The 144179-nt window shown below is 34.4% G+C and overlaps 3 protein-coding genes across 3 annotated transcripts; 1 reads left to right on the forward strand and 2 right to left on the reverse strand.

Annotated features, from left to right (window-relative positions):
• Positions 1 to 9225: 9225 nt before the first annotated feature.
• Positions 9226 to 31266, reverse strand: LOC124370697 (CAAX prenyl protease 2). Its single transcript, XM_046828983.1, has 6 exons — positions 31129 to 31266; positions 28137 to 28242; positions 24630 to 24768; positions 20858 to 21025; positions 14566 to 14634; positions 9226 to 10698 (listed from the first exon to the last, which is right to left on the reverse strand). Exons 1-6 carry the CDS (start codon positions 31239 to 31241, stop codon positions 10433 to 10435), a joined length of 861 nt encoding a protein of 286 aa, XP_046684939.1. The 5' UTR covers positions 31242 to 31266; the 3' UTR covers positions 9226 to 10432.
• On the forward strand, positions 31256 to 103933 carry LOC124352940 (F-box only protein 11). The gene is made up of 11 exons (XM_046802680.1): positions 31256 to 31508; positions 52774 to 53052; positions 55239 to 55398; positions 64424 to 64743; positions 66214 to 66438; positions 73017 to 73331; positions 81925 to 82073; positions 93452 to 93680; positions 97188 to 97406; positions 98474 to 98681; positions 100022 to 103933. The coding sequence occupies exons 1-11, from the start codon at positions 31412 to 31414 to the stop codon at positions 100149 to 100151; spliced, it is 2331 nt and encodes a 776-aa protein (XP_046658636.1). The 5' UTR covers positions 31256 to 31411; the 3' UTR covers positions 100152 to 103933.
• On the reverse strand, positions 84885 to 87183 carry LOC124370704 (F-box only protein 11-like). The gene has a single exon (XM_046828997.1). It carries the CDS (start codon positions 86208 to 86210, stop codon positions 85824 to 85826), a length of 387 nt encoding a protein of 128 aa, XP_046684953.1. The 5' UTR covers positions 86211 to 87183; the 3' UTR covers positions 84885 to 85823.
• Positions 103934 to 144179: the final 40246 nt, after the last annotated feature.

Here is a 144179-nt window from a genome sequence, read left to right on the forward strand (position 1 = left end):
AACAGGAATTGCTCCTGAGGTGTTGTGACCACCATTGACTTCATGGATTCTCCATTGTAATATCTTTTAAGGTACTTCACATATTTATTGTCAATTCCTTGAATATGTCATCAGTCTTCCACGCTACTGGTTGCAGAAGAAATCCTCCATTGATAAGGATGTTTTATATAAGTAAGCTCATAATGATTTACTTATACTTCATCTAGAGGTGTACGTAAATCATACAAAATGGACTTACAAGTCTTGGTGATTCCAGTTTCATTAAACAAGGGAAATGGTGTAAGTTCATACCGGAAGAATTCCTTAAATTCATTGGCTGATTATTTGAGGAGAGCACTACACTGAAATATTCTCTCTGGATTAATGAAGATGACCTGCTCTTAAACTTTTAATTTTGATTTCAACCCATGCATGTTCATTACCACCCCTATTTCTTGTCTTGATCAAAGTTGTTACTCATCAAACTCATCATTGAGGAATTCCTGATTTTATATGGTCTGTAGCAATTGATTGTTCCATCTCCTATAAATCCTGTATTAATGAAAATAATTAATGTAAAAGAGATGGTGGGTTTCAAGCCACTCTACAAACTTTTGTATAATGGCATTGTCACACTTCTATAAAAAATCAATATGATGCTCGTGGTCGTGAATGAAACCCCAAAGATATCATATTGTAGAGTCTATTCACTCATTATGTTGTCTGATATACCTCACTCATGATTGTGATCCCATTACTTTTCAATGAGCACATCAGGGTCTGCTCAATTGTCATGCCCAACTGAATTCTCCTAAAACAACTTATCAGACAATAGACAATATTCTCTATTAACAATATCATCAAGATATGTTACAGTGTCGTTAACAAAATTCTTTAGTCAGTCAGGTACATCATTCCATGAGAGAACTCGTCCAGCGTGTAGAAATCCTTGTCTTGTAGCCAACTCTGAAGGGTCTTTTTCATGGATCTTGGATTGTGGTCCTTCAGATATTCTTTCAGATGTAGTGGTAGTTTGTTGAACAGTTTCAATCCGGCATATGATAGTTTTTTTCAAATAAGACTGTTCTGTGAATAATCTTTTGCTTGCCTGGTGTACTGGTTGTGCAGGTGGCTTTGTTTCGGAGGGTCTTCTGTTATGGAGTACAGGATGATTCCCAGTATGTAAATTGAAGCTACTGTAAGTAGTTTCCAGTCTTTGTAAATGTTTCTGCAGCTCTCTCTAGGTCCTAGTCCTACCATTATTCTAACTGCTTTTTTCTGCAAAATAAGAGCTCTGTGAAGATTACCTTCAGAAGAACTTCCCCAAACAGTTATTCCGTAGCGTAGGTGGCTTTCAAATAATGCATGGTATGCAATTCTAGTGGCCTCATGAGTACCGGTTGCTTTTATTCTCTTTAATGCAAATAGTGCTGAGCTAAGCTTTAGGCAGAGACTATTTATGCGATCTTTCCAGTGCATATTATCATGGATTGTAATACCCAAGTGTTTAATTTTTTCGACTGCTTGGAGGCCTGGTAGGTCAGATATGAGTGCCTTTTTACTACCTAGTAACATTTTTTTTTGGTTTTTTTCTCATTTAAAATAAGATAGTTTTTAACTGTATATTGCTGGGCCATGCTGAAAGCTATATAAGTGTCAATTTCTAGTTGTTCAGTATTCCCATTGGCTGAAAGCAGGACAGTGTCATCTGCATACATTATCATGTTACACTATTCTCTTAGATGTTGAGGAAAGTCATTTACAAATAAGATGAACAAAACTGGTCTGAGGACTGAGCCTTGTGGAACTCCTCTTCTTACTGATAGAGGCTTGGACTGTACTGATCTTGTGATTCTGCAGGTTGTTTCCTTCAGTTCAACTATTTGTGTTCGTCCCCTGAGGTAGCTTGCAAAGCACTTGAGTGCCGTTTGTTGAATACCTAGATTTTTAAGACCTCCTGTGAATTAACCATTTAGAACAAACCACTCACAGTCATTGTGACATACGAGTATTTTGTTCTGGGGGTCCATTGTGTCTTACACGTACGAGTAGAGCTTGCCTACAAAAAATTCCCAGTGGCACCGAAATACCATAGCATCTTCTTCATAGTGGTAATGTGCAGAGTCACTCTTAGCCTTAATGAACTGTTTTATGAGTGTGATTATTTTGAAGAGGACCAATAGCTTGGCCGTGAGACCACTGAGAGGATTACTTGTGTGAGGAAAAGATTGCAAAGGATGTGTGCAAATTTGCCCTTGATCATTATTTTCAATTTTGATTGAAAAGGGAATATACAACTGTATCAGGAGCCTAAAGATACAGTGCTTGTTTGGAACAAACAAAGCAACATTTTTGTTTGGTGGACTTCCATTTGTTGACTGCAGAGAGAAGTGAAGTGTAGAAGTTGACATAATTGATAGGATATGCATTTATGAATGGAAGGAACAGTACAAGTTCCTTCCATTGTATAAACTGTTCTTTTAACATTCAAAACTTATCCGTTTTTAATTTTACATTGCATGATAACTATTTCTGATGTTAGTGTAATATGTAACATATTTGTTCAAAATAATTTGAAATAACTTAAAACAGGTTGACAAAAAATAATTTTATCCCATTCGATACAAAATGTGCTTTTAATTCATTTTAGGACCATTTTGTCCAATTTTTAAGCACTGTAAATCGGAAGATGTCACCATAAAACCTAAAAAATAAATATTTCTACGCACATTTAGACCCACTTCTCCATTCCTTCCTCTTTAAGCACAACTCAAATGGTTGTGAAAACTTAGGGAGTTGTACTGAGCTATAACTGAAGCTATTACAACAAAACATCTTTTGAAAGAATTATTTTGTATTTTGGGAATTTTTAGATCTAACTGAGGTCTGACTCAGTCCTAAGACTGTTGACAGTGAACATTATTTAAAAATAAACAATTTTGATTATAAATACAAGCAAACAAAAGCTAAAGGGCTGTTACTGTACAAAATACAAAAAAGCATAACAAAAAAGGCCTATTTGTTGTTTTTGTCTATTGCAGAAAATAACATATACAGCAAAACAAATATGTTGTGGATACATAGTGTTTGGTACTAGACAAACAGAACAAAGTAAGGCATGGCAACTGACAATATTATTGCTACAACTTTTCAGAAATTTTGAAATAGCACTTACAGTTTTGTCACAGAATCAGAGAAGAGATTTCCTTTGTACTTCATTGGAAAGATTTATGAACATTATTCGTAAACAAACTATGAATTTATTGAATAAACTGTCCTTAGTTGACTAAACTAAACATAATACACAGTACAGAAAAAACAATGGGATTGAAACTTAATAAAATGTTGTGTGACAGTCAGTACCGAGAATATTGAATAAACTAACTGTGTAGGAAAATATGGTTCTTTTTAGCTATAATTTTTATGATAGTTTAGTGAGTGATTTCTAAAAGCTCTAACACAAATTGTAAGTCCCAATCCATGCCAAATCCCAATCTTGATTAAATCCACATTCAACAACCGGCCGAGCTCCATGAAAGTGTATTTACATTTTCTCATTCAGTTTGATATTCTGAATGAATATTACTCAACTAAATTTGTAGTGAATTATTAAATATATCTGTCCACGCATTCAGCAACACCACAGCTGTAAAGAGTGGGTCACAGGAATACAGTCTAAACATTATATGGTCTATTGTAAGTGTAATATACAAATATATACAGAGTATTCGGTACAGGGTGTTAACATGTACAATTCCTTAAAAATAATTGACGGCTTTAAACTCCACACCATGCAATGACACTATTTGAGGGAGTTTAGAAACTATTCTAAGCATTCTATTTGATTTCAGTTAAACATAACTTTACAATAAAGTTCAATAAATCTAACAAATCAAAATCGTTAATTACACCAATACAATTTATTAATATTTTTTCATAAGTACAGGTCTAAAGTAATGTATTTTCCAAAAATTGATCTTGTAGTTAGTTGTGATTTTGTTAATTCTGGAATAATATTAATTGGAGATAATAATATGATAACTATGTGTGACTAATGGAGATAATTGGCTACTAACACAATAATTTTATCACAATCTATATTTTGTATATTGATGATAAATTAAGATGTTATCAAGGTATAAAACAACTGAGGTCTACAGTAAAAAAATATTTTTCTTTTTAATAGCAATTTCTTAAGAAGTGAATCTACCTGAAACATCTATATATAATCTGGATTCAAAGTGCATACAAATTTTGAATTGTGCATTTTAACAGTACTTATTAAACGGTCTTACATCCTCTTGTAATATCTCAAATACTTACTCTCAGAACTACATATTCGTTAAAAAAACAGAAAGGTTCCTACTCAGTTTCACAAATAAATATTCACTGTTAAGAAATTTAATACATTGTCATGTTTACTGCATACACATAAATTCATACTAAATTAAAGGACTAGATCTGTAAGTACATTTACATTGTAACAGTCATTGAGGTAATAAGGAAACTATAGTAAGGAAATAAGGCAATTTGGGAACAATGTCATATGTGAATGTAATTGAAGTTCAATATGAAAGTAAAGAAATTTGTTCATGATTACATTAATACATAATATAAAGTAAAAAGTATTTAACTTTTTTTGTTCCAATATTTTCCCCAAATTTTTTTAATTTTTATATATGTTCTATTTTTGTTATATCTTTCTGTTCTCTAAATTATTTTTCTTATTGTTCTGTGTTCTGTTATTTTGTTGTTATTTAAAACATAGTTTTATATGTTCAAAATTGTTATTGTAACAATTATAGTTGTACATTGTGTTATTTTTTATATCAAAATCTATTTTTTTAAGATATATTTTATTTCATTCATGGTTTTATGTTTTTTTTTATTTATCTACAGTTGGTTAATAAAGGTAGTTAATTTGTTATTTAAAGTTTATTATTGAGTTTATAGTTACCTTAAACATAAAAATGATAATAACAAATACCCAAAGCCTTGTATCTGTTAATAAAACTAAATACTGATTGTGGTACCTATAGGGTTTATAATCAATATTTTGAAAGTACAACATAGGTTTTTGGACTTTTACCATCATTAATGTAACAAAAATAGAGAGCACTAGTTGTTCCTAGGAAGGATTGGAATTGACATAAGGGTAGGTATATCTAAAAAATATAAAGTAATAAAAATGTTTCAATGAACTCGCCCAAGTTATAATTAACAAAAGCTGTGCGTCAAAAAGTCTCTGGCATGTACCTGAGGCTGATTAGACCAAATACCAACCATGTCACTGCACAGAACAAGCGCACGGAACGACACATCTCACACACACCAGGGAAGGTGAGAAACTGAGGAAAAATCAATATGTGGCAACAAGGCATGCCATCAGATGCTTGTTCTGTCCCCTAGCCTTGTGTATGTTAGTAAAAGTAGCAATATTGATTGTTGTACCAATAGGGTTGAAATACAGTGAGTGGTGTGAGAAAAAGATGAGATGTACCACTATTTTGGGATGGTGTCCAAGGGTGACCTTCCGGAATTATTTTTATTATGTATTGATAAAATATTGCTTAATGTATTTTAACATAAAACATTAACTATATATTCAAATAATTTGCTAATATGTTGCAGATAATTCCCATTTTTTTCTAGATTATGTATTTTATTGTTTGTGTTTATATTAAATCACACAAAAACTGTACAAAGAGAGTCAACTTTTTTACATTCCACCATGTGCCTATCTAACTATTTATGAGTAAGAACTGAAAAACTGTTTATTTTTTAGCTGAAAATTACATTTTATACATTTGTTTATCAAACTTATCCAGTATTATTGCTAACAATTGTAACAATTTCAAACACATCTCTGTGCCAATTGGTACATAGCCTTTAAAACTCTTGTAGGGAAACATTGTGCAATTTTTGAAACAATACTTGACTATTTCAGAATGGTACATCAAAACAACAGTTTTAGAGTTTAACAGATGTCCTGTATGTGCTATGTTTTTAAAGTACAAATAAAATAATTAAAACAATACTTAGTTTACAATGCATTTCCCTTAAAATGCCATGTCACATAAATTAATGTACTTTCCAAAATTTCCTTAATCTTAATATCCTTTTTTTAGTGGCTTTTAAAGTTTTAATAGTGGATTTCCATGAATAAGAACAACTTAGATGTTAAATAGTGTGTAAAAAAGAATGGAGATAACATTAAAAGAAATAAAACTAAAAAACAATGTTGTACCTACGGGACCAGTTCAGTAAACATAAGAAATGGATCCTTGGTTTTCATCTCTCTAATTTATATTCTTATTACAATTGTATTAAAATTAAATATTATCATTATAATGTCATTGTTTTCCCTATTCCACATTCTTATTATAAACACAATATTACATTTCAATTACAGTTACTTAATCAACATTTTACAACATTACGATTTTGCTATCTTTTATGCTGTTTATTTGATATAATTCATTCTAATAACCTTTAAATTGTAATAATTTTGTACTCATTCACATAAAATATATTTGAAAAGAAACAATTTATATCCACAAGTGCTGTTAGAAATACCACAACCATCTACTGATGTTACAGAATCCATGCCTCTACTGGTGGGTTAAGAACAAAAGCAGTACAACTTCATATTTAACCAGGATCGCTTATCTTCCGTTTTCAATAGACATTTGATATATAGCATAACAGCTTGGGTAGGATCTTCAAATGGTAATCTATTGTGAGTCTTGGTAATACAGAAAAATTCAACCTGAACATTAGGAAGAGGAAATGCAAGAGACAGCTTCAGTAAACTGTTCAAGGAGTACAAATACTTAATGGTTCCTTTCTCTAAACAATCCTCTACTGCATAAATCAAGACAGTTTTAGACACAAATATAAACAACTAAAACACAAGAAAAATACGAAACGTTATCATACCCCTTCACATACCTGTTTTTCTAAAACAATTCTATGAAGACTCAACATATTCATGCAGTAGACATGCTGCAGTAGATAAAGAAACAAAACCCAACCACAATCAAGAAGGCTCTTCAGGCATAGTACATCGTATACAGTTCTTTTCTAACAGGAAGAATGAACAACACTAATATCAGAATAGTTTTAAAATTCTGTTTTTGTCATGTGACACCTAGCTGTTTTTGAACAATATGTTAATCAAGAATTATGTCTACTGCGTAGTAAACAACCTGGAAGACCATTGAAAAAAGAGTTCTGTTGGTTTATCTCCTATCACAGTGGTATAAACCTGTATGTGGAAACACAAGTTATAGGAAATAATACAAGCTGTAATTATGTAAGTAAAATCAATCATCAAGTAATCAAGTTTAGAGATACACAGTGCTCAATATTAGTATATTTTCTTTTTCTTTTAAAAGAATAATAAAAATGCCAATAACAAAAAAATTTGTTTGTATGCAGATGACAACAACATTATAGTGACAGGTAAATCTCAAGGTGATATTGATACTTCTACCTATATTGATTCAGCAGATAACTGCATTATTTCAAAACAATTGCTTATCAAATAGTTTTTAATTAATCATAATTTACTACGGTACTGAATTTAAGTAAACATAACTATAAAACATTCTCAAGAGAACAAAATAGAACTGACAGACATAATTGATTTACAGTAATCTCATAGTACAAGACGATTGCACAAAATTTCTAGATACAACCATTTCTGCAAATCCATGTTGAAATAAAAAAGGTTGACAAAGTATTAAATACATTTTATCTGGATCTACACTTTATGGCCCACATATGGCAGTTGTGTGACTTAAATTCTTTAAATAGAGTCTATTACTAGAATCCTAGCTGTTTTGAGTTAATGTATAAATTCATAAATATTTTACCTTTAGGCTACCAGTTAATTAACTTAAGAGCCAGCTGTACTAATGGCCATCTTGATTTTAGAACCATAAGAACAATGTTAATCTTCAATAACTTTGAGGTTCCTAATATTTTGTTGGAGAATCATGGCAGATGTGATGTTAAAGATATAATTAATATGTATGCAAAGAAAATTTTTGATTTTAAAATATTTTAATTAGTTACTCAGAAAAAATCTCAAACCATTTTAAACATCACTATTTAAATATTGAAATGTATACACTTTATCATAAAAGCTAAAGAGCGTTTGGATGTGTATTAATAATCATATCTACAAAAAATAAGGGTGAAAAACATGTTTAAAGTTTAACATTGTTCTTATGGGGTATTGGGCGTTCTTTTGAGTTTACCATTGTACTCAAGGTCATTTCATTACAACTGGCTCTTAAAGAAAAACACAACCTTTAAAAATTAACAGGGATTTTGGTAGTGTAGTTAAGAAAAACCTATGTGGGCATTACATATAATAAAAAGTGACAATGAAGAATGAATATGTACATGCTGGAGCCTAGATTGTCATTTACTCCCATAAAAACTGGTTACCTCACATACTTGGTAGTGGTCTGTTTGGAGTGACATGGTGATTCTGGCATTAACACTTTTTCCAGTCACTTGTAGTATTCAAGATATAAAAAAGTAAATTATGAAGATGAGTTGTTTATCTTTAATATAAATATGGTAAATAGTTTTTTTTATTCAAGTGATTATGAGTTGGTTGTGCATGCAGTTAAAGTGAAAGAATAGGGTTGTGATGGTCTGATCTATGAATTTCTATATAACAGCAAACTAGTATACTACATCCTAGCTATCAGCACCCATCTTGGCTCGGAAGTGTTTGAATCCTAATGAGCTATTTATTATAAAACCTTTTTGTTAACTTAAAGAAATAGTTTAAGTTAACAAAATTGGTTTATTGCTAAAATGTTATTTTAGATTAATATATAAGTAATACTAATTTGAAGATATTCATAAGTTACAATTGAATAAATGTTAACGTCAAGAGAAACAGACTATCTGTGTGATCTCCAGTAGTGATCATGGATGGTCAGATAGACATGCCTACAGACTTACACAACTGTTATGAGGGAGATTCATCCCTTAACTGATTTATACTGTATATTTTCTTGAATTGGTCAATTCACAATTAATTCTAGTTGCTACCAATATTTCTTTAATATTGCCATCTGCAGCAATCGATTTTCACTTGTACCTATCTTTTTATACAAATATACACTTCAAACTTCATACATTTTTCTTAACTAGAATGTTTCCAATTAAAGGAATATGATGTGATTGTGTGGTTGTACAAGGGATACATGAAACAATTTCCCATTTTAATGGTTATACTATCTTTTATTGACATGAACAGTGAGAGCCTCAGTTTTTAGCTTGGTTACTATTACACTATGTTATATGTTAGTAACAGTTATCTTTTAAGACAAAATATTATAAAATTCATTCAATTTCATAACAAGGTCATGTCTGTGTTTTCTCTAGCAAATTTTGCTGCACTGGATCATCTCTTTTTTAACTTCTTATGAAAGACAAGAAAATCCGTCATTATTTTATCTACAGTCTCCTGAGTGGCCAAAGAGACTCAAATATTGGAATTTTCAGTACTTTAGCAGTAGTTTCAGAACCCAAAGAAAGACTGCTAGGTTTTTCAGCTATAGTAGAATCCAATTCTGTGCCACACATCTCATAGCTTTGGATATTAAGAACACTTACTGCACTTGTAAACGTTTGCTTTAATGTGCATGTTAAAGTGCATGTGGGGCATCTTAGGTGACCATGATTGTCACAAGAAATAGAAAAATCTTTTGTTTATAATAGATCTTACATTTGTGTATTATACCTCACACTAGCATATGGTTATACTAAAGGTGACATGGTTCAACTTGGAACTAATATAAAATAACAAAAAACAACAACAAGAAGGATATCTGTTGTCAACAGTAAAATAAATTACAAAGATGGACATCACTAAAATTAATAATAGGAACTCACCTTTGAACAGAGGCAAGAAACGAGTATTACTAATCAGACCTACTGAGTGTTGAGCTTTAATCTCATCAACAAATTGAGGGAGCAAAGGAATTACCACTTAAGCGATATACTCTTACAAGAAACTAAAACAATGAATATATTAATTAAAATATAACTTTTTTACTTCCGCAGATACAGTTTCATGAATATTGGTAGTCTAAATTAATTTAATTAATACTGACAAGTTTTACATGTACCAAGATTTGAGAATTTAATAAAGACAGTTTACTCACCTACTGTCAAGAGGTGATTACATTATTGGTACAGTTGTACAGTACTCAAACTTATACCTATTCATATTTTTGGTAATTTATTACAGTGTTATTGTCAGTGGTGAAAATATTTATTTAAAACGTATACACATTATGCTACGAGGTAGACACTAAACACCAAAACACTGGCAAGGAGAAAATTCCTGTAGTATCGCGGCAAGTGTTCCACCACAACCATAACGGGTTTGTGCTGATGAATGCAGTTAGTAAATCTGCTGGTGTTAAATGTTGTAGAACACGTTGTTGGAATACCACGAGGGACTGGTGAGGGGATCTAGGAGAAAGCACCAAGTGACAAGACCGATGACACAAAGTGCCATGATAATACTGCGCTGTGGCTCCTTGTATATGTATAGCTCTGTGAGATCTGGGAACCCCATGTGGTTACAGAAGGCATGAGCTAGGAATGGAGCTACAAAGTGACCAGTCCGGACGAACAGGAAGGCAGAGTATGCTCCAAATAAAGTTGTGTATGAGAATTGAAAGCCTGCAAATTAAAAATAACAAGTAAGTAAAAAAACATTTTCAGTTTGACATAATCCATATTGTCAAAACAATATTCCAAGTCATGACATTTTTATGGAAGAATTTGAAATGCTTTGAATAAGAACAATTACAGCAAGTATTTTGAAATCATACTTCAATAAAATAATGCAATGTATATAATACTAGCAGTTACCCACGGCTTTGCACACGATTTTCCATTAAATAAAAGATACATTTTAGTCACTAGAAGATATACCAGTCTAGTGATCCACTTCAGAAATTGGACTTTAAATACAATGTTTTGGGGTCCTTCAGTTGGAGAGTGAAACAGTTTTTATAAGTACTAATGAAATACACAAATTTCTCTGCAACATTCCATATTTGAATGAATACAACAATTACTGTAACAACTGAACAATTTTAGGACAAAGTGGAGGAATACTAAGTCTGCGTCGTAATCCTAGTGAAAGCACTTATGAGGTAATATGATGTAGCCCTGTATTAATTTTTAATTGGGAGATGGCATGTAAATGGTAAATTTCAGTGTTCATTGTTATTAAATTCAAAAGCTAAAAATGGTCATTGGCTCTCATTTTAGGTTTTGCATCTGAAGAAGCATCTCTGGTTTGAACCAATTATATGTTACACGCCACAGTAGAGTTAGCCTTGATGCCATGATCAAAAAATACATACACACTTGGTCTGAGCAGTCTACTTTAGTCAAAAAAATATCTACTTCCAATCTATGGTATTTTGGATGCTGCAGAGCATTTACATTTTGGCCCCGATCAGGAGAATATATCTACATACACATAGATCTGAAAAGTCTCCTTCAGTTAAAAAGCTTCACATTCCACCAATGTAATTACTTCCGTTGCTGTAGTAGTGTTTGCTTTGTTGCGTCAATTTAGAAAATATATTAAAAAAGTCTACTTATGGTCATTGTAATTTACTAAGGTCTAATTGTCTAAGGTATTTTTGGGACGTAATACTGTTTACCTTGTTGTCCTAAACAAGAAAGTTGGTCTAAAAAGTCTACTTCGGTCAAAATATGACTATTTCTGACCATTGGAATCTACTTTCAGCACCTCAGCAGCATTTTCATTTTCATAGCCTTGCTATCGAAAGGCCTCACAGAAATAAAAGTTTTAAATATTGGTTTATGTGCATAAATGTAGTTAAATTAACAGTAGTCAAAACAAGCTCCATCTTCAACATTTTCATTGTTGCCCAGTTTGAAAAAATATATATATTTTGGTCAGAAAAGTCTACTTTGCTCAAAAAGCAACTACTTCTGGCCATTGTAATTTACTTCTGGTTTAAAATATTTCTGGTGCTGTAGTAGTGTTTGCCTTGTTGTCCTGATCAAGAAAGTATAAATGCTTGTTGGTCTGAAAAAGTGACTAATTCCGGCCTAAGGTAGTTACAGTCCCTGTAGTCTGTTGAGGGCATAATATGGGATGTCAAAAAGGACTTTACAACTCTAAAAATTCATATACATTTATTCAAAAAAGGTACTGTGCTGGTTTTAGTGTTGTTTTAAAGGGGCACACATTCAGTTTTGACTTGCGCAGTTTTCTAGTTCAGAATTGGTCCACAACAAGCGCTAGAGGCAATTACATTAAAGTTGGCTGCCTTTACTGAACCAGAGCATGCTAGCTGTGTGTTTTTGGTTTGATGAATCAAAGTCAGCGGCAACAGTTCAGCGTAATGTTCATACCAAATACACTAAAGATCCTTCTAGTAAGCCTAAAAATTATGTGCAGTAAAATGTTTTGTAGAAAAGGGGTACTCAGTAAAACACAAATAATCAGGTTGTCCAAGCACATCTGACGAAGTCATTGAGCAAGTGAGATAAAGTTTTTGTTAACAGCCCTACAAAATCAACCCAGTGTGCATATCATGAGCTGCAAGTCCCACATATGACAATTTGGCATATGTTGAGAGACCATTTGCATTTGAACTGAACAGATTGTTGCTTTTACAAACAATTAAAGACACTGATGAGATTGCCCAGAAAAACTTCTGTGCGGATATTAAATCGATTGGATGAAGAACATTTCTTGGCAAACATAATCTTTTCTGATGAGTCAACTTAAATGACAAGGTTAATATGCATAGCTGTAGGATTTGGTACAGTGAAAATCCACATAAATCATTGGAACGTGCTCGTGATAGCTCCCTCAGCTGAACACGTTTTGTGCTTTGAACAAAAAGAATATGTACGCCCCTTTTTTCCCAAGAGAGAACCATCAAAGGTATAGTGTACCTGGATCTGTTGCAACAATTTTTGATACCACAGTTCGATGAGGATGACAATTTACAAAATGTTTACTTTATGCAAGATGGTGCACCATCACACTATCTGACTGTCGTCCTGGAATTTCTCAATGACTGCTTTCCAGCTTTAATTTTCTCAATGGATTGGCCATGCTGTGCCAATTGCATTCCCCATGTCCCCAGACCGCTAGACTTTTTCTTCTCGGGCATCATCAAGGACATGGTGTATGTACCTCCTTGGCCTGCCACTCTAACAGAACTTAGGGCAAGAATCTACACCAGCACTGAGCAAGTTACACCTGAAATGCTAGTGTGACTTTGGAAAGAAATCAAGTATTGATGTGACGTCTGCAAGATGATCAACAGAAGCTAAATTGAACATTCTTTAGTTTAAGGTAAAAACTTGAACTAAAAACTTGATGTGTTTTCCTTTAAAGCAATACTAAAATCAACACTGTACCTTTTTGAATAAATGTATATGAATTTTCCAAGTTATAAAGTTCTTTGTGAAACACTCTGTATGACAAATGTTATCGTTGTTGCATATCAGGAAGATTAAAAACTAAAAAAATATAGTCTTTCTACCTGTTGCAATCAAATTTAAAACTCTATGAGTGGCTGATCTTTATGCAAATGCTTTTGTTTTGGTTTTTAAGTGATGAGGTACATGTGTGTGTGTTAAACTCTATGACAGCGGGAAGATGAAAAATAAAAAATAGTTCTTCTTGGATTGTAAACCTATTTCAGCCTCCGTAAGTGGTTTATTTTCCTGAAAAATATGATCTTTTTCTGTGAGAGTATGAAGCAAATGTGTGTCAAATTTTATCATTGTAGAACATCAGAAAGTTGAAAAAGTTAAGTTAAAATCTTTGTAAAACATGTTTTTCTATTAAAAGATGATGCACATCTGTATTAAATTTCATCTCTCAAGAGTGGGTACTTGAAAAACTAAAATATTATAGTTCTTCTAGGGGTTCCACCCAATTTCAACCTCTTTGAGTAGTCGATCTTCATGAAAATGGTTTTGATTTTCAATATACGTCGTGAAGCATGTGAGTCAAATTTCATCTTCCTAGGACATTGGAAAGATGGAAAAACTAAAATATAGTTTTTCTAGGAGTTGCACCTCATTTCAACCGCTATGTTTAGTTGATCTTCATGAACAATCTTTAGACGTGTATGTCTAATTTAATCATCCTATCTCATCGAGCAGTTGAAAAGCAAAATATTGTTCTTTTGGTGGTTACAAACCTATTCTAAATTACTGATTTTTATAAAAATCTATTTAAGTAATCTTTATCTACTTGAGTCATGAGGCATATGTGTGCGAAATTTTAACTTTCTGGGATATTGGGAAGTAGGAGAATTAGTGGTGAATGAGAGAGTGAGGGCATTGCCTTTTATAGATACTATACAACAATTTATTCATTTATACAAACTGATTAATATTTTAAAAAGGAAGAGTCATTTCAAGGTTTCATCATTTACCGCCAGTGTGTATTTATCATAAACTTATTTTTCAATATTCTGTTTCACTCTAAGACAATGCATGCAAATTTAAAGTGGTATTATGAAGACTAAAACTTACATGATAAGAGCAAAGCCTTCTTCAATTCCATTCCATATTTTAGTCTCTCTGCTACATGATGCAAGTGTGCTAAAAAAATAAAACAGATCAAGAATCAAGAATGTTTATTGTCGTCCCACATTAAGCATTAACAATGCCACAGGATTGCCATGAATTAGGCTACATCATTTGTCATATTTCATTATAACTAGTTTCTTATAACTAAATTAAAATTTCTTTATAACTAGTGTAATATTTCCTTAGAACTAGTTTCTTTCACCTAGATTAACATTTCCATATCACTAGTTTAAAATTTCCTTATAACTAGTTTAAAATTTCTTTAAAATTAGTTTAAAATTCAATATTATTAAAGTCATTTAGATAATATTGAATAAAACACTTCAACTGAATAAAACGCTTTCATTTTTAGCCACTTAACCAAAATATTCTTAAAGTTCTCAATGCACACTGTTTTGACATTACGAGGTAATTTATTGAAAAGATTGGTCCCAATGTAGACAAAGCTATGTTGGTACTTGGTTTCCCCCGATGGGAAGAACATGGAGTATGCGGCGGACACCATCTTCACGGAGGTAAAGAGGATGAAAGACGTTCTTCTCGACATGCGAGCAGCTACGTCGAGACAGATGAGCCTAAGCATGGCGGTCAGGAAAGGCATGATCTCTCTGGAGTCGTCTCTAGATCTGATCGATACATTTTGGCAGGTCTGGAAGATATCGATGGAGAGACTGCAGAGAGAAAGTTGCGAAAAAGAGACTCAGGCCCCATCACCATCTATGGTGGCAGCAGCCTCTACCACGGCTGGGAAAAGAGCGGCCGGAAGTCCCCCTGAACATCTAAGGGAGAAAAAGCGGCAGAGAGACGCCGGAGAGCCTGCTTCTGTCAACGCGATAGAAGAGAGCGAGTTTCGCCCGGTAGTCTCAAAAAAGAAAAAAAGGAAAGCGAAGGCCGTAGATAAGAGCGGGAAGAGGCAAGACCTACCTCCACCTCCTCCCACACAAGTAAAGAAGCCGGAGAAACTCCCGCGTTCCAGGCCTGGGAGGCAGGTGGTGATTGTCAAGCCTAAAGCTGGCAAGTCATACGCCGAGATTCTTGGTGCAATGAGGGCTGGAGTTACTCCCGAAGAGTCGGGCACCGTGGTACGCCACATAAGGAAGACTGTCACTGGAGGAGTATTACTGGAAATCGCAAAATGCGACGACAGAAGGAAACTCCAGGAGGCCATACAGAAGGCGGTGGGCGACAGGGGCGATGTTCGCTCCATTGTTCCTAAGGCAAGGCTAGAGATCCTAGATCTGGACGCCTTGACCACCGAAGCCGACATCTTGGACGCCCTAAGCAGGGAGTTTCCTGTCCTTGGTGGCGAAATTAGGGTTACCCTCTTCAAGCCTAACCGGCAAGAACAGAGGAAGGCCGTGGTTGAGCTGCTCGAGAGTGACTCCTTGACAGTACTCCGAAAGGGGAAGATCAAGGTCGGGTGGGTCGTCTGCCGGATTCGGGGCCGTGTGGAGGTGGACAGATGCTTCCGCTGTCTCGGCTACGGTCACACTAGGAGGAACTGTTCCGGACCGGATAGGAGCAGTAACTGTTGGAAATGCGGCAGCGCCGAACACAAGGCGGCGGTTTGCACGGAGGCTCCTTCTTGCGTCTTATGTACCAGAAACCCTGGAGCAAAGACAGATCATGTTCCAGGATCAGGTGCCTGCGGGGTTTTCAAGAAAGCCCTGGACGACAGGAAAGCCCGTGCTAGGCCACGAAAATGATCAGGTTTATCCAGGCCAATCTGCAGAGATGTCACGCTGCGGACGCAATCCTTGAACAGCTGGCCTGTGAGACCAAAGCCCAGATAGTGATCGTCAGTGAACCCGTCCGAACCAAAACCAGCTCATCTTGGTTTTACGATGGACTCGGCACTGCGGCTGTTTGGATCGCAGACAGTCGTGGGGTCCGCGTACTGAGTCATCGTTCCGGTGACGGTTATGCCTGGGTTAAGTTGAACAGCGTTACCATTTACAGTGTGTACCTCTCCCCCAATTACTCCGCGCGAGAGTACCTGGAAAGGTTGGAAGCGCTGGAAGACAGTCTCCGAAACGTCCCTGGGCGTGTTATAGTAGCGGGTGACTTCAACGCCCGTGCGGTCGAATGGGGTATGCCCGTGACTAACGTGAGGGGAAGACATATTTTGGAGATGATCTCGAGACTCGATTTGGAAGTTGCGAATAGAGGGACAAGGCCGACCTTCCGAAGCACTCTTGGTGAGTCAATACCAGATATTACGATGGTATCTGCCGATTTGCTTCCTTTAGTAGCGGAATGGCGAATGATGGACGTCTACACTGCTAGTGACCACGAGTTCATCGCTTTCCATCTTATCGATAATCGGCTGCCGCGGCTAGCGAATACCCGAAACGCTCTTGGCTGGAATCTGGCTAAGCTGGACAGGGGAAAACTTGTCGAGCAGCTAGATCGTAGTATCGAGACTGGTGTTCCTGGGTTTCCCGAGTCCACTGAAACAGCTGAAGTTGAGGCTTATATCGACTCTTCCATGAAACTGATAGAAAACGCTTGCAATTCGTCAATGCCTCGGAAACGACCTTACCGGGGCCGTCGCCAAGCCTTCTGGTGGACGGACGAAATCGGCGAGCTCAGGAGAACTGCACTAATGTGCAGACGTAGAGCGCAGCGAGCTCGAAACCGGCCTGAAGCTATAACTAGGTCGGCAGAGCACAAGGCTGCTAAGAAAGCTCTGAGTGCAGCAATTCGTTTGAGCAAAGCACGATGCTGGCGTGAGCTCTGCCAGGAAGTGGACTCGGACCCTTGGGGAAGAGGATACAAACTTGTGCGAAAAAAGCTCGGAGGAATAGGGAAAAGCACGGAAATGCCTGCTGGAATGATTTCGACGATCGTGGAAGCTCTCTTCCCAAGTCACCCTGTAAGGCGGGAGGAGAGAGTAGCGAGACCGGTACCAGACGTTCCCATTTTTACGGAACAGGAGCTTGTAGCGGCGGTGTCTACCATGCGCAACAAGAAGGCTCCTGGACCTGATGGCATTCCAGCTGAGGTTTTGAAGATTGTGGCGGCGAGCTATCCACTCTTGCTGCTGAACATGTTTAATGCATGTTTGGTAGCGGGTGTGTTCCCGTCGCGCTGGAAGGTTGCTAGGTTGGCGCTGATCAGCAAAGGCAAAAGTGATCCGAACTCCCCGTCGGCATACAGGCCACTTTGTATGCTTGACACCGCGGGGAAGCTCTATGAAAGGTTACTGAAACCCAGGTTGCAGTCGTCCATCGAAGCCGCCGGAGATCTCTCTCCCCGGCAGCATGGCTTTCGAAAGCGACACTCAACTCTGAACGCCATTACAGAGGTGATCAGTGCCGTCCAGCAGGCCGAAACAGCTTGTCGCCAGGCTCGGCCGATTGTGCTGTTGGTTACACTTGACGTAAAGAACGCGTTTAACTCTGCTCGGTGGGAGGACATGCTAGAGGCGTTGCAGCGGGACTTCAGCGTGCCCGACTATCTCCTGGTCATTGTGCAGGACTACCTGAAGAACCGACGGCTATTGTATGAAACCAAAGACGGAAGGAGAACAAAAGAGGTCACTGCCGGTGCGGCTCAAGGGTCTATTCTCGGCTCAGACCTATGGAATGTTTCATACGATGGTTTGCTTCGCCTCGAGATGCCCCACGACGTCTACCTCGTGGGTTATGCTGATGACCTGGCTGCAGTCATCACGGCGAGGACGCCGGACTTGGCACAGTTACGCCTTAATCAGGTAATGATTCGGGTCAATGCCTGGATGACGAGACATGGACTTGGGCTGGCGGTCGCCAAGACCGAAATCGTTATGCTCACTCGACGGAGAATCCCCACTCTGATCTCTATGAATGTGGGGGGTGTCGAGGTTCGGACAAGGACTGCGGCGAAGTACCTGGGTGTGTTACTCGACTGCCGTCTTCGGTATTGGGAGCACATTCAGGCGGTGTGTGACAAAGCCTCTAAGGTGGTTATGTCTCTCGGCAGGCTGATGGCTAACGTAGGAAGCCCTAGGTCAAGTAAGAGACGCCTCCTCATGTCTACTGTAAACTCAACCCTTCTGTATGGCGCAGAGGTTTGGGCGGGTGTCATGAGGATAAGGCGATACAGTCAAAAGCTGTTATCGGTACAGAGAAGAGCGGCACTTAGGGTCGCCTGCGCCTATCGCACCGTTTCCGGTTCGGCCGTGGCGGTCGTGGCTGGGGTGATTCCTATTGACCTGCTGGCCATCGAGAGACAGACCGTCTTCCGGGAGGCTGCCGAGCGGGGTAGAGAGGATGCCTTGGCTGCTGCCAGGGCGGAGACTCTGCAGGTTTGGCAGCGGAGGTGGACGGAAGGATCGGACGGTCGCTGGACCTTCCGTCTCATTCGAGAGCTTCAATCCTGGATAGATCGTGGCCACGGGGAGATAGATTTCTACCTGTGTCAGTTCCTGACGGGGCACGGTTACTTTAGGAAGTACCTCTATAGGATGGGAAAAGTCAGGTCGCCTCGGTGTGCTTACTGCCCGGAGGAAGATGATGATGTTCATCACACCTTCTTCGCTTGCGGGCGCTTCACCGAGGCCAGGCAAACGCTCGCCACCACAGTTGGTGATGTTACGGCAGAGACCATTGTGGAGATGATGCTGCAGAATGAGGACGCCTGGAATGCAGTCACCACTCATATACATGCGATCCTTCATCAGAAGCGTGAAGACGGATGCCTGGCTGACCCCTAGCTTCCGAAACAAGTAGTTTTGTCCTGGTTGGGACATAAGACACACGGACCAGGCAAGATGTCATCCGAAAGGGTTCCGGCCTGGGCTCTCCGTGGCCCGTAGGGGGTTTAGTGGGTAGTCCGCAAGGGAGTCCCACACTCCGTGCGCAAATGCATTCCCTCTACGTAAAAAAAAAAAAATGTTGGTACTTGCTTAACCTAGTGTATCTCACATCAATTAGATTTGCAGATCTGGTATTATGAGAGTGTACAGAATTTCTTAAACTAAACAAGATCAGATTTTCTTTCATATAAACTAGGCTCTGTAAAATGTAGATACTAGGCAATGTTAGTATGCCTAGTTCTATAAAGAAAGGTCTGCAAGAATCTCTCTCATTAATGTTCATGAGGCAGCGGACGATCATATTAATAGTTTATTTCTTGAACAACTTCTTGAAGTGATAATGATACTAATAATACTGTACTGAAAAAATACGTGCTGAGAAAGTGTAAGATATATTAAGCATCAAAACTATGAATATTAAAAGTGGTGAACATTCAAGACATTGTGCTTGAACAGCTTACCATCCTTCAAGATTTTTGTTATAAGATTTCTTCCTATTTTTCAATTTTATCAAATTCAAATAAAATAATTTCAAGTATAGTTTTATATTTTGCACCAAATTAAAATACATAATTTATTACAAGGAGGCACTAAATAATGTTACTTCAAATTGATTTCCAAGGAGCTTTTAAGCCTTGGATGTGAATGCATGTTTCTGTGTTGTTTATTAATCTTTTTCCATACAAATGCTCTTCCTATTTGTTGTCAATCCAAAATGATACATTGGTTATTTTAAGAAACAAGAACTGCTTGTTACTAAAACAAAGCACTGCATTGGCAAATGTCAGAATACATACACATTTACATCACAATTAATTAATTACAAAACTTTCTGCTACCACATAATATATCACCTTAATGTATCATAACTCCCCCTCATCGCCATGACCTTCCACGGACTATCTTGACTATTTAGCACCGATTGTGTGTACTATACCTTTGAAAAATACCTTAATCATAGAAAATGTTTTAGACTTAAATTCAAAAATAATTTTCTTAATTACAAATATTTTTATGAATTGAGTTATTTCTAAACACTGTTTGAAATGCATAGATGAGAGTTGGTGCAGTTTTTATTCGCCCTTACAGAATAAGGTTCTCAGCAATATTACTTTAATATTATACTAAGTAAGGAAAATATCTAGTCAGTTAAGTGTAATTTGGATTCTTTGGCATATACTATTCAACAGCTCTTCGTATCATAGTGGGTTCTTTCAGAGCTATCTGAGTAATGGGACATACAGTTTCCATTTGGTAGACCAAGAAGGTTTATACTTCACTTCAGGTTTTTGCTATGAGGAGGTTATAGGACTATAAAGTAATGATATCATTTATCACAATTTGAGTACTATATACACACAAAACATGTATTCTTATTTACAAACCATTTATATAAATAAACAATATACTGATATATGTGGCGTTGTAGTATAATACCTATGCCAAAGAAGAGTGGACACACAAATATTGCTGTGGTGGGTCTGAAGCATTGGAGTAGTAGTGGCAACATGCAAGCCCTAAACGTGAACTCTTCAGAGAGAGGAGCAACCACATGGTTCCTCATCCAGATTAGGTTGCCCATATTGTTTACCCAATACATTGGCTCTGAAAACAGAACAATCATTTCAAGACACGAAAATGTCAGATGAAAGTATGAATTGTTGTGGAAGCAACATTTGAGCATGTGATGTGACAAGTAACCCTGTATGTGATCTCTTCAGAGTGACAAGATTTTTCATCAAGATCAAGTAACCCATATAGTTATCATCAAATCAAGTGACACAATGATATCATGATGCCCGCCCAAATTTTAAAGAAAAATCCAAAATTAAATTAAGGAAAAAAATCCTATTAAAATTTTGTATCAACAGCTGGCCTAATCGAAATTGTTTAGGACATTTTATTACTGTCTTGTTAGAATAAAATAACACTGCAACAGTGTAAATACATGGCATTATCTGGTATGGCATGTACAAACTGGAAACTGCATTTACGTTGGAGATTTGGACAGATGTCTTAGAAAGGTATGAATATGTAAGCTAAACACTTCAAAGTGTTGATAGGTCTCTTGCGAAAGTATACCAACTCTACGATTATCTTGTATAATATACAGACTCTCTCCGTGATATGTTTGATGAATATAAAAGATGTTAATGGTTCAATATAAGTGGTGTGAGAGAGATTATGATAAATCGTCCAGATGAAGGGAAAGGAGATGAAGTTGTCCTTAAAGGGGAAGACAAGTTTAAAGTTGAAACATTTTATGTTATCATTGATGGACTTAAAAATAAACTACTAAAAAGAAAAGCTGACATCTCAAACAAACAACAATCAGTTAATGTAGGATATGTAACAAAACCTTTATGATAGTGATCTGGAGTCACCATTTGGAAGTGAGTATGTGTATTTTTAGAAATTGGTTAAATACAATAATGTCACATGCAGACCTCTTTCTATGAGCTAGTTGCTCAGAGAAGAAAACTGCAGGATATGTTTCCTAATGTAGAAATATATCTAAGAATGTATTTAGATGTAACTCTAGAACGTATTTGTGTTAACAACCATTCCGCAGAAAGATAATTACATTGCTCAGTAAAATTAAGTCATATCTACATTCTAGTTCAAAGAAGAAATATTGAATTCTTTTAAAAGTATGAACGCTTAATATTCACTGTGGCAGGTCCACCGGTGGACCCCGTGTGACTCTGACTGATGGCGCCAGATTCATGAGTGAGGGAAGAGCAACTAACAGCTGCAAACCTTAGTGTAGTGCAGACACTTACTTGTGCAAGAAGGTTGAGCTCATTGAAGTTCTGTTCATTGATGTGCGCACGTGTCACAGTGTAGTTGGTTCATATGCCAGTAATTGCTGTGGGGTGCACTCATGATCTCTAAGTATCACGACTTGTTTTCTTTGTTTACGAGTAGTGAACGTCTAGACAGTGTTTGTATTGCTTATTTAGACTCAATGGAATCTTCAATGCCACAGTCACCTGAACTACAAGCCAGCAGGTCAACATTTGACCCCTCATTACCTGAATTATCTAGGCTGCAGGGTGCATCCGGAGAACAACATCGGAAACTTACCTTACATTATATTGTTGACTTTGATTGATCCTGGTGACACCTGATGTTGATGAGGAAGACAATAAACAAAAAATTGTGAATGGTGAATCTGATGACAACTCTGGGGATGAAGAAAATGAAAAAAGTAATGACGAGAATCCTAACAGTTATTTGACTGCTCCTGAATGGACAATTACTACATCTTGGGTGAGACGCATCCAATTTACTAGAACTGAGACTTTGCTTGTGTGCATACCAGGTAATGGAGTCCTATTGGAGTGGTTCAATATGTTGATTGACAACGTATTTCTGGAGGAATATGTAGATTTACAAATGATTATGCTGTTCAAGCCTACTTCAAGCCTTCTCTCACTCCTAAATCCTGAATAAACCGCTGGAAAACATTGACAGTACCAGAACTAAGAGTGTTCGTTGGCCTGATTCTAAACATGGAAACATTCGTCTGAATAGAAGACTATTGAAAGACAGACCCTATGTTTGATTTTAAATATTTCTGGCAGAATATGTCAAGGGATATGCTTCTGCTTTTTACACTGTCTTAATTGTAGCAAAATGACTGATGACGCGTCAAAAGGGAACTCAGTATAAACAGTACAAAAGGTTGTTAGTTATTTTAACAACAAAATGATGCAAATATACTATTCTGATAAAGAGTTATCACTTGATGAGGCAATTGCACTGTTGTGGGGCAGGCTATACTTCAGGCAGCAAATAAAAGGAAAGAGGCACAACTATAGAGGAAACTCTACACAATGACAGAGTCCCCAAGGACTTGTTTTAAAACTTTTATTTTATACTGGTTCTTCAGTGAGGTTGTAGGTGGCAAGAGTCATACTGAAAAGGCTGTTATGCATTTACTAAAAGAAAAAGTAGGTAATGCGCACAGTGTGTATATGGATAACTATTATAACAAATACAATTTGGCCTCTAGACTCTTGGTGCATACAACTTACTCCACAGGAGCTTTGCATCAAGACAGGAAACTGATTCCAACTGAAGTAAAATCAGCCATGCTCAAAACTGGTGAATCCATAACCAGATAGAGGAACAGAGTGATTACCAGAAAATGGAAGGAAAAGAGGATGATGACTTATTGATAAACGAAGCCGCTCCAAACATAAACCTCTCATAATTGTCAAATACAACGCCATCATGAGTGAGGTTGACAGGGCTAATTGTGGGCATTTTCCCTGGTATAAGATAAGATAAATTGTAATCCACGTATATTATTATATAACATTCTAATGAAGTTGTGTTGTAATGTCTGTGTGTATGCAGAGCCTCAGCTACTTAGGCTACTATATGAATGCTAGCTATATATAGGTTTTAAAATGATTTAGTGTCAATACTGATCTCTTAGGAATTCATTATGCATTTGTCTGTAATTACTTTCTTTACAGCCATGGTGAAATTTTACGAGCCATCATACCATTTAAAAGCAGAAAAAAGACAAGGCGCAATGTTGTTAAAATTACAACCCACCAGACCCAAATGACTATTAGGGCTGTATTCAACTTTGGCAGGCCCCCGAACAGATATTCTGCTGGGCCCCATAATGGCCAGCCACCGCACACCTGACTTGACAGGGTAAGTCACGCCCTTGATTATAGATCCTTCTAGATATATCATCCAAACGGGTACAACTTATAGCATTTGAAAGTTTATCTTCTCAGAAGAATCTATAATCAAGGGTCACGCCGTCTGTTAACTCTGTCTCTTCAAATAGACGTGCCGTGAGGCCCGGCCTGGGCCCGCTGGGGGCTTAGGCTCCGGAAAAAATGTCCGAAAAAACCGGCCTGAGTATGGGCCTAATGACAAGCCCATTGTACAAGTAGATTGTAAGACTTTCTAATTCAAAATGACTGAAGTTAGTAGTCGTGTTTTTTCCGAGTTACTTTAAAAGGAGTTTAATTACTAAACAATCTCATTAAGTTTCTCTACAATAGTTACCCAACATCTAGTTAATCAATGCTGTCCTATATAATTCTCCTGTAAATTAGTTACATAAATAATTTGAAACGAAAGAAAATAATCATATTTATGTACAACATTTTCAGTTTAACAAATATCCATTATACTGGCTAAATGACAGTTAGAAACCGGATGATAACAGAATGGTTACCTGCATATAGCCTCCAGATTCCACTTCGACCTTGAAGTGCCAGAGGTCCTAGAAAAAGTACCATGGTTAGAAGTAAGGGTACAGTTGATGCTAGGAAGAGGCCTGGTAACCTTAGTCCCAGTAGCTCCCACAGAGTGTTCTGAAAACATCAGTCAATAAACAAATTACAATTATTGATTATTAAAAATATTCCCAGGTGCTCTGATGATGAACAAAATCTAACTAACTTCTACAATAATATAAATATGAAAGATTATAAGAATTTATGTTTGTCCTTTCATTAGGAAAAAAAACTAACTCCTCAAATTAGTATAACTTGGTTTAAACACTAGAATACCATATGCGCCAATTTACAATAGCTTCATCTTTCCTGCATTTGATGCAGCATCGAAATCAGCAAATAAAATATGAAACTCCTCCCTCAGTTTCAAAAGTTATCAATTAATAATAAAATCAGAAATCAGAAAAGGTGTTATGAAAAATGTAATCTTCATATCGCAACTAACAAGAAAGGCGAAGGAGGTTCACTAGGAAAATTCTTGCAACTATCAAAGTGGTCGCAGACGTCAATCCTAACAGATTTTCAAAGATAGTTGAGTGCCTTCCTTCACTACATTCAACATATCAATATCAGCCGATTTCCACTATCAGTAATTAATTATAAATGTAATTTTAGCCGCGAGTGTAATTTTCGGGCTTCAAACAAAACGTTACCTACAACATTTATTTGTCTGAAATTTAGGTGTGTTTGAAAGGTTAAATAAAGTCAACACTTGATTTACAATTCGCGAAGTAGTGCAAACGAAGCGCAACAGCCTAGTCACTTGATTCTTAGGTCTTCGCCTTTTAGGCCATATTCAATTGTAATCGAACTATGACTTTGGGGTCAACCAATAAAATCACTATACCATGTTTTGATAACTACTTTTCGCTAAAAAAGCTCCAAGAAAGAGTTGTTAATAATTATTTTTACATTGAAACTCTGTCTCTTTAGCTCTAAACGTATTTATGGTCAATACTGGTTAACACATATCCCACAACATATCCTTGACCAATTTTGGATAATATTATCTAATAGTAAGAGATCCACACAAGTCAGATACACTAATCTGATCTAAGAGCGTCTTTACCATATTGTTTCAATATCAAAATATACCATATGAAAGTTACTGACTATTGTTTTTATCGAGGGGGTTCCTTAGCCCAAATGAGTCAAATAACGGACTTACAAGAGAATATGTTGTACCAAATTTGGAGAAAATCGGACATAGGATTCGGCCACTAGAATGTTTACAAAATAGACAGACACAATCGTAAATTTTCCCCTCCGTGTTAAACGTCAGGCTTCCCTACGTTACAATAAGCCAATAAAATATTAAGTATTCAGTGTTCCATAATTTCTGCAAATAGCAAAAGTACTTAGGGCCGCTCAGAGGGGATGGATCGTCAATTAGGTTAGTTTGGTTATTGGAGATTCGTGGTTTCTGGATAGTGCAATTATTGTAAGGAGTGGCTAACATTCTAACAGTGTTGGGAGGCCGGCAAAGGTATAGGTGGCTTTCTAAGCAATAAACTGTACTCGTATTTTACTTGAGGCGGTGCCTTTACTGTTACGTTAACCAAATTAATGCATTGGTTTATTTAAACACTACCATAAAACCCAACTTAATGAACAAAACTGTGAATGAGTACACGTAATATAGGCTACTAAAATTGGCATTCTTGTTATAAGGCATAGCATGTTTAGAGTGGTGTAACGAGGCTTACTCTCCGAGACTACAATCCGAAGTAACAAGCAAACTCAAAGGGCACAAGCCTATTGCAAACGGCGTACAAAATAATGAACCAAAACTCATTGTATATAGATCCCATGTTGAAGTGATGCTGACTATGTAAAATATGTACGTGTATGTAAAATACACGTACTAGTCTTAGGCTGAATTTGAACGAAATGGGATAGTCTATCATAACGGACGAATATGAGATTTTTACACCACGGACATACACAGTGCTTATGCCTAAAATTCCAAGAACAATACTCAAGGATACCAACGAACACAGTATCCAGCAGATAAGGGCCAAAAATTCCTTTTTGATTATTTTGAAATTGTACACGAACTTAGTTTGAACACCGAAATGCATATTTATTTTGCATTAAAAACTATATTATAGAATATGAAGCCCTATTATATTATTGTAGAGATCAACCTCGTAGAAAGAGCTACGATCCCTCTAATTCAATACCAACCCAACTAATGAAATCTTATTAACTATTCAACCTTATACAATGGGGGTTTGCACAAGCATCATGTTATACGAGCAAACCGATTGTTAAAGAAAGGACTATATTAGAATACTGAACTAAACCAGTTTCCACATTTGTTTTATGGTTTAGTTGAAATAACGTAATAATATTTTTAGGATTTTTCAAAAACAGAGTTTGCTAAATTCCACAAGTCTGGGGTTAGATTCTAGAGTTTTTCAAATGTGAAATCTTGTAAAACTGTACGTAACTTTAAAGCCAAACACTTCGATAAAAACGAAACTTAATTGTACTTTTTCCGTTTCAAAATGACGAACGCGAAACTGCAAATGTAAACTGTAGGTGTCGAGATAAACTTTTATTATTACACGTGGCAAGTATGCAGTGTAGGCAGTAGTCGATCGTGTATATTCCCTGCTAGATTTGCCATTGCCGAGTTGAGGTAGCTAGTTTGCGCTAAGCTGCAGTCACACAAACATGACCGCCTCTATTAGTTCTCCCACCAAACGTAAATTAAGGAATTTTATTCAGTTTCCTGCAAGAACAAGGAAATAGTGCAGCAGAAATTCATTGGAAAATGTGTCGTGTTTACGTAGAAAACATTAAAAATAATGGTACGTGCGTGGTGAAGAAAGGCAAAGATGTGGACTGACACCTATAAACATTACCGAATGGCTTCAGCTTTGACATTTCGCGAATTGAATTTGACATTCGGCCATCTTTAAACTGTTAACCGCGATTCACGCACAACCTTATCATTCATGCTTTCTCCGTTAACACGGCACATTTTCCAATGGATTTCTGCTGCGCCATGCCCTTCTACTTGCAGGAAACAAACAACACAATTTACATTTGGCGGGAGAATTAATAGAGACAGTCATGTTTATGCGACTGCAGCTCAGCGCAAACTGAGTACTTGAGCTCGACAGTAACAAATGTAGCGGGGAATATGAGCGATCGACTACTGCGCACACCACAGACCTGTCACGTCGTGTCTGGCCGTCATGACGTGAGTTTAAAAAAAACGACCCTCGTACATACACACTTGGCACATGTAAGCAATGAAATTTTCAAATCATTAACTCTTCAGATACGAGTATATCCTAAATATAAATTATATGTTGAGTGAAACAACATTTGTTTTACTATCCACCGCAATATTTTCACATTTAAAATTTATTTGCAGCTTGACATTTTAAGGCTAAGGATACAACTTGAAAAGCAATAGTTAGAACAAAACTAACCTTTTCAAATGCATCACAGTCAGAGTAGTAGTACAAAAAAAGAGGTGAGAGAAACATCATTACTGACACACTCAAGAATCTCTTCTTTATTGTGGAAGGGTGGTCCCTGAAACAATGCATATTTTAAGTGTTATAAATACATTTACACAATTAGATAATATAATAGTATTGCAGATAATACACATTTTACACTGTTAAATATTATATGCAAAATGTACAAGAGTTTAATTTAAAATTACAAATTTCACAAAATAAACATAAAAACTGAAATAGTATAATTAAAAAACCCAAGTACTTTATAAAAAATTATTTATTTATATTATTTATTATCTATAAGTAGACGTTTATTGACAGAAGTAGGCTTTTCACACCTACTTTGTACAAGTATATATTTTCTTGGTCAGACCAACAAGGCAAAGTCAACTATGTCAATGGCAATGTTTTGGACAGGAAATAAATTACAAAGACCGGAAGTAGACGCTCTCTCGAAGTAGGCTTCCTAGACCTATATATGTATACATTTTCATGAATTGGGCAGCAAGAGACTTAACTGTGGCATAAAAAATATAGATAATTTGAATCGGAGGTGTCTTCCTATACACGAAAATCTGACATAAGAACCAGTCGCAAATTCGTTCAACATCGGATGTTCTCAACGATCTCTGAAATAACATGTACATGATTTATGTGTTGGTCTTATAAGTAACCATGGTCGCAACTAGAAAATTAAGAATAAATAAAATTGTAAACAGACTGAATAGTCATATGAGATTTAAAAAATGTGACATATTAACAAAAAATGTAGCTTTACTAATACAACACTTTTGGAGAAACTCCCAACCTGAGTGTATTGATCCTTACAAACACCTTTTTAGTGATGCGATTCTATATTTCACTATTGAGAGATTCACTGATATGCTGTGTTCCTCCATGTACACATTTGCTTAGCAAACAGTCATTAGTAAAAACTTTACATCCCGCATTACTCAGGTGGCAGATGAGTGGATTCGTCATGCTTATAGCCTTCTTCCTTTAGTCATGCTAGCTGGTATTTACACCAAGTATCCTCATCGGCTGGACAAATTCCATATTTTGGAAAAATCATCCGTTGATCCCTTATGATGGTATTCCGTCCATATTGTTTCGTACGTGGCTTCAACTCGTTTAGCAGAATTTCTCCGGACGGCCAGACCATGGCAGAGTTTAAGCGTATTGATCGCAGCGTCTGTTAACCTTCCGCAGCCATAGATCGGCTTTAATTAATACTAAAGAATCTTATTGCATCATTTTGTTTATGAGCTCAGACAAGCTATTTTTCGGATGACATACACATTCCTCTTTTTGAATGTGGAAGTCTGAACCATAGGATTGGTCTGAACAAACACTTTCCTCTTTGCAGTCCTCGTTACAAAGATAATACTTGTATATCTCTGATTATATCTGATTCTGTCATTTTATTCAGATCTTTGAAACATATTGAGAGCGCTTAGCACCACCATTAAGCCGCTTGTTCCGGAGTAACTTGTTATGCAGTTGGAATCATGTTTGTTTTCTAACCTCTGTTTACATTGACAATATTTAGAAAATATTTCCACGTTTAGAACTTCACCTTTGGTCATGCTTTTAGCGTTGTATACTCCGTTCATCGATGAATATCCACGCCGCTGCCAGCTACCACCAAACGCTGCTGCAATGTACCGGCTCCCTTCATTTTAGCAAACAACCTTGGTACTTTGATATCACTCGGAGGCCACTATTTTCGACGTTTTCCTTATCGGGAACCTGAATTACGGTAATAAAAAGAACAGACTTTATTTAATCTACTTTAATATTTAAAAGTCATTACGACGAACGATTATTGTATTATGCCTCCCAAGAGGAAGCGATGTCGGCGAGAATTAAGTTGAATGCATCGGCATTAAACGCCGCTACTCCTGATCGCCACATCTATTCTGAAAAATAAAAAAAAAACTGTTCTCTTCAGTTCAAGGCAAATCCCAGAGGCGAAGATAATTATTTATGGTGAAATGAATCAACCGGCTTAGGCCTGAGAGGCTAAATTCATGTTTAGCATGCCTTTCAAAGGGCTTTCTCTTTTTAAACACCTTACACAATCTTAACATTTCACTTTAGGGTACTAAACAACAAGGGACAAATCACTAAATTAAAACTTTTTTATTCTCTTTTAAGCCTCAGCTCTTGGCTATGCTGGCTTGTTTTGGGTCACTGTAGCTATTATTCCTATCATGATTGGACTTCCCCGGGATTTGAACCCGTGATCTCTCAGTTAGAGAGCCGTGACTGTATTCACTTGTCTACGGAGGAGGTCTAACTAAAGCTTTACTATGCCTTAGTTATTGTAAAAGATTTGCACTGTATATAGTATAAAAAATATTAACATCTGACAGAATATAAGTACCGGAGAGTCTGATATCTAATGCCTCTAGAATCTCATCATTATTTATTAACATGTGTACAATATGAATGTAATGTTTGAGAATAAAGTAAAAGTAAAATACGCGCAGTGCGACTTGCAAAATCGGTTGAAAACCAGCCTGGAAAGTTCTAGTAAAATATATTTTTTTAAATGTTATTACAAATAAAATGTAGGTTATGTTATATATCATTGGAAAGAAAACAAGCCAAACTATACAAATCCATTATAATCTAAATTTGGTCTTTTTCGTATTTTTGATTCTGACCTGAGGTCTGATCCCCTTAAAATAGTTTACGAGATTAGAATATCTTCCATAAAGCAAAGCTGTGGGTAACTGTTAGCATTTAATGCCTTATAGTTTATATACGGTAAAGTAACGTTGGTAGAAAATGCAATTGGTCTTTGGATCTGGTTAACACTAAACTTTTACAACATATACTAAAACTATGTTGGCAACAATGATAGAATGTGTTGCAGAAAAGCCTATTACGAGATTCCATATTGCTTTCTTGTACTGTAAATTTATGGAAAAGCAATTCTTCAAAACTAAATTACCTGCTATGTGGAGACTGCCATATGTAGAGACTTAAAACAAATACTACAGAAAGTATAAGACAAGCACTTATTGCACTGAGACATGGAAAATTCACTGGTGGAAAATCGGCCATACTGCGATCGAGTCACGTGACAGAGAAACTTGCCTCTGATTGGTCTGCTTTAGCTTCCGTCTACTAGGTGTACTGAGGAGAAAATGGCTGCTATGGCTGGTGTTGCTGTTTCCTTTGTTTAGAACTTTAAATACAAAATTATTGAGAATACTGTTGTGTACTTAGTTAAAATGCCGAGTGCAACATTTACTTCATCCCGTTCATATGTTAGACGATCCCGAAGAAAAGGTGCTAATAGAATTCCTCTCCCATCCAGAACGAGTTCGGGTAAGATTTATAAAATCATTTTACCTATTTGGGTTCGTGTGGACTCGTCCCACAAGACAGTATTGTAATGTCTAATACCCTTTTTGACAGCTCATTATTTATATGTAGCTTTACGCTAGGAAAGTAAAACGCATTCCATAGTCTAACGGTATCTAAACCAATCTTTCATATATAATGTGTTGGAATGTTTACTGTCAATTATATGAAAGGGAGCTGTCAAAATCAAATTATATGTACCTATATGCTTGTAAAACTAATGTGACACTTGGTCAGCCTACCCTGGTTTACATTTCAATGCTTTTTAATATCTACTGTGAGTTAACATGGTAAATATATTTACACATACATTCTGATTTATAGCATCCTATTATTTGAGTTATGTTTATATGCTACTTATAAGATGTCCACAAATTTAAAGTAAAGGTGTAATGGGTGAGTAAGCCTACCAATTCCAATGTTGTCAAGTTACCAATATGGAAATGTCCATAGGCTTAGTGTGTATATGAATGATGTAGACTTCATAGTTTTAGCAGCAAGATCAGAAATTTGTAACATGTCATTTTGACCTAGCCTACCCAACATTATAATAATGTAGCCTGCTAAGGGTATATTTTATTGGCTATTAATAGGATAAGAAAAATAAATTTAGGTCTAGATTATGTACCCAAATTCGTGTAAGGTCTGAAATACTGTCTAGGGCTAGGCCTACTGGTAAATTATAATGCATGCCTAATGTGTTAGATTGTTTGGGTAAATACTCACTTTAGCCACTTCTCATTATTATTTTTAATAGGAGAATGCTTAAAAAGTAAATTAATTTATAAATTAATTTGCTGGAAAACCAACAAATGTAATAACAAATTTTGCAAAAGGAATCTTTTAGTTGAATGTGCCAACATCTTAATACTTCTATAAACGTAGTTCCTTTTCTGAGGTTTTGTAATTTTTCAGGCTTTTCAAAACTCAAATCTCAATTAACAAAAATAGTAGTAAGAGGACAATGGGTGCCAGTATTATTGTGCAGTAAAGTACTGTTACAGGAAAACTAAAAACTACATATCTCATTTTCATCCTCGCATAATCAAAAAATGAATGATTTGGCACTAGAAAGTAGCACTCATAAATGCCTCTGGTCACCAGTGTGGGCTTCAGTAGCACTTTCGGCACCTGTTAATTTACACTGAACGTTATCTATTAAAATATAGGCTAAATATCTTTTCGTATTAGCAATTAAAACAGCGTAATTCAAGTGATTACTTTGTTTGCTTCATTAAGTATTTTTGAATGACTATTTTTAGTTTATTTAATCTTTTTGTCACAAGATTCAGGCTTGTATCATCTCAAGTGTTGTAAACATTCACTCCTAAACATCAATGAAAATTAACTCCTCATATGCTACACACATCAGATTGTAATTTGTGTTAACTTGCTTGTTAGTTTTGTTTAGTGCAATAAGCACAAACAACTTTGTTGAACATTCATAGTAGTCTATTAGCTCAAGTAGTGGCATTAGTTTTACTTAAAAAAGTGGCAGTTGAGATGTCATATAAGGATTTTTTTTAAATAACACAATTAATGTAGGGCAATCATGGTAGTTTTTTTCAGAATAGCCTAGTATATAACATAATAACTAGGCTATAGAGAAATAATTAGCTAGCATAGCATGAATTTTATATTATATCTACACACATATACAGGGTGTTCTGAAAAAGGTGCCCATAAGTCAGGGCGTGATTCCTCACATCAAAATAAGAAAAAAAGGTCTAATTAACATAGGTCCGAAAATGCTTAGTTACCAAGTTTATACAGGGTGAAAGATTTCGTCTGAATTTCAGTTCCCCTGCTGCAACGAAGCCCTACGGGTATTTGTTGGCTGTTAATTAAGATGTACAATTTAGCGTACATTATGTAAAATGAACTGAAAAATTGAATAAAACCGTTTCCAGACCTGTAGCTACAGTAATTTTTAAGATATGTGACGAAATACGCGAAACTTGGTCCCGAAAAACAAGTTACATTTAGGTTTGAAGCAGATTTACTATGTTAAATGTACAATAAACACAAAATATTTTTTCACGGTACTTGTAGAAAATTTAATTTCGAAGAGAAAGATGTAAAATAAGTCTATAATAGACAAACGCAAACTTTAAAAAATAATCCTTAATTACATACAAAACGCATGAAAAATAGACAAAATCTGTTAAGCTCTCTACAAATGTAATATTGAAAATTAAAACAGCTGTTTTAATTAAAACAAATTAATGAGTTACTATTATTTTTTATCAAGTAACAGCCATTTCTTTTGTTGCGGACGTGACAGTTACATACCTTCTCATTAGAATAAAAAATTAAAGTTTTTTTTTTTTCTATAAATATTTAATACCAAGCAGATAGACAAATGTATATACAATTTTCATCCTGAATATAAAATACATAACATTATTTGTTTTAAATGCCATATCTAATAGAGTTGGTGTTACGGACGTGACGTGAAAAGCACCTAGGTTCTGACATAGTATGACAACTGTTTAAAAGTCTGTTAATTATTTGAGAAATATGCAATTTAAAATTATCTGTGATAGTCTTAAGAAAATTTCCTACTGGGAAAACATTAATGTCTAATCAGAAAACATTGGAAATAAAAAATAAAAAAATGTAAACATTGTTACGGACGTGACTGGGGTTTGTTACGGACGTGACAATAAAGTAAAATTTCTCATTAAAAACCATTTATTTGACACAATGCACACTTTAACATATATTATATGTAATAATATAATTAATAATAATATAATCATGTAATATATGTGTGTGAGGGCCTAAAATCGCCATTATGGGCGAGAGAAAAATCACCGTGAGTGTGGAAAAACTTTACCTGATCTAAAACCTGAATAATGTAAAAAAATTACAAGAAGAATATTACTGACTAGTCAGTAACAATAAAATAATAATAATAAATAAAATAATGACTAAATTGTCTTAGTGACAGAGCTTGACAAAAGTCCAAGTCCTAACTTTTACAGAGCAACATCATTTTTAAACTGGTAAAGAATTCTACCTCCCTTGGTAATTATATCAGGTTTAGGCAAAATGCCAACGATCTGGTCACAAGATATAAAGCTTATGTCATTTTCATTAGGCTTAAACGTAGATTTTGCCTCCATAAGGTTCCATAAACATAACTTCAATTTCATGATCAGGCTGTACTTCTCCTTGAGTTACTGCCACAAAATTCAAAGTCTTTTTACCCGTGGTAAATGAGACGACAAGGTACACATCCAGCTTCAATTTCATCAAATGTGTATGGAGCAGGTTTCGTTGTATTTTCTTCTTCTTCTTTAGAGCTGTCCTCAGAGTCAGTATACACATCCTTAAACCTATAGAAGCGGTCATGATCTTTTGTTAGAGTCATTGAACTAGAAGGGTTGTCTTCTTCTTCACTTGAAGGTTCATCACTTAAAGATTCTTCTACAATTGGAACTTTTTAACATCAAATCAACCGATGTCTTACCAATGAGCATGTAGTTATCGTCATACCCCTGAAAGTGATGCATAGATTGTATTTTAGGTATCTCAATCAGGTTTGTCCCATCTTTTAGTGAAGGAGGAGTGTTGCAACTGAATCTACTTCAGCCTGTGGGACAAATAAAATGACAGTCTCTTTGCACTTTACTTTGGCTGTCTCATAAAAATCATAAGGCGTGCTCACAAAACATTGCCTCCCTTGAACTTCCCTCCAGACAGTTCTCTTGACAGAACCTCCCACTCCATCAACTGCCCCTTTGCCGTGCCCCGAAGCAAAAAAATTCCACTCCAACGTAAACTCCAAAATCTTTCTCAGCGTAGCAGACAATTGCGACATTATACCGGCTCTTAAATTGGCCTGCACAGTTGTCTGAAAAAAAACAATCAACTTATTTACTTGTGGAACTACTTCCTTAAATTTAACTATAATTGCCTTCATAAAAGCAAACACTGAGTTTTTTGCTGTGTTTCAAGTCATCACTTATGACAGCAAAACTGTATACTTTGTCATTGTGCCAAATACAACAGGTAAATATTGTAGTTTGGTTATGAGCCCAGTGAGCGCTTTGAATTTTCATCCTGTTGGATGATCGAATAATTTTCTGCAAAGTCTACTTGCATTACAGCACTTTTGGGGTTCTTGGTCAAAGATTTTTTACACTTCTCAAAGTATTGTGCCTGTACTCTTTTAATATATGTGTGCGTCTTAAATGCAGCTAGTTGACTGTTTAATGTTAAAACCATCCTCTTCAACGTTGTAGTATTTTCTACCAACTTAGGTCTATTATTTACTGTTTTCCACTCCTTCCACTTGAGCCTTTTATTCATATCAACATCAGAACTCAGCAGAGTCTCTAATTTTTGAATACAGTTCTCGCATTCATTTGTCATACAGGTCACTGATTCTGTATCACAACAAAACTGACCCTAAAAGCTCATTATGAGTTTTTGGGAATGCAGGATGAAATTTAGATATTGGTTCAATCAAGAACGAGAAGTTGGCGTGTTTAATGCAAACACATACTGTATGGGGCATCTCACTTAAGGGCAGGATGTGTTTAGGCCGCAAGCTATAAAACTTAGATTTTGAAATCTTCTCGTCTGGATGCGAACTTTTAAACTGTTCATAAGCCTCTCTAATTCCCATAACCATATGGCGAATTTGGATCAGGCCCCGTTTCCCAGTAAGAGGGTCCTTTACAGATTTGACATCCCTTTTTCCTGGAGCCTGACGGCTAATCTCATCATTGTTAAAAAAATTCAATCACGCTCTGTTTGCACTCTTCTGATAGTTGTCTTGATCCAGATTTTCTTGTTTTTAAAAATATTTTTTAACTATCTCAGGACCAAGGTTTTCATACATTAAACGCTTAAAAACTGCACGTTTTTTTGACGGACTCTTAGGCAACAAAGCTTTTACCTTCTTCACAGCCTTTCCTAGGGTTCTTGGACTTTTGTAAGAGCCAAGATCAGACCCAGAGACTTCAACATTAACATTTTTCTTTCTCAACCTGCAACGACGCTGTCTTTCCCCTATCTTTTTTTTCCCTTTTTAGGAGTAAAAGTTTATTATCACCATGTAAATCTTCTTTTTCCTTAGCTCTGACGGCTCTCTTACGCAACTTATCTTTCTCAAGATGCTCTTGCCACTTAGTTGGATTTTCCTTCTTCTTCGCTCTGCATTTGGCAACACGATCTCTACTCGACATTTTCTGGAAAAAATAAAACAGGTTATATTAGTTTTAAATAACCACTCCAAAACTATAAGTTTAAGACTATAACATAACTAGAAAATGTAACCTCTTTTGTAATCAGTAGGCCTAAGCGGTGATCACATCTGCCCACTTCATCCAGTTGCGGTGTGGGTATGTCCAGTAACTCAGTAACTGGCGAATAGGAATGCCCAATGAAGACAAGTGAAGGTTTAACCTTTACTTTCAGTGAGAGTAACTTGTGCGAGTTGAACTGCTGTCAACAAAATAACTCTTTTGAGTGTGGCTTGAGTGTACTAGTAAAACACAAAGTTCATTCATGATGGTTTCTGCAAAAAAACTACGACCGGTGGCATTCGTTTCCATGAGTGGTACAAGCTGTTTACGGAGAACACAAGTAATCTGTCAATCGGAGAAACAGCTGAACCGGTTGTGATCGAGTCTAACATTAAGGGAATTCCTCAAGCCATTGATGATAGCGATAAATGGTCAATTGTAAAACACAATCGGACAAGGAAGGCAAAAAATAAACTTAACAGGGTGTCAGCCGTCCCCATCGTTGAGACAAAGAACAAATACGGAGAACTAGCGTCGTTTTGAGTCGGAGGATGTCCAAGACACTGGGCGAGTGAAAAGTGTCTCTGGAGTGTGGAGGACGAGCCAGCAAGAGGATGCCATGACTCAATGTTATTAAGTCTAAGAGATGTAAGAAGTCAGGGAATGTGGAGAGCGACGTGAAACGGATGTCTGTCATTAGGGAATCTAATAGTAGCAAAACGACAACGGTGTCGTAATTGTAAGTCAAGTAAGGACCCTGAACTCACGGACAAGCCACCTTAGCCTAAGAAAAAATGTAAATAGTTTAAATAGTAGTAGAGATTCTATACATAATAAGAGTAGTCCCAATGTTGTAAATAATAATAATATGTATACGTCTACCTTGAAAAGTTGCCTGGTTATTGGGGATTCGTTACTAAGGATTTTCAAGTAACCAATGTGTATATAGGGGAGCTACTGTTGATGTAAATCCTGGTGCAAAAATTTTAAACATAAAGAGAAAACTTAAAGATTATGTTCAAGTCCAGCCACCGGTTATTTATATTCATGTCGGCACAAATGATGTGGCTATGGGTTATAATGGTGGGGCTGGATATGATGGTGGTTGTGGCAAGAAAGAGGTTTTGCACAGGATGGCTGAGCTGTTTGTATACTTGTAAGACTGAATTTCCTAATGCTAAGATAATTTTAAATAGCATCTTAAGGCGTCGGGATATCAATGACATAGCTCTAGATTATCTTAACGAGCAGTTGTTTTTGATGTGTGTAACAACTTTAATGTTGAAATTTATTGATCTGTACAATTGTATTCGTAGGCACCACCTTGCTATAGACGGAAGGCACCTAAATAGGAGTGGCAACTTTGAATTGGGCCATATTATGCTCTCCACGTTACTAAAATCTACTTCTAAACGCTCACTTTCCGATTCGGTGGCTCCCATCCTCTCTAGCAATGCCCTGCAGCCCGTTCCTGTCGCTCCTAATTCCTTTTGTGCCTTCCTGTGGGCCCACTACTGGGTTTCCCCGTGATCCTTCACCAGAGATTTCCCGTGAGCCCTCTCCTGTGCGTTTCAATAGCTTCTTCGGGAAACGGGTCGTACGGGGTGATGAAGGCGATCACCTAGACACTCTTAGGCTGGTACATCAAAATGTCCAGGGTATTATGCCTAAACTGGCCCAGATTGAGGTTATGGTGGATTTGCTCTCGCCTCAAATCCTATGTTTCCTCAGAACACTTTTCTGAGAGAATCAGAGATGAATATTTTTGTGTTTTGTCTGGGTTTAGGGTCGTGTCCAGTTATTGTCGGTCCCGTTAAGGGGCGAGGTGGCGTGTGCATCTTGGTTCACGAGGGTCTGAGGCATTGTCATGCTGTTGACGTTTCGAGATTTTGCAAGGAGGGCTCTTGTGAGCTGGCCTGTGTTTCAGTGGATTTAAGCGGTTCTCAATGTTTAGTTATCTCTGTTTACAGACCTCCACATTCAGATTTCAGTAACATTGAATTGTTCTTTAATTCTTTAACTGATTGTCTTAATTCTATTTTGAAAAATCTGGCGTAAGGGTCCTTATTGCTGGTGATTTTAATATTGACATGTGTTTCTGATAATGAAACTGCCAGACAACTGTCTCATCTCATTACTTCTTTTGGGCTTAGAGATACAGTAAAATCGTATACCAGGGAGTTTAATGGGTCTACGTCACTAATTGACAACATCTTTACGAACATCAATCCAAGTGAGCTGGTCACTCAAGTTGTCATAACGGCAGTATCGGACCACCATGCTCAGGTTGGTGATCTCAAGGTTAATGTGTCTCCTATGATAAATACTCCTAAGTTCAAACTCAAACGTCAAATTTCAGATAACAGCATCCATGTTTTAAGACACTTGTTGGCAAATGAAATGTGGGCTAATGTTCTTAGTGCTCAAGATGTGAACTCCAAGTTCTCACTTTTCCTATCTACTTTTTCATATTATTTTAATTTAATTGCTCCCATAAAGAAGGTAAAATACCAGAAAACCAAATCTTTTACGAAGGTGGTGTTCAATAAAGATTTGCTTCAGCTCCAAGAGAAGGTGATCACTATGTATTCTCTGACGAAACACCTTGGTTCTGGACATCCCTTGCGAAAATCTTACCGTGATCTTAAGAAACAGTTTCGGACTAGAGTTCGCTCTGCTAAAGGCTGGGTTGGTTTTATAAACACATCACAAAGGCCAAGAACAAAAACAGGGCCGTTTGGAACATCATTAAGGACATTCAGCCCAACAAAAAGTCCAAGGATTTTACCTGTTACTCCATTAAGAATGAAAGTGGTTCCTTAGTGGTCGATCCGACTGTTATCTCATGTCAGTTTAATTCTTTCTTCACCCAGATGGGCGAACGTCTTGGAGGCGGTTCTTGGAATGTTGACGACCCACAACGAGTGTGTCATGCGATGCGGACAGTTGTACCTTCACTTTTCCTGTGGCCAACAGATGTTCGGGAAGTAATCGCAGTGGTAAAATCCTTAAAGCCCGGCCACACCTCAGGAGCTGATGGGATGTCTTCTAGCCTTCTGAAGGATGTTGCTGAGCAGCTGGCTTGGCCTTTGGCCCACATTGCGAATGCTACCTTCGAAAGTGGTGTATTTCCATGTATTCTAAAGCAAGCAATAGTTAAACCACTACTAAAAAAGGGGAAGCCCATATGACATCGAAAACTATAGGCCCATATCTATCCTATCAACGTTTTCAAAAGTCTTGGAAAAACTGTATCTTGTTCGTTTATTGTCGTTTTTATCGCATAATAATGTCATTTTTGAAAAGCAATTTGGCTTCAGACGTGGCTTCTCGACACTTGATGCCGTTTTTGATTTCATCAATCATGTTTCTATTGCCTTGGATGAACGTCAGCATTCGTTTGGTGTTTTTCTTGGATCTCCGAAAAGCGTTCGATGTTGTCAATCATGGGCTCTTGTTATGCAAACTACAAAACCTTGGAATTAGGGGTGCCGCATTTGACTGGGTGTCTTCATATTTGATGGGGCGTAGCCCAGGTAGTTTGAAATTCCCCTTTGTTGACCACTCTGGTTGCTTGAGTCATCGAGTATCCTCTGTGAAAACAGTTGAAGTCAGGGGTACCCCAAGGCTCTGTCCTTGGCCCAGTCCTTATTCCTATTATTTGTTAATGACATCTCATCTAGTGTGGGCGGAGGAAATCTGTGCTTATTTGCTGACGACACATCTTTCAATATGTCACATAAAAATAGGGAAAACCTGGAATATGATATTTTTGTACAAGGCAGCTGTCTTCTTCAATGGAATGGAAGAAAATCACCTTACTGTGAACACTGCAAAGACGACATTCCTGGATTTTAATATAGAGCACCCATGAATGGTGATAGTGGAAGTTCATCCATTATTTTAGGCGATTCCGTTATTAACTCGTCACAATTTACAAACTTCTTGGGTGTGATTTTGGACTCAAGCCTGAACTTTCACCTTCACATGGACAAGGTGTGTGGGAAATTATGCAGCGGCATATTTTTATTACGTAGACTCTCCAGTTTTTCTAGTACTGAAATTCTTCTGGCTGGCTATTATGGGTGCATTTACCCACATCTTGCTTATGGACTTCCAATATGGGGCTCTGAAAACACAAAGACCCTATACATCTTTCGTTTGCAGAAGAAATCTCTAAGGATTGTATTAGGGCTGGCAAGAAGTCAATCATGCAGGGGTTTTTTCCGTTCAAACAAAATTCTTACATTCCCAAGCCTATACATACTTGAAACCTTAACCTTCTTTAAGAAAAATATGCACATTTTTACCTCTGATTTTCCTACTCATTACAACTTAAGAAACTCCATCTGTATACCTGTACCAAAACACCGTACCTCATTTTTTGAAAACCAGTTATATTTTTTCAGCAATCAAATTATTTAATAGTCTCCCACTGGAAATAAAAGCAGAAACTGTTGTTAGCAAATTTAGAAAAAGACTTAAGTGTTTTTTGATTGATGGAGAGTTTTACTCTGTAAGAAGATTATCTAATGTACAAATAAGATGTTTAGTTATTTTATCTTTTGTTTTTATTATTATTGTAAATTATTGACCATTGTCATGCAATGTTAATTGTTAATTGACAAATAAACACTTTGACTTTGACTTTGACTACTGTTGTTTAGAATCCATTAAAATTACAAATACTGTAGGCTATCTAAGGGTTTTGATATCACCACTCACCCACAACCTTAATATATTGGCATATTTTACTCAAACGAAGTTTAATGTTTAGCACACATTTTTTTAAGGTTGGAAAACACAAGGCACCATGTAAGCCTAGGCTACTGAAATCACTGCAAGGTACAAAAACAAACTTCAAGTAGGCCTATAGGTTTTAAAAGCACACACAAGCTGGTTAAACACTGCCTTTTCCATATCAGACAAGATAGTATCGTGTTTAACAGTACGAGATGTCACGTCTGTAACACTTATTTTTTGTCGAAAATATTTTTATTCATTCACATAAAGACTACCAATTAATTAAAAAAGGTACACGTCCTAACTTTTATAAAATTTCATGTTGATTAACCAACTATTACAATTGGTATTTATAACTTTTAGTAGTTTTTTGTTACGGACGTGACATCAAGAATTGATTTTTGTATTAGTTAAAAAAACCAGCAAAAACTTACCAAATCAAAATGAAAATTTCCCCAGTTGAAGAGAAAACTTCAATCTTCTTGAACATAACCTCAATTTTGTTTGGAGGGGAAACTATTAACAATGTATCAGCTGTCCAAAAAAAACATATGTTTGGTTACATCTAGCCAGTAAGAAAGCTACAACTTCAAAGCTAAAGAAAATGACAAAATAATTTTTTTTTATTGCAAAATATTAATCAGTTCTACTTTTATTAGATGTTTTTGAAAGGCTTTATTAACGGTTATATTAGGAAATTCCAGTAATTAATTTTTATAAACCCTTAGGTGTATGTTTGAAAAGAATGGCTGGTAAATATTTTTAACAATCATACATTATCATACATAAAAAAGTTATCTGAATTATCATTCAACAAAAAAGTTACACTTGTTCCTAAAAAACTAACCACGTCACAGTAGATGTTCAAAATGTTTTCCCCTCATTCAAAATACAAAGCATCCAGCCGTCTTCTCATAGACTGCCGAACTCTTTCGAAGATCCCAGGTGTCTCACGTATCCTTTGAATCCCGTTAACAATCCTTATTCGCAACTCTTCTATGGTATCCACAGGCGAGTCGTAGACAAGCGTCTTTAAATGTCCCCATAAGAAAAAGTCTAGAGGATTGAGGTCAGGTGACCTTGCAGGCCATGCTACTGGGGCTCCTCGACCAATCCATCTGTTTGGATATGGCTTCATTTAAAAATTCTCTTACTTGTAATGTGTAATGAGCTGGAGCTCCATCCTGCATGAACCACATGTTGTTGCGTGTGTATAGTGGCACATCTTCGAGTAACTCATTCAGATTAGTCGTCAAGAAATGTAAATAATATTTTCACCATTGAGCGTATCAGGTAAAAACTAATAAAAATTTTATCACCCAGAATAGCAGCCCATACGTTTATAGAAAAACTGATATTGGTGACGGTTCTCTGAAATAGCACATGGATTTTCAATTGCCCCACATGTAAGTAATTGTGGGTGTTAATGAATAGCCATTCTTGAAAATTTTTGCTTCATCAGTAAAGATAAATGTAATTTAAAAAATGTGGATTTCTGCACCTTTGGATAAGCCATTGGCATAGCTGAACACGAGGAAAGTAATTTCGAGGCAAAGAGCCTGGACCCTTTGATAGTGATAAGAATGCAACTGCTGCTCGTGTAAAATCTTCCAGACAATTGAATTACTAACACCGAAATCCAAGGCTAGTTCTCTAGTACTTCTTCCAGGATGATTCTCTATTTCGTCCAACAATTCGTCCTCCAATTCAGCTGTACACGTTGTACGTGGCCGTCCCTGATCTACCAACTTTTCCAGATTTAAAGGTTCCCGTCTCGCTTAGCCTTCTATGAATGGAAGAAAACATTTTATGAGTCGGTAACTGTCTATGAGGAAAATGTTTCCTGATAGAGTCGTCTAGCCTGACGACTGTTGCAATGTGCAAGACCGTACATTAAATGCATGTCTGCCATTTCACCATTAGTGTACATAATATTCATATTACCTGCCATGATGAATAAGATATTATTAGCTATCAAAAATTAACTTCAACGGCACTCGCACTAACTTGTATTAAAGTACAGATCAACACACGTACTTAATGAGCAATGGAAAAATAGCTGCTTGTAATGTTTATTGAAAATTATTATAAACAATGTTACATTGTTAAAACATATGTTTTAAATAGAAATTATTTTGTTTCTCAAATCAAATATTTTAATAAAACAGCTGTTTTTAATTTCAATATTACATTTGTAGAGAGCTTAACAGATTTTGTCTATTTTTCATGCGTTTTGTATGTAATTAAGGATTATTTTTAAAGTTTGCGTTTGTCTATTATAGACTTATTTTACATCTTTCTCTTCGAAATTAAATTTTCTACAAGTACCGTGAAAAAATATTTTGTGTTTATTGTACATTTAACATAGTAAATCTGCTTCAAACCTAAATGTAACTTGTTTTTCGGGACCAAGTTTCTCGTATTTTGTCACATATCTTAAAAATTACTGTAGCTACAGGTCTGGAAACGGTTTATTTTATTCAATTTTTCAGTTCATTTTACATAAAGTACGCTAAATTGTACATCTTAATTAACAGCCAACAAATACCCGTAGGGCTTTTTCGTTGCAGCAGGGGAACTGAAATTCAGAACGAAATCTTTCACCCTGTATAACTTGGTAACTAAGCATTTTCGGACCTATGTTAATTAGACCTTTTTTTCTTATTTTTGATGTGAGAAATCACGCCCTGACTTATGGGCACCTTTTTTCAGAACACCCTGTATATTGTATTTTTATATTTTTTATATTTTTAATAAAATCAACACACATACAAAAATTACTTTACCACCTCAGAATTTGATGAAATTTGATATGAAGGTTGTTCTCATATAGATTAACAAATTGCCAATTTCCTCCTAAATATTTCAAATAGTTTCAAAGTTACATCTAAGTTCCTTAAAATTCACCTAAAAACAACAACTTAAATATTTTTAAATCACCATAGCTAATAGATGGGAGTGGTGTCATTTAATCAGTTTTGAAAGCTCTTTGTTTTTATGTGTAACACAACATACTTTGTCATATAAAGTAAAAAATTTCAATTCAAAATGTTGATGAATAAAGTTTTCTTTATTAAATTAAAAAATTTCCATAAATAGATAATATTATTTTTGGTAAGTGATTCTCAAAATTTCAAAGTGTAAGGATAATGGGGTAGTACTTGAATAATAATTAAAGAAAACGTTAATTAAGAAAGTTAATTGTAATTGATAAAAACACACCAATAAATTGTAATTGTGATGGTGTTTATCATAATTTAAGTACTAAAAAGATTGTTGTCCCTAAGACCTAATTTAAATGACAACTTAATATAATAATAATAATAAATATCATAATGTAATAAAAAAAGTTCCTCTTTCCTGTGGTAAAACTTTGCTTGTTTTAAGCTTCATTAAAAAAACATCATTTTGATGTAAAAATTAAAAGTTATGCTAAGTAAAAATGTAACTATATTCATACCACAAACACCATGTTTGAATTAATCTCACCCAGTTAAAAATTAAGCAAGACTACTCCCCAGAGAATTTTCCTACTACAAATACAATGTCAACAATGAAAATGAAAAAATCGGTTCATTGAGAGTCATCAGCAACTTTGTCTGCCAAGGAACGGGCCTGACACATAGGTTTTACGGGTAAACCATGTTGGTAGCGAGAAAAATCAACATGGCCTTTGGAAGTTAGCTAACTATAGTGTATTTAAAAATTATTTTACCAATATTAAAATTTATATTCTTCAAACATTTTCCAATAATTTGAATTTTGATATATCTTTGATGATGAAGTAAAAAAAGGAAACAATTACTAACAAATAATTTACTGCATGTTATACTGTGGAAAGATTTAATCTTTGATATTTGTGTACAAGGAAAGTTGCAGCTTAAAGTTACTTTAAACCCACTGAAAAAAACATGTGCTTAGCACATAATGACCATTCATGACTTTATCTGCTTATATAATGCCATTCTTATCAGCTATTTTATATATTTATGAGTCTTATTATTAAAAATACATTCAATAATATTTCTACATTAAAATCAAACCTACATTAACTGTGTTATAGTTTGGTTAAATGTTTAGAATTTTCAAATAGTTTTGATAAAAATCAAAAGTTTCAATTTTAATCAGTCTCAATTTCTGTAGGATTACAATATTTATTCATCATTTTATAACAAGTTTATGTATATAAATAGTGTTTTATTAAAATTATGTATGGTTGTAACAACATCAATAGCTACATAAATTACAACTGTTTATTTTCTTTTACATTTTAAAGCACATTTAATAAGTTTGAAGGATTTAGCTTCCACAGAAAATTGTTTGTGGGCATCCAAGTTGGGTCTTTGTTACTTTTATTTAAAAGCTGTTGTACATATTTATCTTGTTCATTAATGTTAAATTCACTTCTGCTAATCATCAATGCTACAGTCTCTCAATTGAAGTGTTTATTTATACTGCTTTTTAAGCGAGATGATTTTTTCTCTGCTGTACATTCTTTTTAATTGGGCTTGAAACTGTATCAATTTCTTTTTTCAAGGTGTCAGCTGTCTTTTTTTTAACTTAGTTTTCTGTTATAATCAAGTTTTACAAGTTGGAGTAAGCTTGTATATACAACATACAGTATCCATTATATTAAAGTTTCTGGTGATGCAACAAAATCTCTTGTCATTGAAATGTTTAGTTGTTTCTTGTTCTTTCTTTATCAAACATTTTGGTATAGCGATTCCGACACAGTGATATGCAGGAATAAAAGAAATACTATCAATTTTTTTATGTGATAAATGGTCTATATTGTTGTTTCTCTGAGCTCTTTTGTTACATGATCTTTTATAGCTACATACTCTGCCAAAATGTGGCTGAATTTATTAAAATGAATGTTATAATTTGTTTTCCTGGTAAAATTACATGTGACACTCATATTCCAATAGACCATTCTATATGAATTAATTTTATTTTATAATACACTTTATTAGAAAATGTAGGGAGACATCCATTAATTAATAATCAGGAGACTCTGACCTAGATGATTCTTTTAAGTCAGTGCCAATAAAGAAGGTAAAATTAATTCCAGACAAATTTCCTTCCAAAGGGAAAGGAGTTAAAATTTGGACTAGAAGAATCATCTAGATCAGATTTGTAAGTGCTCTGAAGTACTCATTATAATTGTGATAATAATCCATCATAATGAAATTAAGAAAAGTAAAGATCTTTACTAACCCTTTTACTAACCCTTTTCTTACACCCTTTCTTAAATTATTATTTAACTATGAACTTATTAGTTTCCCACTTTGAAATTTTGAGAATCACTTAACAAATTATATAAACTATTTTTAAGAACTTTTTAAATTTAAAAAAATGCACTTTTTGAGAAAATCAAAATCAAAATTTTGACTTTGTTTTTCAAAAAACTTGTAATGACATGGTATGTTGTGTTGTACATCAAAAGAAACAGTATTTAACACTGAGTAAAATGTAAAATGACACCACTACTATCTCCCTAGCTCAATTACGAGAAAAAGTATGATGATTTCAACATAAGTTGGTTGCAGTGTTTTTTGTGGATTTTGAGAAACTTTAGATAGCAGTAATTTTGAAACTATATTTGGGGGAAAATTGGCAATTTTCATAATCTGTATGAGGACTACCTTCATACAAAATTTCATCAAATTATGAGGTAGTCACATGTATGCCCTGTGTGAATTTGATATGGAATGACCCTAGATGGAAATTCTTGACAAGACCTAATTTTGAGAAAACTGAAAGGACTAAAATAGTTGTATAAATATTTATCAGGTGTTAATATTTACTTTTGAGTGTATAGTATCGAAATCAATAAATTATTTATTCATAAAAATATTTAAGATAATATCGTTATATTTTTTTATGTATTAACTGGTCTTGATACTATAAATATTTGACCTAAATTTGGTAGCTGATTCAATCTATTTTTAAGATATTATTTGTTTATACAAAATATAGACATGCAGCACAAATTAAGCACTGAACATCCATGTTTATATAGTGAAACATGAAACATGTCTGTCTTGACCTGAGCCATTATGTGATATACCTTTGTCGAGAGAGTAACGGGACACCCTGTACAAATTAGCTTCTGACGGTCCAAATTTCCCATCATCTAAGTTTTGGATTGTAAGAAAAATCTTGTATTTTTATAGTGACATCTTGTATAGGCAAAATTAATAGTTTAATGATTAATGTACTTCAATGAAGCACCTTTGTAAGGTCACTCTTCTAATAAACATACTGTTCAAAACCAAGGATTAATATTTGCATATTAAACGACAGAAATTTTTAATTATTTATTTTTAGAATCAAATCTGTTACTCTTGCTTTATTCATAGCTCATTTTTTTTAAATAGATTATTTTGTTTCAGAACTTGTAACATAGTCTGAGGCAATCTAGTAGCTTATTTGTTACCTGTTATTCCACGGATATCACATGGTGTGATTATTTAATAGGCCAGTTGTGATCTCTTAGCTTGCAAGCTGAATTATGTAATAAAACATAATGTTCAAAATTATTATTAATATGTAGATTTTGGATTTTATTGTTATTATTTTACTCTATTCTTACATAGTTGGTTTAGTGGTTTGAGTGGTAGGGGCAAATACAAGTTTTTGTTGAAACCTTGTTAGTCTACCCCTAGTTTTGGTGTTAAGGGGCCAATTGTCTGAAATAAAAAATTTCTTATTTTTTGTGGAAAAATGTTTGGTTTAGGGGTATGAGGTCTTATCCGGCATACAAAAAAAGTGTCATAATAACTCACTCATGAGGACTGGCATATCTTATTCTTGGGAAAATAATTTGATTTTTTAAATTTGAATTGAATTTATTTTTGTAACCTTACAAACTGTAATATGACTTTTACTTTAGGAGATCTTGCTTTGTAATAATACAAGGGTAGATACTAGTTTTCCAAAAATAGTTTTTTGAGTAATTTTTCAGACAGATATTACAGGCCCATTTTTAGGAAATTTTTCTTAGGAAATGTCGTTCATACTACAGTTACAGTTAGTACTACAGTTGGTATTTGTGTGTTAAGATTGAAAGTGCCAAATTTGAAACACCTACCTCAAAAATGAAAGAGTTATCTTGTTTATACTGACTGAAAACATGGAAAATAAAAGTGTTGGAAAACTGTAATAAACAAACCCCTCTTCATTGCACTACCAAAGCAAAATTATTGTCAGACTCAAAATAGGCCAGCTCCATACTTTTTGCCTTGTGTTTTATTCTTATATTTAATTTTAAAATTTAAATTGACAGAAATATTTGTGTTCACCAAACTTCGTCCTTGCATTGTGCTTTTTTATGACAGTTTCATGATTAAATCACACTAATCGTAAATAATAATAAAGTAACAAGATGTGTACAAAGTCACTGGCACAAACCAATGATAAAATAATGGGTTATTTGTTTTTGTTTATGTGAATGATGATTTTTATTTTTTATTTATTTATTTATTACATGAACATTAAGAACAGTAATTTGTCAAGTTACAATAAGTAGAATTAAGGAGATGTGTTCATTAATTCCAGGAACTCTTCTATCTTGTACACAGGATTCTTCAACAGGAATTCTTTAAGCAAGCTCTTCAGACTGTTGCCAGTCAGGTTCCGGAGGTGGTCTTGAAGGAGGTTTTTCAGTTTTTGGCCTACGTATGACGGTTTTTTCTCGAAGAGGGCTGTTCTATGTTGGGGTAGGACCAATCTAGAGGCATGGCGTGTGGGGTAGCTGTGAAGGTCCATGTGAGTCTGCAGGTTTAGTGTGTCTGCATAATATGATGATGATGAATGTTGATGATTGGTCAGCTGATAGTTTTCACAGGTCTACCACTTTTAAAAACAAAGAAATTAAATTATTCAGCTTTTACTATGTTCAAATATAGTATGTGGAAGTAGAATTAATGTTGTGTGTGATAAATAAATCACTCAGTGACAGCTCATTCATGAAACTGGCACTGGCAAGGCGGATATAGTTGGGTATAAAAAATAATTATAAAAACACTTGTATAAGAAATATTTATATCATAATTTCATTCATGTATTACTAAGTAACCCAGAATAGAAACTAAAAACAAAAATAATGTTTTTTTAGTTTTTCATTTTTTTTGTTAAATGGGCTACTTTAATTGTTACAAAATGCTTATTAATAAATTGATAGTTATTCTTAGGCTTCCACAAACCACAACTGTAGGCTTCTCTGGTGTTATATCCAGATATGGTCTTAAATCCTGTGTTCACTCTACCAATTGATCAGTTCACTCCTCACATGGTTGCTGTTGCCATTAACGCCGTAATTTGCATAGGAAACCGTCCTTATCCTTCTGGCAATGTGAGATAAAAAACACCTGGATAAAGTAGGTTCTAAAAGGTTGGCTCAAAATACGAGGTGTGATCAAAAAGTTCCAGGACTTTTTATATACTATGGGAATGCAATGTCTCACAGCAATGCGGTTGGCAGCACTGTATTCCCTGACTCAACAGTAACACAGCTGTGTTTACAGATCAATCATAACATCACTGAAAGTAACATTAGCACAGTTTGTTTGAGAGTAGTTTTATAGAGTTTGGCTATTTTTTTGTTTAATGAAAATGAATGTGAAAGAAGAGCAACGTGTTTGTGTGAAGTTTTGTGTGAAACTGAACAAAACGTTTTCTGAAACCTTTTTGATGTTACAAGAGGCTTTTGGTGAAGAATGCCTAAGCCGATCATGCTGCCATCAGTGGTTCAAGAGGTTTAAAGATGGCCGAACACCCACAGACGACGATGCTCGTTCCGGACGCCCTTCAACGTCAATCAATGATGACAATGTTGCTAAAGTGAACGCTCTCGTACGATCAGACCGTCGACTAACAATCCGTGAAATGGCAGAAGAGTGTAACATTTCATTTGGGTCATGTCAGGAAATTTAAACTGAAAAACTTCAAATGCGTCGTGTTGCAGCAAAGTTTGTGCCAAAACTGTTGACTAAAGACCAAAAACAACACCGAATTCATGTTTCTGAGGAACTTCTTCAAAAGGCAAATGACAACGAAAGCTTCTTGCATCATGTCATTACGGGAGACGAGACATGGGTTTTTGGTTACGATGTGGAAACAAAAGCCCAATCATCACAATGGACATCAAAAGGCTCTCCAAGACCCAAGAAAGCACGTCAAGTCAAATCAAATGTGAAGGTCATGCTTACGGTTTTCTTTGACTGTAAAGGTGTCGTCTACTATGAATTCCTTCCACAAGGTCAAACAATCAATCGTTTTGTTTATCTTGAAACCCTCAGAAAATTGCGTAATGCTGTGAGAAGAAAGAGACCTGAGCTGTGGCAAAGTGGTGATTGGGTCCTTCACCATGACAATGCTCCTGTTCACTCTGCATTAGTTATCCGTGACTTTTGTGTAAGAAACGCAATGACTGTCATTCCCCAGCCCCCCTACTCACCTGACCTGGCTCCTGCAGACTTTTTTCTCTTCCCGAAGCTCAAGAGACCCCTGAAAGGACGAAGATTTCAAACAGTTGATGAAATTAAAGAAAAAACGACGGAGCTGCTAAACACCTTTACAAAAGAAGAGTTTTCTGGGGCCTTTGATCAGTGGAAACACCGGTGGGAAAAGTGTGTAGCTTCCCAGGGGAGTACTTTGAAGGAGACAAATTCGGATAACTTGTATGTTGTATGAATAAATATATAAAAATTCAGTCCTGGAACTTTTTGATCACACCTCGTATGTCCCTGTAGATTCCAGCTACAACTACAAGCTCCTCACAAATTTGTTCAGTCTCCAAAATGATTTTTGTCCTGCTATTCTACATTATTCTTTGATAGTAAGCACTGATCTTTCGCTTTTGACAAGTCTAGATACTATATCAATATCCACAGTTAAACACAATCCAAATATTGAGAACAGAACAACTGAAATAGAAAAAGAACAGAATAACTAGCCTGTGACATTTCATGCCCGATAAACAGTGTTACTTTTCGGATTACATCAACCATAAAGTATCCTTCTCGTAACCGTAAGTGATTTCCTGTCACTCCCTCTATTCTCTCGTATCTTCTTTCAACCTGTGTAGCAACAAGTGCTTGAGAAACTTTCCAGTCATTACTGAAAGGTATAAATAAAGGTCAATAGGAAGAGAATTACTTACCAGGTTTTCTTCTTTTTCTTTGATTAGTTTTAAGCGGTAAAATGTCCAAATAGTTAATAATTGAAATAAGAGACACATTGGCATAAGACAGGAAGGAAAGCTAAGACATTGTAGCATAAATCACTTGATTATTAATAAAGATGGTGAGACTGAGAGGTATGGGGAAGATTCAAAACTCATTCATCTAATGTACCAATGGGGAGGAAAACTGGGAACTGGCAGTACAAATTACTTGATTAATAGTTAGTTTTGTGAGAAGATGGTATAGGAGGGAAGGTATTTCAAATTCAATGTATGGTATTGTGAGAGCGAAAGTGGCAGAATAATAAACCATTTATTTAATAATGGAATTATTGAAGTTGACAGTTCTGGGTAGGAAATAGTTCACTACAATTAAAATTGTATGTAAATATAATTGGCTGAGCATTAGCAATGCCTAACGCTCAAAGGAGAAAATATTTAATTGATCTGCATTTTTTGTCTGTCCACACAATGTCTCAAGCGAACTGACTTTTATGATACAATACAATACAATACTAAAGAGTTGAAAGAGCAAGATAATGCACCCATCACTATGACCGTGGTGATTTGTTGTGACAACCCTGAAATCTAGACAACTCGTGTCATCTTGAGGCTCTTTATAATCTCAAGATGTCCTTAGGAGCTAAAAATCCCACTTCCACAGGTTTCAGAAATTCCCTGTGCACGTGTCTCCACCTGATCAGGCAATCACTTCATAGTCACAAATTATGTGTACAGCAGTCTCCTTGGATTCTAACCTCATTTCTACATTGATATGCTTGAGAGGGGAGGTAAAATGGGATGATTTCTTTCCCCGAATAATATCGATGAAACAAAAGAACATTAACAATTAAGAGTAACATTTTTTAGTAACACTGTAGTAATATTTTAATATTAAATGTTGGGTAAAATGCTATATTTTTAGAAAATTGGTTGTTAAGTGGTAGAATATCGGAAATAGGAAATTATCAAAGACAAGTGAGTCTTCTCCTAAACTGATTCAATGCTTATTTATTTATAATTAGGCTTGACCATGTTGCAGTGGAACCATGTGAACCACCATGCCCGCCTATGCCCAATGCCAACGAGATGATGAACGCACATCCAGCCAGTGCCAGTACAAGTGGTGCATCCACCTCCAGTAGCAGTGGTGCCAGCTCTCCTTCGGCTCCTCCGCCTTGTCACCATCCCCCATATGACTTACGTCGCAAGTCACCGCCCTACCCCTCCACTAGCTCTCCCCCTGCCAGCTACACCCATGCTTACACCATGCTGCCCGCACGCAAACGTCCCCGTCGCAGTTGTTCGGCTACCAGTGAAAGTAAGAATTAAGAATATAGAGTACATTAAGCAAAATGAAAAAAATACAACAAAATTTAAAATGTCTCTTGCATAATTGGTAATTTCAAACCAATATATTCAGAGCCATGAAGCCAAATATTTTGTAAAAATGCATTTGATTTCTTTATATGATCTATTACAAAGATTGCTTATGGACCATAATTGGTCATGTTTCTTTCTTAATTTTTCTTAAAATTTTATTTAATAAAAATATTTGTTTAAAATGTATGTAAAAATCTGGATTTATAAGAATCATTATAAATAATTCTTTCAGCTGTTTAGTTATCAAATCAGCTTAGGGCTTTGCCATGGATGTGGGAACACTGTCATAGCCACCAATTGACTGTTGGTAAAAAGCCTTTATATGGACTTTGTCAGAATTAATTTGAAAAAGGAACAAGGTAGCTGGGAATGATATTTTTATGGTTGTAAAATATTCAATAGATTAAGCTACATAAGCTGAAGAGATCCTGAAACTGTGATGAAAAATTGTTGAAATTTATTTGCAAATTCGTATGAGTTTCAAATGAGTCCCCATTTTTTCCAACAATGGTCATTTTCCCTTCTGTTTCCCTACCTTTCCTGTTTCTTTATTAACCGCTTCCTTTATAGCCCTTGATTTTTTACTCCCACACAAGATAAAAAAAATCTTCATTTGCCTATCTATTCACTGTGTTTATGACTCGTTAAAATTTTACATTATCTTTTGTGATGAGCTTTCATTAAAGGGCAATTCCCAAATGTTTATTATGGACATAGGAATAGTATACTAATTGTAAAAGTAGGAGTAATTTGTAAAAAGTGAGTAAAAATCAATATAAATGCCCTGAAATTGATTATATGTTACTGGAATTGTAGAAACCTTTTTTAAAGAGGCTCTTACAAAACAATTAAAAAAAAGGCTTGCCAATAGTCACAAATAACTGCCACAAGGAGGGTTATTACAATCAGGTACACTTAAAACTTCTGTTTGTCACAGATTCTCTTCTAAGAAATATATATATATATTTCTTGTGTGCGTGTGTATGTCACTGAACTCCACTTTGAACGGCTGGACCAATTTTCATGACACTTTGTGTGTGTCTTCAGGTGGATTCGAGAATGGTTTAGATTTACGATTTGGTCCAATTTAAATTGTTTATTTTTTTATTTATAAATTAAATTGTTGTTGATTTTGGAATGTTTTACATTGGATCCAGCATACTGCGCTATGACACGTAATACAAAGTTAACTGATTCTTAACATCTGTTAATACTTTCAGCTGAAGTTCATCAAAGAGGCAGAAACATTTGTTTACATTTAAAATATAGAAAACTATTATTGTAAAGGGTTTGATCAATCATGTAATACAGATTGCAAAGACGAAGTTATTACCTAATTTAAAATTTAGATTGCACCAATGATCAATAAACTGTCTAATGCAATGAAAATACTATTAAACGCTGTTACAAAAACCATTGTACAAAGCCGTGAATGTTTGCACATAGGTAATCGAATTTGGTTAGATTGAAGGTAAATGAAAAGAGCCGAAAGAAGACGCTTTATGATTGAAATTGGTTTTCGTTGATACATTTTCTTGATTGGAGCATAAGGCAAATCACAATAATACTGGAAATTCTTAGACTGAAAATTAATTTTAACAGACCTAATTTTATTCTTTATAACTAAATTAGTTTATCGAGATTCATCTATATAAATTAATTGTACTGAATAACTTATCAACACCTATCAAAAACCACGAAAGATAGAGGCAGGAAATATGGTACACACCTTCATAATCACCCAAGAGGCTCACGAAGGAACGGGTATCAATTATCTCAGAGTGTTTAGAATGTAATAGAAAAAGAATACATGAATATAGTGTACTGTTTTTCAATAGGAAATTGCGTGTGAAGCTGCGGGCAACTGCTATATATTTCCCCCAAAACTTTTAACTGATACTTTATAAGGGCTATTTATTGCTTATATCTAAAAGGGGAACACAATTCTAACTTCATTATTAGTCTATATTCTTACAATGGGTGACAAAGTACAATAAAAAATTAATACAATAATTAACTATGAGGAAAAAAGTTACATACAAATTCAGCACATACGTTAGATGTGATTATTTAATTAGTAGTAAAACAACAGAATTTAAATACTGAATTACTTTATGATTGCAGATGTCTCAGGATGTGGTACACCAGCTGCTCACTACCTCCAATACGAACTACCTGATGAGGTTCTGCTTACGATATTCAGCTATCTGCTGGAACAGGACCTCTGTCGTGTCAGTCAGGTCTGCAAGCGCTTCCATGGCATCTCCAATGACAACGAACTGTGGTGAGTGTTTCTATTTGGCAACTTTTAATGTCTTACAGCTCACACTGCCGTCAGTAGAAGTCTGTTCATAACATTCAGCTATCATGAACCATTTTTATAAACTTATTTATATTTTATATTGTAACATATTTAAATTTTTAGGTTAATACAGCAAACAGGTATAGCAATTTTAGTGGAGTTTATAAATATATACATGTTATGGTCAGGACAAAAATTTTACATCAATTAAAAGACTGTAAGCTGACATAAAAATTAATTAATTGAATAATAGTGTTTAAAATATTATAATAAATCATATTATCATAAGTACGGGTAAAAGAACCCAATATTATATGATACAACTAATTCTACATAATTATTGCAGGCTTAAAAAAGTAAAGTTGAGAAATCGTTTTTACAAGCTGATACATTACTATACCAAGTTGTGGTTATGTAATATGCCAATCATTTCATAATTTAATGAAAGACCTATTTTCATTCACTTTAACTTTTTAGGGTCCATAGGCGAACTCAGTCCGACATTTCTATCTCAACCGTTCTGGTCCAAGACCGGACTCTGTCTGACACCTGTTGTAACGTGTGAATATCTAACCAAAGTCATTCGGACTCATATTTGTTCGTTGTAACATCTATGTAGGTGTTGTGAAAGAGTTTTAAATGAACAGACACAAGTTATCTTCATGTGGTTTCACTTTGTGCATTATTACGAAGCGTAGTGTTTATTTTAAGCTGACCAATATCTTGTAGCGTCAGCTGCTGTTTGATTAAACATTTGTTTTGAATTATTTGTTTACTTAGGAATAGATAGATGTGTTATGATTATTTAGTTGTCTACTAATACACATGTAAAGTGGGTTTTCATTTTCAACTGAAATGGCGTCATCGAGCTGAGGCCATTGCTACCATCATACAGGGTGATACAAAATTGTTTTGCACAATGAAGACATTGAGGATGCACTGTTTTATTTTGATAGTGACGATGATATTGATCCTAATTTTGCTATTTTTGATGTGCAAAAAGTGTAGTAAGTGATTGTGATTTAGATGACAAGGCTGAACCCTTCAGCACCAGGTAGGGTTAGGGTTAGGTCCATGCAAACCTGGATTTTATCCTAAGTTGTGTTTGGACAAGTATCATACAACAAAAAACTACAAATTACTTAGGCCTAAGCCTAAATATAACTGTGGGATGATGTTTATATTTTGTAATTAGGTTCAAACAGTAAATTTTTTTTTAATTTTTAATTTTGTGTACTACTGTCAATAACCCATTGTTATAGTAACGACTTATTATTTTTTATTTTTTTTACCATTATACTGATATATTGAACAAGACCTCAAGTAATTTATGTAGGCCGAACAATGTTTCAAGTGGTCTACTTTATTTAAAGAGCACATAAACACTTCTACAGTTTATAAATGTAATTAGTACTACATTCTTTCATAAGCTAAAATGGAGGTATTTTACTGAATAAAATACATTGAACATACATTTTTATTTTCAAATGGCATGTTCATAGGCTATGAACTTAATTATCTAAGTATTTAGAACATGACTAATACTTCATATTCCTTACAGTTTTGACTCAGAAAGAAATAAAGTAGGTAAAAAAATGAAAAAAATGTATCTTTACTTTATAAAAAAAAATAATGGATACAAATTTTATTTTGCATTATTTAACTTTTAACAACAATGGTACGAGGTTCTTCCCAGAAAAAAATTTATCACAATTTATTGGTTTAGTGATTTATACATATGGGATATTGAAATATAGGCATATTCAGATGAAATTAATTAGACCTGGTGAGTCAACCCGGTGGGGAACAAATAGATCAGAAAAGGTTAAAAGTAGCTGTGCTACTGGTGTTGTCTTTTGAAGTATGAAAAAAAACAAACTATGTTTTCGTCTTTCTCTACTATACTCTGTTTATGGTTCCTGTTTTGTCATAATTGCTGGATGAGAAGGTCTGGCTCAATGTTATTCTTCAAATGTCAGCTTCAAATTCTTCTTCAATCTCTATAAACGTCATTACAAAAAATATCCTCTTTAGTGAATTGGATGGCATGATTTCTATCAGGATTTTCAGAATCCAACTCTCATCAGGCTCTGAGCATGATGCATATTTGTGAAACAGCTTTAATATATGTTATCAGTCTGTTCCTTAGCTTACTCCTTGGCCCTAGCTTTATGTTTTCACAGTTTGTTAATCTCCTTGAATATTTGACAATACATTAAATGCAGGTACCATTTTTGTTCTATTGTTAATCTAAGTGTATTGCACACTCAATGAAATACTTCTTTATGGTTATGATGTCCTCCTATTCAGGAAATTAAATTCTTTGCAAAATTGCAGAGCTACTCATAAAGAAGTAATTCCTAAAATTAATTAAACATGCAAAGATTTGTAACCTGAAATTTTGGTATGCCGTTCAGTACAACCATTCGTTAAAGTTACTATTTCATGAATTTCATCACACAAGATTTCAAGGATTTTATCTCATCTTTAGGAGTTTTAAGATCATAATGTTTTGGCTTAGTTATTGACTAATAGCTAAGGATTGATATATTAGCTAATTTTTTAGGTATTGACTTCATATTCTACACTAACAACCTTTCATTAGTGTAGAAACAGAAATTCAAAAACTTGATAATGAAAAGGGTATTTAACTTCTAGTACTTTATTTATCTGGATTCTGAGGACAAGACAGCTCCCATAAGGCAAGCAGTGCACCAGTCATGTTTAAATATGCAATCCTCTATTTTTCCTGAACACTTATTGTGCAAAGGGAAAAAGGAGAGAAAAGAGAAGTGAACAAGGATCATATGCCAAGCACACACACAGTGTTGATGGTGTGTTAAATACTTTTCTATTATACCAAATGGAATGGCAGGAAATTTAGATGCTTTGATTGTCTTCTTTGAATATAAGTGAGCTCTACAAATAAATGATAAAAGATCTATTTATACTCCCCCTATCTTTCCCCATATAGGAAAACATTTCGTTCTTTTGGAATTTATTGAATCATTTGTAATTGCTATCAAATTATTACGTTTCCAATAAAATATTCTATCTGTAGGCAGCTATTAGTCATTATCTAGTACTGTGATAGTCAGAAAGTGATAATTTTCAGATATATTGTAAGTATGAACAAAAGATTCATCTCGTAGGTAAAAATATCACAACTTCCACTCATATCATTTATAAGTAATTAAGTATTATTAAGTAGTTAGTATAATTAAGGACTGTATTTTTGTGGATTCTGGGGTTATTTTGTTCTTTAGCAACAACACTGTTTCTATAATCTACCAAACCTTCTATTGTTTCTATAATATACAAAATCACACCAAACTAACTTCTAATGTTTTTATTCCGAACGAAAACAATCGCATTGATAGTTCATTTAAATAGAATCAATTGCTGATTATACTGCAACAGTACGGTTGAGCAAATAATTGATTTGTTTTAAATTATTTGTACCGTATGGTGCACAATCACGATTAAAGTAGTTGGTCTCTCTTCTGACCAACAAAGAACTTAATTATCCATATGTGTTATTTATGCTGTGTTTTGCATATAAATAACAGTTGAATGTTTAGTGGTACAATAAAGTGGATTTCATTGGTTTTTGTGTTGTGTATTATATCAATAGATCCTGGTATATGGGGCAGCAGTGAAGGTCTTATAGGCGGTATTCTTGTAGAGTTAATATAGTCACAAGATGTGTGATCTATGATTTGAACCTTGACCTCTCAGATTTGTATGATTTTTTGTTTATGTGTTCTACCCACAAGAAATAGTTAAAATCCAAAATTTCAAATTTTTTGGGCTTTTCGTTTTTGAGTTACAGGCATTTAAAAAGCAAAAAAATACAGTTTTCAGTCAATTTACGATTATTTAAAAATGACCTAGTTCCAAAACTATAGCACCTAGAGAGCTAAAATTTGTAGCATTCTCTTCCTCTTGAAATTCCCTTCAATTAGATGTATCACATGACTATGTTACATACATTTACAAATTTTCAAAAATATTCAAAAAACATTTTTTGAAATTCCTAAAATACGTTCCCTTGGATTTGATCAGGAAAAATATATGTATTGCTCATTATCATTGACTACATACATGCAAAGTTTCAGGATGGGGTGTAAATGGGTTCATATTTAAAACAATTTTTTCCTACTGGAATACCTGCCGGTTATGTGTGCGTGAGCTGCTTCTGGGCTACACATACTATTCTCGGGACATATGAAACTGATATGAACCTAAATTATTTAAATAGCATACCTTTTTAAGACTCTGTTTAGTTGAACTTTTTTAAAGTTATTTTGATAACTGCTAAAATCATTCCTTTAAAAATATATTTTTAAAGGGTTTTAAAACAAAAATAATAAAAAAAATATATATAATGAAAAATGTGTATATGCCTAACACCCACTTACCTATTGTTTGTTTGTCTTCTTTGCTCAAACATGAACCAATTTATTCTGTGACTGAAATACTAGGTTGTATCTTTTGCAGTTTTTTTTCTTTATTTAAAAATAACAATATAATAGTTATGTAGGCCACACATTCATGTTATTACTAACTCCTGTATTTTTTTAGAATTTTAAATATTTATGTAATGAAAGTATTTACATAGTACACGGTTACACTCTTTATTACTGATATGGGAACACTACTTTACATTAATTCTTCTTAATCTTGTGAGATTAAATTTCCATAGCTTTAGAAGAGCTCTTCATTTCTTCAGGTGTCAAAGAATATGTTCTTCCGGATGCTGTCGTTGGGTCCACTGTTTGCAAGAGCGTATTTCCTGGCACATCAAGTATATCTCTTGGCTGTGGAATAAAAAAAAGAATGTGCTGAACCTTTTGGGTGCAAAAAATTAATTTTTTGTAAATGTCATTAGTTTTCTTTTCAATGCACCCAAGCCACCAAGAGTCATCATATGCCACAGTCACAAATCCGCCATGAATTTTTTCCAAATCAGTTGGGGTTATTAGCTTTACGGTTGTCACACATTCAAAGGATCCAATTCAAAGCTAAAATAGTAAGGCTTGACATTAATTTGATTTTCTGTATGGGGTTAAAACGAATGAAACTTTTGTGTGCCTGTGATTGCTTTTACTTCACTATATCGAGGCAGCAACAATTCTTCGGTCTCTTGGTAGTCCTCTATCGTGGAGTACTGAAATCAATGCTTCTTATATTTGTCACAGCAAAATCATATAGTTGTTTAGGTGTGAGGGATTTGTTGGTCATACGGTCTTTGTAAGCTGGCTTTAGCAGCTAGCCGCTTAACAGTTCCGCCAAGGCCGTCGCATTCACTCTTGCATGGGATGTTGCGAAGAATTGCCACTCTGCCTCCACATTGAAATCTGCATTGTGTAAAACACAAGTTGTAGAAGTTTTTCTTTGTTCTTGTACTGTGCAGCGCTGCCGTCAGAAAAGTATGTGAACTTCTTGAGCGTAAAAAGGCAATCTTTCTTTTAAGACTTCTAAGAGTTTTTTCTGAAAGACGTAGTAGAAGGCTACTGTATTATGTTCTAAGCATTCTGAGATAAAAACATACTGTAAGTGTTTCAATTTTCCCTCCCATTTGTAATAAAATGATAAAAGGGTGCAAGGTGTTGCTTGGGATGTGGTCCAATGGAAGGATTGTATTTCATCTTGTACATCAAACGATAATTTTCAGCAAAATCACAATTTACTACCACGTGACCTTCAGTCAAATTTACCTTTATTTCACTGTAGTATTCTTTCTGTTGGTTGGCTATAAATGAATGAGTTTTGAGTTTCATAAGTTTTTCCAAAAAAATCATCAATAAAATCATCCGTACTTTTGACTACAGTTTCCATCAAACACCTATCCACAGTTACCCACCTTTTAAAGGTGACTTCATCAATCATTTCATCATTAAATGTGATAGTCAATAGTTCTTTTAATTTAGTAATACCAGGGCATTCTTTTACACACATCCATGTAACAATTGCTGAGAAGGTGGATTGTACATAATCTTGGCCAGGCAGGAAATGATACGATTTTAGAGTAGTTTCATCATCAAATTTCAAATCTTGCATTTTTGCTCCAATTCATCATCAGCTTAATGTTTTGGTGCAAGGTACATACACATACAGTGTGTGTCCCACTTTTCCCAGCCAAAATGCAGTTTTTTGGCTTTTTAAGTCACAAAATTTTGAGAAACCAATTTTGTTTTCTGGGAATTTTTCCTTGAACAACTGGTATATTTCACGCAAATTGGCCAAAAACCAATCTTTTTTTTATCTGGAGTTTTCCTTCTTTATTTCTGATTGTTACATAATCTTTTTTCCCTGGCATCAATCTGCTAACTTCATCAGAATTATAAAAAATTTTACAGATTCAGCGGTAACTTCATAAGAGTTCTTCCAGGTTTTGGGTTAGGGGTTGAAAGAATCCCTTTCTTGTACCAACTTTTTTAGCTGTTCTAGCCATGTAGTTTGTAACTTCAAATTCTTCAATTTTTTGACAAACTCCAGCTTTTAGGTAAAATAAAACAAAATTGGTATTTTTTCACTTCTTTATTTGTACTGGCAAATTTTTCTTTAAGCTGTTGCAACATCTCTATTTCTGACTCTTCAATAAGCTCAACAACTTCCTGTTGGCTTGACTCTGGCAATAAGTTCTTTTCTAAGCTAACTTTAATTTTATCCAATTTCTTTTTTGTGTAGCTAGGTACATTAAACTTTTTCTTCTTAAGGGGTGACTCGCCGATTAGTTCCAGTGATTTATTTAAATAATCTAAAGAGGATTGTGGATCAGTAAAAGATTCATCCAAATTTGAAGTTCCAGTAGTTTGCAAAACCTCTTCATCTGTCTTTTGTAAGAGTCATAAATCTTTTTTCCGACATGTATCACAAATTTTCATGCCACTAATAATTCCTAAATCTAAAGAAACACATCCAGTCTGTTACATTTCGTAGCGATTTTGCACACATTTTCTTATGTTTATCAGTTTTAAAAGGGTTGCAAACATTTTGTAGAAATAACTGCCCAGTTCTTTTGAGATGCCATTTTAGTTATAAAAAGTTCTTTTTTTTTAAATGCAAGTTAATATTATTAATATTTTTTTAACTAGAGAATTTTTTAGTTTAAAAAATGTTTTGCTAAATGTGTTTTATTTTGCTGTGTATGTATAATTATTTATAAATATTTGTAGAGGTAAGTACTGCTTCACATTATTATTTGCAATTTTATTGGCACCAATAAAAAAAACACACACCCAAATCACTTGTAACTATATACTGTACACTAAGATAAGTTTTAAAAACAGTATTAATGTACACTTTTTATAACTAAGACTGAACAAATAATAATACAAGATTAAAAATGTGCTGAGATGTTTACACAACCAAGACATTCAGGCAACTGGCTTGTCTGGTGCACTGAAAAGCAAGTTGTAACATGGAAAAACTACTGACTGATGGGCACAGCAAATCAAGTTGTGACATGAAAACAACTGACTGGGCACTGCAAAGCAAGTTGTCATTTCAGGTTGCCACATGTTTCTCTATGAATGCATTTTGGCATGTGGCTGGTTTTATACACAAATTCATAATAATATATATTATTATAAACTATATATATATATATATATATATATATATATATATATATATATATATATAAAATTACATGTACAAGCCTATATATTTTTCATTTTTGTACTTGCTATTTATTATATTTTACAATGTTGTTAAAAGTTTGTTAAAGGAATTATTTTTCAGAAACCAAGTTCAATTAAACAGAGTCTTAAAAAGGTATGCTATTTAAATAATTTAGGTTCATATCAGTTTCATATGGTCCCGAGAATAGTATGTGTAGCAGAAGCAGCTCACGCACACATAACCGGCAGGTATTCCAGTAGGAAAAAATTGTTTTAAATATGAACCCATTTACACCCCATCCTGAAACTTTGCATGTATGTAGTCAATGATAATAATGGGCAATACATATATTTTTCCTGATCAAATCCAAGGGAACGTATTTTAGGAATTTCAAAAAAATGTTTTTTGAATATTTTTGAAAATTTGTAAATGTATGTAACATAGTCATGTGATACATCTAATTGAAGGGAATTTCAAGAGGAAGAGAATGCTACAAAATTTTAGCTCTCTAGTTGCTATAGTTTTGGAACTAGGTCATTTTTAAATAATCGTAAATTGACTGAAAACTGTATTTTTTTTGGCTTTTTTAAATGCCTGTAACTCAATACGAAATGCCCAAAAAATTTGAAATTTTGGGATTTTAACTATTTCTTGTGGGTAGAACACTCATAAACAAAACATCATACAAATCTGAGAGGTCAAGGTTCAGACCATTGGTTGATTTGGTATGGAATGACCCATCTATATAAATTATAATTCTTTAGGTCTTTTGATATTTGTAATTCGAAATTTACAGGATTTTGTCTTACAAATGAAAACTTTTAACAGATCTGGTTAGCCATTTTTATAATATTTTAGTTGACTTCATGTGAGAGATAAAGTCTTAAAAATGTTTAGAAATAATCATATGATTGATTAAGGCAAAAAATAACCTAATTAAGTTGTAGATGCCTCACTAATATACTATACAACATGTGAAATCACTCACTAACTCACATATACAAATTCTAACCTACTTCTCGATGGGCTAAAAACTTTAAATCCCTAGCACATAGGTCCCTTTTGTAGTGTAAACACTAGATAAATCTAAAGCCAGATTTAAAAAATTTTGGGTGAAATCTTTTGTTGGCCGTTACTCAGTAACAAAGCATTTCTGGACATAGAAAGTGCCGGCAACCCTACCTGAATGACCCTGTATTTGTAGCTCTTCATATTTATATGAATTAATTATTTATTAACAAAGCTTAATTAATACAAATCAATTAAACATATGATTACAATAATTAAAATGGACTAGTAATTTTTAAGATAGTAAATGGTTTAAATTGTTCTTTACTGCATACTGTTTCCATTAAAAATGTGTAAACCTATGTTACAGGAAAACACTATATCACAATGTGTACGAGTATGATCTGCCGCTGTTCAACCCTGCACAGTGTCGGTTTGAGTTTGTTCCGGCAGAAGAGAGTGAACACGCCAACCCATGGAAGGAGAGTTTCAGACATCTCTACCGTGGCGTGCACGTGAGACCAGGCTACCAGAACACACTGCACCAGGGTCGGCGCATTGCGCATTTTGACACAGTACAGGGTGCGCTTGAACACGTTGACAGTTTCGCTGGCAGTGCGCTCATTTTCCTCCATGCTGGTACCTATCGGGGCGAGTTTCTTGTCATCGATTCCGATGTTTCACTAATTGGTATGTACCGTAACCTCGATACTCAAACACAGTGAATGTAAGCAGTTGCTAAAAATAGAAAAAAGTATTTCAAAAGGTATGAAAAAATATAACATTCTACTGTGATGTTATTGGAAAAGAAATAAGTTGGTTTATCAAATTTAGCACAATTTAGAAAAACCTAGAAGGTAGACAATATCACTTGGTGGCCTCCCAACAAGCAGATCCAATAATCACTATACGATTTTCATATATATCTTTCCTCCTTTTAGAGATGAGCGAATTCAAAATTTTCAATTACAAATGTTAAAAAACTGATTCCCGTATTTCGAATCCTATTTTTAATCCTAAGTATGATTTAGCCAAAATTTGATTTCTGCAATTATTAAATCTTCAGAGAAATAGCTATATTTTAAAAACTAAGTCATTAATGTAAAATATTTGAAAAATTTCAAACCACTCCTAGTCATGATAAAAGTTATTAAGATATAAACATAATATACTTTATGTAGGAGGAAATATTTAGACAACTACAATAATTTGAGAAATAAACAAAAATTTAACACTCATCTTTTTGTTTTCCGTTGAGCAGATGACGTTCATGCATAGACGCAGCAGCTTTGCTGTACTGCATGAATATAAACAGAAAATAAGAACGGAAAGTAAAATATTATTGACAAAAGCATGATAATTTGTTAATTATAATATCTATCTATGGTTTTCATACACTAAGTAAACAAACAACCACGATTTTGCGATCAGAATCTAATTTGTGTAATGCCGACCAGCTGTCACATGTGAATAGACGCAGCAGACTTGTGGCGATGTAATTATGTAAATACAGAACTGCAAGCAAAATATGATGTATAAAACTAGAATAATTTTTACAGTCAATGGATTTTTATACAGAAAGTATAACAAAACCTCATTTTCAGGATCGGTAATAGGTATAATACCGATCAAGTTATTGTCCACGATTATATGCAGCACACTCGCTTCAGTATAAAAATGTAAATATAAAAAATATTAACTGCAAGCAAAATACTATTTATAAAAGTACTGAAATTCGTTAACTATGCTATCTATTTACAATTTTTCAAACACAAAGGACGTAAAAAAACACGTTTAGCGTTCAGTAATTTGTATACTGCTGATAATTAGTGACACAGCGAGTCTATGCAGGTTTGATTATCAAATTCCTTCAATCGATTCTTGAATCCAAATCTTTGTTGAAGATTCAGATGGTTCAAGATCGGCTTCACAAGTGTTGGGATTTTTCAATAGCAATGCACATATTGAATATTCATAGTGAAAAATGTGGGATTATTACAGATTGCCTGTTATAACAGCTCGATCCACATTGTGTCATAATCTTTATAAGGACAGTACTGTTAATATTTCAAGAGCTACAAAACTACCAAGGACGTTTTCAGTTAGTGTTTAAGACAAAGTATCTAAACTTCTTTCTCTTATTTTGTCTTGTTGTTCTAGGAGCTGCACCAGGAAATGTTGCAGAATCAGTTATTCTAGAGAGAGAATCAGAATCCACAGTGATGTTTGTGGAGGGTGCTAAGAACGCTTACGCCGGCCACTTGACGTTAAAGTTCTCGCCAGACGTAGCATCTAATGTTCCACACAACAAACATTACTGTCTAGAAGTTGGCGAGAATTGTAGTCCCACGATTGATCATTGTATCATCCGCAGCTCTTCAGTTGGTGGGTTAATTATGCATGTTATGCAAACTTCTAATTTAAGAACTTTTAGTACTTGACAAAATTAAAATTAGTTTTGTTATTTTGTCAACATGTAATATTTTACATGCATTGGGCATCTTAAAAAATCTATCTGCTACTAGATTGACAGTCTTTAATAAACTTTGTTGTATAGAGTGTATGATTACAATTTAAACCATTTTTTTAACCTCACTGTCTCACGCCATGACAGCTAAACAAATAGCAGGTCAGTGGTGTGTGCATTAGTTGATCACGCATCTTCTCCACAACATTTGTCATTGCTGAATTTAAGTAACCAGTTTGTGCTGAGCTGCAGAGACATAAACATGGCCTGTATTGATTTCCTGCCAAATGTGGATTGAGCAGTGTTATTCGTTTTCTGCAAGCAGAAGGGAATAGGGCAGCAGAAATCCCATCAGAGAATGTGCTGTGTTTATGTAAAAAACCACCATTATGAGTAATGGTGTTGTTCGTGAATGGTATTGAGGGTTTAGACTTCCACTGCCATTCAACGGATATCCGTTTTTAATTTTCGTTCCTTTAATGCCAATGAATGTATATTGCCATTAGTTGTAGCATAATAAATAATCGAGTATCGATGCAATTCAAGGTGATGAGTTGCCAAACACAGCACTGGTTTTTTAAATTGTTCAATGACAACAGAGTAATTTTAGAATGACGTTGCAGTTTTGGTCTTTGCAGAAAAATTAGTTCCACTCACTTCGCCCTTTCTCATTGTATTTGTGCATGGGTTTTATAATTCATACAAAATATTAGTATATCTCTTAGAAATTTAACTCAATTACTATTCTATATTATACGTAAAGTGTTTTGCATATAAATAACAGTTGAATGTTTAGTGGTACAATAAAGTGGATTTCATTGGTTTTTGTGTTGTGTAGTTAGGAGTGTATATAGGAACAGTAACCATATTATTTTAGCATTTAGGTATTTATAGCCTTATTTATGGGCTATAAATAAGTAAATTACATATTATTTATATAATATGTAATTTACTATTTGTGATTTTATAGACTAGTATACAACTTCAAGAAAATAGAGAAAAATTATGCTGTCTGAAGAGCTGAGGAACTGTTTGGAAGACCCTGGAATGTCTAAGATGTAAGCTCATTATTAGATTTAGACAGTATTGTTGACTTTTCTTCAGGAAGCAGTGAATATTAAAACTCCCCCACAGACTACGAGAGTGATGATTCTCGTAACTCTGGCCCAAATGTCCTCAGCTGCAGCCCCTCAACCTGTCTTCATCTCAACCGATGACTATCATCCCACCTCTGCCTCAGCTGCCTCAGAGTTCGACTCAGAATCTGAGGGATAGGAGGATGTAGGCCGCCCAGCCACCACAGCTCCTTGGATCAGGGTTTACACCAAACCTGAGCCAGACATAGAGATAGAAATTCAGATAAGAAACCTTGGCCTAAGTCACTGTCCCATCGAACACAAGCCACTTGAGTACTTCAAGTTGTTCTAGCTGATGGATTCCTCAGTGTTGTTGCTCAGGAAACTAACATTTATGCCGCAGAACTTATCCAGAAGAAGAGACGGCCAACAAGCTTGATGTTCCACTTCATGCACCATACCATGAGCCTAAAAAAAGGTTTGAGACTCTGAGCAGAATCATCCACTTGATATCTAGAAATGAGCCTTCCAAGGAGAGACCTGACCAAGATCCACGGGAGAAAATTTTCCCATTTCTAAATTCATTGCAAACGTTGCACTGCATTTGTAAGGCATTTTGTTCCAATTCAGAACCTTATTATAGACGAGAACATGATACGGATAAAGAATAGATGTAATTTTATTGTGTACATACCAATTAAGCGACATTCAAGGTATGGCATTAAGAAGTTTGAAATTGTTGATCCCCAGTTCATGTATGTTGTTTGTATTTCAGTGTACAACGGGAAGGACGTTTTTAGAACAGGCTGGCCCTTTCACCTAAAAGGTTTTGTAGGATATGTTTACGAGAGGAAGATGTCTTAATATCAATTTTTATGGACAATCTTTACGCTAAGCTCCCTTTAGCCCAAGAGCCTCTGGACAGGACAACTTTTTTGACAGCACCATCATTCAAAACTCAAAAGGCTTGCCAAAATCGTTGACTGATGTCAGATTGAATGTCATGGAGCCTTCTTACTACAGGAAAGGACAGGTCCATGTAGTAGGTTTTGAGTAAAAACCTAGAAGACTGTCTGAAACTCTCGTGGAAAAGAGATTGTAAAACCAATAGTCATCCAAAAATACAACCAAAACATGGTGGTGGAGGGGGGCGTTGTTGCAAAAGACAAGTCTCTCTACCATCTTTCCTGCACTAGGTTAACATCAAGGTATTGAAGAAAATATTCTTGAACTTGTTTGACACGTGCGTGTTGAATGCCTACGTATTGTACTAGACATGTTGCACAGTGCGAAGGTGTATGCCCTGTCATTGCAAGTAAGTTTATTGAAAGTCTAATAGTTGACTAAGTGCCCCCCGCTGCTGTCCCACAAGTCCCTGCTGCGATGGCTGGTCCGGTTACAGCATTACTCTGATCCCGAAGAAGTCAAGGAGGATATGTGTGATGTATCAGTTGCCTACATAAGTCTTGCTTTCCTCAATTGCAACATAGGTTACGGCACTCAGGAGGCTTAAGAAGCCGACAGCTGAAATTTCAACAGGCTTGGAATAACGCAGATCATCAGCAAACGGAACAAAACACCGTTCTAGGACTTTCTGTGTGGAAATCCCCGACAACCATTTTGTTGAGCAGTATGTTCTGCCAAACTACCATCCATGGGATTATACCTGAAGGCCTCTAAGGCAGAATCCCATCTGGTAAACACTGACAGCAACCTGGAGTTCCTTGAGCAAAGGATGAAATCAACGTGATTTTATTAGGCGGTAGTGCCCCTCACATCAGTCTTATTGCACAAGCCGCAGGTCATGTATCATAAGTGGCTAGCTGAATCATTGTGATCTGTATGTGGATTAACTTGGATTGACCCTTTTGGAAGTTTGATGTTGGGACTCGAAACCGTTCTGTTCTGTCTGGTGTTCATGTTGTCAAGCATTATTCTGAAAGTAGAAATTATCCTTGAAAATCAACAAAATATATTTACTAAAGATTTGGACTCCTACCATGTGAAACTAAATCTTTATAACCTGAAATTCCAGATAAATAAGGTCTGGGTAAACGAAGTTGTGTTGTACTGAAATGAAGTATGTGTTTAGGGTCTTGTTATCAGCAGCCCCTAAACACAAGAACAGCACCAACACCAACACCAACACACACACACACACACACACACACACACACACACACACGCACACGCAACGCACACACACACACGCACACGCAACGCACACACACACACACACACAGCGCTGCCCTTGGCACTGTTTTTTTTTATATATAAAAAACACACACCTCTAGAATGGATTGAGTATATATTAAGATAAATGAAAAGGAAAGAGAATTTGTGCATTTCTCTCTGAAATGGCAAATATTCAGTAATTGCTATTTTAATACATGTGTGATATTTAAAGAAATTATACTTTTGTATAATAATAACACTTAACACATTGTAATATGTCAATGCCAATTAAGAATTCTCTTCTATTCTGTTTAAAAACTGTATAACTATATTGAAGTATGAAGTTGTTACTAAAAAGCAGACTTGAACTTTTTACAAAAATAGTTGTAGATATTAACCCTTATAACGTCAGTATATCTTTTCACTACTTCCAGCAAACGGCACAATATTAAAAAAAAAAAAAAAATTAAATGTGTAAAGTTCATTTTTATTTTTTCTTTCTATAATTATGGTAAGTATAAAAAAGTAAAAATTTTAAAATTATAAAGTCACTGTACTCAGGATCGTCAATTTTACGAGACATGTTATTTATCACTAATAATGAACACGGTACTTTGGGATTATACCGACCACACCCAGACATGAATCGTTATTTGACATTTTGCTTCTACTGATTACTAGATTAGCGTAGAGCAATATTTCGTCAATATAAAACAGGAATTGTCTTATCGCTAACCCCCCTCCCCATCCTCAGACAAAGGTCAAAGTCGAGCGGTCTAGTAGATAACGTGATTGCAGAGTCTCGCCGCCCGTTCAGCTGGTGCATCGCTTTGTTGTACTTCCGTGTTTTACCTCTACATTTCTCCAAACACAAAAATTCAATAAAAACAAACATGATCAAACTAAAACTAAACTCTTTATTGAAAAACACTCAAAACTTGTTTTTATTCTTGATCATACTCCGCCACCCAAAATGCGAGTGCCATGCCTTCTCGCTGATGTCAAAGAAAGAAAAACATCCCTCGAGATAGTACCTATCAGTAAAAATATCAAATTCTAGAGGATCTGATCAGAAATATAAATTGAATTGTAATGGAAAGGCAATTATGTACCGCGCAAATCATGTGATGCCGCATGGCCTGTCGTAATCGGGATTATCGAGAAAGATAAGATAACAGCGACAACAATACCGATCACAATGCCTGGAAATGCTTGTAAGTTTGTAATTTTTGTAATTAAAGAGTTGTTTTTTTCGTTCTATAATGTTTGTTTAGCTATAAATTTATATTTTTGTGTTCTTCATACTGGTGTTGTCGGTATAATCCCAAAGTACCTGAACACTAAATAGGTGACACTAAACACTAAAATGACACTAAAAACACTAAATGAATACTAAAACTAAGATATCAATACTTTTAACAAATAAATAAAAAACCATATAAATAGAAAACACGACGAAGGAAACCGACTCAGCGATGGTTAGACAAGCACTACCAGAAGTCAAACTGCAAACAAAAGCGCCGCGCGCTGTACGGCGTCAGTGCCGTGTGGCGGGAGAGTGTCTAGACACCGCGTCTATTGTTTCAAACAATGTAACGCGACAGCTATATTTTGACGCTTGACATATCTCAATAACCCACACACATGGTTGACGCATACCGTTAGTGACATTGATCGGATTTAAAAGGAACTTAAATTTGCTATAGACGCAGTTTTTGTGTCGATGCGCAGTACCCCGCGTCTTTGCCGTTTGGAGATAGTTTGTCTATGCGCCGTACGGCGTCTGTGACGTTATAAGGGTTAAGTTTCCAAAAAGAATCTCACTAATTTCGAACAAAATAATAACCACATAAACACATTATTATCTAAATGAGTATTTTACTAATTTGGTTCTGTATTCATTAGAAGAACTTGAAAAAAGTAGTACAAGCTGGAACTATTATAAATAATGATTTTATTTATTTAGTTATTGATATGTAATATCAGAGGGAAGGAAACCTCTTCCACCAGTGGAGCTCGAATGGTTCACAGACGGCTCTAAAACAAAAAGCGGCACAGGCGCTGGAATTCTGGGAGTGAGACCATATAGGGAGCTGGTGGTCCCTATGGGTCCGTATCCGACAGTCTTTCAAGCGGATGTCGCAGCTATTATGAAATGTGCTCGTGAGAATCTTCGTCTGCGATATAGGAGCAAGACGATTAATATTTTCACGGACAGTCAGGCAGCGCTGATGGCGCTGGACTCTTGCGTGATCAAATACAAACTGGTTTGGGATTGCTATCAGGCCGTTTCCTCCCTTGCCAGAATCAACAATGTAACCGTTTATTGGGTTCCTGGTCATGAGGGGATTCTTGGGAACGAAAGAGCTGATGCCCTGGCCATCCAGGGCTCAGCGACAATTATGACGGGCCCTCAACCGTTCTGCGGTGTTCCAAGGTGTGAATCCTCTAGGGTTGTCTCGAAATGGATTCGCACGGAGCATGAGAGAAGGTGGAGGTTGCATCCGGGTTTGAGAATGAGTAGAATGGTATTACAGTCACCTTCCTCCAGGGTGGCTTCGGACCTTCTCTCATTAAACAGATCCATGTCTTCTCAGGTTATTGGTCTCATTACGGGACATGGTCACCTGAGGAAGGATCTTCACATAGTCTGCATCCTTCAGGAGGATCCGCTCTGTAGAAGGTGTAATGATCAGGAGGAGACTGCTGAGCACCTGCTCTTTGATTGCCCCGCAATAGCAAGAGAGCGGTATGCCATCTTTGGTAGTTTGGACAGGGGTGGTGAATTTTCCCAGGAGGACTTGATAGGTTGTTTTCGGCGGTTTGTGGAACTGCTGAAATTGTAGACTGGTGGGCCTCATGGTGTGTTTCCGGGGTGCGCAAAAAGCCCTTGAGGCTTAAGTGCATGGCAGTAGGCCGCCCCAAGGGGAAAAAAAGATATGTAATAGCTTTACATTTGTATGACGAAGATTATTAATTGTAAATACTATTCCATACATAAACTGTTACTCTTATTTATAAAGCATAATTACTTATCAAGTCACTGAAAATAATTTTGATCTACGAATGGATCTTCCATAATTGGTTTATATAAATAAAATGGAAAATGAAAAAAATATTGGTGTAAGTAAAGAAACATTTATTCACATTGATGTGAAATGTTTGTATATATAGTGATTGTAAATATGTTTTTACAAGAATGAGGAAGTAGCTGTTGGTCTACATGGTATAATCTTGTTGTCCAGTGGGTGCTGCTGTGTGTGTGACGGGTACTGGTGCATCGCCCACCATCAAACATTGTGACATCAGTGACTGTGAGAATGTGGGCCTGTATGTAACCGACTACGCTCAGGGAACATATGAGGACAACGAGATATCACGCAATGCACTTGCTGGCATCTGGGTTAAGAACTATGCCAATCCGATCATGAGGCGCAACCACATCCATCATGGTCGCGATGTCGGGATATTCACATTCGACAATGGTCTAGTAAGTTCAAACTGTGCTATGGATGTGCATTTTCTACATTTGAACCCAAGTACTCTCTTTGTATTAAATACATTTACATAATTCTTAGTTATAAAAGCAAAATGCTCTCATGTTAAGCATGTATTTTAGGTTCTAAAAAAATCTTTTCCCCAATTTTATTACTGAGGTTAAAAAAATAAATTATTTGAAAAATTACTGTAGTGCCTATGAGATAAAATCTGTCCCAATATCTATCTTAGTGTCCAAAATTTATCAATCTTGGAAGGATTCACAAAAGCTCTTTTTTGCCATTGTTCTTTAAATTTTAATTAGGTTCTAGCCAGAATCAGAAATCTTTTTCCCCCCCCCCCCCACCCCCCCCCCCCCCCACCCCCCCCCCCCCCCACCCCCCCCCCCCCCCACCCCCCCCCCCCCCCACCCCCCCCCCCCCCCACCCCCACATTCAGTGCATGGTAAAATCTTTAGGTCAGTTGGGATGAGTTTGCCCAGAAAATTTGAATACCCTTGCTAATTTTTCAAGGTGTTAGGAAAATTTACAGAATAGAGCTTGCTCTACTGAGTCCAATGTGAATCTTTCATTTGTAAGTAAAGCATGCCACCCCACTCACATGAACTCTGGAGGAGCGGGTTCTTTCTATTGATCAATCTTAAAATTGAATTAGGTTACTGCAACTTATTGAAACACTTACTGTATTGAGTATACTTAACCATATTGCACTATTCATGATATACAGGGTGTTCTGAAAAAAGGTGCCCATAAGTCAGGGCGTGATTCCTCACATCAAAATAAGAAAAAAAGGTCTAATTAACATAGGTCCGAAAATGCTTAGTTACCAAGTTATACAGGGTGAAAGATTTCGTCTGAATTTCAGTTCCCCTGCTGCAACGAAGCCCTACGGGTATTTGTTGGCTGTTAATTAAGATGTACAATTTAGCGTACTTTATGTAAAATGAACTGAAAAAATTGAATAAAACCGTTTCCAGACCTGTAGCTACAGTAATTTTTAAGATATGTGACGAAATACGTGAAACTTGGTCCCGAAAAACAAGTTACATTTAGGTTTGAAGCAGATTTATTATGTTAAATGTACAATAAACACAAAATATTTTTTCACGGTACTTGTAGAAAATTTAATTTCGAAGAGAAAGATGTAAAATAAGTCTATAATAGACAAACGCAAACTTTAAAAAATAATCCTTAATTACATACAAAACGCATGAAAAATAGACAAAATCTGTTAAGCTCTCTACAAATGTAATATTGAAATTAAAACAGCTGTTTTATTAAAACAAATTAATGAGTTACTATTATTTTTTATCAAGTAAATATTTTTAACAATCATACATTATCATACATAAAAAAGTTATCTGAATTATCATTCAACAAAAAAGTTACACTTGTCCTAAAAAACTAACCACGTCACAGTAGATTTTCAAAATGTTTCCCCTCATTCAAAATACAAGCATCCAGCCGTCTTCTCATAGACTGCCGAACTCTTTCGAAGATCCCAGGTGTCTCACGTATCCTTTGAATCCCGTTAACAATCCTTATTCGCAACTCTTCTATGGTATCCACAGGCGAGTCGTAGACAAGCGTCTTTAAATGTCCCCATAAGAAAAAGTCTAGAGGATTGAGGTCAGGTGACCTTGCAGGCCATGCTACTGAGGCTCCTCGACCAATCCATCTGTTTGGATATGCTTCATTTAAAAATTCTCTTACTTGTAATGTGTAATGAGCTGGAGCTCCATCCTGCATGAACCACATGTTGTTGCGTGTGTATAGTGGCACATCTTCGAGTAACTCATTCAGATTAGTCGTCAAGAAATGTAAATAATTTTCATCATTGAGCGTATCAGGTAAAAAACTAATAAAAATTTTATCACCCAGAATAGCAGCCCATACGTTTATAGAAAACTGATATTGGTGACGGTTCTCTGAAATAGCACGTGGATTTTCAATTGCCCACATGTGAGTATTGTGGGTGTTAATAGCCATTCTTGAAAATTTTGCTTCATCAGTAAAGATAATGTAATTTAAAAAATGTGGATTTCTGCACCTTTGGATAAGCCATTGGCATAGCTGAACACGAGAAAGTAATCTCGAGGCAAAAGAGCCTGGACCCTTTGATAGTGATAAGAATGCAACTGCTGCTCGTGTAAAATCTTCCAGACAATTGAATTACTAACACCGAAATCCAAGGCTAGTTCTCTAGTACTTCTTCCAGGATGATTCTCTATTTCGTCCAACACGCCCTCCTCCAATTCAGCTGTACACGTTGTACGTGGCCGTCCTGATCTACCAACTTTTCCAGATTTAAAGGTTCCCGTCTCGCTTAGCCTTCTATGAATGGAAGAAAACATTTTATGAGTCGGTAACTGTCTATGAGGAAAATGTTCCTGATAGAGTCGTCTAGCCTGACGACTGTTGCAATGTGCAAGACCGTACATTAAATGCATGTCTGCCATTTCACCATTAGTGTACATAATATTCATATTACCTGCCATGATGAATAAGATATTATTAGCTATCAAAAATTAACTTCAACGGCACTCGCACTAACTTGTATTAAAGTACAGATCAACACACGCACTTAATGAGCAATGGAAAAATAGCTGCTTGTAATGTTTATTTAAATTATTATAAACAATGTTACATTGTTAAAACATATGTTTTAAATAGAAATTATTTTGTTTCTCAAATCAAATATTTTAATAAAACAGCTGTTTTAATTTCAATATTACATTTGTAGAGAGCTTAACAGATTTTGTCTATTTTTCATGCGTTTTGTATGTAATTAAGGATTATTTTTTAAAGTTTGTGTTTGTCTATTATAGACTTATTTTACATCTTTCTCTTCGAAATTAAATTTTCTACAAGTACCGTGAAAAAATATTTTGTGTTTATTGTACATTTAACATAGTAAATCTGCTTCAAACCTAAATGTAACTTGTTTTTCAGGACCAAGTTTCGCGTATTTCGTCACATATCTTAAAAATTACTGTAGCTACAGGTCTGGAAACGGTTTTATTCAATTTTTCAGTTCATTTTACATAAAGTACGCTAAATTGTACATCTTAATTAACAGCCAACAAATACCCGTAGGGCTTCGTTGCAGCAGGGGAACTGAAATTCAGACGAAATCTTTCACCCTGTATAACTTGGTAACTAAGCATTTTCGGACCTATGTTAATTAGACCTTTTTTTCTTATTTTGATGTGAGGAATCACGCCCTGACTTATGGGCACCTTTTTTCAGAACACCCTGTATACCCATATACTAAATTAATTTACTCTATTTTTCATTTATTTGAACAAAGTACCGACATTCAAGCACACAAATATTTGTGGGATTAACCTTCCAAAAGCAAAATATTTTTTGTTTTTTACTTTCTTAGGAAAGAGGCTAGGACTCTGCATTTAATTCTAAAAGTATATTTTGTGCCTCCCTTTACTTTTAGTTTAACTCTGAAATCTGAGGGGTTCTGTCAAATTAGATTTGTGGCTCCTGTTCTCTAATGAACTTTGGACTCAAGAGATAAGCCCCTTAGATTTTTTTTCCGGTTCTACAAATATCATGAAAGTTTCTGCCATACTGCTACACTGATTCTCCACAGTCTGCAATCATCAGTTTCAGTTTGGTAACCAACCCTAACCAGATGTTTTTAAAGAAAGCCACTTCCTGATAGTATTCCAAGTACTAGTCATATTCTCCTTGCTTAGATCTAGGAGTCCAGGCCAACCTTTAATATATGGAGAGATAAACATTCTTGATTGTCTAATTTCTGAGGCCTTTCTCAATGTCTCGAGTATGATCCTTTTCCCAGACATTTACAAGAGCTTTACTAAGAGAGAAGGCTACTCCACAGCCTGATTATGAGCATACCAAGAAGCATTTAGAGCCTATCTTAGCCAGCGTCTGCTGTTTTATTCCCAGAAGAAATGTCTCTATGACCTGGCAACCAACCAAGGGCAAATTTGTTTCTCTTTGCCAGTTCTATTAGACTGCAGCATTCCCATATTACCTTTGAGTCACAAAGAGCAGACATCATGTGATATTACAGTTGCCTGACTCAGATAGTATTGGGTATTTGGTATCCAAACCTTTAGATCCATTCTGTTTGAGATTTCTGGCACATGTCAATTAATTACCATGACTTCTAATTGGAACACCATGCTATATTTTCCTAAAAGTAACACCATTCTGGCTCCTAGACCTTACACACCAAACCTTCTAATTCTTGAGTCTAATTAATTGTGAATCTTCAGTATAAGACTTAAAAAGTGCTAGGGTAGATCTCATATAGTTTATAAAAGTGGTATTTCTTTAACATGCACTCTGCCTCGTTTGTTATTATTCTGGTATCAGGAAATTCTTTTATTATTGCCATGTGTCCTGAGGAAGTAAGCATTATAACCTTCCTACCAAGGAGCTTCATTGCACTCATTGCAACTGCCTTTTTAACCTCCTGTCCCAGAGGAGTGTATCCCAGTACCACCACTTTCAGTACCACAGTTGTACAGGAGCTCATTGCCCTGATAATACTAACCCATGCTAGCCTCTGAAGACTCTGTAGCTTATAATCTACTGTATCTTGTTGTACTATCGTCCAACACACAAGAGCTTCATATTTGACCATTGGTTTTATTATGGCTTTATAGATCCAATACAACATCTTGGATATCAATTCCCATTCATATCAAGTCTTTTACAAACACCAAGAACTGTTGTTGCTTTGTATTGAAAAATACATAAATTATATGATTTGTAAAATAATAGATAAACTATTGAAATGCAACAATTGGTGTCTAGCAAAAGATGTTTAAATGAACTAAAAAAATTACTTTGTTAATGAAATCATACTATTCAGTAAAGGACTCTTTGATGGCCCTGTCATATAAAATAGGGGTTTTTAAATTTTAAATGGTAATTATTGTAGTTTTAGATTCTGATAGTTTAGAGTCAACAATGTTTTAAACTTTCTTACCCTGTGTTATTTAAACAAGTGTTTAGTGATAGTAACAAATTGTGGAGCTGGACTGATGAAAACCATATGACTTTATATTTGTAATCTAGGACAGTTCTCTATGTACACAATAACAATCTATTGTCTACTGTCTATACAGGGTGACAATTAAGTCTGGAACCTCTTTTTTAATTTTTGAACCACAATAGAAAGAAATACCAAAGTTCACACGTGCTTACTGGTGATAGTAACACACACATCTGCCCAATTACCAACCGGATAATCCCTTTGGGGGACAGTCCACAAGGAGTCAGACAAAATTCTTAAAGAGCAGTATAGGTCAAGTTTGGTATCAAATTAAAGGTCTTACTTAGCAGAGTACAATGCCGCAAACCGGACTTCAAAAGGTGGATTCATTCAGTAGTTATAGCTATTTGAATTTTAAAATAATTGAACAATGTAAATTATTAAGTATTACAAGTAAACACCAATTTTTAAGTACCTGTCATCAAAGTAAGTGTTCAAAATGTTCCCCTCCCATCATAGTACATAATATTATCTATATACCTAAATTGTTTATATAATATTTTCTACATGAGGATTCAATTTTAAGCTTATTATCTAAGACAGCTTCGATAAATAACCACATTGAAATATCATTATTCTAGTACCTTCCGGAACAGTTTTGAGCTAACTCGAAATTCCATTTTTCTGGTGAAAATTACTATACTTATCTTAGATTGGTTAATTCTCAGACACCACTTGCTTGTACTGTTACAGGCATCTTGAGTGAGGTACTCCAAAGTAGCTTTATCTCTACTCCTAGCGATAAGCACTAGGTCATCAGCATAACATTGCAATATTTTTAACTCTTTTCCTTCCTGCTTTTATTCAAGAGATCAATCCACCACCAAGACTCATAAAAGGGGGGACAGTACCCCTGATTCAAGACATGCTTTCTGGGCCATAATTTTGACAGTTTTAACTCTGAGCCTTTGCTCTAAACCTGCAGCTATTTTACAATCCACTGTTATTATGATTAATTTTTCTATGTAAAAATGTTTATGAAAAGATCTATACTTAATATAAATTATAAACATTTAGTATCAAACGACACTCAAGTTTTTAACAATAAATTAACATTAATAAACACTAAAATATAAGTTTGTTAAACTGGAACACTTGTGAAAGTTTTTAATTTAACCTCAGTTAAAAGTGAAGCCTCCGATGTGTAGCCTGCAGCTGTTTTAGCATTCCACCTTAAAATGTGTCACTAGCCATGGTGACACTGTAGTAATGTAAGTCTCAAAGCAAACAGGCAGAACCATACAATTTTGAAATTATACCTCTAACTGCACTCTTCCTCCACTGCAGCTGTTTAGCATTCCACCTTAAAATGTGTCACTAGCCATGGTGACACTGTAGTAATGTAAGTCTCAAAGCAAACAGGCAGAACCATACAATTTTGAAATTATACCTCTAACTGCAACTCTTCCTCCACTATTTTTTAACCTCTTAACTGCTGTAAACGCGTTGACGCGATATCGGTAATCGCATCTACGTGATTGTTATTTTTCCGACATCTGGCAGAAAAATTATTACATATTATAATTATAATTATTTTAATAATTATAATATTACATACTATTTATTCATAGGTAAATTATTACATGATATTATGTTAGATGTAAATTTGTTACAAAATAAATAATTTTACAATTTACATAATTTCTTTTACATCTTATTTTTCATTTCCAGCAAAAAGTTCATGCTCAAGCTACAAGTCGAGATTTCACTTTTAAACCAAAAACTCCTTACATTAATAACAACTCCTTCAAAGTTGTGACCTCGCATGAGCTTTGCTGATATTACCCTCACCAACTAAGTAAGTAAAGCATGAGCTAAGAATAAATAAGGGTGGCTTAATTTTTACCAATCATTAACTTTCTAGAGTTATTTACTAAGAAAGTTAAAAGATTGTGTTAGCCCTGCAATGTTAGTAACAACGTATACTTTCTTTAATTCCAATTTATTATATGGTATAACACTTTGAACCAATAGCTTTCATTCAAATAAAGTTTTCATATAAGAATAAATCGCTTAGAATAATAAAATATATTCCAGGTAGACAATCAAGAAGAACCATTTTGAAAATAACCCGGAATAATGATGGTTCAATGATTCTAGATATTTATCAGCCTATTCAGGTATTAAGAAAAGTCTGATTATTTTTCGATTTAGACATTACGTCCACACTAGACCAGAAATAAATTAGTGATCAGTATTAGAAAACCGTATCAGGTTTATAAGTGAAACCCTTTAGAAAACATTAAGTGATGATGTCTCACACCACAACAGTTTATAGCAGTGTGTAGCTCACAAACCTAATAATTCGATTTACTTTTGGCTACAGTTCACAATTACACTCTTAGAACTTACCATAATCACACTACACTGCTTTTACCTCTCATAATTGAGACCAAACAAATTTGCATTGATGATAGTCTATTCTAAATTACTACGTTATCAAATGAAACTTTAAGCATGAGAACATCTATTCCCTTCTTCATATCTGAGTCGATGTTCTAGTGATGGAGACTAAATTGTAATCACTAATTTTATTGAACTCATTACTACAAATTAGAGTTCATAAGAATCATTATATTTCCTTCTCAAAGTGAAGAAAAAACATTTACCTAAAATTTATTTTGTATCATAAAAAAGCTCCTTTTTAATTCCTATTTTTAAAGTTAAATGAATTATGGCTCATAAACTATTTCACATTCAGACTTTTATATAATTTTTAAAATTAAAAAATCACTTTAGATAGAAACATTGCCACAGAAACAAAATAAAAATCAAGTTTGAGGTAAAATAACTGTTATAAAAAAACTTTATTTTGAAATTTCAATACTTTCACCATAAAAAGCATTAAAAAAAAAGCCTAATATTTTTTTAAATAGTTAATTGCTAGAGACTATTTTACTAAAACGCAAGGTTTCATAAAAAAATTAACCTAAAATTTATTTATGATCATTAACCCTTTTAGTGCCGTGAGTCACGCTCCGTGACGACGGGTATCGGTGCGAAAAATGCGATTAGTATTTGATTTATTTTAGTACTCTGATATTGTAATAACTGGATAATATCGATGTAACTACTAATATCGATGCAGACGTCTTCCTAAGATAACCGAGTATTCAGATCGATCTATGTTTGATGTTCAATATCGATTTTATATCGATCTATTTATTGTATACATAGTCGAATTCGAATTGGTTCTTAGTTTACATTGCGTTGAGTGGCGTTGCGTTCTGTTTGTGCTGTGAGTTTGAACCTTAGTTTCGTTTATTTTTATTTCGAAATGGAACGAAATAAGTTAATTGTGATGACTCTGGTTTATTGAGAGCCCTTTTAGAAGAAGTTGGAAGTGGTGGGGAGTTGGAAACTACAATGGAAACGTCGGTTGCTGACCAAAGTGTAAGGTATGATGGTACGCCTGCCTGTAAGTAGTATCTTGGTTGAAAATCCCACTCTAGATGTAGATGTAGACAATGATATTGATATGTCACCTAGGCCTACAGCAGGTCCTAGTGGTGTTTGCAATATCTTACCAAGAAAGAGGTATAGGCGACTTAACCTAGCTAGGCCCTATAGGCTATGATTTGGATGTGTCAGACACTACTGTGGATGACACAGATGAGGACAAGGACTACTGTCCTAGTGACACTGAACCCTCCACTGACCATTCCAAACCTAAATTAGGAATGAAACAAAGAGGCCGTAGAGAAAGAGGAAGAGGTTTCTCTGCCTCGACTCCGGAAAAAAAGAAACCTATCCGTCTCAAAGTTAGTAGGCCTAAATTAGTCAAGCCTAAAACTAGCGTTGGTAACAACCCAAAATATTGTTGAGAGGCCTGGGGTTGGTGTAGAGAATGAAACTGGAATAGATTTATTAGGCCTAGAATCTAGTGATGACCTTTTATCTTCCGAGGAAGATAACGCTGATGACCCAGACAGTGATGAAGATGAACCCTTGGTGTGAAATGCGCGAAGGAGATATTTTGCCTGACTCTCCTGTGAAATTTAATGGAACACATAGGCCCCAAACATATGCCCCCAACAGACTCCCAACCGATTATTTATTTCAATCTGTTCTTTACAGTGGCTCTGATACGAACTTTGTTACTGAAACCAACCGCTACGCAACACAATCCATTGCAAATGCTATAACATCTGGTTCATTGAAGCCTAAGTCCCGTGCCACTGAATGGTTACCTGTTTCATTTAACGAAATGAGAGCTTTCATTGCATGTATTTTGAACATGGGTCTAATAAGAAAAAGTACGATTGCCTCATACAGGTCCACTTTGCCCTGCAGTGCAACACCCTGGTTTGGAAAAATGTTCTCCAGAAATCGTTTCCAGTTACTTCTAAAATTCTTTCACCTGATAGATAATAAAGAAACAAGCAAAATCCCCTTATGACCCTTGTGCAAAATTTATGCCAATTGTAGAACATGCTAAAATATTATTTAGACACTATTATGTTCCACACGAAAAATTATCAATTGATGAATCGCTTATTGGCACAAAGTCCTACACATCATTATTACAATATTTGCCCAATAAACAGCATCATCGGTGGGACATAAAATTATGGGTTTTATGCGATTCTGTAGTAACATTTTGGCATTTTCTGTATACAGGGGCGCCGTCACTGATGAAGACAAACAGAATCAAAAACAGTTAGGCGTGTCTCACTTGGTTTTAAAAAAACTCCTTCAAGTTGGTAATTATCTAAACAAGGGTTATCATTTGTTTGTTGATAACTTTTATACCTCCATACCCTTGGCTAGATATCTTTATGATGTAGGGACCTACATCACTGGTACAATTAGAATGAACAGAAAGCTACTTCCAAAAGAAATCAAACCTAGATTCAATGTTGGACAAACCAAATTTTTTTAAATGGCCCTTTACTTTTGTGTGGACACAGAGATAAGAAATCTCAAAAGAACCAAGTTTTAGTTTTGTCTACTAAAGCACAAAATACAACAACAGAAGTAGAGAGAAGAGTACGACATCAAACAGAGCCAGAAATAATAAAGAAACCTGATATCATACTTGAATATAACAAGTTCATGGGAGGAAGTTGATGTGTCCGACATGATGATTTATGCTTATCTTGATGAGCGAAGAATGGTGAAGTATTGGAAGAAAGTAGTATTCAACGTGATGAGCAGAATGGTGTCTAATCTGTACATATTATACAAGGAAAATATCAAACCAACAGGTAAAAAACCTATGACTCACCTTCAATTTACCGAAAGCATAATAAATGTGATCGGAGAAGAATGGTTAGCGTATAAAAAACACACCAGAGCCCCAAGATCCACCTCAGCAAAATCCTTTATATGGAATAAAAAGATTGCCTGGAAACATGGTTAGGAAATGTTATGGATGTTCAACCGAACAACGCCTGAGACGCTCACATTTTGTATGCGTAAAGTGTGAACAAGGATTGCATCCAGAGTGTATCCCTACCCATCAGTGCAAAAATTAATGAAATTAGCTTTGTGTAAATAGTGTAAATAGTTACTGATTGCGAGAGAAAAGAAGAGACCTGGCCCCGTGCCGGCGCACAGCTGTGTTACTAAGTGTGTTGCCGCGCGCGGTAATTTTCAGGCGCTTCGCCCCACAGCCAACCCTGCGAATTGTTTATCATAGCAATGGAACAGTGAAACAATAATGGAATTACGAAACAAGGCGCGGCAACATACTAGTAGTAGCGCCTGCAAATTTCAGATAGGCCAGAATCCAGGTCTCTTCTTTTCTCTCGCGATCAGTATTTAGTGTAAACAACATTATGTATAATATGCAATTTTCAAGAAACTTGAACTCACTAAAGCTGGATTGACAATTATACATAACGTATGTTACAACAATACTTTTATTATTTATAATTATTATTTTATTATTTACAATAATTACTATGGTTACAAAATAGGTTTAGGTAATCAAATAAGCATTTAGTATATACTATTACATTGATTTTACTGTTTTCTTATAGTGGGTACAATGGTTTGCATTACTGTCCTGATTAGGCCTTAGATTTGCGTTTGGTACTCGTTGTAAGGTATTTTTGTTTTCCAAAAAAAATTTTTTTTGTTGCTTGAAAATAATATATTATGTACTGATTTTGTTCAGTTTTAGATGTACTTTGCAAATGTATTAATTGTTTTAATCAATAAAAATTCTACAGTTATCATTTTTGGACTCAAAGTCAAAAATGTTCTTCATTTTTGTTTTTTTTTTTGTTTGTTTAAGATTATAAATATTTAGTACAAGTTTTTTTACAATAACTAACAAACACAGTTATGCAACATTTATCATAGAACTCAACAACAAAAATCTATGAGTCTATCACAAAAAATGGATTTTTTATAATTTTTTAACCAAACACTTACATTTTTGCTCAGATTAGCCTGGCACTGTACAGCCAGGAAGGCGTTCATGGTCGCGGCACTAAAAGGGTTTAAAAAGATCTTTTTTATTCGTTTAAAAGGTAAATTAATTGTCCATCAGAAAATATAACACAATAAAATGTTTATATAATTAAAGAAATTAAAAACTTCTTTGACAAAGACTTCTACGGAAAATTTATTTTTTTATTTTGATCTTTCATGATAAAAGAGCATTTAAAACACCCTAAAATCATGTGTAACAACCTACTATTATAAAATAAAACACAATTATAAATATTAATCAAGTGGTAGAGGTTTGTTTTGCTAAAAAAGGCACAGGTTTTGAAAAACATTCAGTTAAATTTTATTTTTCACCATACAATTTTTTAAAATTATTTTCAAAATGTCAATACTATAATGATTTAAAACCATTTAAAAACAATGCAAAATCATGTGTAACATAACATTACTTACTAAAACGAAACTCAAAAAACATAAATATAAACTTACTCATGCAAGTTTCAAACTCTACAACGCTGTCTTCATTACACTCGGACGCATAACTGGCACTAACATATTCTTCTAATAATAGTTTTCTTATGTGACTGTCATAACTTTTTTTATTAATTTTGATATCTAATATAACTTAGAAACATTTTAAATAAATAAAAACACACAATTACATAACATAAAAAAACATTTTAGTTAGTTGTTTACGTCACCTACAATCAGTGCAAAGTAGAAATAATAGTTGAAAAGGCTAGTTTAGTTCATACATTTGCGTTTGGTATGATATCAGCAAGTATGGTATAAGTTATAGAGGTACTGAAAATGAAATCGTCTCGTTCCGAGACTTCAGCACTTTTCGCGTAGGAACGTCTTGTCTTGGAGCAAGACTCTCAGCACTCAAGCGTGTTTTTTACATTGTCTCGTAGCGAGACCACTGCACTAAAAGGGTTAACCTATCTCCTACTATGGCAGCTGGAGTCAAATGCACAACTGCCATCCAGAACTGCTGATTCAAACAATACAATATTTATGTTGGTTAAGTTCAATGGTAACCAGTAGATATAATATTTTTTGGGGTTTCAACTGTTCTTAGTATTTTAAGAGTTAGAAATAAAGAAAATACATTAACTATGAATGAGTAGGTTGCCTAAGGACTTACCATAAATATTGTTGTGTTCAACAAGACCTCTGCCCTCCCCGAAGATGTAGACACCACCCTGATGGCCATTGTATATTTCGTTGCGGCGGATAGTTGGGTTGCTATTGGATGTGATCCAAACACCAGCAAAGTTGTTAGAGTGTATCCGGTTGTCTATGAACTGTCCCAACCCATTTTCATGCACATATATTCCTCCTGTTTGCCCATGATGGATCTCACAGTGGACCACTGTAGGGTTAGCTTGTGCCTTTACTTCAAATCCAGCTATCCTGTTGTTGTGGATGTCATTCGCTTCAAAAAATCCCTGTAAACATAAAGATGGGAAATGATAATCCGGCCAAACCTGCCACATACTACAGATAAGGCAATGATATGATAAAATATTAATAGTAAAGACATGGTTTATATATTACAAAGTACTTCCTGTTATTTTAGTAACACATTACAATACAAGCAATGACAACAAAACTATGATTGCTCAAAACATTTAATTTTATGTAGATTTTTGTAGATGTTTGCCAATTGCAATCACACTCAAAGAAGCACTTAAGAAATATTTCTGCATAACTTCACTGAACATGACCCCCAGAGCCCAAGACCAACTCCGTTCAAGTGTTACACAGGTTAAGTGTACAAAAGGACCCCATTGTCCTAATTTGCTGTCAAAATAAAAAGGCTTATTCATTCAATCACCTTTTCCTGAACTTTAGAAACTCCCTTTATTACTGTATGGGTTACAGTAATTTGCCTCAATTATTCTTTCATTATCACTTCTTCCTAGTCTATCGCTAGCTTCACTTAACATCTTTTCATTGGTTTTCAAATTTTTTTCTCCTACTTTTAATTTTAAACACATACTTTCAAAACTGTTTTTTCTTGTCTGTTTGATTTCTTTCTTCTCTAATAGTCTTTTGGATTTTTCTTCATATCCTCTTCTCTCTCTTTGCAAGATTAGCAAAAGAGAATCAGTGTTGTTTATATCTTCTTTCATTCTGTGCCCTAAGTATAGTAGCTTTTTTTATATGCCACTTGACTCACAGAAATATAAGTACCTTGGTAATTGGTGTCAGGTATTTTTCTCGATAATTATATATGTATTAGTCGGCGTTGAATTAATAGCTAAAATCAACGTCCTAACATAGTTCTAAGTACCACTTTTACCTCAACCACTCAACCAGTGAAATCCAAAATCGTCAAAACTTGAATCTGTAGAGAGCTTTTCTTTGGTATTTACCAACCGGAAGTGATTCTTTTTCTCGATAATTAATATAGGTAGTCATGTATAGTTTAATGATAAACAAATATCGTTGTCCTAACTCAATCAAAAAATATAACTTTTACCTCAATAACTGTAGAGTTTAATCAGTAGAGTTTTTCCGGTGCATTTTCCGACCGTCAGTTTGATCTGAAACCCGAGCAACGCTCGAAAATTGCCCTCCTTTTCTAAAGGGTTTTCGGCCGTCAATAACCCAATGTCCCCGAAGAGGTAATTTATTTTCTCCATAGAATATAGTAGTGTCAATTATACACTTGAGTGAAGCTCTGTTTTGTTCTTTTTCTTTCTTATCGTGTGAATCCAACATCACATTGGTGCCTTTACTCGGTCAGAATCGAACTTCATAAAGTTTCTGTAGCTATACAAGAAAACTTGTGGTACTAGAGTTGCTGTGAGAGTTGAATTTGCCTATTACATCTTTCCACTTTCTATATGGCGTAGTTACTAAAGCTCCATATTTATGGTATTTACCTTTTACCAGTGAACTCATTGGCAAATAACACACAAACACATCGTCCCCCGGATCTCCCGGTTTTTGGACCCTCCTCCCCCCCCCCCGAACGAAAATTTCTGGCTACGCTACTGGTATCAGGCATCACTTTTGTTTAGGTACAATTTTAAGGTAAATTTTGAACTATTCCATTTAATACGCTCATTGACATAGATGACCTATTATAAATTAATATTCTACCAGAATCAGAAAATCCTCTTTTTACATATTCTTTATCCCTATGAGACAGGGACAGAATGCTTTAATATTTTAATACAGTTTGGTACTTAATCCTTATTCACTGGATTCTTTAAAATTTATAAAACTATTTCTATAATCAAATATAAATAGTTGGCAAGTCTTTAGATTTTGAATCTTTTTTTCCCTCCAATAGCAGTAAATTCTTGTTTGTCTAAAAGTATATCAGTTTTCTCTTCCCATCACATTATCCTGATCAAATTATCGTAATTGATCACAATTTTTATCAAAAATTCTATGCTTTGGCTTGAGGCATGAGACTTTCCAGTAAAAAATTACTTAATCCTTTGGATTCTAATAGCTTTTTTTAACCCAATGCTGAAACACCCCAGATATATTGACTAGTTGTTACTCAGCACTTATGTACTTAAAGTGCTGCCCAAAATGCACAGCCAGCCAGTTTAAAGAAGAATTTCATAAGTTTTAAAGAAAAACTCTCAAAGCTCTCTGAAAAAATATAGCAGAATAAACATGTGTTTTAAATTTTTAAGTTTAAAAGATATCCTTTAGTATAATATCTGAATAAAGCAAGTTTTAATTTGTTTTATACATAAAAACGTTTTTTTCTAACGTTATTTAAACATTTTTATTATTCAAAATTTTAAATCACATACTACAAAATTGAGTTGTAGGGAAATTTTTTTGTGTATACTACTATAATAAAACAGCATTCAGCAAATTTAAGCAAAAATTATTTATACACAAAGCTATTTAAAATGTTACTGTAATAAATTTACATAAATTAATACAATTCACAAACACTACATTAGTTATTATATACCTGAAAATACTGAATAGTACTGTACTTGGTAAAGATCAATATGAAATATAATTCAAACAACCATTGTTAACCAAAGATATATATGACAATGTTAATATTTGCGATAGGAAACAGTAAGATATATATATATATATATATATATATATATATATATATATATAATATTGTTACTTACTCATTATTATGGTGTAAGATGAAACACAGGTAAATTTTAAAACAAAAGTAAATATTGATATGTTTAACAATGTTGAAATGTATAATACAACCAAAATGCAATAAAAAACAATCCTAAGAAAAAATGCAACAGATGTTTCATAGCATTTTTCAGTACCAGTGTGCAGCGTGATGACAGCTGATGCACAGTTATATCGGTAGCAGTTTACAGATCAATCATAATAATGCTAGTTAATATTAAATAATACATTTATTTTGACGTTTTACGATAAAGTCTACAGGGTTTATTTAGCTGTCATTAGACATTTGTGAAGAGCTGATGTTGATATATCATAATCATATTGGCTTTTTGCACCAATGATTGAAACCAATTTTATTTCTCTTAGAAACAAAGGATTAATGACAATTTGTCTTGTTACACAGTGATAACTTGAAGGCATCTTACAAAAAATATCACTGCTTTCCAGAAAATTACATTGGAAAGATTGATGTGCTCTATATCAGGATGGCCACTTGAAACCTTATTTTTAAATTCTTGGCTTTCCCGATCAAAAATCTCCGATTCCCTAGACCACTTTCAAACCAACTGAAATATTTTATTTAACCCTTAAGTTGAATGCTACAGTGACGAATTTTCGTCACCAGCTGTATTTGCTGGAAATACCATGAGTGGCCTAGCAAATTTCATTGCAAGCGATACATGGAGAAATTTAGTGAAGATTCATCACTACCACATATTTTAAACTTCTTTGTTTATATCTCTGTTCTTTAAATGTGTCAACATACATTGTGTATACCTAATAAATTTTCCTTTCTGTGATACTTGGAAAAATTACGAGAATAAACAATTAGCAACTCATGATACCATAGGAAGACTGCAGCCTAGCATTGCGGGTCAGAGGTCTGCAGGGCACGAGTTTTCACAGTATAAGACCAGACTTTGCCAGTCTTTTCATACAACCCAACAATTAAACCAAAGAAACTTTTATCTGAACTTTACTTTTTACTTCCTTTATCTCATTTCAAAGGAATTTGCAGACAATCAAAGAAACGGATATAATTTAATACTATATGTCATATGCTCTACCTATATTTTTAAGTATAATAGAAATGGTAGATTATGTTGTTCGTGATTAGACCATTAAGTTCGAGATTTCAGCTTCCACCACATCACTGGTCGTAAAACTCATGAATTCCCAAGCATATTCGAAGCATTTCTATTTTGTATCTGAATCAAGTGAAGAGCTGCAGTATCAAATATCAGAATCAACCTATTTGTAGTAAAAACTCTAGGGACATGATACATGCACTTTTTCACGATCCCTAAAATTTAATGCATAATCCACGCTTGACCAAATTTTTCATCAGAGGTGGCCCCAAAGGGCCCTGGTTACAAGTCTCACGAAAGTGTCGTAGCTATGAAAATATCACACTTCCAACCAAAATACAAAGAATGCATCAGAAAGTTATCTACTATGAAAGTTATTGAAGTTACCTAACTCAGTTTATTAGCCTATTGTATTCATTTAGCATTATAGTTAGTAATATAATTACTTTTATGAAAAAACCCCTTTTGACGTGACAACGTCTTAAATTAGGTTTGCGGCTCGGAGTCACTCATGAAAAAGTGTAACGCCCCGGTAACGTTACGATGCCCGTCCAGTGGGTCCGCCGCACGGGATCCGCACGGGATAAAGCAGATAACTGTGGGTCCACCGCACGGGAATAAAGCAGATAACTATGTTTATTCGTGAAAATGTGGAGTGCTTAGATTCGTCATTTACAACAACTACAACAATAAAGGTAAATAATTGTACACTGATATTTCATTATCGTAAACTATGATTGATTGATTAATTGTTAGATTGACACAAAAGTTGAGAAACTGAGTTTATAGGTTATGTCATACTATTGACAAATGTTGATAGTGTTAAGTAAATTATTAGTTTAAATCACTCTGCAATCAATCGTAATTCAGTCGATTGAGAAGAAACAGCGCGTATTGCTAGTCAAACATTTAAAATAACAAATTATAACCTCTAAACTGTCATAACAGTGCGACCAAACAAACGAACTAAACCGACCAATCACCACGCGCGGAGTTAGAATTTAACTGTGTTTAGCAAGAATTTCAAATTCCAATTTTAGTAAATGTTTTATTCAACTTTACCATTTACAATAACAAATTTTAATTAATTTCAAATTATGTACAATGTTTTAGTAAACAAAATATATTTCTATAGTTAAAATTTGTGCAATTCTTATTTTCATTCAATTCCTTGTTCCTATTGTGCAATTTAATAATATTCATATCAAATAAATATTCTACCGAGAAAAAAAGACGTTGTCACGTAAAAATCTTCGCCCGTAAAACCGACTTTACAGGCAACCATAATTTTTTTTTATATATAAAGTACTCTGACCACCGCCGTGGCTAGGTACTAATAATGGTGTTGACATGTCATAATCTCAAAACTCAGTCATTTCTAAAATATTAATAGTGACAGTATGTAAGAAAAATAGAGGGAATCCAAGTCAGCTAATAGTAATAGATAAATGTGGGAGCTTTTAAATATTGTTTTTATTAGCTAAATTGATACTGCTATTCGAGATTAGAGCTTAGTAAGCAGTTTAGTGATTAATTTTTATTATATAGACAATCAATTATCGCGGCATCACACACAACATCAAAATCGAAGTTTTTTAATTTCTTAATGAAAGCACTTATACAAGTAATATTATGTAGTCCTACGATATTTTTGTGTGAAGTAAATATTACTTGTCTTATTGAGAGGATCAGAGGTTAAGCAAAAATTTGTGATTGGCTCTTCTCTGGTATGAATAATTCAGACACCACAATTGAGTTTGCTTGTTTGTTTTGACAAACAAAAATATATAAATATGTATGTCCTGGAAACCACCCCCCCCCCCCACCCCCCCCCCCCCCCACCCCCCCCCCCCCCCACCCCCCCCCCCCCCCACCCCCCCCCCCCCCCACCCCCCCCCCCCCCCACCCCCCCATGGCATGCTATATGACAGAGCCCTTCCTTAAGTTCAGCAATGTGAGCGATCTAAATGCATCCATACCTTGTCTTGCCATTGTCAAATAACACACATTTGTGTGTGTAATGGTTTTTATATTTCATAAGCCAATAAATTTTGTTTATTTTTGCTACAGCATATTATAGTACATTAACCCTTTTAATGCCAGACATTTTTTCAGTGACCATGCGAAAAATGCCAGCCTGTTTTCAAAAAGTACATGCGAAGAATGCCAGGCCCTTTTTCCATAATTTGACAACTATTTTAAAAAAAATGTATAACTTTTTTATTTATTGAAGGAAATTATCCATTGAGGTGTTGTTTTTTATGTAATAATGTGGAGTGTTTAAATAAAATGTATTAAAATTTTTACAAATTTATATAATTTATATTTGTAAAAAACAAAAAATAAAAAAACAAAAAGTTAAAAAAAGTTAGTTTGAACATATAAAAGTACTTTTATTATTAGCCTTAACTAAAAAGTAGTCACTGGCAATTGTACTATATTTATTTGTCAACACACACACCAAATTCGAAGAACTTACTTTGAAAAATAGAGAAGTTACAGCATTTTATCAAAAACCTTGTAAAGTCCACATTTTACAGTAAAATTCAATAAGACATATTTTGGTCAGTTTCATTCAAAATCACTTTATTTACACGCGTTGTTTAGCCCAATGTATAAAATTGTTTGTTGAAATAATAAAGAAAGTAGGTTACATAAAATTAAAATTAATTATTTACAATATAGGGTACATAATTTAAAATTTTTTAACACTTGTGTTTGCAGAAGCACAAAGTATGAATCTCCCTCTTTATACATGGTCAAATCTATTTACAATAATCACAAAATTAATAATAATATAAACAAACTGAAATAAACAAAAGAAAAGCACGAATATTTCCCATTAAAACATAACCTAGCAACAACGTATTACCACAGCAACCAAAGACGCTCACTGAATGATTGGATGTAAATAAGGTTGAAAACAGCTTATATACGTCATCACATGTTGAGCATAGAGTAAAAAAGATTTTATTGTATCAATAGTAGTAGTGTCTAGATACAGTATGCAAAGTTTAGTGGCATTTGGTCAATAATTAAAACTACAATATAACAAAAACCGGACGAGCGCCCCCAGCGCACGTCGGCATTTTTTGTAAAACCTAGTGACGTGCGCTCGCGGTGCACATCGGCATTAAAAGGGTTAAATATTCAAAAGTACTTAAAAGTAAAAAGTATTTAAGTATGCTTTAACATTAAAATGTTTGTTCATCGAGGAGCTAAAATGATTTTTAGTCCTTTTTAAGATACTTCTGTAATTCCAATTTGTGAATAAAGTTTTTCCACCGGTTCCTTGAGGTTTTAACAATTTTATTGTTCTGCAATATAGATGCAAATAAATTCTGTATCAGAGCACATAAGTGTAGCTGGATGTACAGTTTTTGTGAAAACCACATCCAAGTTTCATCATAGTAGCGTTTTAAAAACTGTTGTAATAATACTCTTTTAAAAATTATATAGTCTTATGTTAGAAGGTGAAAATATAATCATATTTATTTAGTTTTTGATATTACAGGACTGGGAGTAACCCTATAATAAGAGGGAATAAGATATGGGGAGGCCAGAATGGAGGAGTGCTGGTGTACAATGGTGGTCTGGGCCTGTTGGAGCAAAATGAGATCTTTGACAACGCAATGGCCGGTGTTTGGATTAAAACTGACTCTAATCCCACTCTCAAGAGAAACAAGATTTTTGATGGTCGAGATGGTGGAATTTGTATTTTTAATGGAGGCAAAGGTAAAATCGTGTATAACTCTTGAAGGACCAGATAACAATTTTTAATTAAAAAAAGCCGTCTTGAATTAGTTGTTTTTGGTTTTGTTTTTTAATACTGTAGCCAGAGTTAATTTTACTAAATGACAAGAGTCACTCTAAAAGTTTTCAGATATATGAAGTGTTTTTGTGCTAGACTTAATAAACATTAGGGGAGTACAAAGTACTACCCTCCAGTATCAAAGCAGTTTTGATTAGTGGTGGATAAAACAAGAATTTTTGAATCCGAATCTTGAATATTGTTTCCTGATTTTCTAATTTAGAGTCCCTAATAGCTTTTTACACTACCTATGATTCAAACAAAATCATCACCAATTAAATGTTTTAGAAACTGTACGATAATATAAAAGTAATCCAAGAATGTCACTCTATTTTAATAAGATATGCAGAGCTCCTGAAAAATAGCTATATTTTAGCAAATGCTATATCCCCTACTTTTTACTTAAATTAATAGATTATACTATGCACCTTTATTCTCAAATAATATATTTGTTTAATTTATAAAACATATTTTAAAATTAAAATGCTTGAAAACTTTCAAAAACACCCCTGGTCAAGGATAAACTATAAACATAACAAGTATGAAAATTGCAGAGTAAACAACAATTTGCAGTTGTATGTTTCCTATCAGAAGAAAATTTGTCAGTAAAAAATTAATGTTACAGATTAAATCTTTCTCGATATATCCTTTGTATAGTTAGCCAATGTAAGGGTTCAGTCACATGTCCATTATGAAACGCTGCCTCAGCAGAAATGATAATATATACAAAATTCAAATTCCATAGTTGAATGTTCTTGAGATAATCAGTGGAAAACGGACACAGACCAATAGACAGACAGAAGAGGAATTTGTAAGTGACAGAACCTAAGTGACAGCTAAGCAAAATGTACAAAATTTGAAGTTTATAGCTCAATTCATTCTTAATCCTCTGTACTTGAAGGCACTATTTATAATTTTTCCTTGGCTAGCTCTACTGGCCACCGCCATTTCGTCGGAAGCGTGGATTAATTTTTGCTGTAAGATGTAATACGTCCATAGCTCGTAAGGCCAACATTACCGGCCACTAAACGTAGCAGTTATTTTCTAATATTCTCTTTGTTTTATAATGAATGGTGAGTGCTGGAAGCTATCGAGCAGCTTTATTTTAAAGTAATTTTTAAGTAAAGCAGTAGATTTTAAATTGGCCTATAATTCTATTCTAAACGCTAACTGTGCAAATAAGACAAATGATGTTTAGTGGGCCTATACACTGGAAGCGATAGAAACCTAGAAAATTTTACTAGAAGACATGTGCTAACTATTCTTGACTACATGTAGGTATGTATTTTTAATAGTTTTATTCCGTAAAAATATGTAAAGACTGAGAAATATGTAAAATAGTTCGTGTCTGAGTATAACATGATTCTATAGGCCTGCTTTATAACATTTTATTTAAATATCTTTGTTAACAATATACGTATAAGAGTTAAATGTCCAAAATGTCCTCGTATGTTTATCTTTGTGTGAGAAAGATTCATTAAAAATAAATTTTAAATTAATATGCAAATGACATGGAGTAAATTGAAAAATAATTCCGATCAAACGACAAATAAGGCCAATGAAAGTAGCTCGGCTATCTGTACTGGCCATACGAGTTGCAAGGACAAACTATGGTAAAACCAATGTGAGCTGTCTGCAACCTTGGTGTGTCCAGTGCTGCTGGGCTGTCAAACACAAAGGGTTAAGATATCATGCAAATGTTATGGAGGGACATGCACCATCATAGAACTCTTTATCTTGTTAATGTACAAATTAACTGGTAAAACAGATTCAGGGGTATTGAAGATCCCCTATAGAATGTAATGAAAGTCTTACCAACCAATCTACCGAATATCACATGTAAAAATGTAATATGATTGAGTCAGTCTGTTTACAAGTTTCCTGGTTTTAGGAGATTCTTGTATTTTAACATGAGAATTTAAATAAGATAGGAAGAGCAGTCTTACCTCCACAAGACTGGAAGGATATTCTTCTTCTTCATATAGTGTGTTCTAATGTCTCTAAAACAAAGAAGAGAAAATATCCTTCCATTATGGTAAAGGTAAATCTGCTTTTCTTACCCCATCTAAATTCTTTAGGTAATATTTAGTTATTCCTTTTTCATACAGAAATCAGTATTTAGTTCAGAATTGAGAAAAAATTTGTATTTTGTTATCGGAATCGAATTTATGTTGTATTGGGTCACCCCTAATAAAAATGATAGTAACAATAATATATGAATGCTCTAGCAGAGCTGGCAACGAATAACAGAGTAACACTCAGTTGGGTACCGGGTCATGAAGGTATTCATGGGAATGAAAAAGCGGACATCCTCGCCAAAAAGGGAGCAGAATCCACATTGGTGGGGCCTGAACCAGGTTGTGGGATAGCCTTCTCCAACATTAAAGCTCTGGTCAAAGATTGGGAAAAGAGGACAAGACACAAGAATTGGAGTAGAGCCTCAGGTTTAAGACCATCCAAATTGTTTATCTCTCCTTACGCTAAAGGGTGGACAGCTCTCCTAGACCAGAATAAGGAGGATATAAGACTGATATTAGGAATGTTGACAGGACATGGCCCTCTGAGGAAGCACCTTATGAAGGTAGGCCTTAGTCAGAGCAGCGAATGTAGACTCTGTGGAGAAGAGGAGGAGTCAGCGGAGCACATTTGGTTGGATTGTCCTGCCATCGTAGAGACTCGGAAAATATACTTGGGAGCATATCTCCTCAGCCCCAAGGACATTAGAGAACAGGAGCCCTTAAATCTGATTGGTTTTTGCAAAAGCCTCGATCTTTGAGGGCACAAATTAAAGTAAGGGAGGCGCAAAGGTCCTTTTTAGGACTAAGTGCGGGGACAAACTGTCCTCTTCCCTCAGGAAGGAACATTTTTATAGAATCGGGCTATATTCTTATTTCTCAGTAACAAATACCACAAGAATGAGAATCGAGAGATTAGAGCACAATTTTGGAATTAGAATCGGAATAGAATTTTGGTTGAACTAGATTTCTTGAGAACAATGATGAGTCACAAGCAATGCTACAAGTTTGCTGCAGCAAATATAAGTCTGTGACTCTGTCTCCACAGGGTGATTGCTTCACAATGACAAATTATGTGTATTGCAGTTTTCTGAGAACTCCCTGCAGAAATGATGTATTTCTGTAGAAAATAATGAAAAATATATTCAGTGTCTTCTGATTTTAACAATAGGTTTATTAAATATATAGCTAAAAATATATAGTTTATATTTAGCTAAACATATTTGATTAAAGCTAACTGAAATAAGTTGTAATTTATCATCATTATCATGTTATATGTCTTGTAATGATTAAAATCCGAGAAATAAACTTTCTTCATTTCTTGCTTTTTTTAATGTAATGTTTTGTATGTAATAAAGTAGATATTACTGTGAAATACTGATGACCTATAGTAATATATTTGGTGTATATGTATAGGTGTACTAGAAGAAAATGATATATTTCGTAACGCTCAAGCTGGAGTACTTATATCCACCCAGAGTCATCCTATACTCAGGAGAAATCGTATATTTGATGGTCTAGCTGCAGGTGTGGAGATAACCAACAATGCCACTGCCACCTTAGAAGATAACCAGATATTCAACAACCGGTTTGGTGGTCTTTGTCTTGCCAGTGGCGTGCAGCCTATCACAAGACGTAAGTTTTACACTCCTTTCTTGTCAGTGGAGTGTACCATATCACAACATGCAAAATCTAGTAAATACATTTTACAGGTTTGATATGCGAGTTCTTTTCTTTTTTGGCTTAGTTTTTCTTTGCAGGCTTTAATTTGGTAAGAAAGTATATTCTATGGTGGTATTATATTCTATTCTATTTATATTCTATTGTGTTTCTATAGTCAACAAGCTTTGAAAATCAGGAATATATTACATATTATTCTCAAATTTTCTGATATCAGAAAAAAACCTTGAGTATGCTTGATTTTTTGTGAATGCTTGAATAAATTTATCGTAATCTTAGATTCACAATCTATAAGGTGTCTCTGAACTCTCCTTAATAACTTTTTTAAGTATTATTCTTGGACTTATGACAAAAGCGCATTATCTCCCTTATTTATCAAATGATATTCTTGATCCGGGATCATTGGATTTGTATTTCAATTTTCTAACTAAAATGTAATGACTGTGATATTTTTATTATGAGAAATTAAAAAAAATATTTAAGCTTTTAAAGATTTTTAGAAGCCGCCATTTAAAAAATAAAGCTTGTACAAAGTTATTATGTTTATTGTAATCAGATAAAATTGAAAGAGCAAATCTGAGTAAATGTAATCTTTTTAAGAATCTGACTGCGCTTTTTTGTTTAAATTTTTACTTATAATTATTCTCAAATCTTTGTAACGCTCATTGAATATTAGCCCTGAATACAAGTGCTCTTAATTGTTACATGTTGTTTTGTAGTTATTTACAAGTTCCTAATAGTTTGTAAGGTGTATTTATACCTAAATAATAATTGTGTGACTAGTTGATAATTGCTATAGTTAAATTTTAAATAATTATTAATAATATGTTTTAATAAATTTCAATGCTAAGAATTTTTTGTAATCTGTTATAGCTATTTTGATCACCATTAGGAATAGGAGTCATTAGAAAAATTGATATTGATAGTTGTTCTGTTTTATGTCACTAAACACGATTTAACTACATTGCATAATTATGGCTGTTAGTTAAATTAACTATTCTAATCCAACTTTATAATTTCAGTTAACAAAATATTCAGTAACCAAGATGCTGTAGAAAAGGCTGTGAGAAATGGCCAGTGTCTGTACAAGATCTCTAGTTATACATCCTTCCCTATGCATGATTTCTACCGCTGCCAAACATGCAACACAACAGACCGCAATGCCATCTGTGTCAATTGCATCAAAACATGTCATGCAGGCCATGATGTTGAGTTCATCAGACATGATAGGTATGTGCTCTTATTTATATATTTTAATAAATGTATTTGATTTGTTGTGTTTAAGACTGACCACTAAAAATGGGTGATTTCACATTTGTTTAGTAAGTTTTGTGTCTGCTATTCTTGCAGTGAATTATATAGGAAGTTTTAGTTTACAATCGATTTAAGAGAGGATAAATGGTAGAATTGGCCAACAAGAATTACTTTTACTTAATCTTAGAAACATCTAAATCAGTTTGAAATTAATATCCACCAGCCCCTTACAAGAGAAACAAAACTACCAGATTATATTAAATTAAATGCCAGAAAGAACGTCACTACATGACAATTTCATCTAAATCTTTAGTAATCCAAACATGCCGTGTCCTGCAATAGCTCCTGTCTATAGTCTTTATAAGTGTAGAGTCTCAGAAGTGATATTGGAATATATATAATTTTTTTGCAAAAGAATGTCATTATTTTTAAAGAGCAATACAATTGCATGACAAATTAGTTGATAAAACAAAGCAACTTTGGATGTTTTCTAAAAAATCGGAACATCAAGTTTGCTTACAACTTGTCTTATTTATTGACAGGAAACGTGTCACTCAATTCAATATGTAACATCCCAGTTGCCAATAAAAAATGTACATTGTTGGGTTTCACAGGGCTTAATTTGAAGTCCAATTCTATTTCTACTAATATATTCATGATTTACCCACCAATCTAGAAAATTATTGTTGTGGAGTAATGTATGCAGATGACCGTTCTGTACATGTTGCTTAGTATACAGATCAGGAACTGGTCAAATGACATTTGTTTGCAATCATCATCAAACATCGGATTTAAACAATAAAAAACACAGTTTCTTCACTTCGCTATAGCTTAGTCTCCAAAGCAAATATAATAAAATTAAATAACCATTAAAAATTTGTGTTTGAATCAAGTTATCTTTGTAACATTTCTTGAGTAATTGGCTCAGTTGGAATCACCTTGTGGGCTATCTCTGCAAAAGGTTACGCACAATGTGTTATGCATTTAGCCATTTGCTTCATGTATGTAATAAGGAATATTGTTTTGACTTTATCATCGTCATATCCAGTCGTTTAAGAGGTATGAAGTCACCTCTTGGGGGTAGCCTAGTAAGAAAAACTTTCAGAAAATTAGAACTTCAAGAATTTAGAAATGGACTCTCAGGACTGTATGGCAGGTGAGTTTTATATGCCCCTCTTTCAAGAATATTTAAATCATGACAATAGCAGGATTGATGGTGTATGAAGCATGTATAAGCAACCAGTGCCAGATGCAGGGTGAGCCCACACAAGTCACCGATATTCTGTATAATTATTGATATTTGTTTGTGTGTTCAGGTTTTTCTGTGATTGTGGTGCCGGAACGCTGAGCAACCAGTGCCAGTTGCAGGGTGAGCCCACGCAAGATACTGATACTCTGTATGACTCTGCTGCACCTATGGAGTCTCATACTCTCATGGTCAACTAGATTGCTCTTCAGTACATCCACCAAGTGGTCTCCACCCTAGTTTATTTTATCACCTTGTATTTTTTTATCTTATAAATGTATACATAATATATATATTTTGAACTCGTTTATGTCAGAATGGCATGGTAATTGTTAATTAGTGAGTGCTAACGTATCGTCGTTCATGTAAATACGATAATCACGTACCGTCATATTTAAATGAAATGTTAAGTTGTGTTTGTATGTGTATATTTAGATTGTATTTAACTTGTAATATATGTATCTCGATGTTTGGCACAAAAGTTTATGGAATCGTTGTGCCAATGGACTTTTTTCTATTTTAGGGCCTATCTACTGTCAGAGGCTCTTGTAAGTGCCATAAACTGTTTAGTCATGGAGTTGACCAGGAAATGGGTTCAGTTGTAAGTAGTCATCACTCAAGACTTGAATAAGAGGGAAAAAAGTGTTTTATAAGTGATGAAAACATATTCTACTAAATTGCCAACATATAGTAACTATAATTTAATTATAGTTTTTAAATAATTAGTCTGACCAATTAATGAATACGAGATTACCAAAAGTAATCTCATCTTTCCTAATATAGTTATACATTTCTGAATATACTTCTACTTTGTTACTGTTGAACATCACATTAGCGATACTTATGTAAAATGTCAATTTAGAAGTATAAATAAGATTTTTTACAATAAAATATTTATTTTTAGTTTGATGAGAGTGAAATAAATAAAAGATTATGTTGAAAATAGGGACGGGTCAGTTCTACTTTTTACATTCAATTAATTGAATTTATAGTTTTGGTAATAATTCTAAAAATAAATATCTGTTTTTAATAAATGTTGAAATATTAAAATTAAATCAAAGTACAACAAACATTGATGGTGTCAATTACATATGAACAGCTCATTGGGGATGTAGTAATGATCAACCACATTTGCCAATTTAAAAGTTAGAAGTAATACTAATAAACTTACTATGTATTACTTTTGTTAGTAGCACAATGTTGCTGGCTGTCAAGGCTGCAACAGGGGAAGTCGGAAGGGAGAGGAGAGGTTATGTGTGTTCACACACTGTCAAGTTAACTGACAGATTATTGTGGGAGAGGGATAGGTGGAGCTCTTTAGGTGTTAACCTATACACACCTCTTTTGCTCTTAGAGCCTGGAACAGTGCGAACCATCTCTGAATTATGTTAAAGCCAAATAATTATTTTATTTATATTTTGAAAAAATTGTATTGCATAGGATTACATAGATGAATTGTGAAAGTATTGTTTTAATTAATATCTTAATTCTATTCATTTTGGAGCACAATGAAATAACATTAAACATTAACTGAAATTGATGTATTTGTGTTTTACATTTAGCAACACTATATTTAAAAATATGTCTACTATTGAAGTTATAATTTAAAATGTTGTTTTTGAAATATAGTAATTCTATAAAGATAATAACTCATTGGTATAGTGGGGTCATTGTGAAATAACTAAAATACAATATAGTGCTACATGTACCCATTTTCTCTATTTGTACATGTCGTTACGATTTTGTTTTTTGTCCCACGTACAATTGCTGTCTGTCTTTATGATGAATCACAACATCATTCATTGTGTTGCATAACATCACATCATGCCACCTATGTTGTCATTATGTCCATTCATGGAATTATGCTGATTCTCTAGAAGTTTTTTACACTAAGAATTGAAACTGACCCGTCCCTGGTTGAAATTATATTAGATTTTTTATTTACCAAATATTTATACATCAATATTGTTTAGTTGTACTGGAATCCTTGTTATTTGTTTAGTTGGAATGTGAATGTGTATTGTGTTGATGAGCTTTAACTCAATGTTTGTGTATACACTGTATATAATAGTTGTACTGCATACAGTAATCTTTAGATTATAATTTTTGGTTTATTACTGCTGTAAATTAAGAGGCCGGCACTCACCGCTAAGATCGTTCAAAAATCCATAACCTTAGTGCTTTCTTTTCATATTTATCTAGATTTGTATTTGATAAAACAATCATTTATTTTGTTTATTAAATAGAAACGCCATAATTTTGGAAAATTATTGTAATTTTTATTTAAAGCTTTAACTGTCTCATCTAGAGATTATTTTCAGTAATACAAAATAAATTATGTTTTTATTTGATTTACTTTTACAAGTACAAAGATATAATCAGATAATTACTTCCAAATGTTCCAAAACAACAATAATTAGTGCCAAAATATGGCAAAAATTTACATAACAAATTACTAGACAATTTGTTGTGTTTAATCTATCAACACTGCTGGAGGTTTCTGAGCCAAAGGTTGTCGTAGTTATGTTTGGCAGATTTTTTTTTTCCAGTTAGATAGAAACAACTTTGCTTTCTGCATATACAGTGAAGCTCTGTTATAACATATTCTCGCCGACAAAACCAATACCAGCGTTAAGCGAGAGAAAAAAAAAGTAAACTCGGGGGGGTTTTATGTGCTTTTTGTCTCTGAAGTCTTTTTTAAGGCATTTAAAGACTATTTAGTGCCTGGGGGACATATGTAGAGTAGTGATGTGTCGTGGCTGAGACTTGAATGCATAGTAACTACAATAATGATTCAGAATTGTGAATCGATCTAGAGATTTGACAATTGAATCTATCGAAATTCACTGTGTTACATATTATTATCACCTAATATGCATTACCTAAATTACTGATTGTTTAAACATGATTTTGTCACACTTTCTGTTTCAAAAAGCTGCTCATAAATAACCTAATTTATATATTTAAGGTTATTTAGATAACTTTTTTTCAATTCACATTTTCTATATTTATATTCATGCATTGCCACAAGTCTGCAGTTTACTCGAGTACACGATGGCTGATTATCAGCAACCTGATGATTATTAATTTTTTAAATTCACAATTTGTGTAGTTGTATTAATATTTCATCTGTGAAATATATGTATGTTTATATCTTTATTATTTTTTTGCAATATCTTAAAGAATTAGTAATGAAAAGTTGGGTGGTTGGTTATGGCAGCGTAGTTGTGTTTTCAATGATAACGTGCTGTCACCTTCACGTCTAACAAAGTTAGTTCAAAACCCATGATTTGGAGGTACAAAAAACGTTATAACTGATCAAAATGTACTAAAATATGTATTGTACAATTGGGAAACCTTAAATGTAAGAATTTTTGCATTAAAATAACATTTTTTTTTTCGTGAAATGTAATTAAGATGATAATGGAAAAATATTATACACAAGAGATGTTATAAAAGGGTTTCACTGTATTTGTAAATGTCAAAGTAAAACATAGTAATTGTCTCAGAACATTTACAATATAGAAAGAAAGAGTGTAACAATATGGTACAGATACTTTTGTCTTTTCTAAATTTCCCTCTCTGAGTCAATGGACGTGCTATTTTGTTATATGTAGTGGACTATAAATATTCAATTTTTTATTAATATCTTGTTTAAGAAAAAGAAAAATTTGCCTTTGTACTACAGAAGTAACAGTTCTAAATCTTAAATATGTTGATTATAAAAAACCAAACTAAATCCGAAATTTTGAAATGAAAAATATCTATTCTTTTATATTACTATATAAAAACATAATTATGCAGAATTTAAATGATAATTAATCCTTCCTTCGTAATTTTTATTCTATTTCTAAAATGAAACTAAAAATTTTAACTCATCTTCTGTACAATCATGTTTTTGAAGATGTGATTTGTTACATTTTATAGTTTAGCATTTAATGGGTTATTAATGGTAAACATTTAATCAAAGTTATTAAACCTCTTTATGTGAATTTGATTAAAATTTTAGTTTCTGTGGGTATAGCTTTAAAAATTATAAGATATAAATATAGTTTGAGGTTCCACTCATACAAAATTTGAATCAGTTCGGCTCAGTAATCAAGCCTTAAGGTCTAATTATAAACTATTCTAAACTGAATTGTCACTGAAATTTGCTTTTATAATTGCTAAAAAACAACTGATTTTATAATTGTTTATTTCTTGAGAACTGTAATCCAATGCACAGTAAAGGTAATGCAACACGTTAAAGTAAGAAAATGTACCAAATGTGTCACAGCACTTTCATATAATTTGCTTGATTTACCTTGTTCATAATCTTCTTTGTGTCTGTTTGGTCACATTTACCACCTGAGGAATATGAACCTATTGGTTCTGTTTCTTTTTTAACGCTTAATGATAGTGGTTTGTAACAATTTTGTTACAGTTTCAAATCCTTTATAATGAAATTTATAGAAAAAAAAACATTAAACACATAATTTAGGCATATCACCAAAGAACCTTATTTTAAATCAAATGATTTGTTTTAAGACAATATGCAAAATAATAATTTCTTCTTCCCTATTCCCTTTCTAATGGAGAAAATAGTAGTACATTATTGGAAATGATGCTATATTGCCCCAGTCCCCACAGTATCAGTTTTAACCACATGCAGACTAATCATATAAAATAATCAACTAAATTTATAAATATACCGTGTTGCAAAAATTGTACATTTTAGAGCATAGTAGTACTTACATTCATAACTTATCAACATAAATGAAAATATTCATGTTGTCACTTGTTGCCAAGCAACCTAACACAGAAAACCATTTTTTTCACAGGAATTGATGAAATGACATGGTACTAAAAGGGACAATACAGTAACTAAAATACCTTGCAAATTGAAATATAATATTCATTATGAAACAAGGTAGAGTACACCACACCACATGCCCCATAACAAGACTTAGCTTAGGTTGCATGCAAAATTTTAAGTCTATAGCCACATGTGTTACTATGTCACATGTAAAAATATATTATTGTTATTTATTCTGCGATTTTCTTGTAGCCATGATGACAGTTACCTATAAGACCAATACATACATACTTGGTTGTATCATCGAACTTGATATTACCTATATTGAAATCGACCTTCATGTGAAATATGAAATCTATAGGTCAGGATTGAATTTATGACCTAAAATACTCTCTACTGGCTGAAAAAGATTGCAGTGCAATCAAAAATTTATAATTGTCAAAAAATGTGTTCTTTCAATCACTGGACCCTAGAAGATAATTTTCAAGGTGACCTTCTGATTTTTCTATCAACTAGTGACAAGTCTATAGGTCAGTTCTTTAGTGCAGTCAAACAAACAGAAATGAAATTGGTCCAGCCCCTCAGGTGATCAACTTCGTTAATGTTAAGCCAATTAGGAAGCTCAGGAAATGGATTATAAAGTGAATCATCTACAATAAAGTGGCTCCACAAAGGATATACAACTTACTGCTAAAGGCGGGTTCAATAATTTCTTTAAACTGTTTACATAAACATTTGTATCTTAACTTACCCTTTGTTCTTCTTTTTGTTACTTTATAAGGTTGACGGCTTTCCACTTATTCTTTGCTTTTAGAACAGCACTTGAGGCTAAACCATTTTACTGTTTCTTCTCATAACATGAAGAATTAAATTATTTATTTATTTCGAAGTACAGTTGTTGAGCAATATTATGGAAAATGTACATATTTAATAATCAAAACATTTTATGTCTTGAAGCAGCACTGTCAAAATGTATCCCAGGATGTTTTTAAATTTTATTATTGCAGTGTTTCTTGCTTAAAGGAGCAAATTTTAAAGAAGCAGTTTTTTTTAATACTACTAATACAATGACAATGTTCTGCAAATTTGATTTAATGTCTAGGCTAATCATCGTGTTGTATTTTTTTTTTTTTTTTGTTCACTTAGGGAAAGAAGTGGAGAAACCTTTCATTGCACTTAAGTGACAGGCATTATAACCACTAAAGTGGTTTTTGGTGAACTTAGAATTCTCTGGATTGACACTAATTCTAAAAGGACCTTTGTGTTTGCTTGCTTAGTGACTAGATATTCAGGATAGGTAAGATGGCAGTAGGGGCTTTCTCCTGTAGAGATACATGAAGAAGGATTACGAGCACTACATCTTGGTTATGTCACCTTGGAAGAAAAGGCCAGTTCTGTACCAGCCTCTCCAGTCAAAGTGGACGAGGGTAAGAGGTAGCCCTTATGTCCAAGCTAGCAACTGCCTTTAACATTAAGGAGCACTACAAACTCCATCTTTCTCCACAATTTAACTAGACATACTGATCTACTATTGCTCACAATATCTCTATATTTGTATCTTTTTTTTCTAATGGGCAGCCTATTGCCATTCACTTATGCCTCAAGGGCTTTTAGCGCACCCCAGATGTATATCACGAGGTCAGTCCGTTGACGGTTTCAACAGTTCTACAATCTGCCGAAAACAACCAGGTCCTACTGTAGGAATTCTGTCACTCTTATACAAACTAACAAAGATGGCATAGCACTCTCTTACTATTGCTAGGGCAATCAAACAGCAGATATTCAACTGTTTCCTCCTGCTCATTACACAATCTAAAGAGCGGGTCATCCCAGAAGATACTGACCCTGTGAAAATGCTTCCTCAGGTACTAATGTCTCGTAATTAGATCCACAACCTGAGAAGACACCTATCTACCTAAGGAAAGAGGATCAAACTCCACCCTGGGATAAGGAGACAGCAGGACTAAGCTACTCATCCTCAGTTCAGGATACACTCCACTTTCTATCATGTTCAGTGTGAACCCACTTCGAGATAGCCCTAAAGAATCAACACCCAGAAGTACCACAGAATGGTTGAGGTCATGTTTGACGCCGAACCTATGTTGACCAGGCATCAGCTATTTTGTTCCCAAAGAATCCCTCATAACCAGGAACCCAACAAGCACATTGTTGATTTTGCAAAGAGAAAAGTCCCCAAGACCCGCTAATTGCATCAAGGACCATTTCCCTCTCACAACAACACTTTCCAGATGAGATAGATCCCCAGTTCAGACAAATAATCAGTGATGAAGCCCAGGTAATAAACTTCAAACTTGATGGAGAGCAATGGACCAACACCTTCCAGTTGACGTCTTCTTCTAAAGGTGACCATGGCAACCTAAGCAAGTTTGACACTAAGGCCTACCCCATCACACCAGTTTCCCACCATGTTTAGAGTTGGTCAGTTCCTTGACTGTTGTATTAAACTTGTCACTCAAGGATGTGCATCAGGTGATGACCTGATTGCTACTAGGTCATCAAATGTGCTACTAGGTCCACAGGGGAGAAAGACGCCACCCTGGGGATAATCCCTCTTAGTCCTTGCACTAATGGTTGCTCTCATAAGAGTGTTAGTAACCACCCTACCTGTGAGCAGGACCCTTATCTAGTCATATATCTGACCATCAATGTCACATCTTGAACTGCATTGACAATTGCCTGAGTGCTTGTGTTGTCAAAAGCTGCTTTGAAGTCCAGAAATACATTTATGGCTACTCCTTTCACTGCAAGTATATTTTCAATCCTGCACACCAATTAATGCAGGGCTAATTCACATGATTTCCCTGGAGTGTAAGCATGCTGATTTGGATGAAGAGGACATTCCAAAAAAGATCCTTCCCAAACAAATCACTAGCTATCATCATCTCCATGGTTTTCAGAAGAAAGGACAGACATATCGGCCTAAAGGACCAATTTAGGCTAAACCTTCCCAGTTATGCTTAATTTTCCTTGTGTGACACCCAGTCTGTATTCCCCTGATTCGTAATACTGTACTTTTTCAAGTTCTAGATCTCCGATTTAAAAGCAGATGTGAGTATGATCAGAAAGGGAAGGCTCGTCAGACACATGCTAGTCGTGTATTCGATAAAACCATCTGCTGTCATCATCAAATCTTATTATATATACACACCTTGGGCTCGCTGGGGGCTGGGCCTCCAGGCCCCGACGGTGGTCACTTGCAAATTCGGGGATAAGTGGTGTTCGGGGACAGGTTAAATCCGAGAATTAGAATTTGTTGATTTTTTCCGAATTTAATCAAAGTTTTGACTTTAAGGGCATTTTGTGGCTAAACCGTTAGAGATAGGACAAAAAGTGACAGGACCTTTCTTGACGGAAATTTAATTTGTCTTCCGATTATTCCTTTGGCTACGACTTACGGTTTATCCGGTACACAGCATGGAAGAAAAGTCTGCACTGGTCAGCTATTACGAATTGTTTAGTGTAAAATCAAAACCGACACTAAGTCAGTATTCTTTATCAGATTATTAAGTTAATCAGGGGTTATAATTTACTCATATCATACTAGGAAATTCATGATTCATATCATGATAGGAGGGGTTAATGTCATCGGAGGTTAAAAGATTACGTGGATCTTTTCTAGGGGATATTTATCGACCATATGGGTTATATCGATACAGCAAAACGTATAAAAGTCACTAGTTTACATATTGCTACAAGCTCAATCTGGAACCAGATCGAATTATACTGTGTTTTCAAAAATTACCAATTACGATAAAGATTTTGCCATTGAGAGTGACTTTCAGGTTTACGCAAAGATATACAACAAAAAACTACTAGACCTTTTTTTGTAGATCTCACAATTGTCTAGTTAGTAAAAGTTAAATATGTAGGCTGTGATCAATGGTTCGCCCGTTATCGACCCCAGAAACAAGGTCTTCATGTAAAAACCACAAACATTTGCACTTAAACGGGTTTTGCGGCACAACCATTGAGGATATGAAATGAAATGAAATATGCCTTTATTTAAGAGGCGGAGTTAGGGCTATTTAGCCCTCTCTACCACTCAACCTCAAACAGGATAGGGCAAACTCATTGGATCTTTTTAGTAGATCGCATCATTTCCTAGATTTAATTTAAGACTTGTTTTAAGCTACGACCAACGGTTTGGCCGGGATCGAACCTGGAAACAAAATTTTCAAATGATAATTACAACAGTTTTGCACAAAATCGTGTTTTTTGACATAGCCGATGGAGATAGGGCTATATGTTCCTAGATCTTTCTTGTAGATCACATTGTTTCTTAAATATTGTTATCAGCATCTTTTGACCTCCGACCAATGGTTTCGCTGCTATCGACCCCAAAAACAGAATTTTCACATGAAAATTGCACAAATTTTCACATAATTGCGTTTTGCGGCCATACCGATAGAGATAGAGGAAAAAGTCACTGGACTTTCTGGAATTTTCTGTAGATCGCCCAATTTACTAATTTGATGGGTCAATCAGATTTGAGCTATGACCAACCGTTCGCCCGCTATCGGGCTCAAACATTATTTTAAGCAAAAAATCTCTGTAATGTCAAATGACAGTGAGTCAGTTACACATGCGGCTGTATATTATATAGGATTCCAGAAGGCTCTTACTTGTGGTATTTGTGGTCCCACACTTCACTATACGAGATAGCATCACATCCAATCACAAATTCCACTCCTTCCAGCATTATCCACCTGAGCAGCAATCTCACTAGAAGGTGAAGAATCCACATCATCATATGGGAAATATAATGATGAAAGCATCAGGGTTCGTGCCAGTTCCAATTAGTCTGATGGTGGAAAGGGCCATGGAATTAAATTAGAGAACAGGAATGTTGGTCACCTTATTGCTTACAACATCATGCCCTAACATTATGGACATATGTACTAACAGGTTTAGCCCCTTTTTTAGAAAAGCCCTGATACTTTACTGCAGATTTACCTGAAAGATCTTGATCTCCATGATCAGCCGCCGCAACCTCAGCTGAATGTACTCTACGCATGATAAAACGTCTATCCCCTCAGTGCTCCTGACCTTCAGCCAGCCTCCGCAATGAGTCCCTAGTCTCGCCATTGCCACACAGCATAATGAGACCTCTCTATTAAGGAAGCATCTCTGAATATTTCATCGAGAATGTGTCCTCCCAATTCCTCCTCTGAGAGGCGCCTTTCAGGATAGTTCTTGGTGACCAAAACGATTCTTGTGTCCCGATATTACCTCCTTGAAGATGTCTCACATTCCTTCTGTTGGGGGAGCAGAATGAATACCTGCCTGGTCCTGAGGCACAGTTGGGGTGTACAGCAGAGGCTATTCCATCGAAGAACTGCCTGAACGTCCTCTTTCCGCTTGGAGTAGGGTCAGCTTTTTTAGCCTCACCCAGTGCTAACTTCCTCCGCTTCTTCATTCTTTTCCTTTCATTGACAATGTTCTTGCTCCTCAGTCTTCTCCATTCGTTGTCCCTCACCATTTGCTTATGTGATCTGAAAGAAAGTTTGAAGTTGTATTCCAGTTCACATACTTCAGATTCTGTGTATATGGACTCACTCTCTACTTTAGTACCACCAACTCCTGAGTCTTCATCGGTGGTGATTGACTATGATGAGCAGGCAGAGGTATCTTAAGCCAGGTTCTAACAGTGTGCAATATATTTATACATACCAAAGATAGTAAATCACGGGACAACCCACAGAGCTATTGAATGTAAGTTCCCTTCCTTGTCTTTCACCATTTCATATAACAAAACTTAAATGTTCCCACACTTCCAAAATTGTACACGGTTTATTATTAAATCTTTGCAGTTGCTACACAAAAATCCTTCAAATCCTGATCCTGATAAATGTTAAACTCTACTTCGTTTAGTGATTTATTTTTACTATTCTTCCTTTCATGTCCTTGATCAAAATGAAGTTTTCTCCCACATGTTCTGAAACTAATTGTAATATTCATACCTATCATAAAAATATTATTTCGCATTACAGCTACATTACTTTTGTTAAAACTTTTGATTAGGTTTATGGATCAGCCAGAAATATTGCTACAGAACAACAGGTATTGAAAAAGGCAATAATTGATTCAAAATCTGTACAGAAATTCTGAATTCCTTTATTTTTTTTAACCATGGTCTTTTTATTTTGTGTAGAAATTTTTACTTACCAAATGAAAGGAATACTTGTATTTAAAAATATATAATATATGTGTGCATGCGCGTAGTAAAATTGTTTATATTTAATTTTTTATATGGTTTACATAAAAACATTTATCAGTTAATGTTAGGTTAGGTAATACTGATTATAAAAAATAAATTACAGAATTACCTTGGATAGATTAAAAATATAAATAAATAAATAGGTTATAAATTAAAACTCTTCAACTAATGTTTAAGTCTATTCTGGATATGTTCATCGTAGTGCAATTTAATTTGATATACATTATATACAAAATCAGCCTATTGCAATTTTGTTCATAGTGTAGCACTTTCTAAACTTAACCCCCAGAGCCCAAAATCACATCCATATCCAAGTATATATTTATAAATACTGCTTGTGAAAAAATCCATCCCAAAAAAGTTAAAAATTTATTACAAAAATATATCTTAGAAATATCTTGGCTAAGTTCATTGACCAGTTTGGTACACTGAACACTGTTTGATTCCAAGGCTGTTTAAACTTTTAACAAATTTATAACTCTGTTATATATGGAAGTAGAAAAAACAAAGTTTTCCGGAATACTTTTAACATTTCCTAAATTTCTTATATCAAACTCGGTTTTTTATCTTGGAACAGTTTTCAAAATATTGTTTTGATGTAAATCCTATGAAATTTTTCAACCATCAAGAATTGGGCGAAAGAAATACTGAAATAAGTTCAAAATTGGTTAACGAATTGATCCTATAAATTTTGCTGCATTCATTGGTCAAGTTGGTATGTCATTTCGTTTCAATATGGCAGCCTTACTTGTTTTTTAATTCACAACTTTATTGTATATGTACCTAGAGAAAAAGTTTAAAGTATTCTAGAATGTATACAATAATTCCTAAACATAATGAAATGTTGAGATATCGATTACATGTAAATACCATATTAAATGAATGATTAATATTTTTGCAGTCGCAAAATCTACTACTTCTTCTGACAGATGGGAGGACTATTTCTTCTTTGTTTGAAGTATGTTTTTGACAATTGAAGGATTGTGAAGGAAACAGGATTTTTCCGGACATTTGGTATTACTCAATGATAGAAAAAAATCAGTAACACTACGTTTCGAGATCTGCAATATGATCTCTTCCTCAGGTGAATACCTAAAACCTAAATATACAAATGACTGATTGCTAAAATGTGTTTTTAACCTACTTTGTGTATGAAACTCTGTAGATAAATATTAAATAAAATCAACAAATTATCTTAGTTTTGTAAGTAATATTTAGCTTGCAGTTCCTACTAAGTTGTCATATGTTCATGAATCATTGCAAGTCTGCCTATCTATGCGTGGGAAAATGTTACTCCGTGTTAAACATACTGACAATCTAATTTTTTATTACCTCGTAATTTGTGTAGTTGTATAGATTCCTGTATGAGAGTGTGTATTTTTATATCTTACATAATTTTTCAAATCATGAGAAAGGTTGGTTTGAAGAAAACATGGCAGATTTTTCAAACTGGCCTCATTTGCTTTAAAAGTAAAAAAAAAAAAAAACCATTTGGTGAATTGCATCCTTAGTTGCAAATAACACGGAAATCTGTATCAAATTCATTATTAAGAATTAATATTTATTCTTAAAAGTTATAAATTTTGGTACTAGAATCAAATTTTCTGGTATCTTATCCTATGGTCTATGCATACAAAAAATAAATAGATAATTTATGTAAATATTTTTTGATTGGAATGACAAAGAAAACTCAACTATAGCACCAGAAACATCTTAGACCGAAGTAGATTACATACATTGGCGAGAATGAAACACTTTTTGACATAGTAGGCTTCTCAGACGAGATTTATGTATGTATATATTTTCCTGATTTGGGCAAGAAGCAAACTCAACTATAGCACTGAAAATACACTAGACCGATAATATATTATAATATCCAGAGGTTGACTCTTTTTGGTTGAAATAAAGATTTTAATTTCTTCCAGTGATTTCACTCTTATCTTGTGTGTTTGGTATGCCATTTAAAAAAGATACTCAAGGCATTCCTGTTATTTTGCAAGAAATTGTGTGTGAAGGATGTGAGCAACTATTAATACAATAGAAGTTATATTTAGAGTGAGATACATTAAGAGAGTAGTTGACATGATAATTATATACATAACACAAAGTTGGATTATTTCCACCATTTATAACTCGATAATGGCCATGTTACCATTATAATGATCTTTGATGATTTGGATTCTTCTTCGCCCTGAATAGCAGAATCACTATTAAAAACGTAAAAGTTGACTGAAAAATATCAGATAAATAGGAAAATAAAAAGATTGTTATATAATAGTAATTAATTGAAATAGCCTGTTACGTGTAATCAATCACCTGTTCTGTATAAACATTGTTGTACGATTCAACCTTTTCTGCAACCACTGTTGAACACAAAAAGAAAATATCCAGATGATAAAAGGTTTTTGCAAAAATATACTTTTAACTGTTCATTTTAGCAAATATTAAATATGCAGTACTTGCTTGGTTAGTACTGAATGCAGGTATTATTGACAAAGTTACAATTTAACATATAGTATAACTTATAAAACGCACCTTAGTTATCTTTTGACAGAAGTAGCCTTCCCCAATTTCACTAATTGGGGAAACAAAATCAACTATGGCACAAAAAAACTAAGACCGGAATAAATTAAAATGTTCATAAATATAGACTTTTTGAGACATTTTCTTGATTGTGGAATAAGGCAAACAGAATATTGACATCGGAAATATAATTTACTTGAACCAGAAGTGCTCATACACGTGCAAAACCTGCAAAATTGTGTGTGAAGCATTGGTAACCAATTGATTTTAAGCTTTGAGTATTATGTGTAACATTTTCTAATATACAATATACACCAGTTGTCATTAAAGTAATGGCCAAGATATTTGTATGTGTAAGTTTACGCTAGCTAAATGAATAAATTACTACTTGGTCCACAACACTAATCTCAGAATACTAATTGGCACACAGTTAATAAATTTAGAGACATTGCGACTTAAGCATTATTGAAAACTAAACAAATAATCAGACAGTTAAAGCTTGTCAAACTCATTTTCAGTATTGTGATATAAGAGATAAATTGAGGAAACAAATATGATTTCTTTGAACTTTGGAAGCACACAACTTAATACAATATTACTTTTTTAAATCTATACCACTTTGCTGTAAAATCAATTTTAGTGTAGCCATTTTATGGACAATGAATTTGTATAAGGGAATTTTGTCATTGGACTAGATTATCATTACATTGTGTATGCTACAATAAAGTGTAAAAAGTAATTGCTATTAAAATAAAAAGAAATTTAAGTTGTTGCAGAGTAAACCATTTTAGTTTTTGGGATTGTTACTAGCCATATAAGAAAGTAGAATCAAAGTTTTTGGAAATGGTTCATTGTAAGTCAAAATTTAAATGTTTTATTCTTATAATGCGTCACAAATAATTACTTGGAAAAGTTAAGAGAAGATGCAAACTTTGATTAGGTTTACTGTTTCAACTACAAGTCAAACTTAATGAGATAAGTCAAAAAAATTACACAACACATATTTTAATATAATAAGGTGTTGTACATGGGGGTAAAACTGAAATAATACCATATAAACATTGTTTGTGAACAGACATAAACCAATATACCTATATTTAGTAAATAAAATACTTAGAGCAAAACCGTTGATGTCAATAAGGAGTTGTTTTACTACTTTACTATATTTTTTCACATTTGGTAAGAACGGATTATAAATTGTTCATCAATCACTAGGATTTATTATTTTGCACATTTTTAAACATTCCTTGCAGTGAGACTTTCCTGAACAGAATTTGCAGTGTTTTAGGTGCCTGTTTTTAGGTATCTTTCATATCTTTAGTGTAATGTAAAGTGAACCAATATGGGTTATTTACAACATTTTTAAACATGCATGATTTAAATTAATATAGCTTACCCGATTGGTCCAAAATCAATCCCCCCTCTCTCCTTTTGTATATATCTTATAAGTATATTGTTATAAACTACTTGAATACTTGATGTAAAAATGATATAAACAAATAAAAAAAACTTATCAAAGTACGTGAAAACCATGAGAGTTATTGGTGACAGTTAACTTCTTGCAGAAAAGACATATTAAACAGAGTGTAACATACTTTTGTTTTGGTTCCAATAAACTAGATTGCACTAGTGTCAGCAAATAGTGTAACCCTGGCTCAAATCCTAGAGAAAGAATAAAACAAGAAATAAATTCAGGGTTTCCTTATAGCTTCCTGCCTGCTTCTTGTTTTATTCTCATTCTGGGCAATTTGTGTTGGGCTAATAGCATTGCATGTCATTTAAATATATACTCTTTATTGTAAAAGCTCTATAAAAGGGGTTGACTCGATTGCAGAGTATATTCATTGGGAAACCAAAAAAATAATTTTTGTAGTGACAAAGACACAAAAAAATTCAAAATAAAAAATTCCTGACCTTTTGCAAAGTGACCTCTGTTTTCTGTTCGATGGTCTACATTACTCTTGTCAGTAGCAGTGTATGGATAGTGCCCAAATACATCTGTAAAATTTCATATGTATTATTTATTGTTTTTCTGGAGTAATTTTGTTATCGTTTGTAATTTGTTATTTCTACAAAATTTGTACAAATATAAAATTTATTGTATTTTGAGTTGTACATTGTGAAAATCTTAGTAATAACACAAGATAGAATATTGGCATAATAAATTGATTTAATCATCTTAGAATTTTGTTTTTTAATTGTATAGTAAACCTTGAACCTTCTATTCTTTTTTAAGAATCATAAACACAATACTTGGAATAGAATATAATCTCTTTATTGTCATCTATCAATGTACATTGCAATAGGCAATAGACACCTCAATAAAACAAATGTTAGATAAATTCATGTACCATTCAGCAAGTCATTAGAAACAGTACATTTGTCATTAAAAAATGTAATTATTATTGCAATACAATTTAATTTTCACAAACCAGCAAGAGTTTCAAAATGTAACAATATGAATAAAAATATGTTTAAATTAAGAACACAATAGAATAAATAAATAAAATACGTTTGAATAATAACACAGAATTAAACTATAAAACAATTAACAACTGCTTAGATATTGGTATCAGCAAGGTTAAAATATTAAGAAAATAATCATCAAGGGAATAAAAGGCCTTGCTTATAAATCAGTTAGACAACTTAGCCGCAAATGGTTTTAGTTCTAAGGTTCTAAAAGTATGAGGTAATTTATTGAAATACTTTATTTATAAATAAATATGGCTAACTAATTTTTTCTTTTAGTTTAAAAGAAGGTGCAATAACATTTTGAGCTTGTCTAGTATCATAATCATGGATTTCTTTGAAGAAGTTTTAAGTTATTCAGGTTTTTCCTCACATGTAATAAATTTAGAAACAAAAAATGCTGGGAACTGTCATTATATTATAATCACTAAAATACTGTTTACAGTCATCTTGATAACCCACATTGGCTAAAATTCTCAACGTTTTCTTTTCCATGCAAAAGTTTTAATGGCACCCTTATTGTCCCAGAGAATTGTTGCACATGGCAAGCGATAATGAAAATCACTCAAATAAGAGGATATCATCATTTATCTCCCAACACAGTTTTGTAATTGACATAGTAACAAACAAGCTCGAGATGACCTGAAATGTAAATTCCTAGCTGGCCACTGAAACTATGCAAAGATATGCCAGTTTTTTAAAACATATATGCCACAAAGATATGTTTTAAACAAGTGCAACTGATCAGTACCATAAAATTTAAATGTACTTAAAATAGTGTCGTGTTATAATATATCAAAGGTCTTGCTGAGGTCCAAAAGAGATATTTACTCATTCACAGTTTTTAAAGCCATTCAATATTTATTAGATACCACTTCATTTAAAGCTTTAGTTGTGGAAATACCAGGACGAAAATTAAATTGACTATTGATTAAAATATTATGGAAATCAAGAAATTCTAAAAATTGGTCCTTGCCACATGATTTTATTACTTTGGAAAACGGATACAATGCTTATTGTTGTATAATTTTTAATAAATATGTCACTTGTTTTAAAAAGAGGAATACTTGACATTTTGAAGCAGTTTGGAAAAGTAGAAAAATTAATCAGAAATTTTTTTATTGAAATGAAATCAGAGGCTTGACAACAATAGCAGCATGTTTTATAACTTTGTTGCGAAAACAAAAAACATCATTACTTTTAAATGGCTTCAGTCACCTGATTACCTTAATCACATTGAGCTCACTCATACCTTTTAGATGAAAATTGGAGGCTGTTAACATTACTTAAAAGGATAAAATAAGAAAAGGGTTACCTAAAAATAACCAGTTCAAGCAAAGTCGAGCGTGGCTGCTGCTTGGATGTGTGACCTATGAGTTATCCTGTCTTTACAATTAGCCTTCCCGGCCGTTGGTGGTTCAAGTCACTTATAAGCTTTTGGTCCCCGGGTTAAGCGTAAGATAGGGCTTCTTAGTCCTACCTTCGCCTGGTAAAATAAGACATCTTTACTTTACTTTTTTTTAAATGATTTAAACCATTTTTTTACGTAGGGGGAAACATTTACTCAGAGTGTGGGACTCGCCCCGTTCAACACAGAGAATGTCCATAAACCCCCTACAGGCCGCGAGGGTCCCTTTTCAGGATTATTTCATGACTGACCTCGAGTTTTGTGCCCTAACAGAGCTGTGCTGCATTTCCGAAAACCTAAGGGTCCGTCACGCAACCCTCTTCTCTTTTCACGCGAAGGGCTATGTGGACGATAACGGAAGAAACGGCCTTCCACTTCGCCTCGCTTCGAAGCATTATCCCCACTATGGTTTCTGCTGAGATATCAGCAACGATAGTGGAGAGAAGCGTTCTTCTGTGCTCGGCGAAATGCCCACACTCGAAGAACGGATGATGAGCGTCATCATCGTCCTCCGGGCAGTACGAAAACCGAGGTTACCCAACCTTCCCAATCCGGTGAAGTGCTTCATAAACACAGATAAAAGTTCATCTTCCCGTAGCTACAGTTCATCCCGTCTTTCAAGACGAAAGGTCGAGGAAACGTCGGTACCCTCGTCTCGCCTTTGCTGCCAAACTTTCTCTTCTTGCTGTTCTTGACGTATCTTTCACCCCTGCTCGGAGGCAAGGTGAAAGGTCGTCCATCTTTCAAAGGCGAGCAGGTCAAGGGGAATGACTCCGTCCACAACCATTACCACCGCACCCGACACAATGCGGTACTCACAGGTGACTCTAAGCTCTGCTCTCCGCTGGAATCCAGCACGCGCTTACCTTTTGTCCTTAACGATATCCGCCTACACTTCTGCGCCGTACAGAAGTGTGACGTTTACGATGGACATAAGGAGTTCTCTCTTGCTTGTTATAGGGCCGCCCACATTCCCGATCAACATGCTTAGTGACGTGACAACCCTTGCTGCCTTGTGGCAAACAATCTGGATGTGTTCCTAGTACCGTAAGCGTCACACCCAGATACCTAGCCGAAGTTTGTAATCCAAGAGGTGACCTGAAGTATCACATGATTGTAACTGGACCAGCTCTAGAGTCCTAACAGTATTGATTACGGCTACGTCAACTGCCTGGCCCACCAGGAACACGTGCAGCATCTCGAGGCGCAGCAGACCATCATAAGGGACATTCCAGAGGTCAAGGCCCAGAATCGACCCCTACGCCGCTCTGGCGATGACCACTTTTGGTCTCCTACCTTCGATCTCGTATAACAGTCGACGGTCCTTCATATAGTCCTGCACAACGACCAGGAGATAGTCGGGCACTTTGAAGTGCCGCACTGAACTCCCCTCGTGTGCTTCCATATATATGATGGACATGTGGTTTCTCTCTAAGCCTGTGGCCTACCTCGATGCTAGCAACAACATAAATGGATAGCAAGTGACCCGGTCTTCCATGGAGCCCTCCTGAAAGCCCTGGACTAGCTTGAAGTCCTTCGAATGAAGCGTGTCAAGAAACAAGCTATATAAATGTCGGTGAGTTGGCATCTTGTGCGCCGTTTCTATCTCATGTCCATTCTGTCCTTCCATCTCCAGATCGAGGATCTCAAACCTCAGCTTCGGGACAATGGTGCGGATAGCACCCCTTCCAGAGTCTTTATCCCGAGTGAGAATTTTCTCCTGGAGTCTCTCCCTGTTCCCGAACTTGGTGAGTTTCAGAAACACTCCTCCAGTGGCTGTCTTGAGTATTCGTTGTAACACGGTGCCGGATTCCTCCAGCTTGACCCTCTGCCTCATCATTCCAAAGATTTTGGCGTAGGTCCTGCCAATACTAGGGTTGATCAGTACCACCTAACTCTTGGGCTTTGAGGGCCTCGAGGTAGTTTTTTAGCTGGCTGTTTTGTGGGGGCGGGCGCCTCCTAACGGTTCTTCCGCTTCTACGCTGCCACTGCCTTAGCCTTCTCCTTTCTTTTCTGGGCTTTGATCTGCACTTCAGTAAAACTGTCACTTTAGGTTACAGCCACTAAGAAGCGTTTCTAGGCCTCCTTCTGTCGCTTCTCCTCCCTGATGTCCATGGGAGGACTTGACGCGACCAGCTTTGCATACGAGTCAGGCGCTAAGATAGACATCATGGACGGACAAATGGCCTGATTTAGCCACGCTCTCTGTCAGGCGCTGAAGGGAGATCGTCCAGTCTCCGCATGGAGTCAATGTCGTCCATGGATACTCCCAGAAAGTCTAGGCCGTTCTTGAGGTCTACCAAGACTTTATTTTATCTGACTGCGGCCGCGAGCATGTCGAGGATGACTCCCCTCACCCACCTCAATTCTGTGCTAAAGTTTCTTTCTGATTAGGAGACACTTAGTGCTCAGCTCTAGACAGAGCCATCGGAGTCTCCACTTCTATATTCTCGACGGACTTCTGCTTTGGGGCAACAGCTGAGGGTGTCGGCGGTGGTCTCCTCCTCTACTTGCTGCTCCTCGTGAAACAAGAGGCGGGAGCTACGGAAACCGACTGTCCTTTCTCTCACTATTTTGGTTCGAGGACCCTACTTTTCCTGTGTTTTTAAGGCAAAGGTGTCCATGCATTAATTTGCCAGGGTGTCGTGCGGCAAGGAGTGGCCCGGAATAGCCAGGACCGGATATACCCTTGGGGTCAATGCCGCTATCCCATGTTCTCCGAGGCCCGGCCTCGGTTTTCTCAGCATCGGATACCTAACGCGTCAGAAGTCACTTGTGGCATTGCAGATTCCGAGCCCTGCACCCATGCCGTACTTCCCGACCAGGTCCCAAAGGAGCTGGTTACTTACTACAAACCAAGAGAAGCTATCCGCAGTGCAAGCACACATCACAACCACAGGGCCACTCTCAGTGGAAAGAAAAAAATAGAAGAAAGAAAACAATTAAACAAGACACCGTAACAGCGTCGAAGAAAGAAGGAAAGGAAGAGAAAGAGGTGAGGAGTAAGCCAAAGACCAGAACACTTTATCTCGATAAAGGCGAGAGCATTAAGAGAGGGTTCTCTCAACCCTTTTGTGTTGCCTTTTATAAGCAGGGGATACTGAGGTCTATTCTAAGCTGGATACCGCACGGCTAGATTTAAACCATTGTTATTAAATGCCTCAGCACTATCAATCACACTTTTTCCAATGTAATATTTATTTAAATCTTCAGCAGCAATAGGTAGTATTGGGTTTTCCTTTTTTGTAATAATTTCCAGCCCCAGACTTAATGGACATCAATCTGCAGCGGCTGAACATCTATTCTTTGAATTTCTTATTATTTTCCCATGCATAATGTTACTTCTCTAATCCTAGACCTATACAATTTCATTTAGCAATGGTACGCGTCTTCTTAAGTAACATATTATTTTTTCTTATAATATTGCAATACTTTATAGTAATAATAATACTTATCAGGTTATTATACTTATACTAATACTTAGTGTTAAGTGTTGTTTGATTGTTACAATTTGGATTTTTAATTTAACTCAGCAACTAACAAGTACCCCAGTAGTGGAACATTGTTGATTGTCTCATTCTAGATGGTAGTGTCCAGTATTGTGTCTTAAACACACGAATGCATAATTAAATAAAATATTATAGACAACTTGTTTGTACATTTACTCATTTATCTCCATTTACTTGTAGAAATTGATAATTTTTGTATAGTAACATATCTATTTATTACATTTAGCTATCTACTAACCTTTTAAGTGCTATGCAATAATATATTTTTGTTGAGATTTAACGCAGTTTTTTTCCACCAAAATGTGTTATACAAAATTAAATGATTCTGGATTTTTATTTGTTGTTTTCAAACTGGCTAAAATGGAAAGAACAGATTTCCAATTAGATGGAGGAAATCATTTATATTCAGTAGTATTTTATAGATTATGTATGACTGCAATTACCCAGTTGCTAAATCATAGCTCATTATTGTCACTGTAAACTTGTTAGAACTTGCAGGATTATAACACACTTTTACAAGTATCACGTTTGTAATTCGAATTTATTTAGCCTGTAACACAAGATTTTTAAATGTTTTAATGTGTAGGACGTTTTGATAAAAAGTCTTACCTCGCTTCGTTAAGTGTCTGTTTATGTATATGCGTGTTTTATTTTTTAAATCATTTCAAGAAAGGTTAATGTGAATAACTTGAAACTTGCCATTTACAGTATGTTAAGCTAATAGTAAAAACATTATAAAGAAATTAAATATATTGGCAATACTTTCTGTTTTAAAACTACACCACTTACAAGTTAAAAAGATGATATATCTTGAACACTGTTGGTCCTTCAAAAATTTTACTAAAAGAATGTTCTGTTCATCAAATCCAACGGCATCCTTCGTGTTTAAAGTTATTAAAAAAAATGGAAGACATGGCTATTTAAGTGGTTGGATGTTTATTCTTATTACGAGTGAAACGTTCTCTAAGATTCAAGTGCATTTTTAAATGCAGGTTTTAGCATCATTAACACTAATTTTTCATATTAAATTATAATATTTCTATCCTCAGGGAAATTAATTTTGTATATACGAGTACACCTATTTTTTGATGTGATTTAAAAATTAGAATCACATGGACGTATGTTCATGCCCCTACCTTATTCTGTTGTACCCTAATTTAGCCCTACTCGCCCCACTCCACAAAAATCCTCATCTGCCCACAGAGCATTTTTAAATTCTACAAAATGCATCCATCACAAAGAAATTTTTTTTAGGGACAGCTGCTATATCTATGCAGTCAATTAACATTTTTCAATGCCATTACCGTAATTCACACAGTATGTATAAACAGAGTCTCCATCAATAGGACAATACTTCTTTTCAAGTGCCGCACTTGAGATTAAAACATCTGCTAAACAGCATTTTTAAATGCTTTACGTATTGCACCCAATGCAAAATGCTAAAACAAGTGCCTCCATTACGAGGACAATTTCTTTATCAGCCACTTCCGTTTACACCAGCGGAGGGTCATTATCCAGACACTGCGCTAACATAGGGGCCCCTTAACTCCAGGCATCAATAGAGATGGTGTCCATTTTAACTGTGCCCCCATTGTTATCTCAAAAGCTGCTAAATTTACAGGAAAGTTTGAATGGGGGATTTTATCCATTGTTTGTGACAATTAAAATTGATTGTGAGTTTCGAATGTTAAAGTTTAGCCGTCATTCTCTAAGAAGGCGGTCAAGTATTGTATTTCTTATGGATAACCCTCTATTGTTCTGCAATTTTGGATATAAAATATAATTTTTAAACATTTTAATTCTAGGACATCTTCTCTTTAACTTACTCGTTATGAGCTACAGCCTACTAAGGATTTTTTTAAAGACCCCTTTTGACATGTTTGAGAACCAGCATTATATGAGTAATTTCAAACTTAAAAATAAAGCGAATGGCGTTATTGTTAAGTGAAATATTATTATTGTATCCAGGTTCAAAAATAAAGCCTTAGTTTAAAGTAATACATTTCTAACATGAGTATAAAATTAAAAATAATTATCATAATAGCCACCCGCCAAGTCAGATCGTTTAGGGACAGCTTTATACTTTTTTCACAATTTCAGGTAAAGCATTTAAATTTTATACACCCAATACTATACATAAATCCTCCTTTTTATGCAAATATCTTATTTTTCATCACATTAGGGTATGAACATAAGGAGTCGGAATAAAGTCTTAAATAAGAGCATTGGTCGAGTGTTACATCAAATTAAACTTCTCTATTAGGAGTCTCTTAGCTTATAAATTTTATTTGTTTATAAATAATTATTTTATGATGATATAAGACAAAACATATCAATGAAATAAAAAAATATAAGGGCACTTTTCGAGCAAAAATATAATGAAACCTAAGAATCGATATGTTAAAGTAATTTAAATTTTGTCAAGAAACAATAATATCCCATACTTAAGAAATAAAGAAAAGCTATGTCTTAGGAGTATTGTTATTTTCCTCTACAACGGTGAGTGGAACCGGAGGCAATATCTAGACCAGATCAAGTGAGAATATCATTTCCGACGAAGTAACATATTGGGTAATATCAGAACTTGTAACCTCTGCCCTGTGAGCATTGTTGAATGTAGGAGAAGCACAAGATAAAATAAATAAATAATGTCTCTACTCACGATCAGATTTGAGTCTTACATTATTTGTCAATAACTTTTAACAACGTCTAAATTTATTTCATCATATCTACCTTAAATTATTGTTTTAACAAAAAGATGTAACAGGCAAGAACAAGAAAGAATGTGTTATCCAAGCACTATATAAAGTTTAAATATTTTGTAATGATGGATGGAAAGGCACTGTTCTCCTGGGGTCACAGGTACGAGAAAGCTTTCTTTGTTGCCTCCAGCCTTACACACGGCAGTTGGAGCTTGTCATCCTGTCGGGTGTGCCATTCTCTTTGACCGGATTTATCAAATTTGAACTATAATGACCATAATGGCATTAGGTTCCTTTTTGAACTGAAAGTATGGGGTCGAGATAAATTATTACAAACATGTTTTATTTGAATGCGAAGCAACCTGAGTAGTGCAGGCAGACAGACAGTGTGCATGGAATTGATATGCAGCAAGGTGGCCCTACATACGTCATGGACAGACCAGCTGATTCATACGAGTATGTCTGTGCATTATTTAAAAACACGTGTTACTTTTACTCTGGTTATGGACACTTCTGGATTATAGAAGTGTAATACATATGTTAGGTATGAGATGAACACCCCCTCCAGTGTTAAGTAGGTAGATACAGCAGGTCGAGTCATGATAAACATAATGACAAAACCGGAAAGTGGGTAGTTCAAACCGTAACATAATGAAACAACGTAAACAAGTCTGTTAAATGAAAATAAAAATTGGAAAGTATTCCATGAACACTAATTTTTCCTACTATTTACGAATTTGCAACAGGAAAAACGTCATGGGCAAAAATTGCTCTCAACATTACTGCGAACTTCTAAAATGCCAGTCTCTGTTATGGGTACTGCCATTACTTACTACTCGCCGCAGCAGGTTGCATTACAGTGGTAAAAACCCCAATAAAAAAAAAACAAGAAAATCATTTCTTAACATAGTATTAATGAACTAAATAAGCCACTGAAAAATAATACGTGAGACTTTTAAAACTAATTTAAAAAATATATGTTTGAGGCTTTTAATGAGTCAGTATATGCTGGTTAGTAAAGCTGGTTTTAATAATTATTTGAATAATATTACCTATCCTTTTAAAATGTTAAATAATAAGGCAAAACCTCGATTACATGTGGATTTACGAATCTCGGAATAAGCTTAAATTGTATCATTCTCTTTACACAAATACTGAAGACGAACAATGCAGGATTTTGTTTATTTAAAGTATATAAGAATATTTTCAGAAAATTCATTCGAGCTGCTAAAGAATAAAACACTACCAAAACCTTAAGAACATGTAAAAATATTTCTAAAACCACATGGAATGTTATAGCTTCTCTAAACGTGGAACATTTTCAAACGCTCAAATCAAATTTCGTTAAAAGTAAATGGAAATGTTTTTGAAAGCCCAGTGGAAGTTGCAAACATTTTCAACTGTTGTTGCTTTAACGCACAATCTAAAAGACTCATGACACTGACAGCATATCAATAGACATTTTATTTATTTACATAATCTTGGAGATTAGTAATGCGTCATATTATTACATTAGTAGTTAGCAGTAAAAAAATAGTGTCTTCTTTCAGTATTACTTATTTCACAAATTCTTCACTAAGTAGTAGAGTCTCTTCATCAGTCAATCACTTCTTCAGCTGTTGTACTGGCGTATTCTTCAATTCTTCTGGCAGTAGGCTTTTGGTGTAGCATATGTTGGTGTTTTTATGTACAGGCAGATTATAAGGTCGTTGGACAAAGTTTAAGGCATGTCTTGCGTTATGGTGGTGAATGTCTTGATGTTTTGGATAGGTGTGAAGGATAACTTACATATCGGTATTGGATAAAAAGGCTGTTAGATGTTTATCAGGTCCTGGTTACCACAACAGTCATATATATTGTTTTTTAGATGTTATTTTAATTTCAGAACCCATTAAATAAGAAAATAAATAAAATTTGCTACAATTATTGTTCTTAGTCTCAAATGAAGAGAAAAACTAATACTTTATTATCGTATCACGTTTCAAAATGGCGGAGGGGTTAAATGTGTAAAGACTAATAAAACTTACTACATATAATCTAGATCCTAAACCTTTTGCACACCTAGATCATAAAAATCGGTCAGTACGTAATGTAAAGGCTTTTAACTACTGTAGTGCACGGTTAACACGTTTCGCTACCGATATGTTAAATAAAAAACATATATATAGACCAGCTGTCCCATATATGCGCCGTACGGTTTTTACTCCTGGACCAGCGTCCCACATATGAGCCGCTCGGGCCCGCTGATACAGACCGACGGCGCATATTTGGGACAGTGTTCTATTGTTACTAATAATATCCTGACAAATCACTGGTCTATTTTAACGGTTTAATATTTTTCGTATCGGTCTCTGGGGGTGTCTGGCGCAAATATGGGACGGTTTGGTCTCTGGATAAGTCAAAGTCAATGACCTGTATTTACGGTATATATTTCACTGGTCTCAACAGTATTAGTTTGTGAAATGCTCGTCCGGCCGCGCCACTGCAGCAGAGCACGTGGTTCACTAAGTTTGAGGTTATGTTCAGTGAATGAGGTTACGTTCTGTGAGTAAGTTTACGTACTGTATAAGCTTCTATCTGATTTTTTATGAACATGGAGCCAAATAGAAAACGAAGGCGTGTGTGTACCAACAGTGAGATTGACCGTGAGTTAATGTGATAGTGACAGTGACACTGAAATAAGTTCTTTATTTTCATCAGATGGTAACAGTGAGTACATTCCAACCTCTAACAGTAGTGATGATTCCTAGTAGTGAAGTAGACCGCAATGAAGTTGTTACTGAAGTAGAGGCACATGAATATGTGCAGAAATCAAAATAATTTTACCGATGATGTTAATGTACAGTTCGTTGCCAATGAAGTCCACAATGATCATATCAGTATTAATGGTTGTTGGACTGACACGAACAAAGTCCCACTAATTCATGATTTTGTGGGTGAAGAAAAAGTGAATATACAAACAACTGATCCAGTTGAAGTGTTTGGCAATATATTTTTGACACCGCCCTGTTAAGAAAAAATTGTCACATGGACAAACACCAGAGCTGGAATCATGCGAGGGACACCTCTTTCCAAACATGCTCATCTAAACTTTTGGGAAAATGTTTCTGTTGAAGAATTGAAAAAATTTTTAGGTTTGTGTATGTTGATGGGTAATGTAAACCTTCCATCTATAAAACACTATTGGTCCAAGGACGGCTTATATGAGCATCCTATCTTTGGCCGGACCATGTCCCGCAATCGTTTTGAATGTATTTTAAGATGTTTGTGTTTTTATGATCCAAACATAGACTCCACAGACAATAGGATGCATTAAAATTGAGAATGTCCTCAATGATATCTTAGCAAACTCTGTTAAGGTTTACAGCCCTGGGAAGTCACTTTCTCTAGATGAGGCGCTATGGTCCTCTTCAGAGGCCGACTGTCGTTTCGGCAGTATATAAAAAACAAATCACACAAGTACGGTATAAAACTGTACGAACTGACAACATCTGATGGATTCATTTTAAATATCATCATCTACTTAGGAAAGGGGACACTTAATTGACAAAGAAAAGGGCCACGCCTTTGAAGTTGTGAGAAAGTTAATGCAGAACTACCTCGGCAAAGGCCACATAATCTTTCTCGACAATTTCTACAACAGCGTGGACCTGGCCGAGTACCTCATGACCAACCAGACTAACATGTGTGGTACTCTACAGTCAAATAGAGTTGGGAATCCGCAAGTTGTGGTGCAAACAAAACTGAAAAAGGGGGAGTGTGTGTGAGCCGTCAAAGAGGTGACGTTACCGTCATGAAATGGCGAGATAAAAGAAATGTTTTGACTATTTCAACTTCAAATGGCCCCGAGATGGAGGAAACAAGAACAAAAAGGGGAGAAGTGATCCAAAAGCCCAGCATGGTTGTTCGCTACAACAAGGGTATGAGTGGGATTGATCGCAGTGATCAAATGATCTCTTATTATTCCACTCCTAGAAAGTCTCTTCGGTGGTACATAAAAATATTTTTCCACCTGCTAGATGTATCACTGTGGAACAGCACATTTATTTTTTCCAAATTGACAACGAAGACAACCTATCTGAATTTCAGAGACATTATTATAAAACAATACATTCATGTAGAACCCATTCCACGGAAACCTCGCCCCATCCGCTCTTCACAGACGACTCATGCTCCTGTCAAGCTGGAAAAAGCGACTGAGGTGCCATGTCTGCCGAGAAGCACACAATACAAGGAAGCAAACCTTTTATGCCTGCTCTATTTGCAAGGACTCTAAAGACAAACCATTTGGCCTTTGCATGCCAACTTGTTTTCAATCTATGGGCATGAGAAAGTAGGCCCAAACATCCAATTTATCTCAAGTACACTTTTGTTTGAATTTATTTGTAATCTTTGTAATGTAAAAGTTTGATTTATATGTCTTATAAAATATGTAAAAATAAACATGTTCATGGAATAGGTGTGTGTTTTTTTGTTAAAAAATTATCCTTGAATCTAAAGTATTTCAACAAATAAATAGTGGCTCATATTTTGGGACACTCGGTCTATGATACCATTTTGATGCTATAGACCGACACGGCTCATATATGCGCCGTAATAAAATAATGCTAAAAACCGCAAAAAAAAACAGAAATATACATCAAAATAATATATATAATTAGGGTTATTACAAAGTATAATAACCTATTTTAAACAAAATCTTACCATCGGTCTGTGATGAAGGGCACACCAATATTAACTTGGTCTGTGTGTAAAGATCGTATTTCTGACGTCGGTCTCTCGTAATAACCCGGCCGGCGCATATATGCGCCGCTCGGTAGCGAACGTGTTAATGAATGCCATAAACGGGTAAACAATGAATACTTTGTCGTGCATTAGGCCTACAATAGTTAAAAGCGTAGCCTATGTGCACATACATTCCTTGACAAACTTTATGTTTTAGGTGTTAAAATATTTGAAATTAAATTAGAAATGTGTATTATTCCTTGCATATTTTTAAAGTTGTATTTTACGTTGTAAAATTTTAAATATTTCAACAGTCCACCATCTTAAAACGTATATAATTTTAATTTTTTTCTTCATTTGATACTTTAAAAACAATTATTGTAGCAAATTGTAATGAATTATTTACTGGTTCTGAAAAAAAAACTAAAATCTAAGGGTAAATGCATCTATGATCGCTCTATTTCATCTCTGGCCGTTCTGAGCAAGGTAATTCAGATTTTTTTTTAGAAAGATTGTTACCTTGTATCGAGAGATCCGAAATCCTTCCTCGGCAGCATTATGAATGCCGTTAAATTAGGAGCAAAATTAATGTATTGACAAACATGTCCTCAATATATTCCATGATCTCTCCAAAGCTTTTGATTCTGTGCATCATGTAACATTGTTACACCAATTAATGTTTGGGGTCAGCCACATAATTGGCTTACGTCTTTCGACAGGGACCAGTGAATGCAGATATCGGGGGTCATGTCTAATAGAAGTAAAATACCTACCGGTCGAGTCCCACAGGGTACAGGGTTCGTACTGTTCCTAATTTATATTAAGAGTTTAACTTCACTTATTTAAAATATTTCAGTGATACTATACGCTGATGACATGACTTTGTTTTTAAGCAAATTATATTGAATATTTGGAGGTAACTTCTTTTATTTAACTGAATTAATTCCTCAGAAGTAAATTTGAACACTGATGAAACAAACTCCAACGTAATACATTTTTGTCTTCGGCATCAGGAAAACACAAAAAATTAGTGATTGTGTAAGATATCCTCCTATGGTTCTAATGACCTCTGCATCACGATCACCAACTGTGAAGTCTTTGTTATTCATTGTATTTCGGCAATACAATCGATTCCGTGGAGATTCATCGTGAATTGTGGTCTATATACATATAACACGTTATTTAAGTGATAGGGCAGTAAGAAAACAATGTGGTTTATTTAAGAAACCATGCACCAGCATTCGAGGTGAAAAATCGTGAAGGAGTAAAATCATAATCAACAAATATGTTTAAAAATGTGTGTTTAATAACCAAGCAAGTATAGGTATATTTTTTATTTACTGTATTGTAACAAAGTGTATGCAGGGTGAGCCAGCTAAGGAATAGTCAATTTGGAATGAATTTCTATTAAAGTTACATGACAAATGAACATATTTTACAAAATTTCGGAGCTGACGACGACTCTTCCTGAGGGGAAATGTTTCTGTTGGTTTCAAGAAGAACCATGGTGTGTGCTTACACACCGTAAATTGTTTATATGTCCAAAAAATGAGGAACAATAAATTAGGTATCTAATTTACTTTATAAAGATACTGAAATAAAGTAAATTGTTATATTATAAAATTGTTGGATATAATTCAGAATATAAAGCGCTTAACTTGGTACCTAATAGCTGTTCCCTTGTTCAAGGTTCTCTCAACTAACCAATTTAATGAAAATTCTCCATCCGGCTTTATAACTTTAAATTACAAATTTCTGCACAACGACGATGCTGAGCTACTTGTAATTGCTTTACTACACTGAGGGATTAGCGATCTGAGAGTTCACTACGCGGTGATATCAATTATACGATTTCCTACCTGTTACGATTCTAAGAGAATTAGTTATACGAACAATTCCCACAATTCGCTTTAGAATGTATTACATTAATACTGTCAAAGAAGATTAAAAAAAATTGTAGATTATTCTTTCATTCATTTTAATATATGCATGGCTTACTCCTTTTTGTTTTACTTTTTTTCACACCATAAATATATCTTGTTCCTTGTTTTATTTCAAATTTTCACCACACATGACTAATACGTTTTATACTACTTTTTTATATACTCGTGGATGTATTCCTAGAAGTAAGCTTATTCTCTCTATTACTGGATGGGTGAACAAATTTAACAGAAGATCTACAAAATTACAAAACAACCCGTTTGTATTCCATAAGCCGATTATAAAATGAACTTTTAGTTTTTTTTTAAGAAATGATGGGATACGCGTAACTTGAAACATTAATGCAATTTTACAAGATTTGAAATTTAATGTTAGTAATACTGATTACGAAAATGCTTAAAATTTCATTCTTTCGTTTTGTATCAATAATTTTTGTTGGAAGTATATTACTTTAAAATGAAGGACATAATTATACTTGATGGAGTATTCAAAATACGTATACCTTCCTAAAACTTACAAGTAACTAAAGTAGTATACCTTATTTCCCGTAAAATTAAAAAAAAATTGATCAAAGATTTGATTGGAATTTACCAAATCTGTACTTTGTCGTATATAGTTATGCATTTTATGTCACAAATGTGGTTGTGCAAAACATAAATTCAAGGTTAGATAGAAAATCTTAACTTCGTTACTATACAATGTCTCAGAGCTCGCTGAGTGTTTCTTCAACACAACGTTTTCTCATTTTGAAACATTATAAACATTTTCGAGTAGTTAATACATTATTAAATTTGAAATATTCCTTAGCAACCTGAGGTAAGGGGCATAAATTAGAAAAGTACATCCATCACTTCTGTATTTTAGGTTATCTCACGCTGTACTAGAAAGTAAAATGGTTGTCCTCGAAAAGAGGGGTCATCAACTTACCTAACGCATAAAAGCAAAGTGTTTCCTAGCATCTCTGAGGTAAGAAGCAACTATTGGAATAAATCCCCAACTCTCAACTTAGGCTGGTTCATTGCTCTAAGGATATACATTAGGCAACTTCCAAAATGGAAGACGTTAGGAACCGTAATATTTTCAGCTAACCATTCCAAAAATATTATATAAAATGTACGGTGTATTTAAGTTATTCAAGGTATAGTCAAATCTCCGCAGTTAATCCTATATCACTGATCAATGATGAGATAGGCACATAATACCAGAATATAAATAATGAAGTGATTCGTTTTATCTCTAAGATAAGTTATGGAAATTGGAGAAAGCCCAGTCTAAGCACTGGGTATTACCTTGCTGTTTCGGAATGGAATATAGTTAGCATCGAAATGGAGGACATAATATGGTGAAAAAATAAATTCTAAATAATTGTAAGTACACGAGGTGTGGGTTAAGTGAAAGATAGACGAAACACAATCCATGCACTTTAGTACATTTCGTTGCTCTACGGAAATACTTTAGGTTACCTCCACAATTGAGGATATAAAAAGAAAGAAAGAAAGAAACTTTATTTCTCACAAATAAAAAAAAAAAATTTTATAGCCACCATATTAACCATATAGTAAACATTTTAGGAACCATTAATAGCCTATGCTGGAAATTATCCCTTAGCCACAAGTAGTGAGATAAATTCGATAGAAATTCCCACCTTTTTGTACTCATACGTTAGGTCATCTGGAACCAGAATTTAAACAGCGAAATATTTCGTAGCATCTTGAAGGTCAGTAACGAACATTTGAAGAACTTATGTTTATTACAGTCATCTTACTCTTGGTACAGTTGGGATCCTTTGCTACACTGTTTGATTCCTTGATGGAATGTCCCTCATTCGCACAGTTGTCCACATGTCTCCTTCTCAGCATTGCAAGCTTTGTATCTCTGGCACATATACCATTCAGACAGGGGCTGTGATAACGTGGTCAATTATTTTGCATGGTGGATTCATACCTTCTTTAACAGGTACATCCGTATTTCGTGGTGATTTCACACACCCAAATGCACATCTTAAGATCTCGTATACCTGAGAGTCACACATGAAGACGGGTGTGAGGCCTCCCATAAATTTTTTCAGCATCAGACTCTAGGCTCCAAGAGTAATTCTTGAATCTCGTTCTCCCTAGGGACATCGTAGATGAGCACCTTAGACATTTAGTACGCAGTGCCTCCGGCTGGGACTTGCACTCCGTTACATAGTGGTGGTTCTGCTGAGATACGAAACGCGCGATTCTAAGTTAAAATACAATATTACACTTCTCTAAGAGTCAAGCTGTATTGTTACTGGTGCTTTGATGTGTATGTAGAAAATAATCGTTCATGAAGCAATTTTAACTAGACCTAAACAAAGTTATTTATAAAGATAACTTAGGGAGTATTTATGAATTTAGTAATTTATATGAGTAGCGGTTCTAGAACTGGGTTCATAAACTGATACAGTTAGAAAACTTTCCCACCTCTCTTAAATATTAATGATGTCTGCTAATGGAATTATTACCCTCTTGGGCGAGATTCAGCCGCTAAATATGACACTAATTGTGATTTATGCATAAAGAGGATTAACAGATGGCTTAACACAACAACCCTTTCCAGTCGTTCCATGTTTATGTTTTAGTTTGTCGAAAATAAAGCTAATAGCGCGGAATTACAAATAACCACAAGCAAAATAATATACAAATTACTGGTATACGATGAAAAACATGCGATAAATTTGTGTGCGCACATAGTATAGGTGTTCTATAACTACAGTCACGCACGAACGCGCATTAGGCCTATATGATTTATTTATTATTATTACTATTTTTATATGGTGTGTGTGTGTGAAAATTAGCCTTGGTGTATATGTATCTTAACCTCTTAAATAATTTATAAAATAACACTAATTTAATAATTTAATGTAACATTAGAACTGTGTTTCTTGAATATGTTTAATATTTAACTAACCAAACCTCTGGAAAAAGGGCTTATGGAAGAAGGCCATATACAAAAAATAGCGGATAGCCATTTCCATAATAAGGGCTTATGTAAAGATTTTTAAAATAACAATATTTATTTTTATATAAGTTAAAAAAGTTGTCAATTACGATTGAAGTTTAGTTTAAAAGTTTTAGTTTAATCAATATTTTATCTCAAAGGTGTCCAGGCTGAAAAATAGATACATTTATTGAGGTAAGTCACTGATTTTTTTGTATCTTTCATTTCTCAAATCCCAGTTACAGTTATCAGCCCTTTTTACATTATACTCCTCAATAATGGTATTTAACTGAAGTTGATTAAAATCCCTACAAAACAAGCCTGGACAAACAATTCATCTGCACGTAACATGCCATTTGTAAAGAATAACTGATTTTGACTGACGAATAACAAAAACATTTACTATCTTCTGTTTATATGTGTATTTATTATAATACTTATTATTCTAAACTGTAACAGGTAATTAAAAAACACATTTAGTATCTGCTGATTAAACAAAAAAGGGAGTTTTCAAGATCAGTGAGGTTTAGCCCGGAGAGAGTTTAGAAATGGGAATAGACCTATATGTTGTCCAGAGAACCTAAGAATGACCATGTATCATTTCAATGCAATAAATCTATTAGTCACACGCGAGTAAAAAAATACACACAAAAATACACAGAAAGAAACATTAGATTTATATTTAACAGTACAGATACATAGTGTAACCTGTAATATATGTACATGACTTATAACAATTTACTTATTGACTTTTGACTTTTTATTTGACTATTATATTATATTATTATTATATTGATTATATTTGACTTTTTTGTTTATATATAATTTATTTCGATGAGGTGTGTATATCTGTGCACGAAATTAATAAATAAAATTGTGAGGGATACTTTTATACAACAAAGGAGTACTTGTAAGTCTGAAAAATATAATTTATAATACCAACAAATAACTATCCTATGAGCATATGTTTATGACGTGAAGCATAGGTAATCAATATGCACACCTCTTAAAAACAATTACTTGAATTTAAAATGAAATTTTATCGCTTTATTCAGAATTTATAAATATAATTTTTGATATTTTGGCGAAAAATACACAATATTTTACATAAAAATGGTGCATTATTTTTTTGGGTTATCTAAATTTATATATTTTTGAAAATACCCCTACAGTTCGTGATTTTTAAATGTTATAATTTTTACTGTGGTTCGTATTTTATATTGGTGAGCCTAGAAGGAGTAAGAGATGCTTCACTCAAGTTTACATGAAAACGACATTCCAGTGTGCCTTGGAGATAACTGATCTTCAGACTATTTTGGCGCAACAATTATAGTAGCCCGTGTTAGATTTTGTTGTAAGACGACAATAAGCTCATGCCGATTATCAACATTCAGATCGACATTTGGACAATTCTAACTGGATGCTATTCATAATATTGACGAAAATAACACTCTATATATTTTACAATATTTACTACCTAACACAACAACACTCCACATATTTGAAAATATTAACCTAATAGTAACAATAGATAAAGAAGGCCTTGGATTACTAATTTTTAGTTGGCAACATAAATACTAACAAAAAATGATTCAAAAGATATAATATTAATAAGATAGCACAAGATTTTAGACGTCATCTACGTAGTGTTCTATTTAATAAAAAAATCCTATATGAGATATTACTGTAGAAGAGTGAGATATGGTTATGACGTTGTAAAAGAACCAGACAGCTGCGATATATTTTGTTTATAAAGGTAATGAAATTCCAGTGGAAAGAAATTGAAACACAATTGCGGAAAAGGTTTTGAAATAATATGTTTTAACAGGTCGAATTAGATGATTAGCGAATCCTGCGGTCGCTATGTATCATGCTTACAGAGATAACACCTGACGACCTTGTATCCATTGTTAGTAATATAAACATTCAGTTGGTCAAGACGGAATGTCCAATATTGTGATAAAACATAAACTAAATTCACTAATTCGACCATAACTTACATTTGCGACACAAACTTAAAAACTTGTGTTTTCCTGACCTACTGAAAATATGTTGTTAAAAATTCTGTCTATCCAAATCACAAAATGTATGTGTCTGTCACGGATACTGGACTACAGGGAGACTAGTGTCCGTGGTCTCTGCTATATATTGATATAAAAATTACTTGTTCAGTGAGGCTTAGCATGCTTCCTTTCCATCATAATTATCTTTAAATCTCATAAAAGAGAATGAAGAATTCTTTTCAAGGTCTTTACCTTTGTAAATGCCACAGTTTGACTAAATTTCAGAAACACGTGTTGATATCAGACGATCTATGCAACGATACAGTTAATTGAAGGTTTTCCTACGAGATTACTTTTAGTTTTTATTTGTCTCAATTAACTCTCTCAGAACGGGGACCCTACTTAGCTCTAACGATGCTTAAATGAAACAACTCGCATTGTTGAATACAAAGGAATATTTAATTAATCAACTTTAAAACAGTGATACAAACAAGTTCAACAAGTAAATTATGATGATGATGGCAATAAAACAATATGGAGAGACGTAGAGGAACTATGAATAATTTCGCGTATTACTGTCGATATTTTTTTAATACCCTTTCGTGGTCTAGGCGTCTCTGATGTCGAAACGAAGTAAAGAGTTCGTTTTGAACGCCTTCATCGCTGACATTTTTGGTTCTCTGCAGATGGACATGGACTCCATATTCAAAGAGTGACGGTGTCGGAGTTCAGCGGAAGATGAAATGGAGCTTAATTAGACATTCGCATACAAATCCTTATTGTACGAATTATTTTTGCGACAGTGACGAAAACTATATTACGAAATTGCAGCGTGGTCTTGACCCTACTATCAAAACCACTTTTCACATTCAAAAATTATGACCGGAAACTAAATATGTTTTTCAAAACCAACCAGAGTCATCTTAAAAGTCCTGGAGCATACAGATTTAAAAATGTGGAAATCAATATAATGATTGGTTATTCTGCTCAAAATTGCATTGTGATATATGCAGAATCATGGCAACTAGTTAAAATGTTAGTAGTAACTTAACTAATCTGACTATCGTATCTGTTAAAAGAACTAACGATTATAACTCTAGCAATAAGTACATGCTGGCCAAATCTCTACCCTGCTTGGAATCAAAATGACAGGAATATATTCTAAAATTGTCTATGGTGGAGTGCCTCACCGCAAATTTCAAAGAAGGACTAAAATTGAATTTTTTTACAAATTAAAACTATTAACAATGCAGCACCAAAATGTAATAATACAGAAGTACATTTTAATTTGAAAATATATAAAAAAATTATCCATAAACTTATACCAAAATAAAATTTTCTTTTTGTTATCTTTGATAGTATGATGAGTATCTCTAGTATAATAAAAGTCTAGAAATAGCAGTGAATGAATTTTAAGTTATAACTTTATAGTATACAATGTTCGATAATTATTAAAGTAAAAGTAAATAAAAGTTAATAACAATGAAGGACGAATACAAATAGAGTTTTTACAAAATAAATGGTCCACAAGAAACAATCGACTTTTAATATTTTGGCTTATGATATAACAATTAATGACGTCCCAGCTGTGACAACACACCGTCTATCTGTCTCCATTGTTTCGCAGTTTTGTAGCCGTTTCCAATATTTCATCAATCAGTACGTGATATTCAATCCAAACATAACAGTTCTTAGTATTGTATGAAATACATAAAATTACTGTATTCATGCTTTGCTTCTTTTGTTCACTTATAACTAAATAGTTTTAGTATACTAAGTTGAGAAGCTAGAATTTAATAACTCACAAATTTTACATTATTTGAAACAGGAATGCAAATATTTCAATTAATTGATATTAAGAGCTCTGAAAAATAAATGTTGGTTCTAAATCTATCCTAGAACAGTAGGACAGGTTATAGTGTGGACAATGGGATTTTGTAAATGGACCGGCTTATCTTAAATATAATGTGGAAAACTTCAATTTTTGTTAGTGTTGCAGATCGCATTCTTCTACGAGGAAATTTTGACACAGACACGAAATTGAGTAAGTCTTCGTCCCTTATAACACGGATGGTAGGTAATATTTCGTTGAACGTGCTCATGTCCCTGTTGGAGGTAATGAGAAATCTATCATGGAAAAATGACACAGAACAGAGGGGAAATAAATGTTCAAATAAACCCAGACTTCCCACAGCGAAACTAAGGTATATTTTACCATTTATGTCAGGATTGTGTAGAAGACTGAAAAACGACAAATAAGAACGAAACTGTATAGGTTAATAATATTTCTAGCAATTACCATCACTTACCTCGGAAATGGCAATACGAATTTCGCTGTTTATGTTACCGTACCGAGTGATGTGCATGTTTGAGACGATTGAGATCCACATATCTTGATCATACACATATCTTATATATTAAAATAAATAGCAAAATATGTTGCGTACAGTGCTAATCTTGAGGACGGCTGGACCAAAATAGGCTGGTTCATTTTGTAAAATATTCATTGCAATTGGAGGAAGATTTATATAAAGAGAAATATTGGAAAAGTTATTTGGAATATTTTGGGATTCAGTAAAATGTTGTATTTATGATAGATACTTCAAAGTGGTGGACTTTCTTGACATTGTGATGCGGCATTTTAACAGTGGTTTATGGGAAACAGGGAAATGAACGCTAACATGCCTCAACGATCCAGTCTTTCCTAGACTACAGTCCGAAAAATAAGGCTAATATCACACAATTCTTTATAAGCGATGATTTTCGAATGTTGCATGAATGTAATAAGGATTTCGCTACTATCCCAAAGTAGATAGAAATTAGTTAGGATTTCCCCCTAGGCCGAAATAGGCTTCTCAGGCCTATTTATGTATGTATATTTTCTTAATCAGGGCAACAAGACTGACTAAGTTATGACGTTGAAAATATAGTTAATTGAACTAGAAATGTTCCTACTCGTGCAAAACATGATATAAGAAGAGTCAGGTTAAACTTTGATATTCTTAACCATGAACACTTAAATAATATCTACCTGATATGCGTCTTCTTACGTATACAAAATTCATAGGACTCCATCGTATTACACCATAGGTGCTTTTATTAATTATTCGAAGGACTTCGATTTTGAAAATTCCGTGGGAAGCACAACTGTTTTTGTGGCTAATTGATAAAAAATGTTTTAGTTCATGTCACTCTTTTGTATAATGCTTAGACATATTGGTATGCTTAGAAATTGATTTATTTCATGAGCGATTTAACTTAGTAATGCCAGGAAAAGTTTAGCATTCTATAATATTTTGGATGTGAGTTGGGTAGACTTATTTATGAATAATATATTTCATGGAGCATCATTCTTTTAAGTACCATAAGTACTTATGCACTGAGTGCAGGGATTACGATTTCTCTGAATGACTACAAGCCTCGGTCATTGTGTGGTATCGGCTTCAAATAACTTCTGTTTTCTCCAGTTAAAAATACATTGTATCATTTGTTACTTGATTTACGACCAACATTTTTACAGGTTTTTAAAGTGCGTTTATTTTTTATTTTAAATTGTAACATTTAATATATAATATATGCAAGTATAGAGAGATATACTTACTCGAAGAAAAATAATATTAATCTTACATTACATTAAATTTATAAAGTAGTACAGCCAGATAAGTAAGATAATTTCTTCCTTTAATAACATATCAATGATAACATACGTGTCACAAACCCTCAAGAAATGTAATATTTTTGAGGGTTAACTTTTAGTAAACTAACTTTTAGTAAACTATGTATATATATATATATATATATATATATATATATATATATATATAGAAAAAAATAAGTAAAGGCCTATTGTGTGGAGAATGTAAAGAGTAAAATAAAATTACTGGATATATAAGTAATGATTAGCAACAGAAACCTATAAGACACGCTAAAGCAAGAAGAAAAGAAATTCTCATGTGTATAAAATCAACCCAGTAACTAAAACGATTATGATTTAATGCAGAGTCAGAGCTCAAAAATACTCCCCGGGTCTTACTCTGACATGGTTTGCACATTTATGTAAACATTTATTATAATGGAACTGCTTTTCTCGAGGATGAGTGTGTACATACAACCCTCTGTTATATAATTGATTACCGATTTATTTAAATCTCATTTGGAAGTCTCAATCTTCCAGGGTTTATGTAGTCATATAAACGTCCATCATAACTATACGGTATATAATACATAAGAGTAGAGGAGTTGCATGATAAAACAATGATTATGAACGCTCTCTGTAATTATCTTTTACGTGGCTGAATATAACATGAACTTCTTGTACAAGTGAGGTAAATCCATTACAAAAACATTGGCCTGTTTCAGCGGAGCCAAATCTCGCGAACTCTGTCCGTAAGTAATTAATTTTGCGTATTAAAGCAGTTCCAAAACTGGGAACTTGCTGTCTGTAACAAATGTGACATTTAAATGTGTAACTAAATGATTAATCTAAATCTTATCTTTTTATTTTTAATGAATAAGTCCATTATGGATATCTGGTGTTAACCTTTTGGTCAAGCAGTTGTTATTTTATTTTAAATTAATTTAATAATTCATAATCTTTCAATGTTAATTTATTAATAGTATTTAAAACTTATTAGTTTTAAATACTACAGGGTTTCTTTTGGACAGGTTCGTGGTGGCAACATTTGTGATGACAAGAGTTTATGATCTCAATATGTTCCCGAAGACAAAATATCATGGCAATAAAATTTCGTGTACAACATTATTTCATAGTCTCACATTTAGATTAATCTTCTACCAAATTCTTCGCTGATGTATTGCGCACCATAGTTTGGAACGTCAAAGTTACGAAGTGAAAGGATTGAAGTGTCCGTTTTAAGGAATTAATATTTGTTAAATAAAATGGAGAACATTGAAGGAGGCAGGGAAGTCTTCATTTTTTAAATTAGTAATTGGTTACAGGATAATTAGTCAAGAGCATAGTGTTATGCGCTTTAAATTAAAAAGCGATTACAGGTTTTGAAAGGATAAGAATGAACTTTATTATTGAGTAACCCCCTATAGCTTTGATATATAATACTACAACTCATCTCGAACACGCTTACGTAACAACCAGTGCTCTGTTCTTATAAATTTCATTTAGACATAATAATATCCTAAGGTTCATGTATTACTCTAAATATTCATAATAATAATAATATTCATCTCCAGATTGTCTACGTATTCTATTATTTGTTCTTGATTTGCTTCACTCTCCATTGTTATGATCTCTCAAGTTAATATCCACTGATTTATCGAATGGATGAAAAAAATTACCATGCTAATCTCAATAATGCTTACATAATAGTTCTCTATTTTTTTATTGACAGCCGATGTCCACTGATTTTTCCAATGATATAAACTTTTAATAGTCTACTAAATGCTATCTGTAGTAAGGCATTGATTGTTAAATCCGTAACAAATAATACGAAAACAATGAGTCAAGAATAACTCAGTTTGAGTTTTATGTGCATTTGGATGTAAAATGTATGGATTCGAGTTTCCATAAACTTTAGTATCATAGTCGCGGTAATCCTCTTACTTTCGTTATATAGCTGGATATAGTTATCTTGTTAGCCGGCTATTATAATGTGATTTGAGATCAGGACAGGACCGAGAAACATATTTCTGATCGTTTGTTGCTGTAATTGTCTCTTTTAAAGTCCACAGTAACCAGTAACAATATATTACATTGGGTAAATGTACTAATTTAAAGTAAGAGAGTAACTCTCTTCGCAAAAATACAAGAATTTTGCTTTGTCTAATACCCTTTGTTTGATAATAAGACTGTAATTCATTTTAAAATGAAATGAAATTTGTAGGGCCTGTCATGTGTATAAAATTAAATTCAAGATTTTATAATTATTAAAGGAATGTTTACTATTTTATTATATAAGTTCATATTTGTATTTGCATTTTAATCTAGTTAGCTTCTAATCGGTTACTCATAAACTCAAAAGAATTTATTATTATATATATATATATATATATATATATATATATATATATATATATATACTGTCATTGTAGAGAAGCTGTCGTATTGATAATACATTATCTTTATATTGCGAAGTTTAAGTGTTTGGTAATATTACATAAAGGCCTCAGAACAAAATAACTGTTAAGTTGCTGTCATAAGTAACTCTTGAACTGCGAGAAGTATAACAGTGAAGAATGATTAATAAGCTTGAAGAAAATGTTAGTGTTTGATAATTGTTTAAAAGTATTCAATACAAGAAGAGCAATAATAGCCTTGAAACAAAGTGTTCGTGGGAAATTAAAAACGAGACGTTTGTTCGTAACTATATGACAGAGAATAATTACTAAATGATTTACTTAGAAACAAAACACAAGCACGATTTCTAATCCGATGGACGGTATTGATGAAAATGGCTACCGGCATAAAATATTCATGGGTGCAGTTATTGTTATTTGTTTATTAATACTCGTATATTCCAACCGCGAAGTGGAAATCAGAGTATTACTCTGGAAACTTTAATTGGATAATCCGATAATGCTAGAGAACTATCCCATTCAGTTTGTGGTCTCTGCCAATTTTTAAATAAACATTTAAGCTGGATAACGTATAAATAAATATTTCAATTCGCTCAATAACTAAATTTATAATTTTGTATAAGACCATATCAGACACGATCTGTTTACTTTCTATATTCTTATCGATTACCAAATTGTTTGTACATGTTTTACAGAGACCTGTTTTTCATTCCTCTATCTTTTCGATGCTTCAACAGCTTTGAGATCCAAGAAAAAGCACCAGAGAATTAAAAGATTTAAATAAAGTCAAGTGCGAGAATAACTTATAGTTACAGTGAACATGATACGTAATTCCAAGCCCCATAAATACTTACCAAGGTCACTACCGGAAAATCGAATCATTGAAACAGTTTGCGATTATATTACATCTAATTACTGTTTTAATAAGAACAAACGAAAGGGTCTTTCATAATAAAAATACTTGCCGTAGGTCAATATTTCATATTATATGACGTAGTCTTCAGCACCTAGAGCAAAACAAGTCAAACCACAGAAGTACGAGCTGAGATCAGCGTAAGCCTCGGCCACTCTCAGACCAGACAACGATGTCACAATAACATGACTTCGGATAAAGAAGCAGGAAGTGCAGATATTGGTTACCTTCCTATTTCTCACGTCATATGGTTAGGACGGCATGTGTTGTGTCGAGTACCTCGTTCTGGTGGAATTGTTCGGGTCCATTTTCCATAGTCTGCATTTACATGTGCTTGGTTTTTTACTCATATCTTTCTGTTTCCAAATAAGATCATGATAAAAACATTGTTACATATAAATTATTATTTTAATTGTTGTGAATACTTAACCTTATCTTAAGATTTTAACAACCACAGTAGATGTTGGATTCAAATCCTTGAAATGAAAATTAAAAGGTTTTATAATGTTTGTAACATATAACAATAGCAAATTCTCTAAATCCTGTGATACTATCATCAGTTTGGTACAAGAATTTGTAAAACATAATACTTTTAATTATGCGTTTTTTATGTAAGAAACATATGTATAATTTATAATTAACTGCATATTAAATAAGTAGCAAATATCTGCTGCTTCACCCACAATTTCTATGCAACATTTCGTGTATTTCTTTGAATAGTTCAAAGAACCTATTTCAGTGACATGTATACTATTTTCATCAATTTAGAGAAACTTCAAAGACTAAGTTTATAATTTTCTTAATGAAAGAACTTGTTACGTAAAATGATACAATCCTAAGGTGTTTTAAAAGTAGAAATAGTGCAGTATCGTGCATCAGGTACTCATTTTACAATGTTCATGATTAATAGTACCAGGAGTTAAATAAAGGTGTAAGTAATTCTTATTTCAGGTTTTGCACTACTAATTCAAATAAATACAATTTCCAATGCAAAATTGGAGTTTTGCCTCGAGAAACAATGTAAATGGCCCCCCCCCCCTCTTTCTCACTCTCTCTCTCTCTCTCTTTCATATATAATTTTGTAATGAGGTTCGATTCAAATAGTACAGTTTTTTAAACTACCGTATATGAATATAGATATTGTTACTGAAAACTAAAAACTAGAATCCACATCAATAAAATACTAACACATTTCAATGCTTACATTATTAGTATTAGTATTAGTATTAGTTGCCATTCATATACAAAGATAATACATGGTACAGTAAAGTTCTTGCTTCTTAATCCATGTTCCAATATCATACTATTTCCTCGGAATTATATCATTATTTATGTACCTTATCAGTATCTTATAAATCATCAGTGAGAAATGCATGCGATGATTTTCTGCCATAGATATTGCATTTAGTGTCTCGTGTTTTGCTGTGTGACCCAGAACAAATAAATTGGTTTGACTTGTTGCCATAATGTTGAAATAAGTAGTGTTGTTTTTGTTTGTTTGTTATGATTTCACTCTATAAGTATAAACAAATTGAAAATATTGGTTAAAATAATCAAACATATTTTCGTCCTGTCGCAATACAAAGGTTACACATAAGAGTTGAATACACTTCATAGCTCCTTGAATTCACATCACACAACTCTAGAGACAAAGATGGGATTTTTTGCTGCTTTAATGGCCAGTGGGGCGTAGCCAGAAAGGATCTTCGAAATAAGAATAGGCTTATGTTCATCCTAGAAATGTCCGTGTAAAATTTCAGCATAATAAACAAACAAATTATTCTTTATAATAATATTTACATTTAATTTATAATAGTATTTATAAATTATTATTAACAAAAATATTATTAGTATGTTTATGAATCGGCTGTATTGGTGGCCATTTTGATTTCAGCCTCTTAAGAACAATATTAAACCTCTTAATTTCTCGTTGTAGATAATCCTTGGAGACTAAATATTTTCAGATTTGACGATTTCTTTATTCATT

This window comes from Homalodisca vitripennis, chromosome 1 (assembly GCF_021130785.1).
Source record: "Homalodisca vitripennis isolate AUS2020 chromosome 1, UT_GWSS_2.1, whole genome shotgun sequence".
NCBI lineage: Eukaryota > Metazoa > Arthropoda > Insecta > Hemiptera > Cicadellidae > Homalodisca > Homalodisca vitripennis.

Excerpts from the sequence above, each read along its gene's own strand:
- LOC124370697 (XM_046828983.1), bottom strand. The coding sequence starts at position 31,241 with ATGGCCGATTTTCCACCAGTGAATTTTCCATGTCTCAGTGCAATAAGT. Across the intron at positions 21,026-24,629 it reads AATCTGGAGGCTATATGCAG|AGCCAATGTATTGGGTAAAC; the intron begins GTAACCATTCTG and ends TTCTGTTTTCAG. Across the intron at positions 10,699-14,565 it reads GAAGGCTTTGCTCTTATCAT|GCTTTCAATTCTCATACACA; the intron begins GTAAGTTTTAGT and ends TTTAATTTGCAG.
- LOC124352940 (XM_046802680.1), top strand. The coding sequence starts at position 31,412 with ATGCCGAGTGCAACATTTACTTCATCCCGTTCATATGTTAGACGATCC. Across the intron at positions 64,744-66,213 it reads TTCCGATGTTTCACTAATTG|GAGCTGCACCAGGAAATGTT; the intron begins GTATGTACCGTA and ends TTGTTGTTCTAG. Across the intron at positions 97,407-98,473 it reads CGTGCAGCCTATCACAAGAC|TTAACAAAATATTCAGTAAC; the intron begins GTAAGTTTTACA and ends TTATAATTTCAG.
- LOC124370704 (XM_046828997.1), bottom strand. The coding sequence starts at position 86,210 with ATGTGGCAGGTTTGGCCGGATTATCATTTCCCATCTTTATGTTTACAG.